Here is a 122,888-nt window from a genome sequence, read left to right on the forward strand (position 1 = left end):
CTGCGCTCTTTCCACCGTATCTACCATTGTCCTCTCTACATTTGGCAGAAAGAGTGGGAAAAGTTTGAAACAGTCATCAAAGGGAATCAAATAGAAAATTAACCAAGGATCAATTTCCTGAAGGCCAATGGGCCTTTACATTATGGTAAAATTCTACATGATCAATACACTTTATTCTCATTTCTTGGTCAAGTACTGCTCCAAAAAGGTATGCATATGGGGCAGATATGGAGTGAAGGGAGAATATTGAAGGCATAGAGAGCACCCCAAGCAAAAGCACAGACCAATATTGGACCAGCATGACTGGAGACAAGGTGAGTGGCTTGGTTTGGCAGGAGTTCAATATTGGACTTCATGGTAGGTGTTGCCAAGTGTCTTCCAACCCCACGAAAGGATGTCTGAGCCAGAAAGTCAGAGAGCCAGATTCTGAGATTCCTACACAAATGTTTAGGTCCTGGAGTGCCAAACGGGAACTCTTCTTTTCTGACACCAAGGTTCCTCAGTCTGGGGTAGTGTCTTACACTCGTGGCTGTCAGGACTATCCTGAATCACCAGAGATTTGATTGCTGTTTGTCAGACCTTCCTCACTTCTAATTTCTTATTCAGCTACCCACCTTTTTTCTCCTATTCCTGGGATTCTTTCCCTCAGACTTCCAGGACCTTCCCCCAGTGGGAAAATTTCACAGTCAGATAGCCACTGTTGATGCAGAACTCAAGAACTTCAGGAGGCAAAAACTGTCCTGGGTCAGGTCAGAGCTGGAAACCTCACAGCTCTCCTAGAAGGCCCATAAACAGGCCCTAGGACCATCTCAAGCTCAAATCAGGGAGCTGCTTAATTTGATCAAACAAGCTACAGGAGGGCAGGGGTGTTGGTTCTGTGCCTAGAACAAATAAAGTGCTTATGTATTGTTGAATTTTTATTAGGATTTATGTGGGTTATGTACTAGATTATCATAAAAGTCCAAAAGCTCAGCTAATGGTCATGGTTTCTGTATCCTTGAAGAATGCCTATCTATTTCTGTTCTTGGTGACTTTCAGCAGCTGTTGTTCCAGATCACAGTGGAAGCATAAAGGGCCCAGTTTAATTTATATATCATTAATTGTGAATGAGACAATAAACAAATTACGATTTTCACCAGCTGATTTTTATCAGAACCCAGCTATCTTCCTAATTACTACCATGTTCTCTCCCTCAGTTGCTCTTATCCCATTTCTGTCCCCTACCCTAACTGCCTACCTCTTCCTGATTTCTTTTCTCTCTTAACTAGCGAGAAGATAAATTTGCCATATTAAAATTAAAATGTCAGTGTTTGCAAGGCACTGCAGGGAACACAGAGAAGAATAAAGTGCAAGCCATGCCCTCAAGTTCAAAACAAGGAAGGGGAGACAAATAGGAACAGAATTCTTTTAAGAGGCAGAACCTATAAAATATTGAGCACAAATGATACGATTAATTCAAAATGGGGATAGGTGAAGGAAGGCTTACTAGAAAGGGAACATTTGAGCTTTTAAAGGAAGGGTTAGTGGGGCTTCCCTGGTGGCGCAGTGGTTGAGAATCCACCTGCCGATGCAGGGGACACGGGTTCGTGTCCTGATCCGGGAAGATCCCACATGCCGCGGAGCGGCTGGGCCCGTGAGCCATGGCCGCTGAGCCTGTGCTCCACAACGGGAGAGGCCACAACAGTGAGAGGCCCGTGTACCACAGAAAAAAAAAAAAAGGAAAGGTTAGATTTTTGGCAAGCAGAGATGGCAAAGGCATTCAAGTAGAAACAATGAGAATAAATCTGTGGAAAAACAGAGCAGTCTGAGGCATTTGGATTATAGGAATGTTAAAGATAAAGCTGAAAAAGATCCAGAAACTGAGGAATCATGGAAAGTTTTAAAGAAGGATAATGACTTGCTTAGAACTTTGTTTTAGAAAGCTGACCCCTGGGGGCAGCACGAAGAATGGACTATGGAAAAAGTTTTCCCAGGTGAGACGTAACAAAAATCTGACTTGGATGAGTGTAGAGAATAAAAAAATGGAAACAGGTATGCGAGGCATTACTGGAGAAATGACAGAACCTTGATAAATGACTAAATATGGATGACAAGGGGAAACAACTGCAAGGTAACTTAAAAGTTTTGATTGGTTAGATTAACATTTTCTTTCAGATGTTATCCAAAATAAGTAACTTTCAAGCTAATTTCTTTGGAGGGTAGGGGCAGGTCACTTTTCTTACATAAAGAAAGACTTTTTTCTCTGCCTTGCTTGCATCCATCTTGACCTACTACTTTCACCTTGACCAAAATGTCACCATTATCTATCCCATGAAGGTAACCTGGTAATCTGTTGCTGGCTGGGCAGGGTGCATGGGTATGTCCCAGTCTAGGGCCTGTAAGCCTGCTCAGTAGCAGGGAGACCCACAGAGGTAGAAAGAAAGACCTTTCTAGTATCTTCATGAGCCTCCACTCAAAATGAGTATCTAAAATCTGGACCTCAAGCTTGCAGATTATTCAAGTTCTTTTTCTTTGTTTTGTTCTTTTAATCTACTAAATGCCTTGTGTAAGCAAGGCACTGTGCAGACTACTTAGAAGAAAAAAAAAAAGAGGGCATTAAAAACTAGGTCCCTGCCCTCATGGTGCTTAAAATATAAGGTCCATTAAAGGATAACAATATAATTTACTCATCCTTAGAAAGTGAGTAAAAAAGTAAAAGGTCTGTTGAGGATAATAAACCATTGACTCAAGAGTTTCAATATTATGCTGTTCGATTATTCATGCATTTCCTGTTCTCTGTTATACCAGATAAACATTGTAAGACACTCTTAATTTTTGTATCATATCCTAATCAGCTTTGGTGGAATCTTGAGGAGCTACAGAATGCAGAGAATGTCCCAACTGGCGTATCAAGCTGGCTTTTCAGTAACTGTCCCCATTCTGGGCTAAACTGTGCCTGTGGGGTGTGCAGGCCTACTGGGACATGACAGCCAATCCCACTCTCACACAGATGGTAGAGTGCAGACTGTGTCTCATTTCCCTTCAGTTTGTATTCCTTTTTCAATTTGTTCTTATTCTTTCCATTTCCACACCTTTCCTTTAGGAAACCTGTGCACCCTTGGAAAATACCACCATTCCAAGACCTAGCTCATTAGCATGAGTGAGTTCAGGTTAAGTCCATACTTTTTAATGCTCAGGCCACAGCTAGAGTGATGATCACTTATAGGTATCATATTTTGAGGAATGCTTATAAACTAGAAATATCCAGAAAATGGTGACAAGAATAGGTAAGAGGCTTAAGATCCAGTCTAAACAAAAGGGTTCTAAGGATATTCCACTTTGAGAAGACCCAAATAAATCAAGATAGCTGTCCTATAGTATCTGAAGAGCTAGCATATAGCAAGAAACCAGACTTTTCACATTGCTCCAAAATACAGAATAGGACCCTATGACTTATAGGAACATCTAACAAAGAGAATTATTTTTTTAAGAATTAATGATTTTAACTGTTTACAAAAGAAATGCACTTCTTCAGTAAGTACTGACCTCACCATCCCTGGAAGAATATAACCATGGGCGTAATTGGATTAGTCAGTGTCTTCAGAGATAGACAGATAGATAGGGAATTGGCCCACACAATTATGGAAACTAACAAGTCCTACAATCTCCAGTCTGCAAGCTGGAGACTCAGAAGAGCCAATGGTGTAGTTCCAGTCCAAGGCTGGTAGGCTAGCAACCCAGGAAGAGCCTGTGTCTCAGTCTGAGTGCAGAGACAGGAGAAAAACAATGTCCTAACTTGAAAGCAGTGAAGAGGAGAAGTTTTCCCTTACTCATGGGGTGTGGGAGGAGGGGAAGAGAGTCCTTTCATTCTATTCAGGCCTGATTGGATGAGGCCCACCTACATTAAGGAGATTGCTTTACACAGACTACAGATTCAAATCTTGATCTCATCTAGAAAACACCCCCAAAAATAGACCCAGAATAATGTTTCACCAAATGTCTGGGCACTCAATGGGGCAGTCAAATTGACACATTAAATTAACTTTCACAATAACCATCTATCAAGTACACTGCAGGACTTCCCTGGTGGCACAGTGGTTAAGAATCTGCCTGCGAATGCAGTGGCCACAGGTTCGAGCCCTGGTCGGGGAAGATCCCACGTGCCGCGGAGCAACTAAGCCCGTGCACCACAACTACTGAGTCTGAGTTCTAGAGCCCATGAGCCACAACTACTGAAGCCCGCGTGCCTAGAGCCCATGCTCCGCAACAAGAGAAGTCACTGCAATGAGAAGCCCACGCATTGGAACGAAGAGTAGCCCCTGCTTGCCGCAACTAGAGAAAGCCCGTACGCAGCAATGAAGACCCAACACAGCCAAAAAATAAATTAAATTTAAAAAACAAAGTTAAGAGCAAAAAAGAACACTGCAGAAAGAATTTCTAAATTACACAAAGATATGGCAGTCAAAGGAACAGAAATATCTCCATCACGTAAGTTTCTTTTTCTCAAATATCAGTGTGGGGAAGTCAAAGTTCCTCCACCACTGATTCCTCCTCTCATGATTACACTTGAGAAAATAAACCATTTGCACACATGACTTCTCCATATACTAAACTTTGGTTTGGGGGGAAAAATGTGTTCAGGAAGTTTGTACTAGGAATTATAACAAAACAATGGCACTTGTTTTACCTTACTGTGATTAATTAAACACGTTCACAATTTTTTTTTTGCTGCTGCTACTTCTATTAATAGGTATAGTCTTTTCCCCTCCCCTTGAATCTGGGCTAGCCTTGCTTTGACTCACAGAATATGGCAGAAATGACACTGTGCCAGTTCCAGGCCTAGGTCTTAGGAAGCCTGGCAGTTTCTTCTTTCTTATAGCTCTCAGTCACCATGTAAAGAAATCTAGCTCTCACTAGAGAGACCACATCAAGAGAGATGCCCAGGGACTTCCCTGGTGGTGCAGTGGTTAAGAATCTGCCTGCCAATGCAGGGGACACAGGTTTGAGTCCTGGTCCGGGAAGATCCCACATGCTGCTGAGCAACTAAGCCCGTGAGCCACAACTACTGAGCCCAAGTGCCACAACAACTGAAGCCCGCATGCCTAGGGCCCATGCTCTGCAATGAGAAGCCACCGCAATGAGAAGCCTGCGCACCGCAACGAAGAGTAGCCCCCCTTGCCACAACTAGAGAAAGCCTGCGTGCAGCAATGAAAACCCAACACAGCCAAAAATAAATAAATTAAAAAAAAAAAAACAGAGATGCCCAGTGAGTCTTCAGCTGTCCCAGCCAACCCAGCTAAAGCATCAGACATCTAAGGGAGGCCACACTGGCATTCCATCCCAGTAGAGCTCCCAACTCAATACAGTCACATGAAGAACCCAGTAGTCACACCACACAGATATGAGCAGTTCCTGCCCAGCCCTGCCCATATTTTACAGTGATGACCAAATAAATAGTGTCTAAGTCACTAAGATTTGGTGTGGTTTGTTACATAATAGGTAACAGATATATTTACCTAGGAGTATTCTCAATCCTTGCACCAAATAAGCTTTTTTGTTTGCTGGAAGTCTGATTTTTTTTTTTGCTGTATCAGGTCTTCGTTGCTGCACGCAGGCTTTCTCTAGTTGTGGCGAGGGGGGCTACTCTTCGTTGTGGTGTGTGGGCTTCTCACTGTGGTGGTTTCTCTTGTTGCGGAGCATGGGCTCCAGGCACATGGGCTTCAGTAGTTGCGGCACATGGGCTCAGTAGTTGTGGCTCACAGGCTTAGTTGCTCCGCAGCACGTGGGATCTTCCCAGACCAGGGATTGACCCCATGTCCCCTGAATTGGCAGGCGGATTCTTAACCACTGCGCCACCAGGGATATCCCTGCTGCAAGTCTTGTATCTTACTGTTTCCTATGGTGTCATGGCTTAGGAAATCATAGCAGAGTAGCTAGGATTTACAATTATTTGTAAACTGTGAACTTCAAAAACATTATTCTGGGACTTCCCTTGTGGTCTAGTGGTTAAGACTCTGTGCTTCCAACGCAAGGGGGCATGGGTTCGAACCCTGGTCGGGGAGCTAAGATCCCACATCTGTGCAGCACAGCCAAAAAAAAAAAAAAATTATTCTTGGAAAATTTTTCACATGGGCAACTTGAGTGCCTGAGCCATTTCCAGATATTTTGGCATTTAGTTACCTCCTGAGGGCACAGTTGATTTAGTGCTGAACCATAGATCAGATGTAATGGAGAGCCCTGGGAAGGACTGAAACCAGTCTGATAGAATCTTTGGCCACAGAAGTCCAAGATGTCTGGAGACTGGGTCTTGACATAGGGGATAAGACAGTTACTAACTGTGGTGTTTTTAAAATGTGTACACAAATTCTTGCTATACCTTTCTTCAAATGTTGGAACCCAATCAACTCCTCTTGAGTATAGGCTATATTTAGTGACTTGTTTCTAATGAATATAATGTAGCAAGAATGAGAGTATACCTCCTGTGACTAGATGAAAAATATCACTGTGGCTTCCTACTTGCTGTCTGTGGTCATTTGCTCTGGGGAAGCCAGCTACCCTGTTGTGAAGACATCTGAGTCCCACATAACAAGGGAGTGAGGTCTCTTGGCCAACAGCCAATAAGGAACCGAAGTCTCCTATCAACAGCCATGTGAGTGAGTAATCTTGGAAACACATCTTACAGACCCAGTAATGATGTCAGATGACTGCAGCCCCAGCTATCACCTTGACTGTAACTTCATGAGACTCCCTGAGCCAGAAGCACCAAGCTAAGCTGCTCCCAAATTCCTGACCCACAGAAACCCAAAGATGTTTGATGTTTAAGCCACTAAGTTTTAGGGTCACCAAACAATAGATAGGTAATACAAACCTTTGGGGTTTGGGGTGTGTGGCTAACAACAAAGTTCTAGGAACCCAGGTACACCATAGCTTATTCTCTGAGCAAATACTAACAGTACAGTAGTCTAGATAGCAGTTCAATAAAGATATCCATTCCTTTTTAAAGCCAGGCTGGAAGACTTACCATATCTCTTCCAATTCCCTTTCAAAAACTCTTCTTGAGAATCTAAAAAACAGAATCCTTAGGATAACAGGTTTGGAGCATCCCATATTATGGGCCAGATTGGAAATCTGAGTATCTTGAGCTGTGCTACCAGCTACACAGGCAATGGCAGAAGTCAAACTCTTCCTTTCTGTAACACAACATATCAATAACAATCTGTAGAAGTTTACTATCCAAAGCCCCCCCCTCCGACCCTGCACACATACTGTATATCACCACTTAAAGCAAAACTGACTCAGCATAGCACACAATGAAAATTAGTATTTAGTGAATCTAACCATTCTCGGTAGTGATGATAAAGGATTAAAGGAGACATGCAATTTCTTTGGGCTAATCCAAAGCTTCTCCTGGCAACCTACACCTTCCACACACTCTTGGTCTCTCTAAGAATAAGGCTAGAAGCAGCTAATACAATAACATAGGCAGCTCAGCAGTGTGCTTAATTAATCCTTAATGGGCACCAGATCCCTGCATAACACAATTTGATGGGAAGGAAAATTAGGAGAGATCGAGAAATTCTAGCTGTTAATTTCTCTGTAATATTTTCTTTTAGCTCAGAGGCAAATGGTTCCACATCCTGTGCCAAGTCTGATCTATTGGCAGCAGCTGCCTAAAACACAGCATTGGACGGTTTTTATGGGTAACTATGTGCCTGATGTGACTTCAAAGCAAAGGAACATGTGCTGGAAATCTTCCATTCCTCTGGTAAAGAAAAATTTGAAGGGCTGAAGAGGATTGTTCATTCTTATCTAGTAATCAGTTGCTTGGACTCAGTAAGAGTAAAGATTACAGCAAACACTGATCTATGGTTCAGCAACTTGCTATGCTACCATTTGTCAGCAAGGGCAAGGGTATTTGGGCAGTGGGGTGGGATGGGGCAAGCACTGGGAGAACGTATCTTCTTAAGTATGTCCTATATGCAAAGCTCTTTACACTTATCTCATTTAATTCTAATAATAAACTATTTCTGTTACAGATAAGAAAGATGAAGCTCAGAAAGCTTAAGTTTTTTAGAGTTACACAATTCTAAGCCCAAGTCTGTCTGACACCAAAGACTATATTCTTTTCAAAATTCCAAAAGATCAACTGTGTGGCCTGTGAATCTGTATAGAATACAGAGGAGAGAGAAGGCCCAGCAGGCCCAACCACAAAAGTGGTAACATTTATTTTTCTTAGAAAGAAATAGCTGTTTTGGACATAACTCAATTCAAGGAAATGAATGAAATCTATAACTGAGAGAAAATATTTCAATATTGCTATATCCAATACTGTGACATGTCAAGTCTTGAATAAGCAAGAAAATTTACTGTTCCCAGAGGTTTTGGAAGTTAAATTAGAAATCAGGATGCAGGGCTTCCCCGGTGGCAAAGTGGTTAAAAACCCGCCTGCCAATGCAGGGGACACGGGTTCGAGCCCTGGTCCAGGAAGGTTCCATGTGCCGCGGAGCAGCTAAGCCCGTGCGCCACAACTAAGCCTGCACTCTAGAGCCCACAAGCCACAACTACTGAAGCCCGAGTGCCACAACTTCTGAAGCCCACGCGCCTAGAGCTCATGTTCTGCAACAAGAGAAGCCACCGCAATGAGAAGCCCGCGCACCGCAGCCAAGAGTAGCCCCTGCTCGCCACAACTAAAGAAAGCCCGTGCGTAGCAACGAAGACCCAATGCAGCCAAAAATAAACTAATTAATTTTTAAAAAATCAGGATGCAGTAATAACCAAAATGGGAAAAGAAGTTGAAAAAGAATAGATCCATGTCTATGTATAACTGAATCACTCTGCTGTACACCTGAAACTAATACAACATTGTAAATCAACTATACTCCAATATAAAATAAAAATTTTTTAAAAATCAGAGATATGGGGACATATGTGTATGTATAACTGATTCACTTTGTTATAAAGCAGAAACTAACACACCATTGTAAAGCAATTATACTCCAATAAAGATGTTAAAAAAAATTCAGGATGCATTTTCTACAAAATTAAGCTATTCCCATTTATGAAAAATAATAAAATGTCTACAGAGTTTACATTTTAATTTGTATTACAAATAGCATTTTTAAAACAGAGCTAGTTTTCCGTCAAATAGTTATGGTTCAAATGATGAAATGTGCTAGCAGCTTAAAGAAAATCACCAGATAAGAAAAAAGTTTCAAATATCAGTTTATCACTTGCATATTAACAATGATGAACGCAAGGATTTGCTGACAGAAGAGTTTTAAAGTATTTGGATAGCTATCACTGAAATTTTCGTTTTGACATAAGATGTAGCAGGATATGGAAGACACCAAAACAAAGCACAGAAGGTTAAAATACTAAAAATTTTCTTTCTCACTTGGTTCATTACTGATCACATTTTTTTTGTAATTAATTGCAGTAGCTTAAGAAGCTCCTGCATTAACAATTCAGGTAGAGAGTCCACCTGCTGATGCAGGGGACACGGGCTCGTGCCCCGGTCTGGGAAGATCCCACATGCCGCCGAGCAGCTGGGCCGGTGAGCCATGGCCACTGAGCCTGTGCGTCCAGAGCCTGTGCTCTGCAACAGGAGAGGCCACAACAGTAAGAGGCCCGCGTACCAAAAACAAAACAAAACAAAACAAAACAAAAAAACCCTCAGGTATATGCTACAAATACTTGCATAAAATAAATTTTAAAGTATGATACTTTAGATTTTAAAAAAATCAATAGCAATCATTAAACAGGTCAATAGGTAGTTGTGCATCTAAATCTGATATAATATTTTTAAAAGATAGAAATCTATCTGTATTTGTGTTTGGGGGAGCATCAAGAGGACTCCATTGTATAGAATTCTCCCCATCTTACCCCTTGGCACAGACCCTGGGTTTTCCAGTGGTAAAGTCCTACATCCAACACAGGCTACCTGAAGACAGGCTACTAGCTTTTGTCCCCAGTAAGATGGTAAACAAAGTCTCTCTCTCTCTTTTTCTCTTTCTCATTCTGTCTTGCCACTCCTCCCACAACCCTTCTACAACTGCAGCTTAATCATCCAGTATTTGTTTTTTAATTTTAAAATTATTATAATTTTTTTTTTTTGCTGCATTGGGTCTTCGTTGCAGTGCGCGGGCTCCTCATTGAGGTGGCTTCTCTTGTTGCAGAGCACGGGCTCTAGGCACATGGGCTTCAGTAATTGCAGCACACGGGCTCAGTAGCTGTGGCTTGTGGGCTCTAGAGCACAGACTCAGTAGTTGTGGTGCATGGGCTTAGTTGCCCGTCGGCAAGTGGGATCTTCCCGGACCAGGGATCGAACCCCTGTCCCCTGCAATGGCAGGCTGATTCTTAACCACTGCACCACCAGAAGTCCCTAGTATTCTTTTTAAATATATTATTTAATATCCAAATTTGTAAACCACAGTCCATCCTCCATCTCTATACATACTATGTTGAAGCATGCTGATACTGACAATTACTACTGTGTAACATTTACTAATACAAAACAAGGGCAAGTAGCCATAAATGAATGAATACAAACATCAAATTATGCAAATGTCAACTTGAGTGAGATCACTGTTTTGAATTCCAAGATGTTCAGTGTAAACAGTTTTATAAAAATGAATTATGAAACACAAAGACAATAGAAATATAAGTTATTTATTAATCAATCCACTTACAAAGCAGGTGGCTTAATGCAAGCTTATCGACATCTTCACATATGATCCATGGGAACATGTCTTCCACATACAGACAGTGATGTTACTGACTGATGCATTTGCAATCTGGGGCATATTAAGCATATTTAGACAAATAAAATTAGGCTATCCTGTATATGAAAGTATCTTGATAATACACATCCTTAAGTGGATTAAAACTTTCTCCAAAGGAGAAATGTTAGTACATTAACTTAACTTTAATATTCTATATTATGCAGTAAATCTTAACTATAGAAATTAAAATTTTTAAATCAGTGATCGACTCTTGGTAATGTATGAAGTGGGAGTCTAAAACCAGAGCAACAGTAGGTTGACAGTATAATTTGTGCCTCACAGTATCTGCAGATTTACTGTTTTCAAGTTTAAAGAGAAATAAAACAAGAGACATGTAGATTCAGCTGACTTTATTTATCTTTAAACTAATAAAAATCCCTTTAAAAGTGATCCTGGGACCTTTAGAAGTTCTATGAATGCACAGATACCTGCCGATGACTGCAATTCTAAATCCTGACTAAATGTGTTTACAAAAATCAATGTAAGCAGATATCTTTAATATACGTGCTTAGCAGAAGACTGAACAAAATTCTACATGTCTTCTCCAATTTCCCTAAAATTTTGTTAAATCTGCAAGTATGTACAATCCAGCTAATTGAAATTACTATTTAGTGTTCATCAGAGCTGTTTCACAGCAGCAAAAATTGAATCTGGGAAATAAAGTTCTAAACGATGTAGGATAAAGATAAATACAATCAGAACAGCAGTCTAAATGTATGATATCAATATTCAACTCTATCTGCACTGTGCTGAAAGGAAAAGGATACACCAAGAAAATTTCTATTGATCACTCTGGTGATGTGAATACCACCTGCATCTGATTGAAAATGGTTTGTATTCTGTTCCCAGTATCAAGAATGGTATTTAACTCAGAACTCCATATTGTAAATATACAGCAGCCATTTTGTCCTAATTAAGGAATGTCTTAATACACAATATTATCATTTTCTAGAGGATCTTTATACATTAAACTAAAGTACATGATTGATTAAATTAAACGTTAGTAATGGATAAAAAAAATTCATAATTCTCAAGACCTGGTACTATGTAAAAAACAAAAAGACCACGAAATTCTACTTACTAAAGCAGCTAATCTTGCCTGCAAGTTTAGGGTCACAAGCCCATAATATGTGCAAAGAAATGCAATACAAGGAACCATGCAAAAATACAGTAAAATGATACAGGAAAAATGTCAGATCTAGAAAAAAAAAAAAGCTTTTATAAATACATCAAAATCAACTGTATACATAAACTGTAGGTCTAGCATTAGTTGTACCATATAGCAGAGCCAGCACTCTAAGTTCACGGCTTCCAAATCTGCGCAGGTAAATCATGCCATCTTTGGTAGACTGCAGTACCAGGAGGGTGGGAATGAGAGGGAGGGTAAGAGTTCTGAAACATGGTGTCAACTTTCACTTGGCAGCTGGGCCTCAATGTCCACTCTGCATATGGGGCACTTCTTATTGGTAATCAACCACTGGTCAACACACACTTGGTGGAAAAGGTGCATACAGGGAAGGCGTCTATTACAGGCAAACAAAACAAAAAGCAAAAATTAATTTTATGACAAGTGTAGTGGCATTTGTTTTTAAACAAATGATACATGTAATAATTCAGTAATGTTCTGAAGTTACTAAACAGTTTTCCCTTCTGCTAAAACAAACAAACAGAAAAAAACACCCCTCCGTACTCAAGAGTTACACCTACATTAAATTAATACTCTGGGCAATATAATGTATAAATGACCAAGATAATTAACTGTCACAGGTATGGAATCAAATTATGTAAAATCTCAAGAATTTTAAGAACAACAATTGCATTAGCAATTATTCCAGCTTTGCTTTTCTACATGAGCTGCCAATGCACTGGAGTTGGCAATATGTTTCCTGTAACATAATACTGTAAGTACATTTTTTAATATCAAATCATTGTATTTGTGAAGCACTTTCAAAAAATCTCATTTAATTTTCTCTCAAAAACCTTAGAACTTACGTTGTAAATATACAGCAGCCGTATATCATACTGATTAAGGAATGTCTTAATATGCAATATTAATTTCTGTCTACAGGATCTTTACACATTAAATTTAAGTACCTGATTGATTAAAGGCTAATAATATTGTTTTCATGTTATATCCACTTAATTCTATGCTACTCTTTTAAAAGTAGGTTAAAAAGAGACGTTTACTTTAGTACACTACACTACCAACTGGAAATTGAGAAATAAAGAAAGCTTCCATGCAATAACAGGGTAATGTTAAATCTAAGTGTAACAGTAGGATAAAAGTTACTGACTTAAGTGTCCATTTCAACTTCCACCCCCGTTAAGAGTTGTCATACATTTCAGACTTCCTAATATTTTGTAAAAATAGCTAAAAAGAGGTGTTCCAATTATTCCTTGCACAGTATTGTCAATATTGTAAAAACAATTATCATCCATATTTATAAATCTTCACTGGAAATACAGTGTTCAAATGACCTTATATGTGGTATAGTAGACAACTTTTTATAACATTTTTTCTCTCTCTTAGCCAACTGAAGAAATACGATAAAGTTTTCCTTATAAACTAGGGCAACAAAACTACTATACAGCTTTTATATATGTTATAGGACTTGTTTCATATGGGATTATGTTACATTAGAAAAAAAAACAGAATAGGAACAAAACAATTAAGAGATTATAAAAAGAGAAGTTTAAAATTAGTGTTTGGTTAGCATAATAACATTTCCTAAATCACAAAGTTGCAAGAAGAAAACAGTCTACAAACTGAGAGGAAATTTTAGAACAAGATTACTTTATAAAAGATGCTGTAAAACAAACTGCATGGAGCTAATCTGGATCCCTCTCTTTAAGCTCTGGAGAATACATTAATATATCTGTTTTGGCCTCCAAACCCTCTCACCTCTCAAATTCTCCTTCCTGCAAGATTTAAAGAAGACAATTTTGATCACAAAATTTCCCTGGCCAAGTCTTGGTGTGGCCCCAAAACAGGTAGTATATTTCCCATCCACACCCTTTGCTGTTAATACAGAGACTTTAATCTTTTTTATTCTTTCACTCACTATAAGAAGGCAATTCTACATGTCAGAGACTGGTAACAGGGTATACCAGGAGTAATCTTTATTTGGGTTCTGGTCTACTTTCAAATAAAATCTTGTACAGTTTTGACAACGGATTTTAGATAATTAGTGTCTAGTTACCTCACATCTTCACCTTCCTCTAAAATAGACAAACAGATAGTACATTTTTCCTCTGTGTCTTCCTCAGTCCCTTCTTCCCCATCTTGTTTGCAGTGCAGTTTCCTCTGTGAGAACCAATCAGTTGTTACCTTATTAGTAGAGATGACATTATTGAACAACTGAGTAAAGTCTGTGTTTATTTGAAAAACAAAACAAAACAAAACCACACATTCACCCACAACTTATTTCCCAGGTAAAACTGTTATGAATTAAAGGATGAATTAAGTGACTATTATCAACTAAGTGTTCTTGTAAGATCTTTAAATAATCAGCATCAAAAGCAAAATTAAAAGTAACAGAAATTCATTAGTTTGAAATTTATCATTTTTAATCCACAATTAGAATACTATATACTATTTTTGTCCTCTCATGAGCACAGCCAAATAAACTTTATTTTACTAATGAATATTTCAAATAACATTAAAAAAATTAATGTTAATTATAGTATTTAGCTTAAACAGCTGAAAGGACTTTAATGGTAATCACTCATTAATACTCTTACAAAAAGGATGAAAAATACAATGAACAGAAATTTCATGCTTTATTAGTCTCTATAGCATAGAACATTGTTGTCTGTTGAAAGAAATTTATTTAACATGCCTAGTCCACAACTTCTAGATGTAATACTACATAAAAGGAATATAAGGGTAGAATATAAGAAATGTAGGTCAATTAAATGTCCATCAAAATAACTGACTAGTTAAATTATGGTACTACTGTATGATGGAATTCTGTATAAGCAATTAAAAAGAATATGGATCATCTGTAGGTGCTGATATAGAATGAAAAGAAAATGTGCAAAAATGTGTGTATATTATCCCCTTTATTTTGAAAAGTGATAGAAAAATATATACATATGCATATTATTAAAAATATGTAGAAGAATACCTAAGAAATCTTTAAGCATGATTTTTTTTCTGGGAAGGAAAACTAGCATCAGTAGGGTAACAGATTTTGGAGTATATATTTTTATACTTCCAATTTTTTTAACCATATGCATGTATTGTTTTAATAATAAAAAATGTAGTTGCTAGACTCCACAAACTCAAAGGAAGTCCACAATATTAAATGTTATGCATTTCAATAATAATGTAGATGTTTCATAAAATAAATTCTTACTTTTTTGTATTTATGTGGATATGTACATCTTTCAATTGTCCCCTGGGATGCTCCACGATTGACATTTCCTAGTCTTTCTTCCAAATGAATAAGTTCCTGAAGGTGAAGAATAACTAGTATTAAAAGTCAGGATTATTATTCCTTGAACAGCACTGTCAATACTGTAAAAGCAATAAAGTTCCATATTTATAAATCTGCAATGTAAATAGAGTATTCAAAAAGCCATATATACAGTAAGGCAAATGACTGTTTATAATTCTTTTCTCAGCCAACTGAAGTGGTATGGCAAAGTTATCCATGCAGACTAGGGCAACATATTACCACATGGTACTATGTACGTCAGTAAGCATGTATGCATGCATGTTGAAGATGAAATCATTGTAGTAAAATAGGGAAACAAGTCAAACAATAGTTCTAAGTCCCAATGACTCCAACTTCCAAACTGACATGAAGAAACAAAACTTTACATCAGGGACTTCCCTGGTGGTGCAGTGGTTAAGAATCTTCCTGCCAATGCAGGGGACAGGGGTCTGAGCCCCGGTCCGGGAAGATCCCACATGCCGCGGAGCAACTAAGCCCGTGTGCCGCAACTACGGAAGCCTGTGTGCCCTAGAGACCGTGCTCCACAACGAAGAGTAGCCCCCGCTCTCTGCAACTAGAGAAAGCCTGCGCACTGCGACGAAGACCCAACGCAGCCAAAAATAAATAAATTTTTAAAAAAACAAAAAACTTTACATCATATTCAAATGACTCGTTCTTCCTGAAAATTCAAACAAGATATTTAGCGAAAAACTGAATTACTTAAGTTTGTTTTTCTACAGCAATGTTTCTCTAAAAATTAAATAAGCTTAGTCAAAAAGCATTAGGCATCGATTGTACTAGGAAAATATTAGAAAAACCTAAATGATTTTCTAGGAGAATGGTTAAATCATATTCATCCACACAGTAGAATATGAGAGCTATCGAAAACAATGAATTGGTCCAAAAAATGACAGTACTGATTTCCAAGATATAGTGCAAAGGGTAGATTTATATAGAAAATGTTACTGCTCAATTCTAATGTATTACAAACATCACATGGGTTCAATAAAGCACATAAGTCTACTGCATTTATTTTTTTAAAAAAGCATTAAGGTTTTTCTCCCACATTTAATAGTATGGTTCTTTATATGATATTTATATTAATTCAATAAATTTCTACATTCTTCTGTATTATTTTCATTTACTCTTCTTCAAATACTTGGGTAATTTCTGACACTAAAATTAATATCACTTATAAACCTTTCTATAATAATCCCTAGAAGCAATATCAGAAATTCAAGTATTTTACTGCTTTCTGATCCCCAGCCACTGCAGCAATCCTATACAGTTGTAAATATTAATATTAAATATATTCTCTCTCTGCATTACGGATACTGTGGCAAATATCTTCATTAATTTTATTACATACCTCAAAATTGCCCCTGAAAGGACCTCTGAATGATGTTCCATCCAAGCCTGATGAAATGTAACGAATGTGAGGATAGCCTGCCATGTCAGGAACCTATTTTAGTAGAAGAGATAGGCTAAATCAATTAAGAATAGGCTCAAGTTTTGCTGCTACCACAGACACTCAATTCTCTCACTCAGCTTCTCACAAAAATCAACTTCAATAAGTATATATAGCTCCAAAAAAAAAAGCATTCTGTTAACAGGTTCCTCTTCAAAAATGATCTCTTTTATAATAACTCAAACCATCATCAGAAGGAAAAAAAAAAAGGAAACAGCAGTTCCACGAGATAACAATTCTCTTCTACTTGATTAATTTTACACAAAGAATCCTAAGTAGAAAATAATCAAACCTAAGAATGATATTCTTAGTAGCCTAAACGTATAAAGGCTAAAATTTTATAAGATCTGATCAATTTCAGAGAGCTTTATTGAATAGTATTAAGAAACAGAAATGCACAAAACTCAACTTCAACATAAAAGTTTTACTTCCCTTCCTCTAACTCCCAAATGTCAAAGGTACCCTTGGCTCCTTTTCTGGTTTGGCTCTGTTAGTGAAAGTTTTAACAGTGTTTTCTAATTTTTTTGTTAGGCATAGTCAATCCTCATTATTCATGGATGTCTTTGTTGTGAACTCACCTACTTGAGAGAATTTATTTGTAACTCCAAAATCAAAAGTCGTGCTCTCACAGTCATTCATGGACCTGCACAGAGCAGCAAAAAATCTGACTTGCCCAACACGTGTTCCCAGCCTAGAGGAAGAAGACCCTGCCTAGTTGTTTCAGCTCTTACACTGTAAACAAGTGTCTTTTTTGCAGTCTACTTAGTGCAACATTTTTCACATTTTTGTGCTATTTATAGATCATTTCATTGTTTAAAATGGCTCCCAAACAAAATGCTTAATTGCTGGCTAGTATTCCTAAGTGCAAGAAGGCTGTGGTGTGCTTTATGCAGAAAATATGTGTATGTAAGCTTCATTCAGGCATGAGTTATGGTGTTGTTGGCCATGAGATCAATGTTAATGAATCAACAGTATATGTCGAATAAGGTGTCTCTAAACAGAAAAACACATTAAAACAAGGTGATGCATTGATTGGTTGTTGTGACTAGAAGCTTGCAATAACCTAGGGCTGTATTTACCCTTAGGAATAATATTGGGTTGGCCAAAAAGTTCGTTTGGGTTTTTCCATACAATGTTACAGAAAACCCCGAACGAACTTTTTGGCCACCCCAATAGTTCAATATCTGCTTAGTCAGCGTTCACAGCAAATCTACACAACATAACTACCATGAATAACAAGAGTTGACCGTAGTGTTACGAAAGGGAGATTCTGAGACAGAGCACCATTCTTCCATTTTTATAGATAAATCTCCAAAATTATTTTTTAATCAGCTTCCGCTGAATCATAACATACCTCTAGCAGGTTTTACAGCTTTAAAAGACAATTCACACATGGAAAATAATTTAAAATAACCAATAACTTTTACCCTTCAAATAGCCTAGTATTTACATAGCTGCAATTTTCCTCATAATCAAGATCAATAGTACCCAGCTTTAAGCAGATAATCTAACTTCCTACACATCTCCAAGGAAAATGAAAAAAAATCAGAAAGCAACTCCTGCCTTCCAAATTACTTAAACCTGCACTTCTCCTGTAACCCTCCCTAGCCTCCTTTCTCTAGCTTTTAGGGATAAGCTTCCTCTTTCTCCTACTCAAAGGTAAGCTCTATCACCTGCTCCCCTCTTCTCCTATTCCCTGACCCTGGGTCATCCTTAATTAAATGCTACCCACCCCTTTCCTCGACATCTTCAAACAAGCCCTCCTTAATGTTAATGTTGTTCTGTCCTAAACCTAAAATTACCTTCAAGTTTCTCCAAACCTAAATTACCTCTCTAATCCTGGAACAAATGCCAACCCTGTTTCCCACTTTCACTTCACAGCCAAGTTTATAAAGCAAGTAGTTTATACTCATAGTCCCCACATTTTTTAACCTTCCTTACTGTAATCTAAGAGGCACCCCCTCTCTATCCCTCACCACTACTGAAATCACTCTGACAAAAGCCGCCAATAACCACTCCCATGCCAAATGCATTCAACATTTTTCAAACTTTCCTTTTTTTGATGAAACGCTACTGACCATATTATTTTGACATAATTCTAACTTTATTTCTCCTCAACTTCTCTAGCCAATTCTTGGAATTCTTTGTTTGAAGTACAGTATTATCATTTAAATATAGTATTATTATTCTCCAAGGTTTTTTTCAATCTCATCAGTCTGACAAATTAGATTAGATTAGATTTTCCTGGAAATATAATCCTCTTCCATGGATTCATGTAATATGACAGATATGTGACACATATATACTGTACATTGACAGATCACAACCCATCTTTAACTCAGATACCAGTTTATTGTTTGGAGATACAGACCATAAACCTAACTTCCTACTAGACATCCCACCTTGATACACATATTATCTCAGATTCAATATGTCCAAAACCTAACTCACCTAACCCCTTCCCTAAACCCTCATCTAATATTCTCCAACTTAGTGAATGGCAACACCATATACCTAATAACCAAAGCTAGAAATCTGGGAGTCATCTTAAATATTACTCAAATGTATCCCATCATTTTTATGTCAACTGCCACTGCCCTTGTTCAGGCATTCACCAACTTTTATCTCTTCTACTGTAATGTCCTAACCAGTATCCTTCTCCTACCATGAAATCTATTTTACACACAACTAAAGAAGGGGTCTATTTAACTACAATCTGATTAAATCACTCTAACAACATAAATATGATCAAGACATTCCCCTTTCAATGGTTCCTGAGTCCTAGTTTCTTAGCAGGGCAGATATTTCATTGCTGAATGACCCTCACCCCTAAGATCTAGAAATACCAACTTACTTGGATTTCCTTGTGCTTATGCTATTTGAAAGCTCTTTACATGCTGTAGCCACTGTAAGAGTACCATTTTCAATTCTTCCAAAGCCTGCTTAGAAGTTGCATGTATAATAAAGTGTCTTGGCAACCTTCTCTGCAGTGCCTCTACCCCTACAAGACAAAACTACTCACTTCTCTGTACCACACAATATGTATTATGTGAAGAGCAAACTCAATTTTTGCAGAATTTGTTCTTTAGAACTCAAAATGGATCAACAAAATCTGAATCTGTTCAAATCAGATACAGAGAACTAATACAGTCCTGCTGATCAGAAAATAAAGTATGAATGCATTAGAACAGACCCATTACCACTTACAACAAAATAAAGCACATGTCCTAGGGAGAGTGGATCAAGATTGTCATCTTCACATAAAAAGAAAAAAATCTCTCACTTTTTACATTAAGAAGAGTATATTTTACAATGCAAATACAAACACATATTTTAATATATCTAATACCTTCTTATAGCACAGTTTTAATCTAATAATAATTCTCAACTTCTACTGAAACACCTATTAACAACTAATACATTAAAAATATTTCCAATAAAATATTTAATTTAGAAAAGGAAGAATAGTTTTCGGAGGCAACTATGTCAGAATTTTGAAATGTTCCTATTTTACCATTAAAGGAAGAGCTCCTAATTGCAAATGATGAAGTCGAGGTGGTGCATGGTAATGGGCCAAGTGAGGATGCAATGCTCCAGGTGTATAAGTAGCTGCAGTCACTCCAGCTTCAATTCCCAGTTCCCTGACAAAAGAGGAGAACAGTTTAAATTTTAGACATCCTTACAGTGTCTTTATTATCAACAGAAATGGGGGATTATGTTTACATTTTAAAGTAATCTGAAGATTCTTATCTTACTTAGCTGAGGAAAAAAGATAATTTAGCCCAAAGGATATAACTAACAATTTCAAATTCATTTTAGGAATTAAAATGCAAAGATCCAATTTTGTAAGCATGAGGAGCAAAGCATGTGCATTCAGCTTCATATCTCACAAAGGAAGGAAATATAATGGATGGCCCCTAAGGTTCCTTCCAATCTAAAAGTCTGATTCTTCTTGAGGAGCATATAGGATAGAGTTTACTTTTTTGGTTTATATGAATGCGCTCCCAGGTCTTCCGTTTGTTGGATAGTGCCTCTGGATTGTTGGCATCAAGGACAATTACCTTATAAAGCAAGGGTAAACAAAATTTTAGAAAGAGTAAAATTTGGTAAATGCCAAGTCTTCATTTATTTATTCTCATTTTATGCTTTGTCTCAAAAGTCATTGTGGATCAAGATCTCAATGACTGCCTAGAGACAACAGATCCAGAAAGAAAATTAATGCAAATCTACTTCCATTCCTCTAGTAAAGAACACAAACCTAGAGGATGCTGGCTGGATTTCCCCTGTCAACAGCAGGGGTTAAGGGTGGTACAGCAAATGTGAGTACAAAGGTGGGGGGTGTTGGATAAAGAAGTTATGAAAAGTTTAGGGAGTTAACTTTTGATGGCAGATCCCTGAAAAACAACAACAAAAAGCTCTACTCCTGTTTGACACGTTCCCTGCCCCAGAACTCAAGCTGCTGCTCTTTCCTCTCCAGTTCTCTTAGGACTCACCCAGAGACAGTGCTTCACAGATAACCTGGAATTCAGGTTCTCCACACTACCCTTCTCTAGGCATTCCACTGCAAAGTATCTCTTCCAGGTTTCCACCACAAGAAACTGAGCATAGCTTTGAAATAAACAAGATACTGACCAGGCAGATCTCTCTGGAGCCTGTCGAGGATGTGAGGACATAGTCTGAGGCACATGAATATGATGCCCATGACCATAGTTTGGGTGCATCCTATGTGGATGGGGTGGGGGGCGTTCATGTGCCCGCCTGGAAACACAGAACACAAAAAGACCACTGGAAATAATTGAATAATTGGTTATTTCTTAGTGTAGAAAAAATAATATAGTATTAATATTATAAACATCTATAGATTAGTCTTGAAATTAATTCTATAAATTATAAAAATGTAATATAAAATAATTTAATGATCAATAATAAATCAAGAAATCATAATCCCACAAATTCTCACTGCTAAATCATTTATTACAATGCCTCCAATCTGAATATCACCCAAGGAAAAAGGCAGTTTTAACATTATCTTGCATACCTGCTTTACAGCAAGTATTTTAAATAGAATAATAGGAACTAAATGAAAATAAAATTTTAAAAATTAATACTCCAGCATACGCTACAGGCACAAAGAAGTTATTTTACATAAACATATAAAGCAGAAAAGTGGAAACTATTTTATTTTGCTTCACCTTTATACTGTAATAATATTCATCCATTTTAATGGATAAAACTTCTAAGACAAAAATTTTAACCTTGTGCATTTTTTTCAAACACACATGTCAACGCATCCAGGGAAGTGACATTACCTCTATTCACACTTTGTCATCCCAGCTTATTATAGTTTCTCTTTCTAGTCTAAAGTCTGTCAAATTTACAAATGAGGGCTTCCCTGGTGGCGCGGTGGTTGGGAATCCGCCTGCTGATGCAGGGGTCACGGGTTCGTGCCCTGGTCCGGGAGGATCCCACATGCCGCGGAGCGACTAAGCCCGTGAGCCATGGCCGCTGGGCCTGCGCGTCCGGAGCCTGTGCTCCGCAACGGGAGAGGCCACAGCAGTGAGGGGCCCGCATACCACAAAAAAAAAAAAAAAAAAAAAAAAAAAATTTACAAATGAAAATGGTCATAAAGTTCTAAACAAATGGCACTTAAGAAAAAACAGTTCCAGGGATTCATTTTTTATAGTCTAATTCTTACTATTAGTTTCAAACACATTTACAGATTTTGCATGTTTAATCTTAATTTTCTAGATACTGGAAGATATGAATATGAAATTGGCAGCTTTCTATATAAAGGGTCACTATATTAGAATGGCAGAAACAGCCAGAGATTCTGAATATAACCTTAAATTATATAACTAAAGAAAGAAGTTACACAAGTGCCAGATTATTGATTAGATCAAGAGTTTTGCAAACATTCTGGAAGGGCCAAATAGTTAATACTGTTCACTCTATAGGCCACATGGTCTCTGTTGCAACTACTCAGCTTAGTTTCTGTAATGTGAAAGAAGCTACAGAGGATACATAGATGAACAAGTGTAGCTGTTTTCCTGCAAACCTTTATTTACGAAAACAGGCAGGCAGAATAAGCCAACAAAGTATACTGCCCTAAATTAGAATATCAGATGCTGAATTTTCAAAAGAAAATAAAAAGTTCAATTATAGTCTTTTCATAATGTTTGGGGGATATCTTAATATTTAAATTTATAAATAAGCTAAGTTAATAAGACTAGTTTTTCAATGTCAGCTGTTGAAAACTTCTACTAACACCCTTCTTCCCTCTGGTTGGTAACATAAAATATATCAAATTCAATCTTTAATAACTTTATATCTTGTTACTCAGGATCACCAATTTTAACATTAATCTTTAGTATGGACTACTGAAGAAACAAACAAGAGATTAGTTTGCAAAAATAAATGACCTTGGGTTATATCCTGAAAGGGCTTTGATTTTATTAAATAACCTGATATAGATTTTTTTTGTCAGCACCTACAACTCAGGATGAGACGGAGGAACATTCTGGTTAGTAAAGAATTAATTTCCCAGTGAATTGAGGATTAAGTTACATCACTATTAATTGAGGATAGCTACATCACTTCTAAAGACTTTACAGGTTTAAAGACCAATGGAAGTAGAAGGCGAAAGAATAAAGTGTGATTATTTTTTTAAAAACATAAAACATACGTTGGATGCTGCATCATTCTCCTTCTTTGAACTTCCATCCTCTGCATCACTTCATGAGGATGCAGTCTCTGTGCTGTAGGTGCTGTGGCTGGAATATGGTGTGAAATTGGCTGGTGTGTGGGAGGAAGATGCTGAGGGACTGGTGCAGCAGTACTGGCTAAATGCGTTGGAGGTGGAGGTGCCACGGGGTGAGATGTTGCATGAGAAGATATTTGAGAATGGAAAGCATGTACAGGATGAGGAATAACATAATCCACTTGAGGCGGAGGCTGAGTCTGAGGAGGAGGGTTTCCGTGAGAGTGGGGGCAGGCAGAGGTTTGATGATGAAGTGGTCTTGTCAAAGAAGCATCTGTAAGAAAAGCACAGGCACCATAGAGTTGAGCATATACTGGCATAATACATTCCTATTATATTTTACAGACATATTAGCACATATTTAATTTTTATGAATACTTTATCAATGCTTGAGTCTGCTTAGTCCTGTTTGGCATCTTGCTTTCTTCTTTGAGTAATCACAGGTATCTTCTCATGTCAATATATATAGCTTTACTTCATTCACAGCTTCACAGCATTCCACTGTAGGAATGCACCAAAACTTATTGAAGAAATCGCCACTGATAAAAACTGAAAGTAATCCAAAGCTGCAATAAACATCTGTATGATTTCCCTTGTGCTCTTTCATACATGCATGTACACGTGTGTGTACACGCATGCACGTGCACACACACTGCTCACAGAGTTTCTGTAGCATAAATTCCTATAAGCAGTTCTGAGTCTGAGAGAATAATTTAAATTCAGATACTGGTTGACAAAACACCCTTCCCAAAGTTTACATAATTAATTACCATCAGCAGTACATGAGAGTTCCTGCCTAACTACACTATCACTAAATTTTTTAAATGCTAACCAGAAAAAAATTGTTTATTTACCACTTATATTTCTTCCCAGAATTATCTATTCATATTCTTAGCCTATTATTCACCTTTTTCTTGTTGATTTATAAGTATTCCTTCTATACATGCAAGCTTTGTCATAAAAAGGTAGTATAAACATTTTTCCAAATTGTCTCCTGTCAATTTTACTCTGCCATACTCAACTATTTTGCTTTTGTATAATCAAATGTATAAATTATATACTTATAAATACATAAATCTTGTTTTCCTTTGTCATTCACTGGTTATAGAGCACTACAAAGAGGAAAGCAACTTGCGAGTCCTAGGCACAACTGCAAACATATACTTTCATTAGTGCACTTCTCCTCCTGCCCCATGCTACTTTTCCGGTGCTACATTAAGAAGAAGGCAAGGGCTTCCCTGGTGGCACAGTGGTTGGGAGTCCGCCTGCCGATGCAGGGGACACGGGTTCGTGCCCCGGTCCGGGAAGATCCCTCATGCCTCGGAGCAGCTGGGCCCGTGAGCCATGGCCGCTGAGCCTGTGCGTCCGGAGACTGTGCTCCGCAACGCGAGAGGCCACGACAGTGAGAGGCCCGCGTACCGCAAAAAAAATAAAATTAAAATAAATTAAATAAAATAAAAAGAAGGCAAATATACCCAGGAACTTGCCACAGAAATCAGCCTTTATAAAGATGGTTTCGCCCATTTCTTCATCCTGAATCTTTATGTTGCAAAGTGACTGTTGAAAGGTCCCTCACAGGAATACATATCTCTCTTACTCTAAGAGATGTGCATCTGTTTGAGGTCTAAAAATAAGTTTGTCTCCTCTTTGGATTTTAGTTCTGATTTCATTTTATTTGTAAGATTTTTCTTGGTAGCCTGGTATGGAGCTACAGCTATTCTCTAGTTTCATTACAGAATGACTGCCTTCAATTTTTAATTGCTTTGATTCATGCATCAGTGGTGAAAGTTAGGTAACCATGGACTCATTCAGCAATACTTCAAAGGAAACCTTGCTAGTATGTATTGTTATTTAAAGGAACTATTTAAAGGAAATAGTCACTAAATATTCACAATATTTAAAGGAAACTTTCACTAAGCTCAGTGTAAGTTGTGACATATTTTTAAACTGATTTTCTAAAAGTTATATTTTCAAATCAATGCTTTACGCTAAGAAGTCACAAAGCTCAATACTCCTTGGTCATCAAAAAGGAAGTCACTAAGTTTTATCATTGTTAACTATCCTTCCTCAAATTTAGAGCATTTTTCCCAGTTTCATGTCAATGTTTTCTACTTCTATAATCATTATACAAGAAAAAATATTCACAAATATAACAAAATTTTAAAGTCTTGTTTTGGAATGAATCAGTTTATTTAACTCTTCATTAATCATTTTATTTTTTTCAATCTTACTGACGTATAATTAACAAATACAACAATATATTCAAAGTGTATAATACAATAATTTGACACATGTATACCCCATGAAATGATTACCACAATCAGTTTAATTAACATATCCATCACCTCACATAGTTGCCAGTTTTTGTGTGTGGTGAAAAATTCAGCCATCATTATAATACACTGTTTATCTAAACAAAACAATTACTAACCACTGTATAAAGGTGACATATTCTGCTTTCCCACAGACCATTTCCCTTCTTCTCTATTTTATGTGTTCTTGCTAGTAAAAACAAACAAACAAAAAAGCGTTCTTGATCTTGCTTCTTAAAAGTTCAGCATGTCATGTTAACCCAGCAATCTCACTCCCAGGAAGTTACCCTACAGATAGACTACAAAACTACCAACAGGGCTTCCCTGGTGGCGCAGTGGTTGAGAGTCCGCCGGCCGATGCAGGAGACACGGGTTCGTGCCCTGGTCCGGGAAGATCCCACATGCCGCGGAGCAACTAAGCCCGTGAGCCATGGCCGCTAGGCCTGCACGTGCGGAGCCTGTGCTCCGCAACGGGAGAGGCCACAACAGTGAGAGGCCCGCATACCGGAAAAAAAAAAAAAAAAAAAAAAAAAAAAAAACTACGAACAATTTATATGTCCATCAACAGAGGACTAATTTAATATACAATGGAATATTGTGAGGGTATTAAAAACAATGGGTTAGATTTTTATATGCTAATATGAAAAAATCTAAGATGATTTAAAAAGTAAAAAAAAAATCAAAAATGAAAAAGCAAGAGGCAAATACTATGTTTGATATAATCCCATTTTTTTTAAAAGGAGAGCTATGTCATAATAAGAGATGTCATAATAATGTGTGGAGAAAGAAAATTTCCAAAAGGTTTTATAATACACTATAAACAGTTGGTACCTCTGAGGTATTAGCATTAGTGGGAAGAAAGGAGAAGGGCTTTTAACTTCTCATTTTATATCATTCTGCAGTTTGAATTTCTTAGGGTGTACACCAGTTACTTTTATGATAAAAGTAAAACAAGTTTAAGTCTAAAACATTTTTTTATTAGGACATAAAAGATGAATGGACACACTTATAAATTGCTTCAGTATATTATTTTTAAAGGGTAGGGGGAGAAAACCACACATTTTGAGTTCTCAATAAAAGATAATCAATTAAAGATGAATATCAGCAAGTACTACAGAACAGCCTGTACATCATACCAGTGTTCACACACAGAATTTGCTCACTTGGTCAATGCTTTGCAAAAACGAACTCATTTCAAAACCTTTTTTCTACCTTATACTTTAAAGTTGCATTCTTGAAAAGTGATATATCACCAGATTTCATTGTACAAATTCTGGGTTGACTCCAGCTGTGCCTGCAGGACCCAGATTTTAAAAATTATAGGACTGGAAGAAGAGATCTAAGAAGATATATAACTGAAAATTATCCCTTGTATGTAATCAAAACAAAAGCAAATTTCCTTGCCAACTTTCTGGTATACCCCTGGCATGAATTTTCAGTGTTTCTTTTAAATCAAAGTACTTAATAAGCTTCCATCTGATTATTAACCTATGATTTAACAGAGCAATAAATATATGTTACACAGCCTAAGGGTATTTCTCATTTCTTACGGTATTTCATAGATTTCAATTTCTTTAGAAAAGCCATGTCTGATTCTATTTTAATTGCTTGCATCAAATGAGTACAGAAACATTTCTGCAATTGGCAAAGCTTTCTGTCAAGGAATTTTCTCTTGTAGCTCCGTTAAGCTTCAGAATTATTAATCAAAGTTTACTTTCCTATTACTAAACTTTCAAATTTCCTTTTACTCCTAAAGGATAAATCTAATTCCTTAAAATTTCCTTTTATAGGAATCTAAGGTGCCATTCAATGTACGAGTTCATAGATATTAATTACAATGTAAATGTTAGTATGTCAAACAGTCAAAATATACTTTTTATTATTTTCCCAGACCTTTTACAACAACATCTGCCCTTTTTGCCTTAGAAGACTGTTTTGGGTATGTGAGGTAAAGGGAGGATGAAATAGGAAAAATACATTCCACTCTTAGGCCAAGGAGGTACTAAAAATTTATAAACTATTACTGAAAGGTTATTTCATGAGGAGAGGATGATGCTTCATCTATGTGCCTCTAAGCTCTTTGCCTGTTAAATTCATACTTACAAGGAGGCGGCATGTAATGTCTGCAAGATGACAGCGAGGCTTGTGGAGGGGGCTGGGGCTGGGGCTGTGCAACCATGCTGGATCCATAACCATCTACTGATAATGGCTGGCTCGGGGCGGCAGCAGCAGCAGCCTGGTGGCCAAAGATTGCAGCTCGGGAAGAGGAAACAGGACAGCAGGGGTCAAAGGCAGATGCTCCATGAAAACCACCACTTCCATGACTTCTGATACCACTGCTGCTCAGGTCTACTGGCAATGCCTGCTGTATAAAGAGGAACTATGTTTTATCTTTCTAAAATGTGGTCAAAACATTGTTTCAACTTATATTATAAAAGTACTCCTAATTTAATCTAGAAAAATAGAATCTATGAATTTAAAACTGGTAAAAATTTTGAGTGTGAAGACCTACTGAGTACGAAGAAGATACTGTGTGCATCTTGGACTGTAAAAATTGTAGTGCTTATACACTTAAAATCTATAATCAATTTTAAATAATCAAGCATGAGATCATGCTATATAAGATGAACAAAAGTTAATTAATATATTATTTTAAGATCTGTTTCTCTTCCATTATCTAGATTTTAAGAGAGAAAGAAACTTTTAAATCATACTTCCATATCCTCCTTTACCCCAAAATTCTGATTGGTAATTTAGGACTCCTTTACAAAACATATAATCATACCACTGAAAACATTTAAGGCTCCAGGTAAAAATTTGTTCTGTTTTTAAACTGTACACAGCAAGCATTCAACTAAAACTCTAATAGTGCAAACATTATCCAAGATAACAAAGGGCCTAAGATTATTCAAGCTAGCTTTTCCTCATAACTTTTTTCGCTTAAAAAAAAAAAGATTAAACCATGATTACTTTTATTAGGAATATAATTTTAGGGAAGGCCCATTTACCAAGTTGGAAAATCAGAGTCTAGATTCCATCTCTACTCAAAAGTAATTAAACTTTTTCCCCTGAGCACTTTGAAAAATCCTTAGTACAACACTTTACCTTCTACTCTAGAGCAGATTATAGAAACAAAATTGCTTCTTTATATTCTTAAGTATTTTAAATACAAGTCTTTGCTTAGTGTTCAGTACAGCTGTAATTTTTAAAATGTGATTAAAGAAAATAAAGATGTTACATATGGAATCACATGCAGGAATTGTTCAATACTGAAAGCTGAGGGGCTAGAAGTGAGGAAAGCTAGGGTAATGCATTTATTAGAGGCCCAGGTCACCCAGTCCAGTGAGGAACCATAGTGGTCTTTGTACTTTTTTAAAATTTATTTTATTTTATTATTATTATTTTTTTAGAGACCGAGTTGTCTTTGTACTTTCAATGGCCTCCCAGTTCAGAGGACAACAGAAACATGAGAAACTCTGGATACTAAAAGGGAAGGAGGATGATGGTACAGGAGAAGCTGTAGGAAGGTGAAAAGAAAGAGCTACTTTCCTCTTCTATATTATATGTCTACAATCAATTAAATAAATGTCTGGGCTCTTTCTTTTGAGTTGGCAAATACAATATATGCTCCCAATTTGACTAAATAAAGTTTAAGAGTAATATTTTAAGATTGTGAATTATTACTTATGGTTCAAATCCTTTCCGTATTTTCCTATTTAGGCTAAAATTTGGCAAATGGACTGGAATATCAACATACTATGAAGGTGAGCAAATTTCCTATCTTCTTCTCCAGTCAGTGATTAAGAACACTCCCAGAGAGTGAGTTAAGTAGGGTGAAGGTCCTCCTAGAAGGAACCGAGGGTAAAGTTAAAAGTAGAGAATAAAAAGAAAAGGGGAAAAATCAACACAGAGAACCCTCTTCCTCACAATTCCAATAGTTCATTCAATTATTATTCTAGAAGGAAAAGGGAGGGTAAGCAAAATGGCACAGAAATGGCAAATATTACTTTACACAGCTCATAAGTAGTGCATAGCACTAATTAAACTATTCTCTCAAAAGAGAAAGCTACATCAGGAGGAGTAGTAGAGTACAGAGTCAAGTAATTACTGCAACTTCTCTAGTCAAGCCTAATCCTCCCCAATCTTTCTCTGCCTATCTATAGTCTGACAGTCAATCATAAGACATCCACACAATTATAAATCCTCAGATCAGTCTGCCTCTCCTCAACTTCCTGCTGTGTCCACACAGGTCTCAAACAGAGACTATACGAGGCTACCTCATGAGCGCGTGGCTAATTTCAGAGTCCTACAAATAGCTACATCAATCTCAAACCGTTCATATTTCCAAAACCTCATTCTTTGTTTACCTTCATACCCATTATAACCACTGAATGCCTAATGCTGCTGATTCTTCTCAAGTTTTGTGTACAGTCCAAATACCTCTACTTAGATATAGGTGAGTAGGTTACATCTATATTTTACACAAAAGAGATTCTTCCTCTAATTAACTCACTCAGGTTGCTTCCTCATTCCCAAGAGGTAGAACAGGTCTAGATAATCCATAGATGTTAATACTTAGAACTGTTACCAGAACCAAAACATAATCTAAAATCTCTTTAATAATATTTCCTACTAAACCCTTTCAAATTTCCTTTTGGTATCAATAGCTAGTTTTTTCTTCTTAAGGGAACACCCCACTTTCTTAATTACTTTTAATTTGTCAGAACCAGAAGAGATAGCCAGCAAAAATTTAAAAGATGAAGCAAGTACTTTAGGAAAGGTCAGAGGGTACAGTAAAGCAGCTGCTCTGAATTTCTTTTTGACTTTTTTCTAGCACATTTTTTAGCATGTGTCACTTACAGTTTTAAATTACATGTTTTGCTTTTTAAAGTATGCACCACCAAGGTTTATGTCACAATTATACACAGAGACGACAGAGCAAAAGTTAAAACAGCACATAACACCTCACTTTATTTACTCCATGTGATCACCAATATTAATTTAATATTATTTGACATATCAAGCACTCACTAATAATATCAACTAATTTACTTAATTAGCAAAAAAATTCTTATAATTTTTGCTGACATTTCAATTTCCCACAAACTAAAAACCTCATCTGATCCTGAGAAGCTATGTCACAGGTTTGCACCTGAGACGGCTGTTTATTTCTAGATGAGTGAAGATTATAGGGAGGCTCCAGAATAGGAGGTAGGGTAGAGGAGAAAAAAACTGAGAGAATTCCCAAACTTCTCATGAATTAGGTTGACACTGCAGTTTCAACACTTTGTTTGAAATAAAATCCCAAAGGTTTAGATCCACCTACATTTAACTAAAAACACCTAAAAACATTCCAGAATAAAAATTAGTTATCACGTCCAATTTTCTACATCCCTGGCCCCCTCAATTAGTTGCAATAATTTACATGAGAAAATCCTAAATACTCAATTTAAAAAAATCACACATCATTAAATTAGGCCACTCTTGCAGGGGCAACAAGAATGACTTATTTAGCATATAAACTTTATCATTAGGGTTTTTTTTTTTTTTTCTCCTGAAGGAATCACAATTTTAAAAAATCAAGATGAGCTCATCAAATTCCACGTACCTGGTCATGGTAGCTGGTACCAGAACTACTATTTGCTCCACAAGGTGCCTGTACTTGTGGAGGTCTTTCCACAGGGCAAGTAGGATCACCAAAGGAGGGAGACACTGGGACAGCTGGGTGGGGAGTATGATGGTGGTGGTGATGATGCTGAAAATGGTGGCCATGCTGCTGAAAGCAACTTGTGTGTGGATGTCCTAACGCATGGTGACTCTGAGACGACCCTCCACATGGCGAGTGCTGGGGACAGCAGGAAGGTAACCTTGGCATTGCAGGAGGGCCAGTTTCCGTTATAGCACTAGATGCAGTTCTCCTTGAGTCATCTTGAAATGAAAAAAGGCATAGAACCAAATGATCAAATATCACTGTGTAAAAGAAAGTGTATATTTCATATATGTGTATAAATAAGTAAATAATTAAGAAGTGATTACTGATTTCAAATATCTGTAAATAATAATGTGATATAGTCACATTATTAACATGCTTATCCTGTAATTTCAGGCAGTGACCTTCACTGGGATTTTCAGGCAAGCTTTAGGAGGCTTATATTTACCATGATGTTTAAATATGGCAATAGATCACCTTTTCCTAGGTCATTATAAATTATTAGTATTAAATTGTATTTTTAAAACTCTAAAATATCATGGGAGTCTTTCCATTATATGCAACAAAGCTAAGGTTCTCCTGAGCTCCATGAGCCTCTAATACTATAAATCATTCCTATATAATGAAGACTACTATGTACTTCTTAAAATCTTATCTTCTTAAGACATAACTACACGGGCTTCCCTGGTTGTGCAGTGGCTGAGAATCTGACTGCCAATGCATGGGACATGGGTTTGAGCCCTGGTCCGGGAAGATCCCGCATGCCGCGGAGCAACTAAGCCCATGAGCCACAACTACTGAGCCTGTGCTCTAGAGCCCGTGAGCCACAACTACTGAGCCCACATGCCACAACTACTGAAGCCTGTGTGCCTAGAGCCCATACTCCACAACAAGAGAAGCCACCACACTGAGAAGCCCGCGCACTGCAACGAAGAGTAGCCCCCGCTCGCCGCAACTAGAGAAAGCCCACGTGCAGCAATGAAGACCCAACACAGCCATAAATAAATAAATAAATAAATAAATAAATTTATTTATTTATTTCAAAGAGAAAAGACATAACCATCCAACTCAGAGCATATCTGGCTAAGTCTCACTAACTTCCAATGTCTTTTCCTTTCCTCTGGTCTCTAAACTCAGACCCAATAGAACATAAGAAATAAGACTCTACTATGTCGAAAATTAAAGGTCTCTTATAATAATCTAGTGACTCAAGGTTGAACAATGGGAAAAAACATGGAGTCAGTTGGGCCTGAGTTCTAATCCTGAGCCTGTCTAATCTGGAGCAATGTGACCTTAGGAAAGTTATTTAACCTCTTTCTCACCTATTAAATGTAGCAATAATTGCCTTGCATGGCTGTTGTTCGAAAAGATAATAATCTTCTAGGTATGAAATATCTGAGTCCTGATTATGCTCTGTCATACGCCCAGAGTTATTTTGAAGGTATGTTCTTCCATGCCAAAAGAACAGCAGAAAGTGTCCCCAGAAGGTTTATCCTAGTGTTTCAAACTCCTCTAAAAAAAAAGCACCCTTTCCTCAAACTATGTATTATGTGGAAATTAGATAAAACAGATAAAAATGGAGATAAATTTTTTTACTTAAAAATAAAAATTAGAAGAGTGGAAAACACAAATCCCTGTCCTTCCCTTCCCCCACCCCCACGTGACTCATGAGGCATCTCCTCAGAATCCTTCTGGAGTACCAGGATTCTGGAGTACCATTGTTCTAGCCTTTTTTCTAGAGTAACCAATACCAGGGATACCCTGCTCCTATTTGGCTGACAGTACATAGCTATTCTCTTCTGAGCCAATGTACCAAAATTAGGAATCTTCTGGTTCTTTACAAATAATACAAAAATCCAACCGAAACTGGCTTAAACAATAAAGAGGATTTATAGACTCACATAAATGAATCTGGGTGAGGATACTTCAGGCTCTGATTGATGGGTTTGACTGCAGTACACCTCCCTGTAATTCTCCTGGGTCTGCCCTCCCATACATGTCCTATCCTGCTTTTGCTGATTCTCTTCTGGGCAAAGTCTGTGATCTAAACCCTGTTAGGCAGTATCTCTATTCTAAATCTATGTATATTGGTTCCCCCCACCCCAAGTTCCTACTTTGGCCTACTTGGGCTAATTTCCTGAACCCTTTTGCAAAGGTTCTTAACCTCAGAACTAGAATTCAGGAGTCTGTAAACTTGGATAGAAAAAAATTACAAATTCTTACTGATCTCTAATAGCCTCCTGGAATTAGTACTACACCTTGTTACCATCAGTTGAGAGGTTAAATATTACAAATAATTTGTATCAAAAAACAATGAAAGTCAACAAGCTGTTCACTTTTAAAACATAAGTGACAGCAGATTCAAAGTCAGTTCTATAATTAAATCACTTTCAATCATTTGCATTCCAAATTTCTTGAGTAACCTGGACAGAGTCACAACTGGCATACCTGGAACTGACCATGATCAACAGCCTATCTTTGCTATGCTGAATCAAACATTTAGTAGCTATTTCCCAAAGGCTGTGAGATTTACAGCAATATCATTATTATAGGAACTTTACTTCCTATAACATTTTCAGGGTTATATCTCAGCCCCCACGTCAAAGTGTTACACAAGTAAATGTCACTTATTGTGTGTTACTTCAGAAAAGAAAATCGAAAACCTCTGGGACACTAAATCCATTCAGTGGATGGACTAAATGACCTTCATGATTCCTTCCAACTATGACACATTAATTTTACAAACCAGTTACTTGAGGATTATGTGTAACTCTAAGACTCAGGAGATGAGTCTGTAACCAGCGCAAGAGATCTAGGGACTGCTAGGGCCATGACTGAAGTGATAGATATGACACTTAACCTGTTTGGAAACGATTTGCCCTCTTGGTCTTCAATTATTTCAAATACAAAACTCAGAGTGAGTGAAGAGGAAGCCCAATGACTTTAATATCCTTAAGGCTGAACACACATATTTAAGGGATTATATGATTAACAGTATGGCCCCTAAAAGAGGACTGACCTTATAGCTCTACTTCTTATGGTACAGTTTTGGCTTCCAATTAAATTAATATCTATTTTCCTACAGTCCAGAAGCTCTTTGTTCTACCTCAAACAAGGTAGCAATCCAAAGTAAAGACAACTGAATCTCCTCTTGTTCAAGAGTTACTGAGCAAAGAAAAATGCCACAGAGTTGAGGTGAAATACAAAGACATCTGATCGAGTAAATAAAACACTACCTTTTTTATTAAAATTAGGCCGCTGAGTGGCCACTAAAAATAGATAATCGCAAATCTACACCAGAAGAATTAACTCCACAGCACAGTGACACCAAGCTGGTTAAAATACTTTTATTGTAATTCTAGGAGGATTACTGAGATGTACTCATGCATTTATTCATTTATTTGGCAAGTCTTATACATAATAACGGCATGGTTAAGGATCTACAAAGGTACTAAAAAATGAAAGTCCTGGCCTTTAAAATAACGAATGGATATTGTCTGCCTTTGTTGTTTTATCTCTAGAAACTAGAAACATGCCTGCACAATGTAGGTGGTTCAATAAGCACTTGCTAAATTTAAGCTAACCTCACAAGGGAAAAAAGGCAGGCCTGCAGGGTTGCAGCTTAGTGCTGAAAAAGAGAAAGACTTGGTCTTTGGTCCTAAAGGAGCTCATCATCAAGTACAAAGAAAATTTAAAACAGAAATCAACCAGTATTATAACAGAAGCACTAGGTTCTAGGTACAGTATAGAGCAACACTGCCCCCCAGGGAATATCTGGCAACACCTGGGGATACTTTTGGTGTCACAGCTGGAGGGGAGGTAGTGCTACTGGTTATTTAGTAGGGAGAAGCCAAGAATGCTGCTATGGCTACCGGGGGGAAGGGGGGTTGGGATGAATTGGGAGATTGGGATTGACATATATACGCTACCATGTATACAACAGATAACTAATGAGAACCTACTGTACAGCACAGGGAATTCTACTCAATGCTCTGTGGTGACCTAAATGGGAAGGAAATTCAAAAAAAGAGGGGATATATCTATACATATAGCTGATTCACTTTGCTGTAGAGCAGAAACTAACACAACATTAAAGCAACTATACTCTAACAAAGATTAATTAAAAATATAATAATAATGCTAATATCCTACAATGCACAGGACAAGCCCCCCAACGCCACACCCAAGAACTGTCCAGCCCAAAGACAATAGTGCCAAGGTTGAGAAATGCTGGATGGTTACAGACTCATCTCCTGAGTCTTAGAGTTACACATAATCCTCAAGTAACTGGTTTGTAAAATTAATGTGTCATAGTTGGAAGGAATCATGAAGGTCATTTAGTCCATCCACTGAATGGATTTAGTGTCCCAGAGGTTTTCGATTTTCTTTTCTGAAGTAACACACAATAAGTGACATTTACTTGTGTAACACTTTGACGTGGGGGCTGAGATATAACCCTGAAAATGTTATAGGATCCAAGTCAGACGTCATAGGTTTGAATTCTTGCTCCACTATCATATAACCTTAGACAAGTTACTTTCCCTGTAAAATGAAAAGAATAATAGAATCTGCCGCATAGGTTATTACAAAAATCAGAGTTAATATAAATAAATTATTGACCAATATTATGAGTTCAACAGATGTTAGCTATTATTATCCACTACAATAGTTAGCTCTGTTTATGTTGTGTTCCCAGTGTCTAGAACACTGCCTGATACGTAGTATGTAATCAATAAATACTTGCTGAATAAATGAATATATAAGATATCATATATGCATAAAGCTAAGAACATTGAGAAGTCAGACGGATGATAAGCTGATCGGGGCATGTTGAGTTTGAGGTGACTGCAGAATGGTCCAGAGGAGAGGCAGTTGGATATGAAAGTTTAAAACAAGGGGAGTGTTCTGGAAGCACAATATGGTGAGTCATCGGCATACTGGTGGTAGGTGAAAACACCGACAGTTATGAGATGGACGAGTGAAAGAAGGGATGAAAATAGAGTACTGGGAGAAAATAAGATGAGAAGAAAATTACTGCCAGATTTTTAAACATCATGTTTGTTTGTTCTGAAAGGAGGCAGAGTTAAAGTTAAATGAAGGAGTTTAAGGTGAAGAAGATCCACTTGGGTATACATAAGACTTAACACAAATGTACACATGCGTGTACGAAGGGGATGGAAACAACAAAGATGCTGAAGACAGAGGGAAGATAACTGATAAAGCAAGGTCAAGGACACAAGAAAGGACAGGAGGTGGAGCATAGATAAAGAGACTGGAAAGTATAAGAAGGAGTTAAGAGACCAGGAGTTAGGAGATATGGATAGGTATAAATACACAAAAGTTTTTATTAAAGGGGCTGGAAGTTACAAGTATTCATGCTTGAGAACCTTCATTTATTTTTTTTTATTCCCCCTACCCCCGGAAATGAGAGTCTTAAGAAGAATAACAGAATTTTGGAATAGACACTGAGGGGAAGAAAATGGAACCTACTGAGATTTATCACACTATGACAACTTATTACCAAAAGCCCAAGATTAGATACCATAAATTCATGAGGCATCAATCTGCATGGTTCTGTGATTTTTACCAGTCCCATTTAGGAACCTGGATAAGAGAGAAGCTACATGGCTCAAGTGATTCAAGGTTGGAAATATACAAGAAGGTACAAAGTAAGGAAAGGATGTGAAGAAAACAGGTGAATGATGTTCTACAGTCTTGGAAGAAAATAAATCCAGCAGAACTGAACACCCCTAATGTAATCTGAATATCTGTATGTGCTTCTATCAGATTCATACAGAGGAACAATTTGGCCTGGAACAAGGTTCTCCTAGTCTAGAGAAATACAACATGAGCAAGTCTAACCCAAGAGTGGTCATTAAAAGATCGAGTAATATCATGAGAAGGCCATTCAGGCAATGAAGTTACTACCTAATAGATTAAATGTGAATCCTAACTAAACAAGGGTGTTAAAAATCATAAATAAAAGCTTTGAGACTGTCTTGAAATAAAGTTGGGACTGTTTCACATAACATCTAGATAAGCATAGGGTACATAAAGCTACCAGGAAAGACAGTGCACTCAATAAACGAAATAAAAGCCAGTTTCACTTCTGCCTACATTTTTTTTTTTTTTCAGACACCCCCGAGAAATCTCCTTCTTTCCTCAAGCTTTGCCTCAAGTTTCCAGGGAAGGGAGATCTAAATCTGACACAAGCAGTTTTCCAATCTGCTCAAGGTAAGTTACAGGGATATTATAAGAATTAAAAATATTATTAAAAGCCAAAAAAAGATAGAAAATATATGGTGGTTTCATTATTAATGGTGATTATTATTATTATTGGTGATATAGTCAATCTACAAGCTATAGGGTCTATGATGTCTCTATTACTAAACAGCAAGTTCCTATCTCTGTGCCATCATTCAAGAGCGAAAAAAGACTACTTTAAGACCCAGTTAATCTGAGATAAGAGTTAAAACTATAAAACTCTTAAAAGAAAACAGAGGAGTAAATCTTTGAGACCTTTGGTTAGGCAATGGTTTCTTAGATATGACACCAAAAGAATAAACAACACAAAATATTGGGAAAATGACATCATCAAACTTTTTAAAACTCCCATTCCTATTTTCAATTCTTTTGGATATGGATCTAGGAGTGGACTTGTGGGTCATACGCTGCTAACTCTATGTTTCACTTTTTGAGGAACTGTCAAAAGTGTTTTCTACAGTGGCTGCACCATTTTACATTCCCACCAGATATTAATAAAGGTTCCAGGGGCTTCCCTGGTGGCGCAGTGGTTAAGAATCCACCTGCCAGTGTGGGGGACATGGGTTTGAGCCCTGGTCCAGGAAGAGCCCACATGCTGTGGAGCAAATGAGCCCATGCACCACAACTACTGAGCCTGCGCTCTACAGCCCGCAAGCCACAACTACTGAGCCCACGTGCCACAACTACTGCAGCCCGCGCACCGAGAGCCCGTGCTCTGCAATGAGAGAAGCTACCGCACTGAGAAGCCCGTGCACCACAATGAAGAGTAGCCCCTGCTCGCCGCAACTAGAGAAAGTCCGCCTACAGCAATGAAGACCCAACACAGCCAAAAATAAATAAATAAATTTATAAAAAGAAAAATAAGTAAAGGTTCCAATTTCTCTATATCCTTGTTAACCCTGCTTATCTTCTGATTTCCTGTTCTCTGTTTTTGTTTTGTTTAATTATAGATATCCTGGTGGGAATAAAGTGGAATTTCATTCTGGTTTTGATTTGCTTTTCCCTAATAACTAATAATGTTTCCATGTGCTTCTTGGTCATTTGTACAAATGACTGTCTTCTTTGGAAAAATGCCTATGTTAATTCTTTGCCCTTTTTTTTTTTTTTTTTTTTTTTTTGCGGTACGCGGGCTTCTCACTGTTGTGGCCTCTCCCGTTGCGGAGCAGACTCTGGAAGCGCAGGCTCAGCAGCCATGGCTCACGGGTCCAGCCGCTCCGCAGCATGTGGGATCCCCCCGGACTGGGGCACGAACCCGTGTCCCCTGCATCGGCAGGCGGACTCTCAACCACTGCGCCACCAGGGAAGCCCTCTTTGCCCATTTTAAAACTGGGTTGCTTTTCTTTTTATTGTTGAGTTGTGCAAGTTCTTTATAAATTCTGGATACTAGACCCTTATCAAATATATGATTTTCAAATATTTTTCTCACATTCTGTAGGCTATCTTTTCACTTTCTTATAATTTCCTTTGATGTACAAAAATTTTAAATTTGATGAAGTCCTGTTTATCTATATTTTTCTTTTGTTGCTTGTATTTTTGGTGTCAGCCATTCAACTCTTCCCCGTGTCTTTCAGTTGAGCTATAATAATTCAGTAACATATAGCACACAGACTCAAATATGAAGTCATAGTCTAATTCTAATAGAGACCACTTTGTTCACATATGATGCTTATTCTAAGAATACACTCTTGCTAACAGAGCTAAAATCTTAAAAACAACAATCCTTTCTCTAACAGAGTCCCCTCTCTGCTCTTCTTTTTTTTTTTTTTTCTTTTTCTTTTTTTACATACCTCCTGTAGAAGTACCACTCATACTATTGCTTGCAAGCATAGGTGAAGTCTCTGACACTGCGGAGGGTTGGCTACTAGTGACAGCTGAAGCAGTATCAGAGTGCTGCTCAGAGGTAGATGGATTTGAATTGTTAATGGAAGAGCTTGTGGTTTGCGATTCCATTCTCGTGGAAGTGGTTGGTACTACAGTAGGTTCTACAATATACAAAATGTTTATTTAGCATTTCAAAACAAATTAGGTAATGGGTTACATTTTAATAAAAGCTAACATTTTTATGATATTAAAACAAACAAAACATGAACCCTCTAATAAGGACAATATACAGTAAAAAAAAGTTGTCATAAAGTTAAACTGCAACATTAAAATGACATGTTACTGCATTTTAAAAAACCCAACACATATACGTATATTCCAATAAGTCAAAGGACTAACATAGTTTTTTTTTGGTAATGACCATGTAAGTTTTCAGATCACAAAGAAAAGAGGTAAAGTAAAAAGTCCCTCTGCTATGTTCATACACATTGTCACAGGCTGTTAGAGCAGTATACAAATTGTACTTTCTCTGGTTACATTATGGATTCTAGAGTCACATAGCTTGGATAGCAATTCTGATTTCATCACTGACAGTATGATCTAGGATAAGTTACTTAACCACTCTCTACTTCCCCACCTGTAGAACTAGGAAAGTACAGAATTTTCTTCATAGAACTGTTGTTAGGATGAACAGAGATCATACATACAAAGCACTTTATATGATGCTTTACAAGCAGCAGTCATTCAATAAACATTAGCTATGATTTTTAATAACCGTTTTAATTTCTTTCTTTCATGCCTTTTTGTATGTTTTTCCCCAAAATTTTTTTGCCAATATTAATATTCACCAGTGCTTTCTAATAAAAATAAAGTTTCTGCAGTAGAAATTAAAAGAAATTTCAGGCAGACCTTAACTTATGAATGAGTTATACTTTAGACCCTAATTGTTAAATGACTGTTTAAAAATTAAGAATGGGAATAAATCTGTGCAAAGCATAGTCACAATTATTAGACCTGAATTATCACTCTTTAAATGTGATATACAATGAGAGGACAACTATTCTATACAATGAAATGAGGTACGCTGATTCCTGAAACACAAATAGTACCCATTAGTCTATATGGGACTCTGTACTTCAGATGCTTAAAGAAATATATTTGCCTAAACATAAAAGGGGGAGGGAGGAACCTCTGTTCATTTGCAAATAGTTTATCTCAGTTTCTCAATCTTAGTGGTATTGACAGTGGCTGAATAATTCTTTGTTGGAGGTGGCAGTGGGGTCGGGGTGGAGTGTCCTTTGCACTGTAGGATGTTTAGCAGCCGGCCTCTACCAGCCTCTACCCATTAGATGTTAATAGAGGCCTCTCCCCGGCCTCTACCCATTAGATGTTAATAGCACTCTCCCCCAACTGTGAGAACCAAAAGTGTCTGTAGATATTGCCAAATGTCTCTAGGGGCACAAAATGGCCAGTAAGAACCACTGGTCTAACTGATAAACTTAAGTTTTGGATTTATTTTTAATAAGACAGAAGCCTTCCACTAAAAGAAACCAGTAGGGAGAAGGGGGCATCTGCTGATCACTGGAATACTTCTAACCTAAAAGTATTCTGTCTGAACTAAATTCTAGTGGGTTAAAAGGCTACTCTGTCACCTTTTGTTACTTTACTGGATGGCAGGTGTCACATGGGAAAACACACATAAAGTTTCCAAAAGAGCCATCAATATTTAATTGAGTAATGTTTAATTAATTCCTGTTGTATTAACCACTGCCTTACAGATAATTTATGGTGCTTCAAAATAAACACCAAGACATTGTTAAATTAAATGTAGACAATGGGAATAAATTATCTCTTAATAAACGTCTTAACTCCAAAGTACTGCTACTCTGAAAGTTATGATCATCCAAACTGCAAACAGCCGATATAATAGCTGATTGCACAAGGCCCGTAACTCTTCCTACCTAGCGAATGTATCTTTTCCAATTTATAGCTAACTGCAAAAATTAATAAATTCATATATGGCTTACTGTCTCCTTAAGGAAATTATGATTGACCATTTCCTTCTAAGATTTAACTATTACTATCTGAAGACAATTCTCAATATGAGGGAAAATTCACATATGTATTCATATATTAATACTTGCTACCACTTTCCCTAACCTCTGTTTTCCAACTCTAGCTTTATTTCCTCAGTTACTTGGGTGCAGCTGTAAGCCAAAACAAAACACTAAAGCTGAGCAGCACATAAGGTAACCATATTATTACACTGAAGGATAACACAACTTTTAAAAGCAAATTGAACATTTTAAATAACCAGTATTAACCATTTAAACTCACTTATATTGATTTTCTGTTCCGTATTTTTAAAGTGTTTCTATTTTTCATAGCAAAGTTAAAGTATAATAACAATATTATAAATGAAAGTATCAATAACACATAAGTCGGAGGATAGATCAAACCATCTCTTGTAAAAATAATTTTTTTCTAAGAAAATAACTACCAAGCAATGAAGTAATAATCAGAGAGAATTTTTAGACACAACTTACAAACTGAGGTTATTATATTAATTGAAAAATAACATTAGGATACCTGGCAACTTCCCTGTAGTTTAATATATATTACCATTAAGCAGCAATAGAAGTTTCTAACATACTAAGACACTTCATTTTACCAAATCTTCTTCATAATTCTACACTGCTAGTACTCCAACTTACCATCTTCATCAACAGTAAGGTCCACAACTTCTGCTGCATTCTGCCTCAAGGGCTGTATAACAGTAGAAATCCTACTGCGGTTCCGTGGCTCCTGTGGCCGACTTGTATGAGAACTTGAACCTTGGCTCCAGTGAGATCTACTGTGTCCAAGGGTTGAACGAGACCTTAAATAACAAAATTTTTAGTTACCTAAGAAATCATAAACCTTTCTTACAAACTGAGTTGTGAAATTCTTCATTCAAGAATTCTCCAGAGGGGATTCCCTGGTGGCACAGTGGTTAGGAATCTGCCTGCCAATGCAGGGGACAAGGGTTCAAGCCCTGGTCTGGGAAGATCCCACATGCCGAAGAGCAGCTAGCCCGTGCACCACAATTACTGAGCCTCGGCTCTAGAGCCTGCGAGCCACAACTACTGAAGCCCATGCACAACAACTACTGAAGCCCTCATGCCTAGAGCTTATCCTCCACAAGAGAAGCCACCGCAATGAGAAGCTCACGCACCGCAATGAAGAGTAGCCCCCGCTCACCACAACTAGAGAAAGCCCGTGTACAGCAATGAAGACCCAACACAGCCAAAAATAAATAAACAAATATTTTTTAAAAGAATTCTCCAGAGAAATAATCATAACAGAATTTAAAATTCTGACTAGCATAATGCCTAGCACTCAATAAACATCTGCTGAATTAAATGTTAAACAAATGTTCACCAATTAACTGACCTCAGAAAATGAAAAATGATATGTTAGACCAATCACTGGTGTAAAATACAGGATTCTGTTTCAAGAATGCTGCTCCCTTTTCAATGTTTACTTTGAATATTCACCTGGGTTATAATCAATTATTTACATTTTATGTTAATACCTAAAATTATTCACCATAGGTATAGTAACAAAAATATCAACACCCTAAACATTTAACGTTCACATGACCTTCTATGTTTAGTTTAGACTGGATCTGCAAAGCATGGCTTTCGGAGTCCCAAACCAAGCTAAGTTTCTGGGACTGTCTAAAAGAGATTCAAAGCACCGGAAAGAGTTCTTGCCATCAGGAGAGGTACGGATAGTTGTAGCTAGTTTACTGTAAGAAACATCACCGTTTGAGCTGCTTTAGGCTTTAAAGGCATATAATCACAAACCCTCAACACCAAATGCTTTTATCATCTTTTAATTATATGTATTGTACTAAATTACTTACAGCATATATATATATATATATATATTTTGCGTGTGTGTGTGTGTGTGTGTGTGTGTGTGTGTGTGTGTGTGTGGTAGGCGGGCCTCTCACTGCTGTGGCCTCTCCCGTTGCGGAGCACAGGCTCCAGACGCGCAGGCTCAGCGACCATGGCTCACGGGCCCAGCCGCTCTGCGGCATGTGGGATCCTCCCGGACCGGGACACAAACCCGTGTCCCCTGCATCAGCAGGTGGACTCTCAACCACTGCGCCACGAGGGAAGTCCCAGCATATATTTTATTTTGAAAAATTCTTAAAGGACTCACTGTAATGATCTGGACTAAGGGTACAGAGGGATAGTATGTAGAATATGCAGTCCTCAGGCTTCAAGGAGAAAAAAATATATGTTTTAGAAAGATGGGGCTTACAAAGTTGGTTTTTTTCTCCTGCCCAAACTGAACGTAAAACTGCCTCTAAGCTTATTGTCACTATGTATGGAAAGGGTGAGCCAGATCCACTAACATGCAGTCATCGTATAAGCTTGACCACTCAGAAGAGAACTCCGAAGTTCAAACTGAGCTGACAATGGCCTCAGCAATTATAGAGCCTAAAAGTTTAGAAAGAAGTTCAAATTCTAAAATTAAGTTTTCAAGTAACAGAAGTACAGAGGTTAAATCCTGAGACAGAGTTTTAAAAAAACACCGTGTATTCCAGCAAGAATTGTATAGATTAAGGCATGAAGGTAAACAAATATTTCAAGCTGAAATGGTTTTAGATAAGGAGAATGATCACCATTTAAAATTCTTGAGAAACCAAGAGTCTTTGATGAGAGACTGAGTAGTCTATTATTTCTCAGAAGCTGTTAACAGCTGCAGAAACTTCCACATCCACTATGCAGCACTTCTGTGAAAACTTCACAGGATGTCCTAACTCCAAATATAATGCTGAGTAAAGTACCGGCAAAAAACTTGATGTAGGAGAAACAGTTTCACAGAGGCCTTAGTCGCCCCTATAACTAGTGCCAACTGTCAAATCCTGACACAAAGGCATCTGAAACACAGATACATTCTCTTAAACAGGAAGGGCCAAGAGCCAGCTAAAGTGACAAAGTGAATATTCTAGGTAACCATAAGGAAAATAAATATGGCTAATGAGCACTTTGTGTCTTTTTCAAGAGCACAGTCTATCACTATGTAAACGCATCTGCTTGAACATTTAAGCATCTACATGAAAAGAAAGCTCTCCAGTTCCACAAAAAAACAGGTCCTTAGTTTCAACAATTGTTATAGCTCATAAAAACTGAGTCAGTGCTGTACCAACCACTATGGACAGTCACAGAACAACTGTGGCACATACTGTGGAGTATCGATTTTCCTCGGAGTCTGGGAAAATCATTTAAAGCTTAAACAGGGATATATTATAGAGTGCTCTCTTCCATGCCATTAGAAGTAGTACTCCAATGGGAAAGTGGCAAGTAAAGAAGCACGTTCTAGGTATGATTGTAACATGCTTCCAAAATAAGAACGCTTTTTTAAAAAATCAATAACAAAATACAATAAGCAAGTGCATTTCTAAATTCATTCCAACACAAAAATTAAGATTCCTCCACAGTTTGGTGTATCAAACGAAAGAGAGGAGTACTTCACTGCTTCCTTTACCAGTATTTGTAATCATCTAAAGCACAAAATGAATTGTGTTGGGGTCTCTCTCTCTCTCTCTCTCTCTCTCTCTTTTTTTTTTTCCCGTCAAAGTGATTCTCAAAAGGGCAATGTCATTTCCAGTTATTTATCAAAACAAATGAGGATATCTCATTCATTTTTTACTACAGGGCTTATATAAAATTACTGAGTGAAGGACAAAAAAATCCAAAAACTATGTTTTATACTAAGTTGTCCTAACATAACAGCCTAAACATCACTGGTATTAATGAGATACCAATATCATTCCCAATACTTATGTACTATTCACATCTAAATTTCAGAGGAGTTTGTGAACGTACTGAATCATAAAACAAATTCAATTTTATAAAACACCAAGTAAAAATGATGTTTATCTAGAGCAATGACTCAACACTCACTGTATACTTGGGGTGCTTAAAAAAATACTGATTCCTAAGATTCTGGTTCAGCTGGTCTGGGCGATGATCCAGGCAACAATATATATTTTATCATCTTCCCAGATGAATCTAACACATTCTGGTTTGACAACCACTAATCTGGTTGGTATACACACACTAAAACTAGGTAAAGAAAAAAAAAGTTTAAAAATGCAAATATCTGCAGCACAAATGGGTCTAAATATTTACATTTAAAACTTCAAATATACAACTAGGAATTAAAATCTTACCGATAGCTTTCCCCAACTGTTACAATCTCCACTTCACTGTCAGTTGAGGTAACATTAATTTCTTCATTGGCAGTGATCTGGGGAGTGGAGGAAGCTTCTATCACCACAACATCTTCATCAATATTTCCTGGAAACAAAAAGAAAAAACATTTCAAGGGCATATGGGATAAACAACAAGGTCCTACTATACAGCACAAGGAACTATATTCAGTATCCTATGATAAACCACGATGGAAAAGAATACCAAAAAAAAAGGATGTATATATAACTGAATCACTTTGCAGAAATTAACACATTGTAAATCAACTATGCTTCAATTAAAAAAATAAAGAGCATATGCCTGTCAGCTAACTTAAAGACAAAAATTTTTATTTTGACTTTGAAGACTGAAATTCATTACAAAAGTAAAATTCATTTGTCAAATCAAAGTTTTTAAAACCAGAGCTCACTTTGCAAAGTGAAAACAGTCCTTACTCTCTTAATTTGCATGTTTGTTTCCTCTTATGATTTTTGTTTGTTCTTTATAAACGTTTAGTATTTTCCATTTGAATTTGTATAATCTTATATAAAGATATTAATACTGTAATATCTAAAAGTACTGATTTAAGATCTTATGTAAGATATTCACATTCTATAAGATATCAACCCTTTAATATCTAAAATGAAGATACTACACTCTCTAAGTTTTCTTCAAGGTTTTTTAATTTATGTAATATGGTATTCTTTTAAGAAAAACACAGTAGCTTTTCAGTTTTGTGCTACAAAATCTGTAATTTTTTTGTACGTGTTCTTTTCTAAAGTATTCCAAGTTCGGAAAGTGCTTCCTCATCTAGAAGATGGTACATACTATATTTGGTGCAATGTGTTTCCTTAATATTTACTTCACCTAGAACTAATTTTTACTTATGGCATTAGATAAGATTATAAATAGAATCTGGCCCTGCTCAGTGAAATAACCCAGTGACAAAACAACACTGTATGATTTCACTTATGTGAGGCATCTAAAGTAGTCAAATTCCTAGAAAAAGTGGAATGGTGGTTCCCAGAGCTGGGGGGTGGAAGGAAAAGGGAGTTGTTTAATGGGTATGGAGTTTCAGATTGCAAGAAGAAAAAGTTCTGGAGATCTGTTTCACAACAACGTGAATATTCTTAAAACTACTGAACTGCATACTTTAAAATGGTCAAGATGGTTAAACAACAACAAAAAAAGAAAAGTTATGCTCCATTTCTTCTCTTGCTATATTTTCCACAAATCTAGGGCTAAAATGTCTTCTTTTTAAAAACATTCTTCTCTCTTCATTACTATCACCTGTCAATGTAAAGATCAGACAACAGTTTACAAGTAATATCTTGTGATAAGAATTTTCCCATAATAAGAATATTGAGAGCTTAAAATTTCACCCACTTTGAGTGTACATTTCACTGATTTTAGTGTGTTTATGGAGCACAGACATCACCTCAATCCAGTTTTAGAACATTTCCATCTCCCTAAAAGGATCCCACATGCCCTATTTCAGTCAATCATTGTCCCTCTAACCCCATCTCTACATCCCTACAACAACTAACATGCTTTCTGTCATTATGGATTGATCTGTATTTTCAAGAGCTCAATATAAATGGAGTAATACATTACATATACTTTCATATCTGTCTTATTTCACCGAGTGTACTTATTTTGCGATTTATTCATGTTGTTGTGTGTATCAATAGTTCATTATTTTTTACTGCTGGGCAGTATCCTATCATATGAATACATCACAGTTTGTTTATCCACTCTTCTGTTGATGGACATCTGAATTTTTCTCACTTTTGGCTATTACAAATAAATACACGTACTTCAGGCATACATGTACTTTCATTTTTCTTGGGTAAATACTTAGGAATGCAATTTCTAAATACTATGGTAAATTTATGTTTAGCATTTTAATAAAGTGACAAATTGTTTTCCTAAGTGACTGTTCAGTTTTACATTCCCACCAGGAAAATGAGGGCTCCATTTTCTCTACATCTTCGCCACTAATTGTTACCATCTCTTTTTTATTATAGCTGTTCTACTGCATGTATAGTAGTATATATTCTTCTCATTCTCTTAATGGTGTCTTATGAAACATAAAAGTCTTTCATTTTGATGAAGCCCAAATCAGCTATTTCTTTAATGGATCATGTTTTTGGTGACCTTTTAAAGAAATCTCTGCATAACCAAAGGTGACTGAGAATTTGTATGTTTCTTCTAGAAGTTGTATAATGTAGCTCTTACACTTAGGTCTGTGATCCATTTTGTTAATTTCTGTGTCTGACATGATATAAAAGGTCTAAATTCACCTTTTTAGCATGTAGATACATAATTGTCCCAACATTATTTGTTGAAAAGACTGGAATAATTCTATTTTGATATTTAGTAGATTCAGGTTTTCCTAATTATTCTTCAGGATTATAAAATCAAGGGGAGAGAAAAATTCTTGAGATTTGGACTGGATTGGCATTAAGCATCACTAACAAAGCCCTGATATCTCTATAATATACATACTTTCATCCAAGAACATATCTTGCCATCTACCAATATCATATTTATAAACCTGTAGAAAAACTGAGGGTTTGCTTTGATTCTAATTGTAACTCTCTATAAAGCTACATAATTTTCTTCAAAGAAGCTAAATATACTCCTATTGAGATTATTCTTACACTCTTCATCCTCTTTGCCGCTCTTCTAAACATGCTCCCTTTCTTCATTACATTTTCTACTCGTACGGTGGTATTCCATTGATACCGTATATTCATTTTTATCCAACTCTTACAGAACTCTTGCTTAGCACAATGACAACAAATGGCTCAACTTTCTTCTCACTGTGGAATTTACGCAGACTACATTCCTTCACCAGAGGCACCATTCCCAGACAACCTGGAATTTCATCTCTAATATAACTCTACATCATCAAATATCTGCACTACTTCAAAAGGGGCCAGTATCCGAAGGAGGTTACAAGCCCATGACAAAGATCTATAACATGCTCTCTGATACTCCAAAGAGGATAACAAGGAAGGCACTGGTAAATCACAGAGGCAATAAAAGATGATCTGATTGAAGAAATAGTTATTTTTAAAATATTCCATAATATTTTTATTTTGGAATACTTGCAAATTGTTCTATCCATTAAATATTTAAAAAATTAAGATTTAAAAATTGTGAGATGTGCAAATTTTAAAAGTAGTTTCAAAGTTCTAAAGATTACACACATACACACGTTCAGGTCAAATGTATTTTTAACAGCATAAATATAGGCAGAGAAAAACAAAATAGCAGCACTCAGCGGCTATTTAAAATAATATTATCAATTCAATTTCCAAATTACTTTTCTAATTCTTCGTAATCACATACACAATGCAGCTTAAGGTAAGCGTACACAGGCAATCATATATTTAAAACTAAAAGCATTATATATAAAAACAAAAGACCATGGATTTTTTAAATTAAAAACACCTCTCTTATTTTAACCCACCAACTGGACATTACCACTTTACATAGAGAAAAGCTACATCTATATATCAGCTTTATTAGTGATTTTTCTCCATATATGTATACATGAAATTTCTTTACAAGCCTGTAAAAAAAAATCACCTAACATTATTAAATACCTTTTACACAGTTATGCAAAGTCAAATATAAATGTAACATTCTGAAGTTCCAATGATAAATGATACAAAGCTAGCTTTGCTAATGCATTAAAATTCAATTTATATAATTTTTTATGAACAGAGATTGTATAACTAAAAGTTATATAAATAACTCATTTAGGTACTGTTACTCTATTGCTCAAACATCATTTTTCTAAAAAGAATCTTTATAAGCAGAACTTGAACATAATACATAAAAATCATGTAACTAAATAATAATCACAATTTGGCAAGACTTGGGCATCTTTAGAATGACTATTATTTAAAACACAATTTAAAGGAAATATTCCTAAAATTATGAAGTTAACCTTAATATAGCTTTTAAAAAATCAAGACAATAGGTCACTTCTTATTGGGCCAATTTCATTTTCATGTTATTTACATGTAGAAATATTAAAGGACAAGAGACTTGAGTGCAGCTAAGAGTGATGGGACTGCAGGTGATTTAGCTATTTCTTTTAAGATTACTTATTTTGTTTGTACGTTTTAACACATTTTTGACTGGAGACATAGTTTCAGCAAAAATCCCCCTATCAATAATGTATTAATACATCATGAGAAAAATAAAACGTAATAACCTGGGTAGTGTAACAATGGTAACAAAAACAATGGTTTCGGGCTTCCCTGGTGGCGCAGTGGTTTGAGAGTCCGCCTGCCGATGCAGGGGACACGGGTTCGTGCCCCAGTCCGGGAAGATCCCACATGCCGCGGAGCGGCTGGGCCCGTGAGCCATGGCCGCTGAGCCTGCGCGTCCGGAGCCTGTGCTCCGCAACGGGAGAGGCCACAGCAGTGAGAGGCCCGCGTACCGCAAACACAAACAAACAAACAAAAAAAACCAATGGTTTCTCTGACAGAGGTCTTCAAGAACCCCCCAAAATCATTGATTATTCTGGTCCCCCTGTGCCTTAAGTCTGGTATGATGCCAATAACAAGAATAGCTTCCAATTTGTGAGCACATACTTTGTCCCATGTATAATATTCTGCATGTCTAGCTCCATGAAGAAACTGAAACTTAGAAAGTTTAAACGACTTGTCAAGCAAACATGAGTAACACTTGGCATTAACACCTAATTTCAATTCTAAACTCAGGCTCTTTACATGAAGTATATCACCATGCCGTAACTAGTCAACAAGCTGGTGCTAATTACTATCAAAAGAATCTTCGTGTTACGCTACTGCTCCTGTCTTTTGCGGTCACAAAAGTTACTGAAGTTTTAACAGCTTTGACTCTTCTTTGGGACTCTTCTGTTGGGTATCTATCAAACAGAAATGAAAACATATACATACACCAAGAATCTGTACCCAAAGGTTCACAGCAGCATTATTCACAATGGTCAAATACTAAAAACAATTAAATGTCCATCACCTGACTAATGGTAAACAAATCCGTACAATGGAATACTATAAAGGAACTAAATAATAAGTAGAACAGAATAGAATTAAATAAAAATAAAATAAAATGAACTGAAACTAAGTACTAATATCTGCTATGACATGGATGAACCTCAAAAACACTATGCTTGGGCTTCCCTGGTGGCGCACTGGCTGAGAGTCTGCCTGCCGATGCAGGGGGCACGAGTTTGTGCCCCGGTCCGGGAAGATCCCACATGCCGCGGAGCGTCTAGGCCCGTGAGCCATGGCCGCTGAGCCTGCGCGTCCGGAGCCTGTGCTCCGCAACGGGAGGGGCCACAACACTGAGAGGCCCGCGTACCGCAAAACAAAACAAAACAAACAAACAAAAAAACCACTATGCTAAGTGAAAGAAGCCAGACACAAAAGACCACATATTGTATGATTTATATGAAATGTCCAGAAAAAGCGAGTCTATACAGACAGCAACAGATTAGAGGCTGTATGTGGAAGTGAGGGTAGGACAGGGATTAACTATAAACAAACAGGGAAATGGGATCTTTGGGGATTAATGGAAATGTTCTGAAACTGTACTGCAGTAATGGCTGCACAGCTCTGAATTTACTAAAAATCACTGAATTGTATACTTTAAATGGATGAATTTTATGGTAGGTAAATTATACCTCAATGAAGCTGTTAAAAAAAACAAATAAAAACCTGTAAAACATTCCCTGCAAGATACAGAACTAGGGGGCTTCCCGGGTGGCACAGTGGTTGAGAATCCACCTGCCAATGCAGAAGACACGGGTTCAATCCCTGGTCCAGGAAGATCCCACATGCCGTGGAGCAACTAAGCCCGTGCACCACAACTACTGAGCCTGTGCTCTAGAGCCCATGAGCCACAACTACTGAGCCCACGTGCCACAACTACTGAAGCCTGTGCACCTAGAGCCCATGCTCCACAAGAGAAGCCACTGCAATGAGAAGCCTGCGAACTGCAAAGAAGAGTGGCCCCCCTCGCTGCAACTAGAGAAAGCCCACGCACAGCAATGAAGACCCAACACAGCCAAAAATAAATAAATAAAATTTATTTTTAAAAAAAGATACAAAACTAGATTTCAGTAAATGAAAAGACACTGCATACTCTGGAAGAGGAATACCCCAAATCCTAAAGATGTCAGTTCACCCTAATTTAGCCTACAAATATAATCCCAATAAAAATATCATCATGTGTCTCCCCACTAGCACCATCCTCAGATAAAAAGTTGATTATAAGTTCACTTGGAAGAATAAACAGGCAAGAATAACCACGAAAACATGAAAGAGTCTATAATTAAAACAGTGTGCTTCTAGTGCGTGGACAGGCAAACCAACCAACGGAACAGTATGAAAGCTCCATTAATAGATCCAAATACTTATGGAAATTTAACATATGACAAAGATGGCAACTCAAGTCAATAGGAAAGTTTTTAATGATTTGTTTGGGATAATTGGATAGCCACATGAGACAAAAAGGATCCATTCTTCGCACTGTACATGAGGACAAGATCAAATTGATCTGCGCTTTATACGTTTAAAAAAAAAGGTAAACGATACAAGGGCTAGGGGGGAAATGGGTTAGTTTCCTTTTAAACTTGGAGTGGGAAAAACTTTCCTAATTATGATTCAAAAACCCAGAAACAGTAAAGGTCAATAAATGTGACTAATTCAAAAAAATGTTGGCAAGGTAAAGAAGTACTGCAGAGTCAAAAAACTAATGACCAATTTGAGGAAAATGTGTTATATAGGATATATACCTCTAATATATAAAAAACGTCTAAAAATGGAAGCAAGAATGAAGACCAATATTCCGGCAGAAAAACAGGCAAATGAAATGAATAGATTGACCACAAGAAATGCAAATGAACTTTAAATATATGAAAAGACACACAAACAATAGTGATAAAAAATACAAATTAAAAATGCACTGACATACTATTTCTTGCCTCTCAGATGGGCCAAAAATTAAAATCTGACAACTAATTCTGCTGGAAAGGCTTTGGAAAAATAGGCACTTTCACACACTGCTGATGGACCCAAAATGGTTACGATCCTCATAGGGAAATCTGGCCATATTTTTTTTTTTTTTTTTTTTTGATATGCGGGCCTCTCACTGTTGTGGCCTCTCCCGTTGCGAAGCACAGGCTCCGGACACGCAGGCTCAGCGGCCATGGCTCACGGGCCCAGCCGCTCCGCGGCACGTGGGATCCTCCCGGACCGGGGCACGAACCCGTGTCCCCTGCATCGGCAGGCAGGCTCTCAACCACTGCGCCACCAGGGAAGCCCTGGCCATATTTTTAAAATAACATATTCTTTTATCTTTGACTCAACAACCCCCTCCTAGAATTCTATCCCAAAGACACAATGGCAAAAACTATTAAATGACATATACAAAAAGCTATTCACTGCAATGCTATTCATAACAGTAAAAGTCTGCAAACTGTCCATCGATAGGGGACTAGTTGAACAAATCAGGGTATAACTATACAATGGAGTACTGTGGACCTGTGGAAAAAATAAAAGAGGAATGAAAAAGAATGAATAGAGGAATAAAAGCCTATATATCCTTTATATCTCATCATATATAAACTTTTATTCCTCTATTATATCTCTATACTCTAACAACTGTATACATTGTTAAATGAAAAAAAGATATGTTTTGAGTAAGCGGAGATGTATGTATGTGTGTGTATATATATATGCACACACACATATTTGATAATTTTTTAAAATAAATATATTTCATTTATTTTATTTTTGTCTGTGTTGGGTCTTTGTTGCTACACGCAGGCTTTTTCTAGTGGCGGTGAGCGGGGGCTACTCTTCGTTGCAGTGCACAGGCTTCTCATTGCAGTGGCTTCTCTTGTTGCAGAGCTCAGCTCTCGGTGCACGGGCTTCAGTAGTTGTGGCATACGGGCTCAGTAGTTGTGACGCACGGGCTTAGTTGCTCCGCAGCATGTGGGATCTTCCCGGACCAGGGCTTGAACCCATGTCCCCTGCACTGGCAGGCAGATTCTTAACCACTGTGCCACCAGGGAAGCCCTAATATTTTTGAAGAGAAAAAAAATGGAACAACAAACTAAAACAGAAACTAGTGAAAAATGATTATGTATTAGGGAGAAAAAGATAGGAAGAGAGGGCAGAGGTGGAAAACTAGACCTCAATGAATATATCTTGTTTAAAAGTTTTGACTTTGGAACCAGGTAAATATTTCACATAATTAAAAAACAAAACTAAAAAATTTTTACAAATCTCTTAAAAAAACAAAATAAAATACTTTGCAACAATCACAAAATAAATAAATGATCCTAAACTAAATGCATATTAAATTGGTGGCATAACCACACAGAAAACCAGCCAAGGGCAAAAAAAAGGAACCACATAGAAAAATCTTTTATTGTATTCAATAGAATTACTGTTAGTAATAATTGTAAAGATGTTCATTTACATTCATTTATGAGTGTTCACTTATGTCTATGTATTTATAGTTTGTATAGAATAAAAAAGTAATTGATAATAGTGTTAAGAATCCAGATTTTCAATGTAAGAGTAAAGAGATCCAAAAATAAAACACAAGCTTACATAAAAACCCTAATCCTAAATTTTCAATGGAAATAGTCACATGAATTAATGATTTATCTTTCTAAAATCTTTACATTCCTAACTCTGTCCATTAAGAAAGACAAAAAGCAATGATAACCCAGTAGAACAATGAGCACTTTCGTTCCCAGTGGATAGCTTCTAACTATCATTTCTCAATAAAAGGAAATCAGGAGTGCTTGGAATGACTGGTTCCAGGTTTGGAACAGGAAATGTAAAGGATGAATCTGGACTTATCTTGTTACATCAGAGAGTAAGGAAGTTATTAAAGACTACTGGAGTGGCATCAAAAGGACACAAACCAGGGACTTCCCTTGTGACGCAGTGGTTAAGAACCCGCCTGCCAATGCAGGGGACACAGGTTCGAGCCCTGTTCTGGGAAGATTCCACATGCCGTGAAGCAACTAAGCCCGTGTGCCACAACTACTGAGCCTGCGTTCTAGAGCCTGTGAGCCACAGCTACTGAGCCCGCATGCTGCAACTAGTGAGGCCCGCGCGCCTGGAGTCCGTGCTCCATAACAAGAGAAGCCACCACAATGAGAAGTCCATGCAGAGCAACGAAGAGTAGCCCCCGCTCGCCACAACTAGAGAAAGCCCGTGCGCAACAACAGAGACCCAACACAGCCAAAAATAAATAAAATTTTTTTTAAAAAAAGGACACAGGGCTTCCCTGGTGGCGCAGTGGTTGAGAGTCCGCCTGCCAATGCAGGGGACGCGGGTTCGTGCCCCGGTCCGGGAAGATCCCACGTGCCGCGGAGCGGCTGGGCCCGTGAGCCATGGCCACTGCATCCGCGCGTCCGGAGCCTGTGCTCCACAACGGGAGAGGCCGCAACAGTGAGAGGCCCGCATACCAAAAAAAAAAAAAAAAAAAAGGACACAAACCAACTTGAAGATGCTCCCACTGGCCAAAGATGAAACTATTTGAACATCAAAAAGAATAAAAAGACCGCAACACATCAACTATGCTAAAATCCATGAGTTCAAAATGATAATTGAAAATGAAAAACCTCTCTGAATATTGCTAAAGTTTATTCTGAAAAGTGTAAATGAAGGTAAAGACTCAAGCATTCATCTTACATTTACTGTATGACCTTCATTTCAGAGTAAACAATTACCTGATGCAGGGAGAATTCTTCCTTATGAAATAAACTCCATTAATAAATATAACAGAATGATAGAAAGTCAGCATTTTGCAACCCTTAATGAAATAATCGATCTACGCAAGATCATCAAAGCTGCTGAAAGTATTACATGAAATGTTGATGGGGAACTTTATAGTGGAAGGATCAGGATGACACCATCTGAAACCTCTAATCAATTTTAACATGTGATGCAACAGAAAGTCCACAGCACTACCAAGGAAGAGTTGCTGAATCTAATCAAGCTTTTAGATCCACCAGTTTGCAGGAAATATGTAGTATATAAAACAAATTAAATGGTATGATGTCAGAAATTGTTCTGAAATTCTCCACTAAAAAAAAAAGTGAGGGATGAGAGATCAGATAAGAATGGCAGAATGTTGAAAACTGACGTTAGATTATGACTATGTGGAAGTTCATTGTATACTTATATATTTTTATATTAAAAATATGTGAAAATCCCCATATAAAAATAATAAAATAACAACAAAAACTCTATCAATGTTATTTTTGGAAAAGGAAAAAAAGAATTATAATTTAATTCCTAGTGTTAGGACTTCACACTTCCAAGGGCTGAACATCTTAAGCAAACTTGTAAAACTCCTAAGTCAATATGGTATGGAGTGCAGTCAGAAAATATGAATATATAGCTGTTGGATACATTTTCTAAAAGCTGTAAATAAAACACACTGCTATCAGATATAAAACAAAACAAGAAAAACCCTGTGAAATAGGGATTTCCCAGTCATAACATAAGGGAAAATGGTATCTGCAGTTTGGGATAAAAGTTCCAGTGACAGCATAACTCATGGGAGTTAGCAAGTGCTACGTCTTACACAAAGATGAGGATAATATGATCTTAAAAACTGTCTAATGACTTAAAAAGTGGTTCTAGCAATTACCAAGTCACCAAAGTCTAAGGTGCCTGTGTGAATAAAACTGTTATCAGAAAATCTGGGTACCAATAAGCAATATTTCTAAATTGACATTTATTCAACATTTTATATACGCAAATAAATTAGTAATTTACTTTTAAGACATCTATTTTAACTACAGCCCTAAAAGTGTATATTTCAAGATAGTCAAAACTTTTTTTTCTCCTCAGTAGGAAAATGGGACTGACATATTCTAGCTCTCGTATTTGGGGGCATATACAGTATTTACATTTCCTTCAAGTCTGGAGGAAATATAATCTATAAATACTTAATTTAAAAGTTAATAAAATAAGGAGGTCCTCAAACACACAATTAATTGGGAAACCAAAGGCTACAGCACTATAAAACAAAAATTTAGGCAGCAGTTCAGAGAAGGCACACTGAATAGCCCACGCTGAAACTTAGCTGATACTGGGTTATTTTACAACATCTGAAGTTCTTGGCAAATATTATAAATAGGGAACAAAATAGGATGTATAATTTTTCTACCCAACTGGCAAACAGGAAAAACCCAATGTCCAACAACTCAAGTTGTGTGTCATTTTGGCTTTCTAGGCTTGAAAAGAGAGCTCTAATAAATTTAAAAGACAAGGTGAGGGAGTGGCATGGACATATATACACTATCAAATGTAAAATAGATAGCTGGTGGGAAGCAGCCACATAGCACAGGGAGATCAGCTCTGTGCTTTGTGACCACCTAGAGGGGTGGGATAGGGAGGGTGGGAGGGAGCCGCAAGATATGGGAACATATGTATATGTATAACTGATTCACTTTGTTGTAAAGCATAAACTAACACACCATTGTAAAGCAATTATACTCCAATAAAGATGTTAAAAAAAAGAAGACAAAAATGAAGCAAGAGGCAAATCGGGACTACACAGAGATCTACTGATTACAACAAACGAACCAATATTTGTTATACAATGTAAAGCACTGACTAAAGCAACTCATTCTTAGTTAATCTGGCAAAACCCATTAATTATCTACAACTGTTTTGCCTTAGAGAGTTTGAAGGTACAACAAAATACTTAACATGTAAAACATTCTTTCCATCAGTTCACTACAGTAATAGTCAATAAGTACCAATGGATAGTGTATGAAAAAGTTGTCCCAGTAGCTCCAGTTACTATCCATCCATACTATAAATCATATTACTAAAGTTCAGTAGATAAATCTAATTAAACTTTGAGTCATTCCAATCCTTTTCTAATTCTTAACACACACTAAAATATACTAGACTTGGAATCAGAAAGCCAACACTAGAAATATATCTAGAAGAAAACCCTATCTCTTAAGAATCTAAGGAAGTCAACTTTTTGAGAGCACTAAAACTTTTAGACAATACAGCTAAGTCTCATCAATACTTAAGTTTATTCTGAATTTAAATCATTCTAAAATGGTTTTCTAAATGCTCTGTCTGTGATATGAAGGTGATAATGACAAAATCCACCTCATAGGAGTGGTGGGAGGATTAAATAAAACACTTAGAACATTACCAGCACAGAGTAAATACCCAACAAATACTGGGTATTTTTACTATCATGACATCACCCACTGTTGGGTAGTAAAGGAACTTGAGGCAAATTCCTTGAGGACATTCTGGCAACAGCTGCTAGCAAATTTTATAATGCATATACCCTGTGATATACTTTTAAAAATTATTCCTTAAGATATGCTTGCCGAGATGTGCAAAAAATGTGTGTAGAAGGCTGAATGCTGATGAATGTGGCAAATATTCATCAACAAAAGTTGGTTAAATAAATTTTGGAACATCCATGCACAGGGAATATTATGCATCTGCTTTTAAAAAATGAGATAACTATACATACTGATATTTTTAAAACCCACATTATTTATTTACATTTACATATACTTTCACATTTTCTGCAGGAGATAAGAAGATCACTCCTGGGTACTAAGACTGGGACCTAAGGAGAGGAGGTAAACGTTCACTTTTTATTTTATACTTTCTTGGTACTTTTAAAATTCCACACCAAGTGAATGTTATTATTAAAAACTAGTTTATAGGGAGGGTGGGAGGGAGATGCAAGAGGGAGGAAATATGGGGATATATGTATATGTATAGCTGATTCACTTTGTTATAAAGCAGAAACTAACACACCCTTGTAAAGCAATTATACTCCAATAAAGATGTTTAAAAAAAAAAAAACTAGTTTAAAACACTGATCTAGGCACCAAAAAACATCAGGAGTACTTGGCTTCAACTTTTGGATTTGTGTTTCCGGAGACAAACAAGGATAATGTCTGAAAATAATGAATTCTTCCAAGAGAAACAGTTAAAAAACCCACGTGCTACACTTAGTACTAAACAAGATTTAAAAATGAATTACAGAGTTTGCATTTATCTTGACTACTTGAGGATATATGAACTCGTTTCTTCCTAGATGAAAACAAAGATCCAGGCCTACATTTATTCTATTCTCATGCTTCCTACAGATATCAGTTCCTTAGAACTTCTGCTTTACATCACCAACCATCCTGCCTCACTAATTGCAAGCAGAAATTGGACTCGGCTGCTCCTCCTCCAAAACTAGAGTCTTCACATTCTTCACCTGAGAAAAATGTGAAATGTGACAATTAAGCAAGACAATTCCTATTCTTACCTCCCTCTTTCTCAAGAAACCTCAGGGAATGGTTGCTGTAACCGCCATTCGGCTGCAGGTGATCTCAATTAACTCTTTTTAAAACAAATATTTGGGTAGGTTAAAAAAAATGAACTAACCATAGCTAAGACTAAAATTAAGAACAAAGTTACTGATTTCAGGGTTCTGGCAAGAATAGAAAAATAAACGTGGAAGAGGAAAGGGTGTCTTGGAAAAGGAAGGGACCCATATAGAAGGAGAGAAGAGGGAGAAATGGCATATCTGCACAGGAGACTATTAAGTAGACTTTGTCCTCAACAGGCAGGACATCAGGCAAAGACTAGGAAAGCTCTGTGTCAGTAATTGGAAACCATTATCTTAGCCGTTTAAAAAGCTCTCCCAACCCCACTTTCCTTACACTTTCACAAGAAATTATCTTTTACCTCAGTTCAGACTTCACTCCTCAATGCTCACTTCATCAAATTACCTTAAATTACAACAAACTGTAAAAATGGTTTATATGGAACATACACTTCAGAGACTGTACATGAACTTATTCTAGTTAAGTTTAACATTTTACTGTGGTGAGGGGCACGCTCAAGTTAATCATCTATCGATTCAGTTTTAACTGATTAATCACAGGCTCTGCTGAGCACCGTCAGGACTAAAAGTTTGTGTTCCAGTATTAGAATAAAAGCTACCTCTCAAATGCCTGAAATTATTTTTCCATGATAAAGAACATGACAAAGGAAGAGTAAACAGTAAGAAAAGAGTACTTAAAGGAAAAATAAGCGTATTTTTTTAGTGACTAGAATTGTATCTTAGAATTGGGGTCATGGTTTAATACTACAGTTGGTAATTTATTTATATGGCTTAAAAATAAAAGTTAATAGAGGCTCATATTCCTTCTAAATACAATGAAATCACTAAAATGTAGAAGAAAATAAGCACAAACAAAATGCAATAGCTTCCATGCTATGCTAAACTTAAAAAACAAAATTTTTACCTGAGGGAACAGCTGGATTGTTTTGGTGGTTTTCACTGGTAGAAACAAACAAATCTTCTTCTCCTTCAGTTGATGAGCTGGAAGAGGATTCACTGCTGAGGTCATTCTCACTAGAACTACTAGAACTGGGGAGCAAAGCATATTTTCTTCGGGCTAACACTTCTCGTTTTTTCCTCTGCATTAATATCCTCTCTTTTTGTTTCTGTGTCCTCTGGGAGGAATTATTTTTCACAAATCTCTTTCTGCATGGAAGTCTCCTTAATGAACTGCTATGAAAACAAGGTCTTTTCATTAACAATCCTGAAACAGATTCTGTCTCAGTCCGAGGCCACTTATGGGACCGTGCACTATGAGTTCTACTTTTAGCACTCAAAATTGCCTGGGAATGTCTTACAGAGACTTCTTTATCCTCATCTGAAGTCACAGTATCAGAGTCTCCAAAATGTAGACTAGATGAAGGAGAAGAAAGACAATCACTAAAAGAGGAATCATTATCTTCATCACTTGGTGTTTCTAGGTGTTGTCTCAATCCCAATATTCCCTGGTTCTCTTTAGCACAATTTTGCATGTATGAAGGGCCAGCCTGCTGGCTTTTGCGTTTTTTCCTCACAACAACACTTTTTGCTTGCTCTTGTTGGTTACCATTCATGTCCTTCTCTTGTTTTTGAGAATCATCACACAAATGTGAGAATTCATTCCCCACTTTACTATTAATCATCTCAACTCCTGCAGGAAAACTTCTGGCTGCCCCAATGGGCTCTGGATGCAAGAGGATCCCTTTCAGACTCTCCTGTGTCTTTGGTGCATCAGAAGGAATCTCACTCTTCATATCCACTTTTAAGGTATAGAGCTTGTTATATTCAGGAGTCCATTGAGACATGGGAAACTTTAAGGAAGGCCTAGAAGACACAATAAGATATTTAAAAGATGGTTAATGTGTTTTATTATACTGTTTAAACAGTTCTCAGATTCCACTGAAAATATCCCTGTAATAGGGCAGAATTGCCTTTTCCTCATCAGAATGTAAAATGGCTGTAACGAGTCATTTTTCTCTGATACCTCTTACCCATAAACCCAATTTTTAGAAATAAAGATTACAGAACATAAGCCTACTTCAAAAAACTGATCTTATTGTGTATCTTCCTAACTTCAGCAGCATAACATATTTGGTCAAAATCAAACAATCTCTCCAAAACCTATTATAGTAAAAATAGATAAAAGGATTAGAATTCAAAAGACTTTGATTAGTCAATACTGGTTTTCTCCTGGTATCATATTTTAAAGTGATAATTACATCAAATACTTTCTGTACATCTATATGGTTACTATGTTAGATGTGTTACTATAAACAATGAACTAATATAAATATAGCTTCTCTTTCATGGTTCTTTCCTTCATACTACTCTGGTCTTCAATGAGAACCTGAATCACCAATAGACAGTAGGCACAACTACTGCATTTCATAAAGTTTTAGACACATACAGAATGACCAGAGCTAAAACTGAACTGCTAAAGATCATTCAGTTAAAGCAACAAAGCAGAACATAAAATCAAACTTTCTACAGCTAATATAAGAATCTAAATCATTAAATCTCTGAAACTATGAGCAGCTGAACAAGGGGATTTGAAATGATAGCATCTACATCAACGCAATGTACATACAAGAATGGTGATAATTTAAGGTAGTAAATATAATGACTCAAAATGGAATATACTTATTTAAAAGGTAGTTAATATGACAAACGAAAACCTTTACTAGTGCTAAAAATGATTTAAACAATGTTAACAATTTTAACTTAAGTTTTTATTGAAGTATATAACAAAGACACATGTACTCTAAGTCTATAGCTCGGTGAATTCTCACACATCTATGTAACTAGCTCCAAGATCAAGAAACAAAAAATAACCAGCACTCCAGAAATCCCCTTCCAGTCACTTCACCCACCAAGAGTTGTAACCATTAACTTAACTTCTAAAACCATAGTTTTGTACTTAACATGCACTTTGTAAACTACTTCCGAAAAAGAGAGGAAAAAAAGATAGATATTTAGTAGCAAGTTTTTTCTTCTCCACAAATGACAATTACAGGAATAAAAAACTTCACAGGTATATATTTTAGTATATAACTATTATCAAATAGATGAACAGATAACAGTAATTAAAAAATGAAACAACCTATTTCTATACGAAGCTATCAAAACCTCTATCTTCTTCAAGGGCAGGTGGTGGTGTATCCAAGATCAGTCATCAAGCCCTGTCTGGATCAGCAGTAAAGGAGGAACAAAAAGATGGGTGAACACATGGGTAGAGCAATGAGCAACTATGAGAGGTGGCCAGTCACACAAGGATCACCATAATTAAATGCAAGAAAAAACAGGCCACAACGATAAGGCACAGGTATATATGATTCAAGATTTAAGCTGGTCCCACTAGGATAGCTATAATAAAAAATACAGATAACAGCAAGTGCTGGCAAGGAAGTAAAGAAATTGGAACCCTCATACATTGTTGGTGGGAATGTAAAATGGTGTATAAACTTTGGGAAAATAGTTTGGTAGTTCCTCAAAAGATTAAACACAGAGTTATCATATGATCCAGCACTTCCACTCCAAGGTATACACCCAAGAGAAATGAAAACATACATCCACACAAAAATTTATACACAAATATTCATAACACCATTAGAGCCATTAGTAAGAGCCAAAAAGTGTAAACAACATAAATGTCCATCAACTGATGAATAAATAAATCCACAAAATGGATTAATACTCAGTAATCAAAAGAAATGAAGTACTGATTCATGTTACAACATGATACGAACCTCAAAAACACTATGCTAAGTTTAAAAAAAGGTCAAAAAACCCACATATTTTAAGATTCCTTTGATGGTTGTTCAACTCAGTGAATATTATGAAAACTACTGAGTTCAGTACACTTAAAGAGAGACTTGTATGGTATCTGAATTATATCTCGATAAAGCTGTTGCCAAAAAGTCAAGATGTAAAGTACCATAATTATCTGGGCATCAGATAATTATGGACCCCTCTTTTGATTCACATCAAAAAAATGTAATTTGAAAAAATCTGGGGTTCTTCCAGAAGTCATGTGTCCCAGGAGCTGTGCTGAGTTGGATCTCTGAGGAAATAGTCTTTATATGCTGAAGAAAAAAAGTGTCTTAGACTCCTCAGCCTTAATTACTAAGTCACCCTCTGGGCCTTGGTAATGGAGATCCTGAGAGGCAATAAAAACTTGCCAAAAGAACAGATAAATTATGAGACCAGGAATACATAAGTGAATTTACAAAGAAGTGATTCATAGCATAATTTACTAAACTCAATTTCTTTTCCATCAGTTTATGCCCCATAGCCAAAATAATGAACTCTTTATGGTTAACTCTGCTCTGGTTTTTGGTAAATTCTGTCTGCCCCATTCAAGGTGGGGAGGGAATAAGGGAGAATGGTGGTGTATAGAGTGGTGTGTGGTATGTGCATTTGTATACCAGTAACTTCTCTGCATTGTCATACAGTCCTTAGATGCAATATTAACATCCCATATTACCTGAGATGTTCCCACCAGGGGAGTACAAATGTATGCTCTATTTTGAACTAAGAAAAAGAAGAGGAGCAAGGTCAGGTAAAGAAATAAATACCAATACTATATTTTTTAAACTAAAAAAGCAACAAGATAAACACAAAGGATCAATAAAGAATGTTCTGAACTATTTGCTACTTGATAAAATCATGATCTAGTCTTTTATTTCTGTAAAAGTTATTGGCTGACCTAATTTACAAAGGAGGCAAGTTTGCACTAGATATATCTATCTCCTTGGCCACATTATGAATGGTTTGATATTATACAGTGTTTCAATACTGAAACCATAACACTAGTCCCTCTTTGTACTGGTTTGATCCAATCATTTCATTGCTGTAACAGCAGCATACCAATTACTCCTGACAGACAACAGTTTAGGATACACAACTCGAAAATCTTGCATGAAAAAAGCACAACAGCTAAAAAGGCTAACTTTCAGAACTAAAAATTAGGGTTAGGATTTGGCAATTTACATTATAAATTAAGCTTATATGAGGGTGTAAGCTTAATAAGGGGGGTAAAAACCCATTAAGATTACCAATACAACTTTCAGGAACTGTACTTCTGAACTGTAATACAGTTTAGAAACAGTCACTATTATTAGTATGAACTTTCACTACCAAAGGTAAATATACTTTTTTATGATTAACACAATAGTTTAAATTTTGAATTTTTTAAATAATTAATTTTACAGAACTCTAAAGGAACAAGATTTTTTTAAATGTATAAGATAATTCTGAATCTTCTACAAAAGTTTTAGAGGTTTTCAGAAAATGAACTAGAAATATGTTTGCTGTTTATTTTCTTTCATATAATTACATGGAAAAAATTAATATTCATGCCACAGGCATGTTTTAAACCTTTTGTCTTTCACTGATATTTATTTTACTTTGTGCCAGTTTAAGAATATTAAATCAAGTGCCTGACAGAATACTTTCCTATTATTTAAATACTTTATAAAAACCACTACTTATAGCTAGATAATATAGACAGTATACTTTACATATTACGAATAATGAAAATTTCATTAGTAAGAAAGAACAGTACTAACAGAGCGAAAAGGCAATCTACAGAATAGGAGAAAATGTTTGTAAATCCTACATCAGATAAGGGGTCAGTATGAAGAACATATAAACAACTCTTGGAACTCAACAACAAAAAACAAACGACCCAATTAAAAATTAACTAAGGACTTGAATAGTCATTTTTCCAAAGAAGATATACAACAAGCACATGAAATAAGCACATGTGCCAATAAGCACATGAAAATATGCTCAATGACTTTACTAACCATTACCGAAGTGTAAGTCAAAAATATGAGATACCACTTCACACCCATCAGGAAGGCTATTATCAAAAAAACACAAAATAGCAAGTGTCAGTAAGTATGCACAAAAACTGGAACCCTTATGCACTGATGGTGGGAACATAAAATGGTGCAGTAGCTCTGGAAAAGGGTACGGCAATTCCTAAAACAATTAACACAGAATTAGTGTTGGATCTAGCAATTCCATTTCTGGGTATATGCCTAAAAGAAAGCAGGGACTTGAACAGATACTTGCGCACACACGTTCACAGCAGCATTATTCACAACAGCCAAAAGGTGGAAGCAACCTACATGTCCAATGACAGATGAATGGATAAACAAAACATACAATGGAATATTCAGCTTTAGAAATTTAGGAAGGAATCCACAGAAAAACCTGCACACATATGTTTACAGCAGCTTTATTCATAACTGGCAAAACTTGGAACCAAGATGTCCTCCAGGATGTGAATGGATAAACTGTGGTTTATCCAGACAATGGAATATTATTCAGTGCTAAAAAGAAAGAAGCTATCAAGTGATGAAAAGACATGGAAGAACCTTAAATGCATTATTATTAAGCGAAAGAAGCCAACCTGAAAAGGCTACATTGTGTATGATTTCAACTATTTAACATTCTGGAAAAGGTAAAACTATGGAGACAATCAGTGGTTGCAGATCAGTGGTTGCAGGCAGGGCAGGGGCTGGGGGAGGGGGAACAATGAATAGGTAGACCACAGAGGATTTTTAGGGCAGTGAAAATACTCCGATATTATGATGATGACTATATGCCATTATTCATTTGTCTAAACCCACAGAAGGTACAACACCAAGAGTGAACCCTAAGGTAAACCATGAACCTTTGAGTGATTACGATGGGTCAATTTAGGTTCATCCCTGGTTTAAAAAAAAAAAAAAAAGTATCTTTTGATGACATATTGATAATGGGGAAGGCTATGCATATGTGTGGGCAGAAAGTATATGAGGAATCTCTAGACCTCCCTTTCAATTTTGCTGTAAACCTAAAACTGCTCTAAAAAAAAAAGTTTTAAAAAAAAGAAGGAAATTCTGACACATGCTACAACATGAACGGACCTTGAGGACATTATGTTAAGTGAAATAACCCAGTCACAAAAGGTCATATAGTATGAGTCCACTTATATAAGGTACATAGAGCAGTCAAATTCATAAAGACAGAAAGTAGAATGGTGGTTGCCAGGGACTAGGGGGAGGGGGAAGGGGAGTTAGTGTTACATGGGTACAGAGTTTCAGTTGGGGAGTACAAAAAAGTTCTGGACATGGATGGTGATGATGGTTGTACAGCAATGTGAATGTATTTAATGCCAAACCATATACTTAAAAATGGTTAAAATAGTAAATGTTATATTATGTGTAATTTACCACCACACACAAAAAAAATCCCTACACATTTAATCCTGTTGTGGTATCTGTTTCTCAGAGGACCTGGACTAACACACATCTTCATTTAAAGAACCAATCTCTTTTCCCCACTACTCTATATCACATCCTGATTTCTGTAAATTAATTGACTTGCCAATTAAATGAAATTATCTCATTATTTACTGTACATTGTACAAGTTCCCTCACTAGAATGGAAGTTCAAAGAAAGCAGAAACCTTGTCTGTCCTATTCACTGCCTGACTTGTACTAATTAAAACAGGTGACTAGGAAGCAGCTGCATAACGCTGGGAGATCAGCTCGGTGCTCTGTGACTCCCAATGGGGTGGGATAGGGAGGCTCAAGAGGGAGGGATATGGGGATATATGTATATGTATAGCTGATTCACTTTGTTATACAGCAAAAACTAACACAACATTGTAAAGCAATTATACTCCAATAAAGATTTAAAAAAACAAACAAACAGGTGACTGGCACACAGTAGGCACTCAATGAATATTTTTAAATTGGATTAATCAGTAGAAGAATGCATGGATAAAAGTAAAAAATGACTGCTGTATTTTTTGCTTGGGTAACTAAGAATATGATGATACCAATCACTTAGATAGGAAAGAGAAGAAAATGAAGAATGAGAATAATAGTAATAACAAAATTATGTAATAATTACGTCTAAGACTTCTTGAACATTTACCATGGCTCAATTTTCAGTTACAGAAGCTCTAGAACAACAGAAGACATTTATCTTATATTTGGGAGTCCAATAAGCCCTTAAAGTAGAGAAACTGATCTCAAAAGGGAACAGTAGGGAAATAAGAGGTTTTTCTTCTCTATAAAATTGGCAAACCTGATCTACATTGCTGCTTTTCAATGTATAGTATTAAATAGTGTTAAATAGTATTAAATACTGGTTGCATCTTCCAGAAAGTCTGTAGAGACTACTTTTAATGTCTCTGAGGGCATCAAGGTCCAAGGTTAAAAAATATATCTTCAGGGACTTCCCTGGCAGTCCAGTGGTTAAGACCCCGCACTCCCAACACAGGGGGCCCAGGTTCAATTCCTGGTGAGGGAACTAGATCCTGCATGCTGCAACTAAAGACCTTGCATGCTGCAACTAAAGAGCCCACATGCTGCAACTAAGGCCCAGCACAGCCAAATAAATAAATAAATAATAAATTTTAAATAAATAAATAAATCTTCAAACCAGAGAACTGGCTGGATTCAGTCATACACATGTTTTATTTGGCCTGCACAACTCAGGGGGGAAAAAAAGAAAAAAGAAAAAAGAAAAACAACTGATAGTTAATGGTGAAACACTATAGGCATTCTCACTAAAATCAAGAAGAAAAAATGGTTTTCATCACTATATAACACTGCTCTGGAATGGCTAGTCAAGTCATTCAAACAAGAGAATGGACATAAATTTTAAAAAGGAAGTCTTTTTTTAATTCATTATTTGCAAATGACATTAACAGATGAGAACAGGAAAACCACTGGAAACAGTAAAACAGGACAGGTACATGTATGTTTACCAAAATAATACTCCAAAATCAATGACTTTCCCTTAAATAAACAGTAGCTAGTTAGAAAATATTACAGAATAGCAAAAATATACCACTCACTATAGAGGTGAAAAGATTTAATACCTAGTATCAAATTTAACAAGAGACACACAGGACCTATAAGAAACAACTACTATCATGTCAATTATGCAAAAATTAATGGGAAATTTTCTTCAACTATAAACCAAGGGAAACTAACATTCCAGTTCTCCTCACCTTCAAAAATTCTGTTACCTATAGTCCTCTAGAATACTGTAGTTCATAGTTTTATGTTAAGCAGCTCAGAATTTCTCCTTACTTTTCCAAGTAAAATCTTGAAACCCTCTGAGTAGAGAAAGGGAAGGACAAGGAGTCTCACTGGACAGCTCCGTGTTGATATAAAAGGGAGTATCTGGGCTTCCCTGATGGAGCAGTAGTTCAGAGTCCGCCTGCCCATGCAGGGGGCACGGGTTTGTGCCCTGGTCCGGGAGGATCCCACATGCTGCGGAGCGGCTGGGCCTATGAGCCATGGCCACTGAGCCTGCGCGTCCGGAGCCTGTGCTCCGCAACGGGAGAGGCCACAACAGTGAGAGGCCCGCGTACCGCAAAAATAAATAAATAAATAAATAAATAAATAAATAAATAAATAAATAAATAAAAGGGAGTATCCTATTATTTGCTAGAGTCACAGGTCAGTCTTAGGGTTGCATTTCAAAGTAAGTGAACTAAGAAGGATTTATATGGAGAGTGAAAGGAATGAGACCTAAATCCAGAGATGTTTACTCTACTCCTTAACCTAAACATATAACCATAGAGACAATGACTTGAGAGGAAGTGGACATGGGATATCCAGACTCCATTCCATGTTGCTCTGGACATTATTACTCATGGTATTAAAAGGAATGAAGGTACAGTACAATGGAGTTTAGAACTATCAGACTCTTGAAGTTGCCTTATGAGAGGTCTGCCCAGGATCACTATCTCCCCTGAAAGGGTAAAAAGGAACCAAGAAGCACAGAAAGCACCCAGTTTACATTTAGAGTTCCCATGGGTTGATTATTTCATCAAAGGCTTACTCTGTGAATGTAGAATTTTTGTGCCCCACCATCCCAGTACAAACTTGACCTCAAATGACTTAGGGTAGAGAACTAGCTGGTTAACCAAACCACCAAGAGGAAGACTTCAAAAAAAGAAATCTTCTATCTCCAAAATATTCTAGGAAGCTAGAAAATAAAGAGAGTACAATAATAATCAAAAAAGCTATAGTGAATCTAAGGACTTTGGGAAAATATTACGGAAAAAAAACACTCAAAGGATACTGAGTGAAAGGGAAGGTGATTATCCACATTTAAGTGGGAACACTGACAAAAAGGAGTAAATAGTCAAGCAAAGGTAAATGTTATTCATTTGTGTACTAAAAAGATCTGGGTTCAAGTCTCTACCCCTGACTATCTGTGTAACCTAGGGCATATTACTTAAACTAACACTGCTTCCCCTCTATAAAATTGGGACAATAACAGTATCTACCTCGTAAAAGTGCTTTAACGCTTAAATGAGAGTACCTATCAGAGTGCCTGGCATAATGGCTGTTACTAATTCCTTTTCTACAGTTACACATATAAGGCATACAATATTTAAGGCCTTCCCTTATACCTAGAAATAAATGAAATCCTTAGAGTCAAAGAAGGGCATAAAATCGACTGTTCCTGCAGAACCTTAAAGTACAGAAATAAAGGCCTAAGATTCTTTTGCACAAAACCTATGAAAGCAAATAATTCTAGACTCTCCTTTACGATGGAGGATTAGTTTGGGGAGCTGGATGTTTCAGCTGCCTAATTTCTAATACTAGACATTATACTTTTGGAAAAAGAGAAATTAAATACCTGTCAAATAATAGGTTTCTATTACTCAGTGAACTTAATGATTTTCTTGTTCATCTTGTTTAAAGTACTCTAAAATCCCCAAGTATTAGTCATCAAAGAAAAACACAGCTAGCATCTATTTAGGTCTCCTATGAGTACGAACTGGGTGGAGTTCAAAATATTATAGAGAGTCTACTGTTCTAGTCATGATTGTGTTATTATCATGGCCAGTAGCAAAATGAAGGGTGTATCTATCCTGGCAAGCCTGAAGAGTATCTGGCAGTCAGTTTCAACTAGTTAGTAAGGCAGTATTACAAATTATAGGGTACAATGCACAAATAGCTAACATTTCTGGCCTGGACTTTGGAATTTATATTACAACATGAAATATGAGATATAAAGATATTGCTAATTATCTATTATATAAAATATACCCTATCAAGAAAATATGAAAGAATCAACCAAAAAAGGCTTATATGCAAACAACCACAAAACTGTACAACACAATCCTCATAAGTGGAGAGACACCTCATTTCTGAATAAGCAAACACTCCAAATTGGCTCTGTTACAAATTAGAAGATACAAATTTTAAAAATATAAAACATAAATACCATCACCATAGACATCTTGGGCCTTTAAAAACATCATATTTTTTTTAATAGTCTAAAGACATAAATGTAAAGATTAATTCAAATTCATACTGTTTGCATTCAGTTTCTCATCATTTTGTTCACTGAAAATTTCAAATAATTTTGAAACATTTAATTAATTTTGAAACATTTCAACATTTAATTAAAAATAATAACAACTATACAGTTATATGTATAACTGAGGAGGGTAGAAGTGAAAATTTGAACTCCAACTTTTTTTTTCCTTTTTTAAAATCAAGTATTAATTTTTACAACAAAGATAAAATTAGGTACATCTTGTTATCACTTGTGGAACCTAAAAAATAAAACAAATGAATGAATATAACAAAACAGAAATAGACTCACAGATATAAGAACAAACTGCTGGTTACCAGTGGGGAGAATGAAGGAGGGCAAGATAGGAGTAGGGGATTAAGAGGCACAAACTACTACATATAAAATAAACAAGCTACAAGGATATATTGTACAACACAGGGAAATATAGCCATTATTTTATAATAACTTTAAATGCAGTATAATCTATAAAAATACTGAACCACTATGAAACCAACACACCTGAAACCAATAAAATATGGTAAATAAACTATACTTCAATTAAAAATTAGGGGTATATGCATAAAATAAGCTGCTATACAGCCTTGAAAAATGAGGTAGGCTCTGTACAAACTGATAATTTTTTTTTTTTTTTTTTTTTTTTTTGTACACGGGCCTCTCACTGTTGTGGCCACTCCCGTTGCGGAGCACAGTCTCCGGACGCGCAGGCTCAGCGGCCATGGCTCACGGGCCCAGCCACTCCGCAGCATGTGGGATCTTCCCGGATCAGGGCACGAACCCGTGTCCCCTGCATCGGCAGGCGGACTCTCAACCACTGCGCCACCAGGGAAGCCCACAAACTACTCTTAAGATATTATTATTATTTAAACTTTCAGTTTCCAAAACTGAACTTCAAGTGGCATCCAGGTTTCCTTGGAGACTGGAACTCAGTGAATTGAGAGTTCTTTCTTTTTTAAAGTGATAGAGGCCAACATAAAGACAATATTTTTCTATGTGGAAAGATATCTGCTTTAACTTGCCTAATTTCTTATCAAAATTTAATAATCTATAAGAGCTAAATGTAGAATTAAACCATACTGCTAAATAAGCTCTGAAACCTTGGGCTTCCCTGGTGGCGCAGTGGTTGAGAGTCCGCCTGCCGATGCAGGGGACGCGGGTTCGTGCCCCGGTCCGGGAAGATCCCACATGCTGCGGAGCGGCTGGGCCCATGAGCCATGGCTGCTGAGCCTGTGCGTCCAGAGCCTGTGCTCTGCAACGGGAGAGGCCACAGCAGTGAGAGGCCCGCGTACCGCAAGAAAAAAAAAAAAAAAAGATCTGAAATCTTTACCAGAGCACATTTAACATTTTGAACTAATTTTTGTTAATAATTTTAAGTGATTTGGTCTTTTACTTACGAATAAACAGTCACATATGTTGAACGATGCTAAAGTAGTAAGGAGAAATCAAAATCAAAAATACAAAAATAAAAATTGTGGCTTATGCAAGACTCTTTGAAGTCACAAAGAGTCACAACCTCAACGAAGCAGTGAGCACATCCTTGTGAGAAGCAGGAAATACCATTTGAAATAGGTAGGGTGGAACCAAATGATGGTGGGCTGAAAAAGTCAAGATGAAAATTTCTGACTGATACAGTATATGCCTAGTTATTCAATTAGTTCTAGAATAACTACAAGCCTATGTCAAAAGCAAATGCAATAACCAACTTAAAGTGGACACACAAGAATCACTACGTATGAGGGCTTTATGGAACTGTGGGCAGAGATATAAATAAGATATAAGGTCTTATCTTTCACGAAGTTCATAATTTAGTACGACAAAAAGAACATAAAAGACCCCAAATACAGAATGCTATGAATAATGATATAAATAAAAGCACTCTCTATAGAACACAAAAGAGAAAGCATGTGGTGTCTCTGGTAAAGGATTCATATAGAAGGTGACATCTAAGTCAAACCATGAAGTATGCAGAAGGTGATGGCAGGCAGAGAAAATCCTTCATTTCAAACAATGCTGAGACATGGCAAAGAATGACAGTATCAAAGTACTCTGATGTTTGGGGTGTGGGTTTTTTTTTGGTTTTGTTTTTTAGTGGGAGAGACTAAGCTAGAGTCAAATCATCAAAAAGTAAGGGATAATGTTTCTACTTAACACAGTTTAGATTGAAGGTGGTGCTAACAGCAAGAGGCTGGAGAGAAAGCAGAGACCAGGGAGAAGGCTTTGCAGTGGTGGGGGCAAAAGGTGGTTTTAGGATTGGAGGGTGGTGTGAAGGAAGGAGAACTTGTTTACCAAATCAAGGGCTGCATCTCCAGAATCGACCAAACTTGAGCCCAAACACCAAAATATGACCCCGAAGCTGTCTACATTTTTTCAGAGCACTGCTCAACAAGTGAGCTAGAACCACAAACTGCAGAACACTACAGAATTATGCCATTTTGGAATGAATGCTGTTTCTTGCTGGTACCACACTTAGCCTTAAACTTCATACCCCCTAAATGAAAAAAACAAAAAAACCCTTCATACTCCACCCAAAAAAATACTCATGTTAAAATATGGTATCTTTCATAATTAAGTAACTTATAATTCCCTTGCATAAAATACTCTTCAGGTTTTACCATGTTGTTGAAATAACTCCCCTTTTCTCTTTCTGTAAGGCAGTAATAAATACTCCATTTATTTGGAAGTCAGATTTCCAACAACTTCAACTCTTAGAAAAGAGCCTAAAGGAAAATGATTCTACGAAGGTTCAAAACAATTGTCAGAAAGGCCACATGCAATTCAATACTCAGAGACTATTATTTTATATTTAATACTAATAAGCTTAGTTGTCTGATTACAGGTATAACAGATGGAATACTGGTGGCAGCACCTAATAATTAAAAGATAGAAGAACTAAGCCACTTGACCCAATGACTAAAAAGTCAGCAGTTTGCCTAGATTAAATAACATTATTAATGTAAACAGATTCTGAGGGCAACACTGTAATAAGCAAAGAATATAAGCTGATGTTCAGAATCACGATTCTGAGCCATCCAGAGGACAGACTGTTCTCAGTAAAATAAACAAGCATACAACATGTTTTAGACATATTTATAATAATATGGTTAAAAATTTTTAGTTGCTTACCATGGGTTAACATGGTAACATGTCAATTGTGACTAACAATATTATCTCAATTTTTATTGAAAATGTAAAAATAAGATGACAATATTGATGGTACAAAAAACCACATAAATTCACAAAAATGGTAAAAGAATAAAATATACAAAATACCTGCAAAATATGAAACTATATTCCTAATATGCAAAGCTTCTTCAAACTGACAAGAAGGAAAACATATGTGACTTCTACCTATAATGTTTTACTTACTTTTATTCTTTTTTTTTTGAGAAGTTTATAAAGTGAATAACCAAATAGGAAAAAAAAAAAAAAGGAGAGAGATTCAGATTTGTTATTTAAAAACTTTGGTCCCTAGTGGGTGTCAGATCTAAATTGCTAAATATAAGTAGGAGGACAAAGGCTGAACTACAGAATTTTTAAAAGATTAGAAATTAAGTTCAGAAAACCTTGTGAATATCACTGGCTCTTTCTTCAACTGTTAAAACAACAATGAACTCTGCTATTCTTTGACTAAAACCTTTTCTTAGAGCTACAGTTGCTATTTCAAATCAGGTTTTCCAAGAGAATTCAACAACAAACTCTTTCCTTGATCCAGATCCATTCATTTTCTAAAATATTTAGTAAAGTTTCAAGGCAGTAATAGATTTAAAAGCTCCAATTTCCATTACTTGCAACCAAACTCCAGCAAAAGCATTTGGAAAGAGGCTCCAACCTCCCTAATCTTTTTCCTGCACTGACAGTCTACAAATCACTTGTAAATGACTTGTATGTTTAAAAACAAAAAATTTCAGCATTATGGAAAAGAAAGGTAAGGCTGGAATAACAGCAGTTATGGCAAAATAATATTATTGATGATGACAGCAATAATGATGATGATAATAATGGAGAGGAACAGGCTCAAGGAAGCCTGAAATTCCTGTTAGCAGAAGTTCTCAAACACATGGAAGGTTTCCTGTTAACACCCTTCCTTTCTGCATCCAAAGAGAGTTCATCTTTTCTGAAATTCAGAATAAAACAGAAGAACCTAATGACTCTTCCCCATTTGCCTGCCCTAAAACAAGCATACATTCCTTAAAGCTTTCTAACTTTAACTTTTCTTTTTTTTAAACACTTAGAAGTACTTTAAAAAATCTACTTTTATGACTCCACAGCAGAACACAAAGTCAACACACACAGATACTATTAAGTACTATGATACAAATGAGTGATGCTATAACCACTCTACCATTCATCCAAATATCCAGATTCAGACTTTCAACATTGTGCACAGGAACTGAAGAGTCAAGAAAAGGGCACTAAGACCCAGCACCCAGATTCTGATTTTTAATATCATTCTTCAACATTCAATATCATTCTTCACCATTCTTCAATGTTCACCATAGTCTCATTCAAAAGGAATCAGGTCTCCTTGGAGGAATGGCTGATACTAGAACTGTGGCAAGAAAAACAGATGAGCCTGGAGCATCTTACAGTGCCAAAAAGTAAAGGACACAAAACACAAAAGGACAGGGGCATGTCAAAGGGACACTGGAGCCAAGCTGCAAGAGCTCCCAATGGCCAAAGCTAGAACAGTTGTGGCAACAAAATAAATAACATAGTGCTGAATTCAAACCCAAAGTATGAAATAAATATCCATTTAGTCCACACTGATATAAACAAATGATTGAATAAATAAGTGGGAGTGAAAAGACAGAAGAATTCCAAATAATTATTGTAGATACATCCCTTCCAGAAGGTGGAACTTTGAACAATCTGTCCCCCTTTAATGACTTGCTTCCAAACAAACAAACAAAAAAGACTAACAGGAAAGGACAGTAACTTTACTGTGGAGAAACCTGGCAAACCTGACCTTGACCAGGTGATCAAGGTTAATATCATCAATCATAAGTCATGATACTAACAAGGGCACTTCACCTCTATGGTATTCTTCCCGAAATCCACAACCCCAGTCAAACCAATGAGAAAAATATTAGACAAACCCAAACTGAGGGACATTCTACAAAACACCTGATAAGCACTCCTCAAAACTGTTAAAGTCATGACAAACAAGGAAATATGGAAAAACTGTGAGAGCACAGGAGACTATAATCAAGCAATGTACTAATGTTGGTTTCTTAGTTGTGATAGATGTACAATAGGTAAGATGTTAACAATAAGAGAAATAGTGAGGGGTTTATGGGAATTCTGTGTACTATCTTTGCAACTTTTCTGTAAATGAAAAACTGTAAAATAAAAACTTTTTTTAAGGGTAAGGGGGGCACTAGGGTATTATTTGCAAATTTCCCCCATTCCTAGGAAAGGGAGGAGACAAATGAGAGACAATGGAGCTTACCCTGCTCTCCAATCTCACCATTACCTCACTACTGCCAACAATACCCCCAAAACTCTTACACTGAACTACTAAGGGAGGAGGGAGTGGGACTCTAAGGCTGGAACTACCAAGGGAAAAGAAAGGGCCTAAAACTATCTGGTAGCTCCACTGGGATAGCAAGGCATGTATCTGTATACACTGGGAAATTATGTATAATTCATGGAATTTCTACAGAGAAATTATTGAATGGTGTCACCTTTCCAAATTACCACTGGGAAATTTGGCAAATAAAAAACGTATTTCTGGGCTTCCCTGGTGGTGCAGTGGTTAAGAATCTGCCTGCCAATGCAGGGGACACAGGTTCGAGCCCTGGTCCAGGAAGATCCCACATGCCACAGAGCAACTAAGCCTGCGAGCCACAACTACCAAAGCCCGTGCACCTATAGCCCGTGCTCTGCAATAAGAAAAGCCACGACAATGAGAAGCCCACGCACCACAATGAAGAGTAGCCCCCGCTCACTGCAACTAGAGAAAGCCCGCGCGCAGCAGCGAAGACCCAACACAGCCAAAAATAAATAAATAAAATAAATAAAACATTTTAAAAAATGTATTTCTGGGGCTCAACATCACTAATTATTGCAGAAATGCAAATCAAAATTACAATGAGGTACTACCTCACACCAGCTATCATTAAAAAGTCTACAAATAACAAATGCTGGGGCTTCCCTGGTGGCACAGTGGTTAAGAATCCACCTGCCAATTCAGGGGACATGGGTTCAACCCCTGGTCCGGGAAGATCCCACATGCCCTGGAGCAACTAAGCCCGTGTGCCACAACTACTGAGCCTGTGCTCTAGAGCCCGTGAGCCACAACTACTGAAGCCCGCCTGCCACAACTACTGAAGCCTGCACACAAATATCTGGACAAAATTATAATTCAACAAGATATATGCACCCCTATGTTCATAGAAGCACTATTCAGAATTGCCAAGACATGGAAACAACCTAAATGTCCATCGATAGATGAATGGATAATGAAGATGTGGTACATATATGCAATAGAATACTACTCAGTCATAAAAAAGAATGAAATCATGCCATTTGCAGCAACATGGATGGAACCAGAGAATATCATACTAAGTGAAGTAAGTCAGAAAGAGAAAGACAAACACCATATGATATCATTTATATGTGGAATCTAAAATATGAAACAAATGAACGTATCTATGAAATAGAAACAGATTCACAGGCATAAAGATCAGACTTGTGGTAGCCAAGGGGTAGGGGTGGGTCGGGATGCAGTGGGAGTTTGGGGTTAGCAGATGTAAGCTATTATACATAGAATGGATAAACAAGGTCCTACTGTATAGCATAGGGAACTGTATTCAATATCCTGTGATAAACCATAATGGAAAAGAATTTTAAAAAGAATATATGTGTACAACTGAATCACTTTGCTGTACAGCAGAAATTAACACAGCATTATAAATGAACTGTACTTCAATTAAAAAAATGTATTTCTTGGGTTAAAATGTTCAGCAACCCTGCATTAACAGCAAATATGTACACAAAGCATTCATGTGCCCAAATGCATGTGTGTGTTTTATCACTTTTTTGTGATATAAAGACTGAAGGAAAGAAAACTTTGTAGTAGTAGTACTTCCAAGCACAAAAGGCTACAGCGTCTTAATCATTAAATATGTATGACAACTACATTAAGACAAAACACTAGAATTAAGCCATTTGTTCTTATACAAACTAGGAAATCTTTGGTCCCAACCTTGACAGCCTTGGTTTGGTGTTGGACCATAACAAATCCCCTTCAGCTGGAATGTATGCCAAATCAAAAAATTCATGTGCTATGGACTGAACTGTGTCCCCTCAAAATTCATATGTTGAAACCTTAGCCCCCAGTACCTCAGAATGTGACTAAATATAGGGCCTTCAAAGAAATAATTAAGGTTAAATGAGGTCATATGAGTGGGCCCTAATCCAATCTGACTGGTGTCCTTTATAAAAAGAGGACATCTGGACACTCAGAGAGACACAGAGAAAAGACCATGTGAGGATACAACAGGAAGGCGGCCACCTGCAAACCAAGGAGAGAGGCCTCAGGAGAAACCAAACCTGCCCACAACTTGTTCTTGGACTTCTTGTCTCCAGAACTGTGACGAAATAGATTTCTGTTGTTTAAGTCACCCAGCATGTGGTATTTTGTTATGGAAGCCCTAGAAAACAAATACACCATGCAATGAACATTTCCTAAGTGCTAGACTGTCCCAAATATTGTAAATACAAAGGTGAATAAGACGCAGACCTGTCCTTAAGAAGTTACAGACCAGCAGGTAGAGAAACCTATCAGTAGGTAGTTAAAATACAGTATCATGAAAGAGGTATGCACTGAAACACACCGGTGTAGAACTTAATTCAATTCAGAAGGGGAAGCTGTACCAAGGAAGGTTTTCCAGGAAGAATAAAAGGAAAAATAGTGAAATGGGAAGAAACGAGACTTGATTACCCTATTTCCACGGCAGAAGTTCTCTGAATGAACCACATATTTAATGATGAAGTACACCTACAAAATTTTAAAAACCAGTGATCTCTAAGACAACATATGATCTTCTGAGAGACGACATATAATCTTCAAATATGCCATTCCACTTCAAACAACTATTTGTCTAGAATTACTGTTAAGAAGAAAAGGAGAAAGTAAGATGACTTCTTGGGATACTTTTCAGCATATGAAAGAATAGACTAAGGTCCACAGAATTACAAGATTTCCCCCAGAATTTGGTTTAATTTAGTATGAGACAGAGGAATCTACTTCACAAGAACTAAAGCCCTATGTTCTCCCTTCATTTCCACCCTTAACACTAAGCTCGCTCCCTACCACTCTAATCAGGCAGCACAGTCTCAACTTCATTACCCTTCAATAGGTAGAGAAGAACTGTAAGCTACAATACACTTAGAAGTTAAAACAGAATAAAGAGCAATCCCAAACTTGTCTGGAATATACAAATAATCAGCAACATAAAATGAGCTGTATAATTAAAAATTAGCCTACAACGTGCATTCCAAAATCTGTTTTTAGCCATGATTTCACATGAGGGCATAGATGGAATGTTCACCATAGTCTCAAGTGACAGAAACGTGAAAAAGGATTACAGATAAACTGAAAGACAAAATCAAGACCTGAAAATAAAAGCTTAGAATGAGATGAGCAAAATCATTTAAAAACAAAAACTTTAATTAATATAAAGTACAACTAAGTTTACCTTATATACAGATTAAAAACATAGGGGAGGAATTTTTAAAATGTTTTTCACTAAATAATTTGCCTAAAGTCAATAACTGGGTAATATTCAGAGCCATTCAGTTACAAATGCTCCAAGTTCTAATTTTGGTCTAGTTCTACAAAAAGAATATATGATATAACCATCTTTTTTTTAGCCTCAAATATCTAAGTTTTCTGGTCTGAATTTATTAAATTTAAAAGACATTTTCATAAATCATCACCATCTGGTCACTTCTGTGAAAGTGGAATGGAAAAAAGTGAGTTCTACCAGCATCTTCCTCATAAAGACACTCACCTTCACAAGGATTATTCTCTAGTCACCACCCCAAAATTTGAACAAAGAAATCCTCCCAAAACTACTAACATGGAAAAGTAAAATGTATGACAATAATAACACAAAGCACAGAAGGGGAGCAAGAATAGACTGTTGTGTTTCTTACATTATACATGAAATAGTCTATTATTCCTTGAAGGCAGACTGTGAAAAGTTAAATATGCATAGTGTAAACCCAAAGAGACCATCAAAGATAAAAAAATAAAACAAGTAGGTATAGCTAATAAGTCCATAGTGGAAGTAAAATATAATGCAAAAAAACAAAACACAAAAACTAAAAAAAAATCAAGACTAAAGGGGACAAGAGAAGGGGGGGGAAGGAACAGAGAATAAATGGGACAAATAGAAAACAAACAGCAAGATGACATTAAAGCCCAACTGTAACAAAACAGGGTGCTTGCTATTGGCATACAGATAGACTGGAAAGTCCAGAAATAGCCTCACACATATCATCAAATGATTTTCAACAACAGTGCCAAGATAATCGGGAAGGAGTAAGTCTTTTCAACAAATGGTGGTGGAACAATTAGTGAGCTGTCTGGGAAAAATCTCAACCCCTACCTTACACCATATATAAAAATTAACTCAAAACAGATCACAGACTTAAACCCAAAAGCTAAAACCTCAAAAGGAAATGAACAGAAAATTTATGAGATCACACCATGGGCAAAGATTTCATAGAACACAAAAAAGACTAAACTTTTTTTTAACTGATAAACTAGACTTTATAAAAATAAAAGCCTTCTATTCTTCAGAGATACCATTAAGAAAATGAAAAGGCAAGACAGCAAGCATAGGACAGAGAAAATTACATATACATATATATAATTTACATGTATATACAAATACACACCCAATTTGAATCCAGAATATATGTAAAACTCTTACATCTTAATAAGACAACCCCCCAAAAAACAAGCAAATAATTTTTAACATTTTTCTAAACATATACAAATGGCAAGTACATGAAAAAATGCTCAAGATTTTCAGTTATTAGGGAAATGCAAACTAAAACCACAATGAGATACAACTGATACCCAATAAAAGGCTAAAAGACTAAAAAGACCAAAACCACCAAATGTGAAGGATGTGGCACAACTGGAACTCCACATACAACTCTTAGTAGCTGCTAGTAAAGTCACACATTCATCTAACCTATGATCCAGTAATTCCACACCTAGGTTGTATACAGGTATACAAAAAGATTTGTATGTGAATTTTCAGAGCTTTACTTATAAGGACCTAAAACTGGGAAAGACAAATCTCCAACAAGTGAAAAGATAAACAAATTATGATATATAGGTACAATGGGATACCAAACAGTAAGAAGAACAACAGCAAAGAAGGAACTACTGATACAAGTAACATTACAGATGACTCTCAAAAACATCCTGTTAAGGGAAGGAAATCAGATATGAAACATCTATCTATACTGATTCCATTTATATGAAGTTCTAGATCAGGCAAATTTAGTCTAAGATGAAAAAAAATCAAAACAGTGGTTGTATTCTACAAAGGATAGGGGGAAAGAACTGAACGGGAGGCACACGAGGGAACTTTTCCGAGGTGATGGTGATGTTCTATCTCTTCATAAGGATTTGGGTTACACAAATGTATACATTTGGCAAAACTTAAATGGTACACTTAAGATTTGTGCATTTCACTGTATGTAATTTTACTTCAAAAACAAAGAACTGGGGCTTCCCTGGTGGCACAGTGGTTGAGAGTCCGCCTGCCGATGCAGGGGACACGGGTTCGTGCCCCGATCCGGGAAGATTCCACATGCCGCGGAGCGGGTGGGCCCGTGAGCCATGGCCGCTGAGCCTGCGCATCCGGAGCCTGTGCTCCGCAATGGGAGAGGCCACAACAGTGAGAGGCCCGAATACCACAAAAACAAAACAAAACAAAGAACTGTAAACAAGTATTCAACTTTAATGACATGGAAGCTGAATTTGTTTAGGGGTAAAACGCACTGATGTCTGCAACTTAATTTGCAATACAAAGCCAAACAAACAAAACACCACACACACCAATAAACTTGACTGAAAAATGGTTAGAGGAATGGATAGATGGAATGATATGTGATAAAGCAAAGAAGCAAATTGGTAACTGTAGAATCTAGGTGATGGGGAAATGGGTGCTTGCTGTACAATTCTTTCAACTTTTATATGTTTGAAATTTTTCACAATAAAATGCTAGACAGAAAATATTTGATGAGCAGAAGCCAGACACAAAATAGTAATATTACATGATTTGTATGTATATGAGGTTCTAGAACAAACAAAACTAATCCATGATGTCAAAAATCAGATCAGTGGTTGCCTGGGACAGGAGATAGGGATGACTTATTGCAAAGGAGCAAGAAAGAACTTTCTAGGGTGATGGAATGTTTTATGTCCTGATTGGGGTGTTGGTTACATGGATGTATATATTTGCCAAAACTCACTGAACTGGACAGTAAAATGTGTGCCTTATACTTTTTATAAATTATACTTCAATTGATTTTTAAAATATCTTCACTGCAGAAAATCTAGAATACACAGAAAAATTAAGTCCCTCCTAATCACACCATCCAAATAAAATATAACCATCCTTCCCTCTCTTTTGACAAAGGCCATGCCCAGTGGAGATAAAAATACAGCTTACTGTTTTCATTAAGGGTATTACAGAAATTCAGATTAAACCCCTGAATTTTGGAATTCCTTTCTCATGTGACTCAAAACCTAATGAACTTAAATTCCTTCAACTCCATCATTGCTTTGAGTCTTCATCAAGTTACTAACCATCCTGTGCCTAAATTTCCTCATCTGAAAAATGGATATATTTACCTCAAAAGGTTGTTATAAATTTTAAGCAAAATAATGTATGCACATACTGGCTTTCATTACTGTTTTTAAAGCTAAATAGTCAACTAGCTTTTAGAAATCATCTTGGCAAAAAAGTCCACAATCTGCCCCCCATGAATTTTTCCTTTATTTGGCAGGCCTTCAGTTCTGTAGGTACACCCACCTCAAGTTAGTCTTATTCGAGAGAACCTCAAATTCCTCTTGCAAATCAGACCAAAACCCTGAGTTGTTAAAGCCCCAAAGCAAAGGTTGGGGTAACAAAATAAAAATAAAACAGAAAACTAGATTAGAAAAGATGGCAGCTACTTTGAGAATGTAAGATCTAATATGTTGAGCAAAAGTGTCCAAGGGAACAATTTCTCCCTGAATGAAGTCCAAGTGTACTTAGATAAAAGTTGTTTTTGCTCTACCTATGTGATCTAGGTCAAAATATGTAACCTGGAGAATAACAATTAAATAGTATGTTCTAAAGAATGAGAAAAAGAGTCATAAGAGAAAAACCAGGAAGAGTTACTGACACTTTAATGACTGAAGGTAAAGGCTGAAAACTGGATAGGGGAACACCTCTGGATAGAGAGCACACTAATATAAATTCAACTATATGAAGAAAAAAAAATAATTTAAACCATGTAGATTATGCCTGCTATTCTGCTCAATGAGTGTATGCCCAAAATGAACACAGAAAGTAATATGTTACTACTCTCTAGTTGGTCTTACTTCCCATGTGCCTCTCATGATATGAGCATCTTGCTGTGCTATCAGATTCTAATGTTTAGAGCCATTTATTTTTCCCATAACATGGACCACAAACATAGCCTACAACTTCATCTGGTGTTTTAACAATGAAAGGTGATTTGTTCCAACACTGAAGGAAAAATAGAATGTGTTGGACTTTCAGAGACTGTAAATCTATATTTTATGGGCAACTTTAGGGATTTCCAAGGTTATTTGGACCAAATATGACATTTCTGTCTTCCTTGAATCTGTGTATTCAGACAGCAAGTTAAAATCTTTGTGGCAAAAAGCAAAAACAGCAAGCTATTAAACAATCCCAGGGTACTGGTTTGGGGAAACCAAGGATTTATTATCCAGTATACTAATGTCAGCTACTTTACTCAATAAACCTTTTTTAGTTTTTTGCTACCAGTCACTGCTCAAGGTGATAATTTAAAAGATAGTTAAGATGCTACCCTGTTCCAAGAATTTCATATTCTAGATAAATATAGTAATCCTAACCTTAATGTGGATTCCTATACATGTCTAGCCTACATACATTTACTCATGTACTTTTTGGGCAATCTTCAGAATTTTGGTGTCAGTATACATAAACTGTGACTTCTTCCTGTTGGGGAAGAAACTGGCAACTGAAAAAGAGGCAGCTGAGGGTTAGTGAAGATGACAGGAGAGAAAAGAAGAAAATCTTTTAAATTGAAACTTGTTCAAGATAAAGGAAGATTACTGAAAAGTAAGTCGAGGCATTAGAACTGCGACCCAGAACTGCTATCTATGAGGAAAAATATTCACTCACATTGGAATAAAATGGGTAAATACAAGTCTAGGAAGAAGGTTTCAGAAAAGATCTGTTCAGTTCTAGCAGGATAATTACAAGTCAGGTTATCCAAACTTTTTCTATCCCAAGCATCTGAAATCAGATCAGGATCTGGAAAAAACACTCAGGTAACAGAAATGAATTTTACAGTAGTTTATTAACATTTTAGAAGATACAATATCACTGATAATACATTAGATACCATTTATTTATGCATTGTGGTCATTCAATAAATATTTATTGAGAGCCCATTACAAGCTGGGCACCATTCTAGACACTGAGGTCAGCAATGAACAGAACACAGAAAGTATCTCCTGGAAATTGCATGCAAATGAGGACAAGCAAGACACGAGTAGACAAATAAACAATCAAGATAATTTTAGAAATATGTGCTCTTAAGAAAATAAAACAAATAGTAAAGGTTAACCATCAACAGTCTCCTCGCTAAGAAGCTAAAGACACGAATCACGAGAAGGAACCAGCCACCGATCAACCAAGCCACGCAGTTCTGGAGGAAGAGCATTCCTAGGAGGGGGAAACAGTAAGGAAAGATCATGGAGCAGGAACAGGCCTAACATGTACAAAGAACAGAAAGAAGGGGAGGGGGAAGAAAAGGAGATGGCACACAATAAGCATTTTTTAAAAAATATGTGCACATGCACACACACACACAGAGGAACTTAACAGCAAGTACAAAACAGCAACAAAATCCAATCATCTGACTACACAACCAATTCCAAAAAGAGAACAGAGGAAAAAATTACTAAGTAGTTATCAAAGCTAATACAAGAACATTTCCTAAAAATGAAGGACATAAACCCTTTCTATCTTTGTCCTAAGAGACTACCATTTTCTCCTCCACTCCACTCCAGCCGCAACAGCTTCTTGGCTATTCCTCTGCGGGCCAAGCATACTATTGCTATTCAATCTGCTCGGAATGCTTGTCCCAAGGATATCCACAAGGCTCTCCTGCCTGCTTCATTTGGGTCTGTGCTTAAATGTTTCCTTATCCTTGAGACCATCCCTGACCACCTTATACTTAAAAAGCTAACCCTACCCCCAACTTCTTTTTCCAGCCCAGTTATTTCCATAATCACCATATGTAAAATTTACTTGTTTTCCCACTAAGGTCAAGACTTGATTTTCATCACTACTGTGTTGAACACATAGTTGGCATTCAGTAAATATATGCTGAATTGTTATTTTTTTAACATCTTTACTGGAGTATAATTGCTTTACAATGGTGTGTTAGTTTCTGCTTTACAACAAAGTGAATCAGTTACACATACACATATGTTCCCATATCTCTTCCCTCTTGTGTCTCCCTCCCACCCTTCCTATCCCACCCCTCTAGGTGGTCACAAAGCACCGAGCTGATCTCCCTGTGCCATGCGGCTGCTTCCTACTAGCTATCCACGCTACGTTTGGTAGTGTATATATGTCCATGCCACTCTCTCACTTTGTCACAGCTTACCCTTCCCCCTCCCCATATCCTCAAGTCCCTGCTCTAGTAGGTCTGTGTTTTATTCCTGTCCTACACCTAGGCTCTTCAGGAATTTTTTTTTCTTAGATTCCATATATATGTGTTAGCATACGGTATATGTTTTTCTCCGTCTGACTTACTTCACTCTGTATGACAGACTCCAGGTCCATCCACCTCACCACAAATAACTCAATTTCGTTTCTTTTCATGGCTGAGTAATATTCCATTATATATATGTGCCACATCTTCTTTATCCATTCATCTGTCGATGGACACTTAGGTTGCTTCCATGTCCTGGCTATTGTAAATAGAGCTGCAATGAACATTCTGGTTCATGACTCTTTTTGAATTATGGTTTTCTCAGGGTATATGCCCAGTAATGGGACTGCTGGGTCATATGGTAGTTCTATTTGTAGTTTTTTAAGGAACTTCCATACTGTTCTCCATAGTGGCTGTATCAATTTACATTCCCACCAACAGTACAAGAGTATTCCCTTTTCTCCACACCCTCTCCAGCATTTACTGTTTCTAGATTTTTTGATGATGGCCATTCTGACCGGTGTGAGATGATATCTCATTGTAGTTTTGATTTGCATTTCTCTAATGATTAATGATGTTGAGCATTCTTTCATGTGTTTGTTGGCAACCTGTATATCTTCTTTGGAGAAATGTCTGTTTAGGTCTTCTGCCCATTTTGGGATTGGGTTGTTTGTTTTTTTGTTATTGAGCTGCATGAGCTGCTTATAAATTTTGGAGATTAATCCTTTGTCAGTTGCTTCATTTGCAAATATTTTCTCCCATTCTGAGGGTTGTCTTTTGGTCTTGTTTATGGAATCCTTTGTTGTGCAAAAGCTTTTAAGTTTCATTTGGTCGCATTTGTTTATTTTTGTTTTTATTTCCACTTTTCTAGGATGTGGGTCAAAAAGGATCTTGCTGTGATTTATGTCATAGAGTGTTCTGCCTATGTTTTCCTCTAAGAGTGTGATAGTGTCTGGCCTTGCATTTAGGTCTTTAACTCATTTTGAGTTTATTTTTGTGTATGGTGTTAGGGAGTGTTCTAATTCCATACTTTTACAGGTACCTGTCCAGTTTTCCCAGCAGCACTTATTGAAGAGGCTGTCTTTTCTCCACTGTATATTCTTGCCTCCTTTATATGACAAACCCACAGCCAACATCATCCTCAATGGTGAAAAACTGAAACCATTTCCACTAAGATCAGGAACAAGACAAGGTTGACCACTCTCACCACTCTTATTCAACAGATTTTTTGGAAGTTTGAGCCACAGCAATCAGAGAAGAAGAAGAAATAAAAGGAATCCAAATCGGAAAAGAAGTAAAGCTGTCACTGTTTGCAGATGACAAGATACTATACATAGAGAATCCTAAAGATGCTACCAGAAAATGACTAGAGCTAATCAATGAATTTGGTAAAGTAGCAGTATACAAAATTAATGCCCAGAAATCTCTGGCATTCCTATACACTAATGATGAAAAAATCTGAGAGTGAAATTAAGAAAACACTCCCATTTACCATTGCAACAAAAAGAATAAAATATCTAGGAATAAACCTACCTAAGGAGACAAAAGACCTGTAGGCAGAAAACTATAAGACACTGATGAAAGAAATTAAAGATGATACAAAGAGATGGAGACATATACCATGTTCTTGGATTGGAAGAATCAACATTGTGAAAATGACTCTACTACCCAAAGCAATCTACACATTCAATGCAATCCCTATCAAACAACCAGCAGCATTTTTCACAGAACTAGAACAAAAAATTTCACAATTTGTATGGAAACACAAAAGACCCCGAATAGCCAAAGCAATCTTGAGAACGAAAAATGGAGCTGGAGGAATCAGGCTCCCTGACTTCAGACTATACTACAAGGCTACAGTAATCAAGACAGTATGGTACTGGCACAAAAACAGAAATATAGATCAATGGAACAGGATAGAAAGCCCAGAGATGAACCCACGCACATATGGTCACCTTATCTTTGAAATGTTATTTAAAATATGCAACATATGAGACCATGGATTTAAAGAAACCCAGAGACCTTTACCAATTAATTGACTGTGAATCTGTATAAAGAATAACAAAGCCTCTCTTAAAACATTTATATTCTTACAGTAAAAGGTTAAACTGACATTTATATAATAAAAGAGTAAATATGAAGTATGTTTTTGAAAGATAAAAGAAATAAAATAATCTAAAACTGTGATAAACTATATTGGGAGAAACGGTAAAGAGAGAAGTGTGAACTCCTTTTCCATAAGCAGTCAAAAGGTAATGCTTAAAACTGCTTAACCTTCTGGATTAACCAGCTGTAGCAGCAGTTTTTAAACTTTTTGACTGTGAACCCCTTTTCACTCTTAAAAAATAATTGAGGAACTCAAAGAGCTTTTATTATGTGGGTTGTATGTACTGGTAATAATATAAAGGAAAGTTGGTAAATACTTTAAAATTTTTTATTTAAAATTAGGAAAGGTAAATCCACTCCATGCTAATAAGTAACATTTATGAATGTATTTTTCCAAAAAAACTAGTAAGAGTGGCACTGCTGTACATTTTTGCAAATCTCTTTAATACAGAAAACTGATTTCTTATATCTGCTTCTGCAGTCAATCTAAAATGAAAATCCAGCTTCCCACTAATATGTAGTTGATAAAAGAAGGTTTTTTTTTTTTTTTTCAGTACGCGGGCCTCTCACTGTTGGGGCCTCTCCCGCTGCGGCGCACAGGCTCCGGAAATGCAGGCTCAGGGGCCATGGCTCACGGGCCCTGACGCTCCGCGGCATGTGGGATCTTCCCGGACTGGGGCACGAACCCGTGTTGCCTGCATCGACAGGCGGACTCTCAACCACTGCGCCACCAGGGAAGCCCAAGAAGGAATATTTTTAATAACCTTTTCAGATAAGTGTGGATATTATTCTTCTTTGATATTAAGCCAAAACTTAACAAGCGTAATTCTGTAAAGGTTAGTTGCAAGGTGGACTCTGAAATATCAATCAAATATCAATGAAACTTTCCAGACCATTTCATTTAAAATCTACTGATCCAAAAAAAAAAAAAAAATCTATTGATCTATCTTGCACTTAAGTAGGCCCTCATACCCACAGCATGATTCTGTTAATATCATGCATTGAACTTTTGAAAAAAATTGGTCCACTGAGTTATGCACATATTCCAAACAATGACACATTTCATTTTAACACAGCAAATTTAAAAAAAATCACTTTTGTTAATATCACCAAAAATTTCATCAGCAAGGTCCTGAGACGTTGCCAAGATCACAGTGGAAGATACGTTTTCCAAAATTCTAATTTCTGCTTGAAAGCCTTAATTTTATCCTGGCAATAAATTCTGCTGGTTGTTTTCCCTGAAGTGACAGGCTCACTTCATTTATTTTTGAGAAAATATGTACAAATACCCAAGTTTAAATAACTACAGTTTGTCATTCTTTCAAGTAAAAATAGTGTTCCATGAAAAAAGCAACTATTTTGCTAGTTCGGCTCGCAACTCAATCACACAAATACTTTTCTTCAAGACAAGCATCATACTTTGGTATGCAGCAGAAGTGTCGTATAACATTCTTCTCATTTTGTCACATGAAATATTAAAAAAACATGTACTCAAGGATCAAGATTAATAAAATTAACAAGCTTTACTGCTTCATGGAGGATATTCTTAAATGAAACCAGGTTTTTTTTCCCCAACCGTTAATGTATAGTGATGAAGAATATAATTATTAGTACAATTTTTGCCACTGTCTTGATATGCACTGCAGGGCCAGTAGTTTTACCCATCACTGTGTTTGCACCATCAGTGCAAATGTCAACATAGTTAAGTAACAAAGAAGAAGTTAGTATTATTATGAAATAGTTTCAAACCAACAGATAACTTGAAACATTTGAAGACCCCCCTCAAGACTCCACAGACCACAGAGAACCACTGCTCTGGAGATACATATAAACTAAGAAGAGGGAATATGTCTCCAGGGAAAAGAACTGGGTGGTAGGAAGACAGGGATGTCAAGAAGACTTCTTTCCCTGTATACCCTTTGTACCCTGTGAATTTAGTATCCTTTGTATTGATATGTATTTTATCTTAAAAAATTAAATAATTATTAAAAAAATAAAAAATGTAAACTGACATCTAAAGTGGCTTAGTACATATATAAGCATATTATTTAGAAATATGAAGGTAAATACCAAAAGAAAAAAAATATTTTAAGAGCTGAAAGTGTTCCCACTTAGGAAGTGGAACTAGGAAATTAGGAGGGGTAGCAGAGGGGACTGCTGTTTTTTTCACTATAAGCCATTTGGAACTAACTTTTAAACCATGTACAGATGTTAATTGGTTCAAAAATAAAAATCATTCAAAATACTGCCAGGAAAAATACTTAAAAGTTAAGTTTAAAAGACAAATAAAGCAAATACCGATGCAAAGGTGAGAGAATGGCTGTGAAATAAACCAAGATGTAACAGTAACTGCCTGGAATAATATGTCTTTGAGTTTCCACTCTTATATGAAATACCATTCTATAGTACAATAAAAACGTTTTCATTTAAAAAGCTAGTTAAAAAGCAACAATTTCCTCAAACCAAAATGTCTGATGACTCAGTTGAAGACAGTTAAGTAGGGACCTCTCTGGTGGCGCAGCGGTTAAGAATCTCCTTCCAATGCAGGGGACACAGGTTTGAGCCCTGATCCGGGAGGACTTAGTTGCAGAGCAACTAAGCCCGTGCACCACAACTACTGAGCCTGCGCTCTAGAGCCCGCAAGCCACAACTACGGAGCCCAAGTGCCACAAGTACTGAAGCCCACGTGCCTAGAGCCTGTGCGCCTAGAGCTCATGCTCTAAAACAAAGAGAAGCCACTGCAAAGAGAAGCCCACGCACCACAACGAACAGTAGCCCCCCACTTGCCGCAACCAGAGAAAGCCCACGCGCAATAATGAAGACCCAATACAGCCAAAAATAAAAAAATAAATTAAAAAAAACAACAGTTAAGTATATAAACCTTAAGTTATTTTTTAACAGTTAAGTGGTTAAACCCTCCCCACACACATATACATACACACACACACAAGGTAACATAAAATAAAATAACCCTTTTTTTCTTCTATCTCATTTGATCATGATTAAGATCAAATTAGAACTTATGTATTTGAAAGAAAAGAATAAAATAATTGCTTTACGGTAAATATAATTGCTAAATCTTATGTAATTACTTCATAAACAAAATCTTCAGAGAAATACAAACTCACTATCAAAGTCTAACTTAAATTTAGTTTCTCAGAAGATGTCCTGATCCAGAAAAGAAGAGATTGTTTCTATATATAAATAGATAACTCAAAAGCAAATTGGATTCCCCACTCTAAGGACCCAGGGCTCCTTGGAGAATGGCTGATTCCAGGACTGAGTTGTGCAAAAAGAGAGGAAATACTCCAAAAAAATTATGAGAGTATGTCAAAAAGACACAGAAGCCAGGGTAGAAAGGATCCCACTGGACAAACCTGGGACAATCTGAGCATCAAAATAAATAAAGGCAGTAATGGAGTATAACCCATTGAGTCAGACAGGAGGTTACGTAAGTCCATATTGATAACAGATAGATAAAAGGATGCTTCTGCCTTAAGACAGAACATCTACTGACATAAAGAAATGGAGTCAGGAAATAACCATTTTGCAACTATCAATATAAACATCAGCACAGGCAAGAATCATCAATGTATGTTAAATCCAGGAGGGAAATTTGATGAAAATACAGATCTGATTAGAAGCAGGATATATGCTCTATCTCAAAGTTATCCCCACAGACTGCTTATTAGGTGAGAGGGGAAAAATAATAACTATACATTCCTGTGAAGAAACCAGACAACACCATGACCAGGTAACTAAAAATTAACATCACCAATGAGGCGCAGACCGATAACAGGTACTTCAATATCATACCCTGAGAAAGACACAAAATCCCCCGCTGGGGATACATAACCTGAATCTAATTACGAGGAAACATCAGACAAACCCAAATTGAGAATACTCTATGAAATATATAGCCTGTATTCTTCAAAAATGTCAATACAATGAAAGAGAAAGGCTAAGATACTGTTCCAGATGAAAGGAGACTGAAGAGATATGACAACTAAATGTAATTTGCAATCCTGGCCGGGATCCTATGGGGAAAATGCTACAAAGGAACAAATGCTATTACTGGGACAAACTGACAAAACTGGAATAGGGGCTATAGATTAGATAGATTAGATAATATAGTATTATCAATGTTAGATTTCCTGAATCTGGTAATTGTATTGTAATAATGCAAAATACAATACACAGTGAATATTTAGAGACTTGGGCATAATACATTCAATTTACCTTCAAGTGATTCAGAAAAGAGCATTTAAGCAAATGCAACAAAATTTTAAAAACTGGTAAATCTGACTAGAGGATATTGAAGAGTTCTCAGTACCATTTTTTAAACTTTTCTTTAGGTTTGAAATTCTTTAGGCTTGAAATTATTTCAAAATAAAAAATTTAAATAAAGGCAAACTGGGATGTCAAAAGGTGGTAAAGTAAAAACGTGATTTATTCTGATGCCCTATAGCACATATGAATAAGGGAAATGAATACAACAGTGACTCAGACTGGCACACAGCTGCATACAGAACTTCCTAAATTCTCAATTCTCTAGAAAACAAAAAAAACAATTTTTTTTTGGCCGCACCGTGCAGCATCTTAGTTCCCCAACCAGGGATTGAACCTGTGCCCCCTGCATTGGGAGCACAGAGTCTCAACCACCGGACCACCAGGGATGTCCCAAGAAAAATATTTGTTTAGTAACCACATAAACACTAAGATGCTGATCCTGTATACCCTCAGGAAAACACAGAAATTTATGATTTCATGTTAACACAGTCCACACTGAGGGACTCTCCCTTCATCCAGCAAACCATAAGCTCCTCATAGGCAGGCCTTAAGGTCCTGCTCTTTGTTTTAACTCAAGCACTGACACAGTGCTTGAAATACAGTACTCATATTTGTTGAATAAATGATGAATGTTTAGAAAGAGGAACAAAAGTCTACATTTTATCAAAACTGGGAGGAAGAGAAAAAAAGGAGAAGACATCTAAATAGGGTATAAATTATTTTAAATGCATTTTAAAGTAAGAACATTTTCAGACCTCACAAAAGGAGAACAATATTATTACTACACATATACCTATCACTCCAACACAACAATTATCAGTATTATTCCACACTTGCTTCATCTAACTCATCTCTCCCATCCTTTCTTTGCTCTGAAGTATTTTTAAATGAATACCAAACAAATTTCTCTTCCTCATTCTTCAGTCTCCATCTCTAAAAATGGGCATTTTCTTACAGAAACATAATGCCATTAGCATCCCTTACAAAACTAACAATAATTCCTTGAAATCATCTAATACCTATCCACATTCAAATTTCCTCCAAAGTGCTTTAAAAATTACTTTCTACAGTTGGTTTGAGTCAGGATTTAAACAATGTCAACACATTACATTTGGTTACTACACATTATTATTATTTTTTTTTTTCGGTACGCGGGCCTCTCACTGTTGTGACCTCTCCCGTTACGGAGCACAGGCTCGGGACGCGCAGGCTCAGCGGCCATGGCTCACGGGCCCAGCCGCTCTGCGGCATGTGGGATCTTCCCGGACCGGGGCACGAACCCGTGTCCCCTGCATCGGCAGGCGGATTCTCAACCACTGCACCACCAGGGAAGCCCCGGGCTGACTCTTTTTAATCACTGATCGCAAATCAAGTATTACCTCTAAAAAGAGGCCCTTTCTAACCTCTCAATGCACAGTAGAGCCCCACTTCCATTCATTCTCCATTACATGCCCCTATTTTCTTCATGGCACTTACCACTACATAAAGCTATTCTGTTTATTGTTTCCCCTAATAAAATATCCAGTGCATGAAGGCAGAGTGCCTTCTTCACTGAAGGCCAAGAAAATGCCAAGAACATGACACAATCAATAAATACTTACAGAATGATTAAATAGTAATGCAGTAAGTACCTCTATCTAAAATGTAAGCTCAGTTTAGTATTTGTTTTTAAACATTTGTAGCTCACTCACTGCTCACGTCATGGTATAAATTGAGTACCTGCAGAAACTTGGGCCAGCTGTTACCAAAACACTATGGGATGCAGCAAAGAAAGAACAGAGGTGTAAGGCATTCAAATGCATTTCTGGAAATTCACTGAACAACGATTATGGGTTTCTGAAAGAAAAATTACTCAGGATGATTTAAAGGATTTATCATCCTGATAAATCAGGATGATTTATTTGATTTAAATAAAAGTTTCATTTTTTAGTATCATATGAGAGCTAATCATAAGTAATATCTACAATGGGACAGAAGCATTATCTAGAACAACAAACATGGCTCAATCATTCGTTTTGTTTCCTTTTTTCTCCCCCCCCCCCCGGGCTCTAATATATACGTACCATGAAGGAATTAATACTCTCAGTACAGCATTTCTTTCTGGGGACTGGATCATGATGAATATGATTAATACCAAAAACACCTAACTAAAAATGCAAACCATTAAAATTGGGACCTAGAGAAAATTAGAGTTACCTATCCCACACTTCTCATTTAACAGTTGAGAGAGATCTGAAGCCCCGGTGGGATGGTCATCCACAAAGTCACAGATTGAATGAATAGCAAGCAAAGCTAGATTTAAAATCCAGATCTCCTGTCTCTAGCCCTACACTCTTTATGTATAATAATGTCACCCATAGAATGTTAATGTCAAGTTATAACATACTTTACCATCGTTTTTAGAACTGTCACTTTTTTTTTCCTATTGAAATCCTAGCCATCAGGAGAAATGTCAAAACAAGGGCACATATAATTATGCTCTAAGTAAAGCATGTTACAGAAACCCCTCTTTGACAAAATAATACAAGAAGCATCTAAAAATTTAATTGGTTTGATTCAATGAGGTTTTTATTCCACATTTTAAATTTTAAAGTGAAAATAACTATTTAGGAATATCTGCTGACTATTCCTTTGCTTTAGATGAGTAAATTGCTGACCTCTTATCTTAAAGATCAGTATAGCTATTTTTCAATTATCTGTGGAAATGGAGTATTGAAGTGAAATTTGTCAAGGTATAACCTCCACTGAGATGCAGTTTTCACCAAAATGAAATTATTTTTACTATATCTTTCGTCAAAAACCAACGCTAGTGAAAGAACTAATATGCAAGTGACCAAGAGACACCAAACAAAAGGGAAAAAGTGACAGAAGGATCCATACACACAATATACAACTTCCCTGATGTTCAAGGAGAAACTCTAATCTTCCTAGTTTCCCTACAATATTGTTCAGACAGATTCATAAATACCCTCACCAGTTCTTAGAATAGTACTCTAAATTGTAGAGGCAAACAAATGCACAGGAGAGAGATGTCATTTGTCCAAGGTTAAATGACAAGAGATGGACAAAAGTAAAATAATTCAAGGCTTAAAAAAAAAAAACAATTTAAGATTCTTTTCAGAGTGAAAGGGTTTCTTTCTCACCCTACTTGTTTTGTCTCACAAACACTACTGTTTTGTATGAAAAAATAACCTGGTTCACACTGACATGAAAATTTTTACTAAAAAACATATAGTACTGAAATATCAAAATGTAGATTTTTCACTCTAATAAAACCAAGGAAAACCAGTATTATAAAACTTCTATGTAATACCTTAATCACATACTAACATTTGAAAGCAATGACACAAAAAATAAAAATGGGAAAGGAAATGGAACCTTAGCTTATCTTTTCCCCAGTCTGTTCTTTTTGGTTGAAGAGGTCCCTAAAACAAGAAAATTAAACATAAAACACCAAATGAAATAAAGTTTGGATTAAGTCAGGTTCAAAAAGCTTTATGAATTATAAAATGAAGTCTATGTCAGCTGGCATTTTACCACCCCAGAGAGTTCTAAATTCATGCTGCACATAAACCAAAAAACAGGAAAGCATGCAATACAATGGAATCACCCCACACTACAAACATGAACAAATTAAATGAATACCCTATACTTCCTGGTATTTTTTAAACGTTAAAACTTAGACGTGAGTTAAGAACTTATATGTAAAGATCTACTATAATCTATTTAAGAACTATAGTGACAAACCTCTATTTCTGCAGCATAGAACAAATATTTCCAACTACAACATTGTTACTGACTCTGATAAATTCTCTAAAAACAGTAACAAAAATATCAAGCTTCTTTTTTAATGACCAACCAGCCAACTCTACACAAAAATCTGACGGGTCTGTATCTCAGCTGTTCTGCGGTCTACGTTTCCTTGATCACAGAAGAAGGCAACTCCCTAACCGTCAGGGCTGACTTAGCGCCCTCCAACAAACACCCCGGGTGCGGGTTACCTTCATCACTCCATTGTCAAATCGCACTCCCACGCCTCAGTCCTCAGCCCCCATCCTAAGACTCTAGGGAGAGTCGAAAAAGGGAAAGAAATCCCTTCACCCAGAGCCCCTCACTGAGGGGGGTGGGTGTGTCTGTAGACAAATGCTTTGCTCAAACACAGTTAAATCTTCTGCGGAGACCCGGACCCTAAGTCACCACGGAGCCAGCAATAACCAGCCGGTCGCCGACCCCAGCCTTCCGCGGCCGCAGCCCTTCCTCTTTCTCCCCTCCAGCCCGGCCCCTCCCCCGTTGCGCGCACGCGCGGCATCCAATCGATCCCCTCCCCCCGCCCTCCTCACCTTAATCATTAGCAACCCTCTTCCCAGGCTCCGGGAATCACTGGCCCAGGAAGGAAGACAGGAGATGTAAGGGGGGAAGAGGATGCGTCGAGAGCCAGTGATCCGCGCTTCGGATCTTGGCCTAATAGGCCCCTACAGTCAAGAGCAGCGTCTGTCACCGCCACCAAAACTCTACGAGCGGCAGCGCCTGGTTCGGCCCAGCTGACCCGGCTTGGGTTCAGAATGCCTAATTTGATCCCACGGGAATTCCTTCCCCGAAGCTGCAGGCGTTTCTATGCTGCGCAGACCAAACACCTCGCCACCGCCGCCGCCACTGCTGCTGCTCTCCGGCCGCCGCCGCCTAACCAATCCCTCCTCTACCGAGCGAGCACGACACTGGGGGCTTTACGACAGTTCGCAAAGTGAGAGCGCAGTAGCCTTCTCGCCTCCATTAACATCTGTTTTGTTTCTGCGCTTGCTCAGATTCTCGTTTCTCACCGTGCCGCCCCCTCTTCCCCGAGACTTCCCCTTCGAACTCGCTTTATCAGTCTGTTGGCGAAACCGATGTAATAAAGCTCGTTATTTTATTTTCCTTGGTGAAATGCGGTCAGTATGTAAACAAAATGCTGACTACGTCTTGGCTGATTTTTTTCATAACTAAAAGTTACAACTAACCACAGAATTATTGACAGTACTTAAGGTAACAAACAAAAACATCGTGGTTTAGTGTCTTTCGCAGCAAATGATACTGAAATCATACTTGCCAATGACATGGAGATCATGGTACCTCACCGTTAAGGTGAATTTGCTTCCGAAATCAGATCAGAAGTGGTGATAGGTACCCTGGGAACTAACTATACAATCACACACGCCTTCTTATTTTATAAAAACCAGTAGATAGCAAATGCTTCATTACGTGCATTAGGAGGATGTAGGGGAAAAGGATGTAGGCTTTGGAATCAGTCAAACTTCCTTTCAAATCTCAGTGATGCCAGACTTAAGAGAATGAACTTATGGTTGGGGGGGGGGAATAGACTGGGAGTTTGGGATTGACATGTACACACTGCTATGTGTAAAATAGATAACCAACAAGGACCTACTGTATGGCACAGGGAACTTTGCTCAATATTCTGTAATCTAAATGGGAAAAGAATTTGAAAAAGAATTCTAAAAATTTTTTTAAAAATCCCAGTGACGCCAATTAACAGCTAAATGTCTAATTGATTAGACCTTTGTAAATCTGTTTCCAGAAAGGAAGGATGGGAGAGAAGGAGGAAGGGAGAGAGAGAGAGGGAGAAAAGAAAAGAAAGAAAATGTCAATTATATCTCAATTTTAAAAAATAAAATAAAAGCATATTTAAAACAAAGACAAAAAAACCTCGCTTTCCTCCTCTATAAACTGAGGTAACATCATTTTTCTCAAAGGGTTCTTGTGAGATTAAGACAGTTCACATAACGCTTCAAACATTACTTACCGGGCTTCCCTGGTGGCGCAGGGGTTGAGAGTCCGCCTGCCGATGCAAGGGATACAGGTTCGTGCCCCGGTCCGGGAGGATCCCACGTGCCGCGGAGCGTCTGGGCCGGTGAGCCATGGTCGCTGAGCCTGCGTGTCCGGAACCTGCGCTCCGCAACGGGAGAGGCCACAAGTGAGAGGCCCGTGTACCGCAAAAAAAGAACACATTACTTACCAATTAAGTGTTCAATAAACATTAATTCCCTCCCTTTGTCATCAGCTTGTCTTTCTCAATACCCTTTCCTTTGTTCGTTCATGTTCTCCATATTTTTCAGTGAAGAAAATATTTTAAAATAATGATAATAAACAAGAAAGGGTAGCAGATTGTGTGGGGAGACCAGAAGAGCATTGGACTAGCATTTTTCCTCAATCCTCCTATTTTCTCACTCTAAATAATTCTTCCTCAACTATCTTATCTACTGCCATGGTTTTAACTGTTATCAACTTATGACTTCTCAAAGCCATGTATTTCCAGACGAAACCATTTCTCTAAAGCTCTTGACCTATGCTCTTCAAAAAGGTAGACACTAGCCACATGTAGCTGTTGAGCACTTGAAATGTGGCTAGTACAAACTGAGAAGTGCTGTAAGTGAAATCTATACATCCAATTTCAAAGATACAATACAAAAAATTATTTAAATCTCAATAACTTAATATTGATTATATGTTGAAATAATAATTTGGCTATATTGGGTTAAATCGATGGTTCTCAAACGGGGTGATTTGGTACCGTCTCCTCCCCCCAAGACATTTAACAATATCTGGAGACATTTTTGGTTGTCACAACTTGTGTGGGGAGGGAGCTATTGGCAACTACTAACAAGAGGCCAGGGATGCTGCTAAACATCCTACAATTCACAGGATAGCCCTAACCAACAAAGAATTCTCTGGCACAAAATGTTAATAGTGCAGTCGACAAACCCAAGGTTAAGTAAAATATACTATTAAAATTAAATTAACCTGTTTCTTTTACTTTTTAAAATATGGCTACCAGAAAATTTTAAATTACATTTACAACTCACATTATACTTCTGTTGGACAGCGTTGACTGGGATCTAGACCCATATGGCTGTTTACTGTATATGTCATTTCCACTTTAATGTGCCACAGGCATTTCTAACATATCGTGTCCAAAATAAATAAATGAATGTACGTATACGATGTTTAAACCCCATCCATCTCAGTCTTCCCTGTCTCAATCAATAGGACCAAGTTATCTAACTAGGAACATAATGGTCATCTTTGAAGACTCTTCCTCACTCCCTACCCCTCATTAGTCAATAAGTCCTTCCAATTCTGCCAGTGAAATATCTCATGTATCGAAAATCGACCCATTCCTCTCTGTACTCTGCACCAGTCCAGGTCTTTAGTATATTTAGAACTATTCATTTATCAAGTACTTACTATGTGCTAGACATTGTGCTGTACATTGTGAGTACTAGGTACATAACCACTGCTTTACTTGAAGTATTTTATAAGACCCAGAAAGCAAACCCACAATTTACACTGTAATGTGGAAAGTAAGGGACGGTACACTCATGTTCTGAGAACACGAAGATGAAACACTGTAGTAAAACCAAGAGAAGATGAAACACTGTAGTCAAACATGTAGTCAAACACTAAACCAAAATTTAATGTTTAAATTTTGCAACATGAATGAAGACAGTTAAATAAAGCAAATAGAGAGGGCATTGCAGGCAGAAAGATCAGCACATGCTAAGCTACAGAATCCTCTAGTTGAAACAGCATGAAACAAATTCTTTACTAGGATCGACTGAATATGTCATGCAAGGAAATCAGCAAAAGATGAGGGAAGCAAAGTAGATAGAAATATATTAAGTAAGGTTTTTGCTAGGATAAGGAATTTGAACTATTTTATATTTAAAACTATGAGAAGCTATTAAAGGAAATCAATCAGAGGAATAAAAATCAGATTTGACTGTTAGAGACACCATTATATAAGCAGAGTAGAGGATAGACTGGAGAAGGGCAAGAGTAGAGGGGCAAAGACCAGTTGGAATTGCAGGTAAAAAGTGATGAGGGTAGTAGAAATGGGAGTAAGAAGCAAGAGACAGATACAGAAGATAAGAAGATTGAATAATTAAGTGGTTGTAGGAGGTGAAGGAGGAGAATCTCAGAGGCTTCCAGATTTATGGTAAGTGGTTGGGTGGTGGCACCATCCGGGAAAGAGACACAGGCTTGAAAAACCCAACTTTGTGGGTTTGGGACTTTCAGTTGCATGGGATAAGGGAGGAGGTTGAGAGAAAGGAAAGTATTACTTCTTTTGGGGGCAAGTTGAGTTTGAGATATCTAACATTTACCCAAAGTGGAGATTCCAGTTAAGCCGTTCAACATATGTGTCTGAAGCTTAGGAGAGAGGTCTGGGCTGAAGACAGAGATTTGGACTCATTAACTTATATGTGATAGCCAAAACAATAGTTTTGATGAGGTCACACAGCATAAATGAGAGGAGACAGATACCTGGGGAAGTCTGGTATTTTAAGAGTTGAAGAATGAAAAGGAGTCCCAGAAGGATATGGATGGGCCAGAACAAAGGGAGGTAATGAACAGGACCAGTGAGAAAAAAGTTTCAATAATGAAGTGAGTAATAAAGGGTATGTTTGGCAGTATGGAGATCTGTAAGTAGGAGCAGTTTCGGCAACTGGTCTACATTTTAGAACAAAGGTTCTCATTTGGGGTTGATTTTGACCCCCAGGGGTTATTTGACAGTGTCTGGAGATATTTCTGGTTATTACAACTAGGTAGATGTTACTGACATCTAGCAGTTTGAAGCAAGGGCTGCTGCTAAATATCCTACACAGGACAGTGCCCCCAGCAAAGAATTATCCGACTCAAAATGCCAAATAATATTCCAACTGAGAAGTCCTGGTTTAGAAAGGACGGAACAGTGTAGTTATACAAAGATCAGTACTTTGTCATGAAATTGGTAGTTAATGGAAAAAGAAAGACATATCAAGCAGGATATGGAATTTTTAAAAGGCAAAGACTTGAATCCTATTGGTATATTGACAGGAACAGAGCCCGCTGAGAAAGAGAGGTGAATGATCATGGAAATAAAGAAATGCTCAATGGAAGCAGAGGAAATGGGATTCAAAGGTCAGATGGAAGAATTAGCCTTAGATAGGAGAAGGGCTGGTCCTTTCACTGAAGCAGGTGGGGAGGAGAAGGAAGAGATTGTATAAATGAATTAAGTTTGTTGGCTTCAGGAGGCAAACAAACTCAGGCTTGCTCATTGAATGGTCTTGATATCTCTGTGAAATGTGAGGTAAGGCCATCTACTAAGACATCAGGTTTGGAAATGGCTTGGTGGAGAGTAATGAGAAGAGGTAGATTTTTAAAAATCAGAATAGTCACTAACATGATGGCAGGGCAGACAGTAGATGGGCAACAAATCAAAGGCAGGAAGCCCAGAGCAGAAAACGGGTGAGACTGAAAGGACAGGTGCCACGGATTGTATTTAGGGGAATAATAGCAGATTATAGGGGTGGGAGATATCTCTCATCTGAATTACACACAATAGTTTCCTGATTTCTATGTTTCTACTCCACGAGCGTCACCCTAACACTCCCAAATTCACCTTCAACCACTACCAGAGTATGGCAGAAACTGAGACACTAAGTTAAAATTCTTCAGTGATCCTCCATCACCTTCAGGATAAAATCCAAAATCCTTAGCCTGGCAAATAAAGCTCTTCAAAATCGAGATTCTCCAGAGCCAATTCACACCACCTCTTTCTACAATCCTACTCCTTGCCTCCACTTAGACTTCAGCAGACTTCTCAAACTCCTTGCATTCTCTAGAAAACGTATACTGTTGCAAAATCTTCCTGCCTTTGCACCTGCTATTCCTTCTGTGCAAATACCCTCGCCCTCCCCTCCCACCCCTGCTTCATCTGCTTAGCAAATGCTTATCCATTCCTCAAAGCCCTCCTCCTTGAAGCATTTCCATATCTCTCTCCTCCCACTCCCACAACAGACCTAATAATTACTCTGACTTTTGTACTCTCTTCAATCTTTGTATATACTTATATTAGAAGCACTATAATTATTTATATACATACCTGTCTGTTCCAAAAACTAAGATCAAAAAAAATTATATATATATATATAATGTCCTTCTGTCTTTAGTAGAAAAATGTCACTCAAAAATATTTACTGGGCTTCCCTGGTGGCTCAGTGGTTGAGAGTCCGCCTGCCGATGCAGGGGAGACGGGTTCATGCCGTCCGGGAAGATCCCACATGCCACGGAGCGGCTGGGCCCGTGAGCCATGGCCGCTGAACCTGCGCGTCCGGAGCCTGTGCTCCGCAGCGGGAGAGGCCACAACAGTGAGAGGCCTGCGTACCGAAAAAAAAAAAAAAAAAAAAAAATTTACTGAACTTACTGAATAAGAAGATTGGGGTTCTACAGACTTGTGGTTGCCAAGGGGGTGGAGGGTGGGGGGAGGGATGGATTGGGGGTTTGGGATTAGCAGATGCAAGCTATTATACATGGAATGGATAAACAACAAGGTCCTACTGTATAGCACAGGGAACTATAGTCAATACCCTGTGATAAGCCATAAAGGAAAAGAATATGAAAAGAGTGTGTGTGTGTGTGTGTGTATATATATATACATATATATATACATATAAAACTGAATCACTTTTCTGTACAACAGAAATTAACACACATTGCAAATCAACTATACTTCAATAAAAACTAATATGTAAAAAATGGATAACTAATAAGAACCTGCTATGTAAAAAAATAAATAAAATTTAAAAATTAAAAAAAAAATTGGGGTTCTAGTCTTAATTCTGCACTAAGAAAACAGAAAATCTTACTCTTAATCAAATCATTTGAACTCTTCCAAAATTAATTTTACTTACTGTGAAAAGATCAGGGCTATTCAACATATAGTCCAAACCAAATTCTGCCTGCCAGGAACTGCAGCAAAGTAATGTTTACCAAATTAAGTCTGCACACGTGGGCCAGTAGTGCCTAACTATCTGGTAGACAAGAAGTTAAGGAGCTTGTTCTAAACATGGAAATACTGAGCTGTATTAATGGATCACCTGCAATAAATGGGAAAAAAGGAAATTTTCTACAAATGATCGAAGTCATAGGGAAAGACTTGTATGCCCACCAACCATTGCATACATACTATAACTCTATAACGTTTGCAAGTGAGGGTATGCTTATGTGGTCAGCTTTGTGAGCTCTGGAAGAAAATGAAACAAAGACTGGAGATTTAATGCAATGAGGGGATTTGGTGAACTTGTTGAAAATATTTACTAAAATATTTCCTCATATGAAAAGTTTGGGGAAGAATTAAAAGGATCTAAGAAGTGCACTGGTCAGAACACTCAGTGATTCACAACATTTTACTTTCTTATTGATGTACCAAGGTATCACTGGAACTTGAAACTAAAAGGAAAATTTTATAGACTCCACAACACTGCTGATTTAGTTGAGGCAAGGCAGGTCCTCATTAAAATTTTATAAATATAATTTAATTTCAGACTATAAGATTGCAAACAGAGACAGTGTTTAGCTTGAAGGTTACAATCTTTATTATACAGAGAGTGACAGAGACAGAAAAACAGAAGCAGAAAGTGAGGAGTCATTAGGCACAGCACTTATTTCCTACTGCTAAACTGCTTTGAAGTCAATGAAATCATTTTGAAAAATTGAGGAGCTCTTTGGTGGAATGATAACTTCAAAGATAGGATAATTTTCATGAATATATATCATTTTTTAAAGTTTCTCTGATTGTCTTTGGAATGTAATATTCAAGTTATATTTGAATTGTCAAGCACTAATACTATCCATGTGGCTCAGTTTTTGAAAAACAGAAGTAACAAATTATGGACTAACAAGGAGACACAGTATGCTTGGAATTTGGTAGACAAGCATTTGAAACTTCCAATATCCTGAAATATTTCTGGCTATCTGGCCAAATTCTGGGCATGCTTGAGGCCACGTGGTTCTGTGAAAGTATATTTTTAAAATAAAACTGTAGAAAAATAAAAGAAATCCACCAATAACCTATGGTTATGTAAGCCTAGCATCACACTGAGGTTTCCAGATTAATTGACAACTGTTCTCAGAATAGTTTAGTCTGTTAATTATTAATATTTCCATACACTTTGTTAAAATTGGTCACAGGCTTACCAATTAACTTTTACAGTAAGTTGTTTTAACTCTTTTTAGAATGTTTTTGCAATGTTTTTTAAATTTTTAATTTATTATTTATTGATTTATTTATATTTTTATTTTTGGTTGCATCGAGTCTTAGTTGGTGGCACGCGGGATCTTCGCTGAGGCATGCGGGATCTTTCCTTTCGGCGTGAGGGCTTCTCTCTAGTTGTGGCATGCAGTTTTCTCTTCTGCAGTTGTGGCGCACGGGCTCCAGAGCGTGTGGGCCCTGTAGTTTGCTGCACACGGGCTCTCCAGTTGAGGCACTCGGGCTCTGTAGTTGTGGTGCGCGGGCTTAGTTGCCCCGCGGCATGTGGGATGCTAGTTCCCTGACCAGGGATCAAACCCGGGTCCCCTGCACTGAAAGGTGGATTCTTTACCACTGGACCACCAGGGAAGTCCCCTGCAATGTTTTTAAAAACCATAATTTCTAAAGGGTTCACTTCTGTAAGCAGTAAACAAAACTTTAAAAGTTTGAGATCATTAAAAAGTTAGTCTTATACTCTCCCAAGTCCCTTAAAGCTCTAACATTTCATGATTTGCTTCAGACCTAATAAGATTTATGTGAACACTGTGAATATTACAGTTTCAAGCATGATTTACAGACTGGTAAATTATTTGCAAATTCAGAACAGGAAGTTAAGATGCTTCTATGTACTTGCTTGTTATTTATAGATTATGTAAAGTCTTCCAAAAGCACTAAATGTTTCCCTAAACTATATTAGTATTTAATTGCTTAACATGTATCTTGACTATGATTTTGGATTATAGGATTGCAAACAGAGATTGTGCTTTGTTTAGTTTATAGATTGTACAAATATATCAGTACATTAAAAATACTGATATACTTGGGGAATATTCAAAAGGAAGGATGTAGAAGAAGAAAAGAGAATGAAATGAAACTCTCTCTGTAATAAGAGGAAATTTTAAAAATATTTAACAACTTGAATCTGAATGCCATTTGTACTCAGGACTTCAGATAAGATTTTAATTATTTTTAACTTTGGATAGAGCATAAGTCACTATTAACACTACTGTTTCAGAAATCTAGAAAGATTGGAGATTTTAGTTTTAGATCTTTACTTTGAAATTTAACTCAAAAATTTTAAGTTGTGAAAATATGAATTGGTCAAAGTTGATGATAACCAAACTCTGAAAATGTATTTATCTGGATTATAAGGATAAATAAAATGTTTCTACCCTGAACCCTTCAAACACTAATTTAGGATTGAGTTAAACTAGGAAAGAGTGCCACCTACTGAATCAAAATTATTTAAACACCTCAACATTAAGTGCATTTTCAGAACATCTAAAGTTCTAGCATCAAAGATGTACATTTTAGAGAATCTTCATACAGAAAATACCCCTGAAAAATTATTCAACTAAATATTTCTTTCTAGTAGAAGAATAGCAGACTGGTCATGTGTGTTTATCATGCCCAACGTCACCCGACAAACGACAAAGGAATTAAAATGGTACAAACCCAAAACAAGAGAGTGGGAGCAGGTTATAAGCAAGCAAGTTATTCCACCAAATATCTGGAAGACAGAAATCAGATAGAGAACAGGTGACTGCTGAGGCAGAGTGAAGAAGAAGCTACACCATGAAATACTACCAGAGGGGCTGTACCAATTAGGAAGCTGATACGCTTTGCAGAATACACCAGAGGCTAAAGACTCAGTCCAAAGACAAGAAAGGCCAAGGAAAAATATTTAGAAATTAAAAAGAGATTAATTGTAAGTCTGTATGTGTCATGGTCAAACCTCTCCATGCCTCTCTTCACCACATAAAGAATGTATAGCACCTAGGATTTGAAGTTCTAGGCTAAAAACAAGGGCAGGGAGTTCTGGGGAAAAAAAGAAGAAGAAGAAGGAGAAGAAAAGAAAACAGATTGAACTAGTTGAGGAGATCTAGAACAGCTGGTGTGACAGCCCACACTAAATACTTCAATTGGAATACTAATAGGTCCCACCTGCCAACACCTGCCTGGCAGTAGACATCATCCTTTTACAAATTTAGTTCTTACACTACATAATTTTTAAACATTTAGTTTTTATACTACATAATTTTAAAATATTTATTGAAAACCAAGATATGCCAGGTATTTGAGGAAAACTTGTAATGTGAAAGGGACCAACCTGACATTAAAAGAAACTGCAGAGAGTAGAGATAATTTAACATAGGGAAGGGGAAAATATTTTAACCTCACTAATATCCTCAGAAATTTTTAAAAAGTGACACTGCATCCTTATAACAGAAAAAGGATACTATGAAGAAAGCAAGAAAGAATGCTTGGAAATTAAAATGATGATTTCTGAAATTAAACTTCAATAGAAAGTTTGAAAGACAAGAGCAAGAAAATCTTCCAGGATGTGAGACAAAAAAGGAAAGGAATATGAGAGAAAAGGTGAGAGTTATAGAGGACCAATCCTAGAGGTAAAATATCCAGTGGAAGTTCCAGAAAGGGAGAACAAAGAATATGGAGAGAAGAAATTAGGAAAGAAGTAATAAGAAATTTCCCACACTGAAGAAGATTTCTGAAATTCTAAAATTGTTTATTCATTCATCTCTCGAGGGACACTCAGGTTGTTTCTACCTTTTGGCTACTGTGAATAACGCTGTTATGAGCATTAATGTACAAGTCCCTGTCTGAGTCTCTGTTTTCAATTCTTTTTGGTGTGTATGATTTCTATGACTGGAAATGCTGGGTCACACCATCACACTTAGCTTTTTTTTTTTTTTTTTTTTTTTGTGGTACGCGGGCTTCTCACCGCTGTGGCCTCTCCCGTTGCAGAGCACAGGCTCCGGACGCGCAGGCCCAGCGGCCACGGCTCACGGGCCCAGCCGCTCCGCGGCACGTGGGATCCTCCCGGACCGGGGCATGAACCCGTGTCCCCCGCATCAGCAGGCGGACTCTCAACCACTGCGCCACCAGGGAAGCCCCACACTTAGCTTTTTGAGGAACCATTTTCCTCAAACTATTTTCCATAGTGGATGCACAATTTTATATTCCTATTAGCAAAATATGAGGGTTCCAATATCTCCATATCCTGGCCAACACTTGTTATTGTCTGTCTTTTTTATTATAGTCATCCTAGTGGGTGTAAAGTGGCATCTCATTGTGGTCACACTGTTTTACTCTCTTAATGATTACTTTAGAAATTCCTTAACTAAACCATCTTTACTTAATAAAACCTAACACTGTGGGACTTCCCTGGTGGTGCAGTGGTTAAGAATCCACCTGCCAATGCAGGGGAAAAGGGTTCGATCCCTGGTCCAGGTAGATCCCGCGTGCTGCAGAGCAACTAACCCCATGAGCCACAACTACTGAGCCCGCGTGCCACAACTACTGAAGCCCACGCACCTAGAGCCCATGCTCCGCAACAAGAGAAGCCACTGCAATGAGAAGCCCGCACACCGCAACGAAGAGTAGCCCCCCGCTCACCAAAACTAAAGAAGGCCTGCGTGCAGCAACGAAGACCCAACGCAGCCAAAAATAAATAAATAAATTTATTTTAAAAAAACCCTAATATTGTTACCTTTATTATCCTCCTGGGGAAGAATCTATAAACGGTGTAACAGCATTTACCACATACACCCCCTAACATGCACACACATCACTTGTGATATTTGTCATGTAGTATTGTAATTCTATATAATTTATATGCCACACTGTTGTTTCTTCACACCCCCTACTTTCACAGTCAATGTGATTTAGATTTATTCTCATAATTATCATTTTCTTTGGTCTCTATCAATTTCTGCATCTGATCTTTCATGCAAGATGATTTTCTTTCTGCATGATGAACCACTTATAGAATATTATTTAAAGCTTATCTCCTGTTAGCAATATCTCTTATTTTTCTCAAAAATGTATTAATTTTACCCTCTTTATTGAAGTATATCTAGAGGGGTAGTTGTTTTCTTACAGCACCTTAGAGGTAACATTTCATTGCCTTCTGAAGCTCTTGTCATTGAGATGTCAGTGTTGGGTTTAACTGTAGCTTCTTCGAACTTAACGTCTTTTTTTTTTTTTTTTGGATGTTTTAAGATTTTTCTCTCCGTCTTTTTAAAGTTTCTTTTCCTTTGGCTGCGTTGGGTCTTTGTTGCTGCGCACAGGCTTTCTTTAGTTTCGGTGAGCAGGGGCTACCTTTCGTTGTGGTGCACGGGCTTTCTCAGTTGCGGTGGCTTCTCTTGTAGTAGAGCACGGGCTCTAGGCATGTGGGCTTTAGTAGCTGGAGCACGCAGGCTCAGTAGTTGTGGCTCGTGGGCTCTAGGTGCGCAGGCTTCAGTAGTTGTGGTGCTTAGTGGCTCCGTGGCATGTGGGATCTTCCCGAACCAGGGATGAAACCCATGTCCCCTGCATTGGCAGGTGGATTCTTAACCACTGCACCACCAGGGAAGTCCTTTATCTTGTCAAGATTTGCTGAAGTTTTATTTTTATGTGTTTAGTTAAGGATTTATTTTTATTTATTTTTATTTGACTTTGTAGGGATTCTTGAGTCCGATTATTAATGATCATCTCTTCAAAATATTGCCTCAGATCCATTCTTTCTCTTTGTCTTCTGGGACTCCAGTTGAACATGTTAGGTCTCCTCACTGTATCTGATATATCTCTCTCCCTTTACACTGTATTACCTATTTTTTAATTTCTCCTTGCTTCATTCTGCAGTTTCTTCTGAAATTTGAGTCACCTAATTTGCTCTTCATTTGTGACTAACCCACTAATCAAAAATTTTTAAATTTGGTATTAAACTTTCACTTCTGGATTTCATTCTCCCCCTTACATCTGTTATGTCACTTTTTTATAGTTTACAGCTCCCTTCTAAAATTTTCAAGTTTGATTTTATCCCTTGAATGCAATAATCACAGTTTTATTTTGTTTTGGTTTTTTAGTTTAGTTTAGTTTAGCTTTGTTTTTATCTGCGCCTCATAATTCCAACTTCCAGAGTCCTTGTAAATCTTTTTCTGCTATTTGTTTTTCCTGCTGGTTCTAATTCATGGCATCTTTTGTCTCTTTGTGTGCCTCTTTATCTTTAATTATTTTCAGAATCCTGTGCTTGAAATTTTATTGTAGACATCATCCTAGATCTGTTCCCATACAAAGGGGTTTTGTTTTTTTATTTATTTATTTATTATTTTTTTTTGCAGTACGCGGGCCTCTCACAGCTGTGGCCCCTCCCGCTGCGGAGCACAGGCTCTGGACGCGCAGGCTCAGCGGCCATGGCTCACGGGCCCAGCCGCTCCGCGACATATGGGATCCTCCCGGACCGGGGCACGAACCCGTATCCCCTGCATCGGCAGGCGGACTCCCAACCACTGCGCCACCAGGGAAGCCCCATACAAAGGGGTTTTGTATGTATCTGCCAGATGCTCAAGGTGGTCAGCAGTGCCAGACCAAGGTGTGGTTTGCTGCATCACCACGTGACGTGAAGGGAGACAACAATCCATATCCTTTCCCCCAGAGAATAGACTGTCATGGCCCTAGCACAAAGTTGGTGAACGCCATCTACCAGTCCTCATTCCTTCAGCCCAGCAAGGCTTCCATTAAGTGCAGCTTAGACTTTCATTTGCCTTCTTAGGATTGGTGTACATACCTAGGACCAAAATGTTCCTGAAACTAATGTAACGTTATGTGTCAATTACACCTCAATTTTTTTTTTAAACGTCTTTACTGGAGTATAATTGCTTTACAATGGTGTGTTAGTTTCTGCTTTATAGCAAAGTGAATCAGCTGTACATATACATATATCCCCATATCTCCTCCCTCTTGTGTCTCTCTTCCACCCTCCCTATCCCACCTCTCGAGGTGGACACTAAGTACCCAGCTGATCTCCCTGTGCTATGTGGCTGCTTCCCACTAGCTAGCTATTTTACATTTGGTAGTATATATAAGTCCATGCCAATCTCACACTTCGTCCCAGCTTACCCTTACCCCTCCCTGTGTCCTCAAGTCCATTCTCTACATCTGCATCTTTATTCCTGTCCTGCCCCTAGATTCTTAAAAAAAAAAAAAAAGTGCTCCTAAATGGCTTATGTCTTTGGACCCCTAACCTCTCCCATATCTTGCCTTCTAATTCTTCACTATAATATTAAATGTTTCATGATTTTTTGAAAATTTACTTTTTTATTTGGTTGTGCTGGGTCTTAGTTGCAGCAGGCAGGCTCCTTAGTTATGGCATGCATGTTGGATCTAGTTCCCTGACCACGGATCAAACCCAGGCCCCCTGCATTGGGAGTACAGTCTTAAACACTGTGCCACCAGGGAAGTCCCCTTTTAATGATTTTTAAGAAGACTTTATAGCTTATCTATCTTTTTAAGTTACATTCAGTGGGAAGGCAGGTAAAATTTATTTAGTTTACCATAATTTAAAGTCAAGTAACCTGCCTTCAAGTTTTATTGTTTGGGGTTTCCGTTTAGTTCTCACTGTATGTCACTCTCTCCCTAAGGAATTTTATATGCTACTTCATGTATAAGCTGATATTTCAAAATTTTATATCTTTGCTCACATATTTCTTCTGAGCATCAGATATATATGTTCAACTGCTTATTCTACATCTCCACTTGAGTGTCCCACAGGAACACCCAAATCCAACATATATAGAATTGGATCTGCATCTATATGTCAGTGATTCCAGTCCATATAAATAACATATGTATTCTAGTAATATGTATATTATTTCATTCAATTTCTAAATCTTCCAGCTAGGCATTATCACCAAAGTTTTAGTTTATATTTCCATGATCCCTAGTGAGATTGAATACTTTTCATTTGCCGTCATGCCAGATTTACAGAAAGAGAATCAGAGAGTATAAGTAATTTTCCAAAATCTCTAAGTCTACTGTGACCTTCTAAAGTCTAAGTCCTTTGTTTTACTCGCTTTTGTATGAATGTTTGTTGAATAATTCAATTAAGAGTCATAAAGGGTCTTTTTTTTTTCATAAAGGGTCTTAAGGATTATCTAGTTGAGTCATCCTATTTTCCACTAGAGAAAAATAAACCCTAGAAAGATCAAGTAGCTTTCCAATATCCCATATCAATTTAGTTAGTAGCAATAATCAATTCTGTTTTTTTCATCTAAGAGGTACTACTGCCTTGAACTGATCATTAAGTGAAGTCAGCTTTATTCACATTTTAAATGAGACAATTATAGCTGAGACAGTTTAAATTACTTGTCCATGGCCAATATGAAGTGTGAAGGAGTACACAGAGACAAGATGTTTCACATTAAAAATACTTCTGTTGTTGGAGGAAGCATATTTTCCACTGCTTCACCTTTGGTTTATGCAACAAAACCTGTCTTAACAATGAGATAATGAACTTAGAAATGCAATCTAAAATTTTGAAACCATGACTTTTAAAATGTGAAATACTCACTAATGCCTTGCTACAAGTGCTACTTTAAATGAACCATATTTTATTATATTTACTTATGTGTTTAAACATTTCCAATCCTATTCTCTAATAGTATTTTCAAGAGCTTAACATGAACACAAGTAATATCAGGGTAGAAACCTAAATAGAATGAGACTTTAGATAAACAATGAAAAATAAATGAGGATAGGAAAATTTAGCCAGAGGTAATTATGCAGAAATACATACTGTAGAATCCTGGACAAATTCTAGATAAGAGCCACAAACCTAGCTTTAGATTCCTTTCAGCCAAAGGCAATAGGAAAATGCAGTTAGTTACAAGATTCACAAGTATCAATAAGGTAATATGTCTCAGAAGCAGAAATTTTCCTTACATTGAGACCTGAAAGAAATATTATTAAAGGGACACTGTGTGACAGTAAACAGCATTCTTAGTAACATGCCAGTAATGATTATCATGGTGAGTTTCATGAAGAGAAAGAAGCTGAGGAGACCTATACCACAGTGAGATCCTCCCACAGCTCTTTAAGAAATTATTATAATAAGTCTTAAAATTAGATAGTGTAAGTCCCCAAATTTGTTCCCTTTTTGAAAATTGTTTTGCTCTTCAAGGTCCTTTACATTTCCATATAAATTTGAGAATAAGTTTTCCAATTTCTACCAAAAATGTATGAGATTTTAGTTGCAACTGGGTTGACTCTATAGATCAGTTTGGATGTAAAGGAGCTTATTATTATAAGGTAACAATAATCAAGACAATGTGGCAATCCTGTAAGGATAGATACACAGCCCAATGGAACACAAAGAGAGTTCAGTAATAGTTCAAAACATATGGGCTTCCCTGGTGGCGCAGTGGTTGAGAGTCTGCCTGCCGATGCAGGAGACGCGGGTTCGTGCCCCCGTCCGGGAAGATTCCCACATGCCACGGAGCGGCTGGGCCCGTGAGCCATGGCCGCTGAGCCTGCGCGTCCGGAGCCTGTGCCCCGCAACGGGAGAGGCCACAGCGGTGAGAGGCCCGCGTACCACAAAAACAAAAATAAAAACAAAACATATATGTTCAGTTGATTTTCCATAATGTTGCCGGGGTAATTCATGTAATAAAATGAACTTTTTTATCTCACACCATATACAAAAATTAACTCAGAATGGATCAGAAGCTTAAGAGTTAAAACTACAGTACTTTCAGAAGAAAACATCAGGTCAAATCTTTGTGTCCTTCGGTTAGGCAACTATTTTTAAGATAAGATGTAAAAGCATTAATCATGAAAATAATGACAGACTGGACTTCCTAAAAGTTTAAAAGTCCTGTTCTTTGAAAATACTCCTATTAAAACTATGGTAGAAGCTAGAGAACTAGGGAGACTATCTGAAAGTCATATATCTAAAAGAGGACTTAGGGACTTAACTGCTGGCACAGTGGTTAAGAATCCGCCTGCCAGTGCAGGGGACATGGGTTCCACACCTGGCCTGCGAAGATTTCACGTCACGGAGCAACTAAGCCCATGAGCCACAACTACTGAGCCCGCATGCCTAGAGCCCATGCTCCGCAACAAGAGAAGCCACTGAAATGAGAAGCCTGGGCACCACAACAAAGAGTAGCCCCTGCTCGCCACAACTAGAGAAAGCCCATGCACAGCAATGAAGACCCAACGCAGCCTAAATAAATAAATGAATGAATGAATAAGTAAATAAATAAAAGAAGACTTATATGGACTGGACTTATATAGTCCAGTGGTAAAGAATCCACCCTGCAATGTAGGACTCTGGTTCGATCCCTCATCTGGGAACTAAGAGCCCACATGCTGCGGGACAACTAAGTCCCGCGTGCTGCAGCTAGAAAGCCCGCATGCCTCAAACTACAGAGCCCAAGCGTCGCAACTACAGAGAAGCCCGTGCGCTGGCATGAAGAGCCTGCGTGCCACAACAGAAGATCTCGCTTGCCACAACGAAGATCCCGTGTGCTGCAAGTAAGACCCGACACAGCCAAAAATAAATAAATAAATAAAATATTTTTAAAAATAAAAGAGGACTTATATGCATACTATTAAAAAAAAACTTTAAACCATAATAAAAAATAAGACAATGAACCCAATTTTTATTAATTTTATTTATTTATTTTTATATTTGTTTGGCCACTCCACATGTAGGATCTTAGTTCCCCAGCCAGGGATCAAACCCGAGCCCCTTGCATTGGAAACACAGAGTCTTAACTACTGGACCGCCAGGGAAGTCCCAATGAACCCAATTTTTAAAATGAGCAAAAGATTTGAACAGACACTTCACCATATATACAGATGGCAAATAAGCACACGAAAATGTATGCAAAATCAGTAGGCATTAGAGAAATGCAAATTAAAATGACAATAGAATGACACTACATATCTACTAGAATGGTTAAAATTTAAAAAGACTGAGCATATTAAGTGCTTATAAGAACTTAGAGCAGTTGAAACCCTCAGATATTGCTGGTGGGGATGGAAAATGGCATATCTGGAAAACAGTTTGGTGGTTTCTCCACAAGTTAAATATACAATCAGCATATTACCTATTTCTAGGTACCTACTCAAGAAAAATGAAAAAATATGTTTACACAAATACCTGTGTGTGAATGTTTATAGCAGCAACTTTATTCATAATATTCAAAACAACTCAAATGCCCATTAATTGGTGCATGGATAAACAAATTATGGAACAACCACATAATGGAATCCTGCTCAGCCATTAAACAGAAGGAAGTAATAATACATGCAAGAACATAGATGGAGCTCAACAGTATTAAGCTATGTAAAATAAGCCAAAACAAAAAGATTTCATAGTATATAATTCCATTTTTATGACAAGTTGAAAAAGGCAAACCAATGTGACAGAAGTTAGGTCAGTGGTTGCCAGCAACTGGGAATTCACCAACACTTGCTTCCAGGACTAGTATGATTTCATCTCATATTTAAATATCTAATCCAAGGACTTCTCTGGTGGCGCAGTGGTTAAGAACCCGCCTGCCAGTGCAGATGACATGGGTTCCATCCCTGGTCTGGGAAGATCCCACATGCCTCAGAGCAACTAAGCGCATGCACCACAACTACTGAGCCTGAGCTCTGGACCCCGCGTGCCACAACTACCAAGCCCGTGCGCCTAGAGCCAGTGCTCCACAACAAGAGAAACCACTGCAATGAGAAGCCCGCACACTGCAATGAAGAGTAGTCCCCACTTACCACAACTAGAGAAAGCCCATTCACAGCAATGAAGACACAATGCAGCCAAAAATAAATAAATAAATTTATATTAAAAATAAATATCTAATCCATTTGGAATTCATCCTGGTGTTAGAAATGGATTCACTTTGGTTATTAAAATCCCCAATTTTGATGAGACATCACTACATACCTATTAAAACAGCTAACATTTTTTAAGTGACAATACCAAACACTGGCAAGAATGTGGAAGAGCTGGCTGTCTCATAAATTGCTAGTGGGAATATAACATGGTACAGCCACACCGGAAAAGTGTGACAGTTTATTAAAAAATGAAACATACTTACCACATACCTTTTTCTCCTCTAGTTTTAGATGCTCTTTTTAAATTAGGGATATTAACTTTTCATTTTTGACAGAGCATTCACACTCCTGGGCATCTGTCCCAGGAAAATGACTGGAATCTACAAACAAATCTTTACGTAACTGTAGAAAGCAGCTTATTTGTGATAGTTAAGGGCCAAAAGGTTTTTTTTCAGTAAGTGAGTGAGTAAACAAACTGTGGTACCTCCATACAATGGAATACTAAATAAAATAAATCTAAATAATATAAAAGAACAAAGGAACAAACTATTGATATATGCAACATCTTAGATCTCAAGGGACTTATGCTGTGTAGAAAAAAAAGATCATTTCAATGATTCTATTTCTGTAACATTCTTCAAATAAATTATAGAAATGAAGAATAGATAAGTGGTTGCCAGGGATTAGGTTTGATGGGGGTGGGGGAGAGAAGTGGGTGTGCTACTAAAGTAACAGCCCTAGGGAGATGTTTGTGGTAATAGAATAGTTCTGTATCTTGATTGTAGTGGTGGTCACATGAACCTGTGTATGACAAAATGGCATAGAATTATACACATGCATTGTACCAATATCAATTTCCTGATTCTGATATTGTGGTATAGTTACATAAGATGTAACCATCTGGAGAAACTGGATGAAGTGTATATGGGAACTCTGTACTATTTTTGTAACTCTCTTAATTGTATCTTCTGTTTTTTTAAATAAATAAATAAATTTATTTATTTATTTATTTACGGTTGTGTTGGGTCTTTGTTGCTGCACATGGGCTTTCTCTAGTTTGGTAAGTGGGGTTGTTGCAGTGTGCGGGCTTCTCATTGCAGTGACTTCTCTTGTTTCAGAGCATGGGCTCTAAGCACGTGGGCTTCAGTAGTTGTCACACGCAGACTCAGTCGTTGTGGTTCCCGGGCTGTGGAGCATAGGATCAGTAGTTGTGGCACATGGGCTTATTTGCCCTGTGGCATGTGGGATCTTCCTGGACCAGGTTTCGAACCCATGTCTCCTGAATTGGCAGGCGGATTCTTAACCACTGCATCACCAGGGACATCCCAATTGTATCTTCTGATGAGCAAAATTATTAATTTTAATGTAGTCAAATATATCAATCTTTTCCTTTGCAGTTAGTGCTTTTTGTGTCATTATAAATAAATTTTTTCCTAATTCAAGGTCAAAATAATATTCTCCTAATATTATCTTTGAGGAGAGACAAATCTGAGGGCTAGCCCTCATATCAAGCCTGCCTGTTTGAGCAGGGACATCAGTCTTCTCTTGCATGTGGACTTGGATTTACACCATTGGCTCCAGTGGTTCTCAGGTATTTGGACTTGGATTGGAATTATGCCAATGGCTTTCCTGAGTATAAAATCAGGAAATCTTCTTGATCTATAGATTTAAGAAGTTCAACAAAGCCCAAGTAGGATACATTTTTTGAAAACAGACACGAAGATGCATGTCCAGATTGTAGATAGCAGATCTTGGGACTTCTCAGCCTCCATAAGATTATGAGCCAAGTCTATATATATATGTCTATGTCTATGTCTATCTCTGTCTATCTATATATATCCTATTGGTTCTATTTCTCTGGAGAACCCTGACAAACATCCAAATCTCAGAGTAATTACATTAAATGTTAATGCTTTAAATATTTCAGGTAAAAGAGATGATTGTCAGCCTCAATTAAAACAAAAACAAAACCAATCATATGCTAGTTAGAAAAGCACATTGAAGGAACACACAAAAAAGGCTGAAGGCAAAACTTTGTAAACACTCACCAAGATAGAGCTGGTATAGTATTAAAAGGGAGAAAAACCCACTAAAGATGAAAGGCTCATTTAATAATGATGAAGATATAACAACTGTACTTTTGTATGCACCTAATAACAAAGCCTTAAAATATATAAATTAACATTTGACAGTTCCGCAAAGAAAATCAACAAATCCACATTCTTGGTGGGAAATTTTTAACCCACCTCTCTCGGTAAATAATATAACAAGCAGAAAGAAAATCAGTAAGTACATAGAAGATTTGAACTATGTATTTGGTCAAGCATTTTGTTATCTTCAGAGGGAGCACATATCTAATTAACTTCCTCTGTCATTACCAGAAGCTATATACTTTTCCATTAGGAGAAGGATACAATAATGGAACTATTGCCAACAGTAAATATGGAGGTCAAGCAAGGGTATTTCAAGATATAAAAGATTGCAAAGCCTACCTGAAAGTAAGAGTAAGGAACAAAGATGTTGGGCACGAAGATGGTAAGAAGAGACTAAGGTGTCTCCAGAAAAATGGAGTGAATGGTATAAATTGGGACCTAGCTTTAGGACAAAAGAAGAAAGCACTTTTGGGGAATGCAAATAAACTTTGATGGAAAACAAGATGTTACATTTTTTAAAAGGCAGTACGTTTGGAATCCTCCTGGATCTTCCATTTACTAACTCTATGATCTTGGACTACTTATTGACATTTTTGAACCTCAGGTTTTTCTTTCATAAAATAAGGATCATTCTATCTATCCCTATAAAGGTTAAATTTTTCTATTATAGGCTCTCAGAGCACTGTGTATTTCTCTTTCATTCCCCTAGCTACATTTGCAATTTTACATGTGTTTTTAAGATTGATTGTGTGTTGGTTTGCCTCACAAGTGCAGGCCGGTCTGTTTTCCTTCAGGCAATCAGTATTTATTGAGTGTCTACACTGTGTTAGGAGCCCACAAAATGGTGAACAATATAGATGTGGTAATCATTTTCTTCCTAGAGCTTGGTATGCCTGGCAGGTAGTAAATATTCAATAGATATTTGTTTAATGATGAGCTTTTATTAAAAACAAATTAACATAATGAGTTCCATGTCTGAGGGAGCGACTGCTGAGGCTTGGGACCAACCGTTGTGAGTAGGAAGCTTCCTCAGTCAGTTGAGAGCTGAGCGGGGATATTCGAGGGTGTTTCTGGGGAGAAATCCCAGCACAAACTCTGAGAAAAGGGAGATCCTTTGAGTGGGATGTGAATACACTAAATACTCAATATTGGGACCTTCCAGGAAAATGAGCTGGGGACCCATTTACCGAGCCATGTTGGAACCAGAACCCCAAGGTCTTGGTGCCCTGGTCTGGTGTGAGGCCTGAGCCTCTGAAGTGGGAGAGCTGAGTTTAGGACACTGGACCACCAGAAACCTCCCAGCCCCACATAATATCAATCAGCGAGAGCTCTCCCAGAGATCGCTGTCTCAACGCTAAGACCCAGCTCCACTCAACAGCCAGCAAGCTCCAGTGCTGGATGCCCCATGGCAAATAACTAGCAAGACAGGTATACAATCCCACCCATTAGAAGAGAGGCTGTCTAAAATCATACTGAGTTCACAGCCACCCCAAAAAAAACCACCGGCCCTGCCCACCAGAAAGTCAAGATCCAGTCCCACCCACCAGAACACAGGCACCAGTCCCCTCCACCGGAAGCATACACAAGACACTGAACCAACCTCACCCACTGGGGGCAGACATCCAAAACAATGGGAACTATGAACCTGCAGCCTGTGAAAAGGAGACCCCAAACACAGTAAGTTAAACAAAATGAGAAGACACAGAAATATGCAGCAGATGAAGCAGCAAGGTAAAACCCCATCAGACCAAACAAATGAAGAGGAAATAGGCAGTCTACCTGAAAAAGAATTCATAGTAATGATAGTAGAGATGATCCAAAATCTTAGAAATAGAATGGAGAAAATACAAGAAATGTTTAACAAGGACTTAGAAGAACTAAAGAGCAAACAAACAGTGATGAACAATAACAATAAATGAAATTTAAAATTCTCTAGAAGGAAACAATAGCAGAATAACTGAGGCAGAAGAACAGATAAGTGACCTGGAAGATAAAATAGTGGAAATAACTACCGCAGAGCAAAATAAAGAAAAAAGAGTGAAAAGAATAGAGGACAGACTCAGAGACCTCTGGGACAACATTAAATGCACCAACATTCGAATTATAGGGGTCCCAGAAGAAGAAGAGAAAAAGAAAGGGTCTGAGAAAATATTTGAAGAGATTATAGTTGAAAACTTCCCTAACATGGGAAAGGAAATAGTCAGTCAAGTCCAGGAAGCACAGCAAACCCCAAACAGGATAAATCCAAGGAGAAACATGCCAAGACACATACTAATCAATCTATCAAAAATTAAATACAAAGAAAAAATATTAAAAGCAGCAAGGGAAAAGCAACAAATAACATACAAGAGAATCCCCATAAGGTTAACAGCTGATCTTTCAGCAGAAACTCTGCAAGCCAGAAGAGAGTGGCAGAACATAGTTAAAGTGATGAAAGGGAAAAACCTACAACCAACATTACTCTACCCAACAAGGATCTCATTCAGATTCAACGGAGAAATTAAAACATTTACAGACAAGCAAAAGCTAAGAGAATTCAGGACCACCACACCAGCTTTAAAACAAACACTAAAGGAACTTTTCTACGCAAGAAACACAAGAGAAGGAAAAGACCTACAAAAACAAACCCAAAGCAATTAAGAAAATGGTAAGAAGAACATACATATTGATAATTACCTTAAATGTAAATGGATTAAACCAACCAAAAGACATAGACTGACTGAATGGATACAAAAATAAGACCCATATATATGCTGTCTACAAGAGACCCAATTCAGACCTAGGGACACATACAGACTGCAAGTGAGGGGATGGAAAAAGATATTCCATGCAAATGGCAATCAAAAGAAAGCTGGAGTAGCAATTCTCATATCAGACAAAACAGACTTTAAAATAAAGTCTTTACAAGAGACAAAGAAGGACACTACATAATGATCAAGGGATCAATCCAAGAAGAAGACAGAACAGTTGTAAATATTTATGCACCCAACATAGGAGCACCTCAATACATAAGGCAAATGCTAACAGCCATAAAAGGGGAAATCAACAGGAACATAGTAATTGTAGGGGACTTTAACACCCCACTTGTACGAATGGACAGATCATCCAAAATGAAAATAAATAAGGAAACACAGCTTTAAATGACTCATTAGACAAGATGGACTTAATTGATATTGATAGGACATTCCATCCAAAAACAACAGAATACACTTTCTTCTCAAGTGATCATGGAACATTCTCCAGGATAGATCATACCTTGGGTCACAAATCAAGCCTTGGTAAATTTAAGAAAATTGAAATTGTATCAAGTATTTTTTCCGACCACAGTGCTATGAGAATAGATATCAACTACAGGGAAAAAAATATAAAAAATAAAAACACATGGAGGCTAAACAATATGCTACTAAATAACCAAGAGATCACTGAAGAAATCAAAGAGGAAATCAAAAAATACCTAGAAACAAATGACAATGAAAACACGATGACCCAAAACCTATGGGATGCAGTAAAAGCAGTTCTAAGAGGGAAGTTTATAGCAATACAATCGTACCTCAAGAAACAAGAAAAAAAAAGAAAGAAACAAGAAAAATCTCAAATAAACAACCTAATCTTACACCTAAAGCAATTAGAGAAAGAAAAAAAAAACCCTCAAAGTTAGCAGAAGGAAAGAAATCATAAATATCAGACCAGAAATAAATGAAAAAGAAATGAAGGAAACAATAGCAAATATCAATAAAACTAAAAGCTGGTTCTTTTGAGAAGATAAACAAAATTGATAAACCATTAGCCAGAATCATCAAGAAAAAGAGGAAGAGGACTCAAATCAATAGAATTAGAAATGAAAAAAATGAAGTAACAACTGATACTGCAGAAATACAAAGGAGCATGAGTGATTACTACAAGCAACTAAATGCCAATAAAATGGAAAACGTGGAAAAAATGGACAAATTTTTAGAAAAGCACAACCTTCTGAGACTGAACCAGGAAGAAACAGAAAATATAAACAGACCAATCACAAGTGCTGAAATTGAAACTGTGATTAAAAATCTTCCAACAAACAAAAGCCCAGGACCAAATGGCTTCACAGGCGAATTCTATCACACATTTAGAGAAGAGCTAACACCTATCCTTCTCAAACTCTTCCAAAATATAGGAGAGGGAGGAACACTCCCAAACTCATTCTACAAGGCCACCATCACCCTGATACCAAAATCAGACAAAGATGTCACAAAAAAAGAAAACTAAAGGCCAATATCATTGATGAACATAGATGCAAAAATCCTCAACAAAATATTAGCAAACAGAATCCAACAGCACATTAAGGATCATAAACCATGATCAAGTGGGGTTTAACCCAGGAATGCAAGGATTCTTCAGTATATGCAAATCAATCAACGTGATACACCATATCAACAAACTGAAGGAGAAAAACCATATGATCATCTCAATAGATGTAGAGAAAGCTTTTGACAAAATTCAACACCCATTTATGATAAAAACCCTGCAGAAAGTAGGCATACAGGGAACTTTCCTCAACATAATAAAGGCCATATATGACAAACCCACAGCCAGCATTGTTCTCAATGGTGAAAAACTGAAACCATTTTCACTAAGATCAGGAACAAGACAAGTTTGCCCACTCTCACCACTCTTATTCAACCTAGTTTTGGAAGTTCTAGCCACAGCAATCAGAGCAGAAAAAGAAATAAAAGGAATCCAAATCGGAAAAGAAGAAGTAAAGCTGTCACTATTTGCATATGATATGATACTATACATAGAGAATCCTAAAGATGCTACCAGAGAACTACTAGAGGTAATTGATGAATGTGGTAAAGTAGCAGGATACAGAATTAATGCACAGAAATCTCTTGCATTCCTATACACTAACGATGAAAAATCTGAAAGAGAAATTAAGGAAACACTCCCATTTACCACTGCAACAAAAAGAATAATAAAATACCTAGGAATAAACCTACCTAAGGAGACAAAAGACCTGTATGCAGAAAACTGTAAGACACTGATGAAAGAAATTAAAGACGATACAAAGAGATGGAGAGATATACCATGTTCTTGGATTGGAAGAATCAACATTGTGAAAATGACTATACTACCCAAAGCAATCTACAGATTCAATGCAATCTCTGTCAAACTACCAATGGCATTTTTCACTGAGTTAGAACAAAAAATTTAATGATTTGTATGGAAACACAAAAGATCTTGAACAGCCAAAGCAATCTTGAGAATGTAAAAAGGAGCTGGAGGAATCAGGCCCCTAGACTTCAGACTATACTACAAGGCTACAGTAATCAAGACAGTATGGTACTGGCACAAAAACAGAAATATAGATCAATGGAACAGGACAGAAAGCCCAGAGATAAACCCATGCACATATGGTCACCTTATCTTTGATAAATGAGGCAAGAATATACAATGGAGAAAAGACAGCCTCTCCAATACATGGTGCTGGGAAAACTGGACAGCTACATGTAAAGGAATGAAGTTAGAACACACCATAACACTATACACAAAAATAAACTCAAAATGGATTAAAGACCTAAATGTAAGGCCAGACACTATAAAATTCTTAGGGGAAAACATAGGCAGAACACTCTATGACATAAATCACAGCAAGATCCTTTTTGGCCCACCTCCTAGAGAAATGGACATAAAAATAAACAAATGGGACCTAATGAAACTTAAAAGCTTTTGCACAGCAAGGAAACCATAAAGAAGACGAAAAGACAGCCCTCAGAATGGGAGAAAATATTTGCAAGTGAAGCAATTGACAAAGGGCAGCTCATGTAGCTCAATATCAAAAAACCAAACAACCCAATCCAAATATGGGCAGGAGACCTAAACAGACATTTCTCCAAAGAAGGTATACAGATGGCCAACAAACACATGAAAGGATGCTCAACATCACTAATCATTAGAGAAATGCAAATCAAAACTACAATGAGGAATCATCTCACACCAGTCAGAATAGCCATCATCAAAAAATCTACAAACTGTAAATGCTGGACAGGGTGTGGAGAAAAGGGAACACTCTTGCACTGTTGGTGGGAATGTAAATTGATACAGCCACTATGGAGAACAGTTTGGTGTTTCCTTAAAAAACTAAAAATAGAACTACCATATGACTCAGCAATGCCACTACTG

The 122,888-nt window shown here is 37.2% G+C and overlaps 1 protein-coding gene across 17 annotated transcripts; it reads right to left on the minus strand.

Annotated features, from left to right (window-relative positions):
* Nucleotides 1-10,626: 10,626 nt before the first annotated feature.
* RNF111 (ring finger protein 111) lies at nt 10,627-97,761 on the minus strand. 17 transcript variants are annotated; one of them, XM_059056213.2, is made up of 15 exons: nt 96,236-96,593; nt 95,274-95,320; nt 60,106-61,004; nt 45,761-45,887; nt 42,246-42,409; nt 39,498-39,692; nt 31,345-31,664; nt 27,840-28,101; nt 23,350-23,698; nt 21,300-21,425; nt 20,182-20,308; nt 16,569-16,661; nt 15,119-15,214; nt 13,961-14,064; nt 10,627-12,283 (listed from the first exon to the last, which is right to left on the minus strand). In XM_059056213.2, the coding sequence occupies exons 1-15, from the start codon at nt 96,242-96,244 to the stop codon at nt 12,166-12,168; spliced, it is 3,036 nt and encodes a 1,011-aa protein (XP_058912196.1). In that variant the 5' UTR covers nt 96,245-96,593; the 3' UTR covers nt 10,627-12,165. The 17 variants fall into 17 exon arrangements, with proteins under 17 accessions (XP_058912196.1, XP_058912194.1, XP_058912193.1 ...); XM_059056211.2 differs by having other exon boundaries at nt 13,961-14,088; nt 96,236-96,577; XM_059056210.2 differs by having other exon boundaries at nt 21,300-21,452; nt 96,236-96,563.
* Between the last annotated feature and the right edge of the window lie 25,127 nt (nt 97,762-122,888).

Source organism: Kogia breviceps, chromosome 3 (assembly GCF_026419965.1).
Source record: "Kogia breviceps isolate mKogBre1 chromosome 3, mKogBre1 haplotype 1, whole genome shotgun sequence".
In the NCBI taxonomy this organism is placed as follows: domain Eukaryota; kingdom Metazoa; phylum Chordata; class Mammalia; order Artiodactyla; family Physeteridae; genus Kogia; species Kogia breviceps.

Excerpts from the sequence above, each read along its gene's own strand:
- RNF111 (XM_059056206.2), bottom strand. Across the intron at positions 42,410-45,760 it reads ACAGTTGGGGAAAGCTATCG|GTCTCGTTCAACCCTTGGAC; the intron begins GTAAGATTTTAA and ends TTGTTATTTAAG. Across the intron at positions 15,215-16,568 it reads CTTTCAGGGGCAATTTTGAG|GAACTTATTCATTTGGAAGA; the intron begins GTATGTAATAAA and ends CTTCACCTTCAG.